The 136740-nt window shown below is 51.0% G+C and overlaps 31 protein-coding genes across 31 annotated transcripts in view; 15 read left to right on the top strand and 16 right to left on the bottom strand.

The window, feature by feature from the left end:
- CTRU02_213778 (uncharacterized protein) overlaps window positions 1–5125 on the top strand; it is a gene marked incomplete at both ends in the record, with an annotated part of 5621 nt that extends 496 nt beyond the window's left edge. Inside the window, 3 exons of the mRNA XM_036732934.1 lie at window positions 1–549; window positions 600–3719; window positions 3767–5125. The exon at window positions 1–549 is cut by the window's left edge and continues 367 nt beyond it. Of these exons, the coding sequence (XP_036575359.1) occupies window positions 1–549; window positions 600–3719; window positions 3767–5125 (5028 nt within the window). The remainder of the gene's footprint in view (window positions 550–599; window positions 3720–3766) is intronic.
- Window positions 5126–5745: 620 nt separating this feature from the next.
- CTRU02_213777 (mitochondrial intermembrane space translocase subunit) lies at window positions 5746–6213 on the bottom strand (the record flags this gene model as incomplete). The annotated part of the gene is made up of 3 exons (XM_036732933.1): window positions 5746–5934; window positions 6059–6128; window positions 6206–6213. The coding sequence occupies 3 exons, from the start codon at window positions 6211–6213 to the stop codon at window positions 5746–5748; spliced, it is 267 nt and encodes an 88-aa protein (XP_036575358.1).
- Window positions 6214–7027: 814 nt separating this feature from the next.
- Window positions 7028–8240, top strand: CTRU02_213776 (uncharacterized protein; the record flags this gene model as incomplete). Its single annotated transcript, XM_036732932.1, has 2 exons — window positions 7028–7763; window positions 7852–8240. The coding sequence occupies 2 exons, from the start codon at window positions 7028–7030 to the stop codon at window positions 8238–8240; spliced, it is 1125 nt and encodes a 374-aa protein (XP_036575357.1).
- A 3496-nt stretch (window positions 8241–11736) lies between these two features.
- On the bottom strand, window positions 11737–13045 carry CTRU02_213775 (guanine nucleotide-binding protein alpha subunit; the record flags this gene model as incomplete). Its single annotated transcript, XM_036732931.1, has 4 exons — window positions 11737–11780; window positions 11872–12428; window positions 12477–12819; window positions 12928–13045. 4 exons carry the CDS (start codon window positions 13043–13045, stop codon window positions 11737–11739), a joined length of 1062 nt encoding a protein of 353 aa, XP_036575356.1.
- An 8098-nt stretch (window positions 13046–21143) lies between these two features.
- CTRU02_213774 (SMR domain-containing protein) lies at window positions 21144–22207 on the top strand (the record flags this gene model as incomplete). The annotated part of the gene is made up of 3 exons (XM_036732930.1): window positions 21144–21177; window positions 21359–21489; window positions 21563–22207. The coding sequence occupies 3 exons, from the start codon at window positions 21144–21146 to the stop codon at window positions 22205–22207; spliced, it is 810 nt and encodes a 269-aa protein (XP_036575355.1).
- Window positions 22208–23323: 1116 nt separating this feature from the next.
- Window positions 23324–24586, bottom strand: CTRU02_213773 (uncharacterized protein; the record flags this gene model as incomplete). Its single annotated transcript, XM_036732929.1, has 1 exon — window positions 23324–24586. The coding sequence occupies one exon, from the start codon at window positions 24584–24586 to the stop codon at window positions 23324–23326; it is 1263 nt and encodes a 420-aa protein (XP_036575354.1).
- Window positions 24587–25109: 523 nt separating this feature from the next.
- Window positions 25110–25682, top strand: CTRU02_213772 (pre-mRNA-splicing factor CWC21; the record flags this gene model as incomplete). Its single annotated transcript, XM_070206126.1, has 2 exons — window positions 25110–25342; window positions 25397–25682. The coding sequence occupies 2 exons, from the start codon at window positions 25110–25112 to the stop codon at window positions 25680–25682; spliced, it is 519 nt and encodes a 172-aa protein (XP_070060158.1).
- A 277-nt stretch (window positions 25683–25959) lies between these two features.
- On the bottom strand, window positions 25960–26623 carry CTRU02_213771 (NADH-ubiquinone oxidoreductase assembly factor N7BML; the record flags this gene model as incomplete). Its single annotated transcript, XM_036732928.1, has 2 exons — window positions 25960–26468; window positions 26536–26623. 2 exons carry the CDS (start codon window positions 26621–26623, stop codon window positions 25960–25962), a joined length of 597 nt encoding a protein of 198 aa, XP_036575352.1.
- A 771-nt stretch (window positions 26624–27394) lies between these two features.
- CTRU02_213770 (calponin) lies at window positions 27395–29406 on the top strand (the record flags this gene model as incomplete). The annotated part of the gene is made up of 2 exons (XM_036732926.1): window positions 27395–27561; window positions 27618–29406. The coding sequence occupies 2 exons, from the start codon at window positions 27395–27397 to the stop codon at window positions 29404–29406; spliced, it is 1956 nt and encodes a 651-aa protein (XP_036575351.1).
- Window positions 29407–29666: 260 nt separating this feature from the next.
- Window positions 29667–31114, bottom strand: CTRU02_213769 (uncharacterized protein; the record flags this gene model as incomplete). The annotated part of the gene is made up of 3 exons (XM_036732925.2): window positions 29667–30726; window positions 30799–30875; window positions 30938–31114. The coding sequence occupies 3 exons, from the start codon at window positions 31112–31114 to the stop codon at window positions 29667–29669; spliced, it is 1314 nt and encodes a 437-aa protein (XP_036575350.2).
- A 2576-nt stretch (window positions 31115–33690) lies between these two features.
- Window positions 33691–34815, bottom strand: CTRU02_213768 (uncharacterized protein; the record flags this gene model as incomplete). The annotated part of the gene is made up of 3 exons (XM_036732924.2): window positions 33691–33771; window positions 33833–34340; window positions 34394–34815. The coding sequence occupies 3 exons, from the start codon at window positions 34813–34815 to the stop codon at window positions 33691–33693; spliced, it is 1011 nt and encodes a 336-aa protein (XP_036575349.2).
- Window positions 34816–35371: 556 nt separating this feature from the next.
- On the bottom strand, window positions 35372–37455 carry CTRU02_213767 (putative carboxylesterase from carbohydrate esterase family gh10; the record flags this gene model as incomplete). The annotated part of the gene is made up of 2 exons (XM_036732923.1): window positions 35372–37278; window positions 37344–37455. The coding sequence occupies 2 exons, from the start codon at window positions 37453–37455 to the stop codon at window positions 35372–35374; spliced, it is 2019 nt and encodes a 672-aa protein (XP_036575348.1).
- A 6367-nt stretch (window positions 37456–43822) lies between these two features.
- Window positions 43823–45838, top strand: CTRU02_213766 (uncharacterized protein; the record flags this gene model as incomplete). The annotated part of the gene is made up of 1 exon (XM_070206125.1): window positions 43823–45838. One exon carries the CDS (start codon window positions 43823–43825, stop codon window positions 45836–45838), a length of 2016 nt encoding a protein of 671 aa, XP_070060157.1.
- Window positions 45839–46729: 891 nt separating this feature from the next.
- On the top strand, window positions 46730–49464 carry CTRU02_213765 (mitochondrial dna helicase; the record flags this gene model as incomplete). The annotated part of the gene is made up of 2 exons (XM_036732922.2): window positions 46730–48404; window positions 48458–49464. 2 exons carry the CDS (start codon window positions 46730–46732, stop codon window positions 49462–49464), a joined length of 2682 nt encoding a protein of 893 aa, XP_036575347.2.
- A 916-nt stretch (window positions 49465–50380) lies between these two features.
- Window positions 50381–52702, top strand: CTRU02_213764 (DFDF domain-containing protein; the record flags this gene model as incomplete). Its single annotated transcript, XM_036732921.1, has 2 exons — window positions 50381–50492; window positions 50553–52702. 2 exons carry the CDS (start codon window positions 50381–50383, stop codon window positions 52700–52702), a joined length of 2262 nt encoding a protein of 753 aa, XP_036575346.1.
- A 2172-nt stretch (window positions 52703–54874) lies between these two features.
- CTRU02_213763 (uncharacterized protein) lies at window positions 54875–55356 on the top strand (the record flags this gene model as incomplete). The annotated part of the gene is made up of 2 exons (XM_070206124.1): window positions 54875–54933; window positions 55008–55356. 2 exons carry the CDS (start codon window positions 54875–54877, stop codon window positions 55354–55356), a joined length of 408 nt encoding a protein of 135 aa, XP_070060156.1.
- Window positions 55357–56509: 1153 nt separating this feature from the next.
- Window positions 56510–59277, top strand: CTRU02_213762 (Cell division control protein 48; the record flags this gene model as incomplete). Its single annotated transcript, XM_070206123.1, has 6 exons — window positions 56510–56562; window positions 56599–56665; window positions 56735–56790; window positions 56843–57092; window positions 57149–58640; window positions 58697–59277. The coding sequence occupies 6 exons, from the start codon at window positions 56510–56512 to the stop codon at window positions 59275–59277; spliced, it is 2499 nt and encodes an 832-aa protein (XP_070060155.1).
- A 690-nt stretch (window positions 59278–59967) lies between these two features.
- CTRU02_213761 (uncharacterized protein) lies at window positions 59968–60531 on the bottom strand (the record flags this gene model as incomplete). The annotated part of the gene is made up of 2 exons (XM_036732918.1): window positions 59968–60331; window positions 60401–60531. 2 exons carry the CDS (start codon window positions 60529–60531, stop codon window positions 59968–59970), a joined length of 495 nt encoding a protein of 164 aa, XP_036575343.1.
- Window positions 60532–72353: 11822 nt separating this feature from the next.
- CTRU02_213760 (heavy metal tolerance protein precursor) lies at window positions 72354–75522 on the top strand (the record flags this gene model as incomplete). The annotated part of the gene is made up of 3 exons (XM_036732916.2): window positions 72354–72827; window positions 72883–75035; window positions 75108–75522. The coding sequence occupies 3 exons, from the start codon at window positions 72354–72356 to the stop codon at window positions 75520–75522; spliced, it is 3042 nt and encodes a 1013-aa protein (XP_036575342.2).
- A 2487-nt stretch (window positions 75523–78009) lies between these two features.
- Window positions 78010–79187, bottom strand: CTRU02_213759 (sphingosine n-acyltransferase lac1; the record flags this gene model as incomplete). Its single annotated transcript, XM_036732917.2, has 2 exons — window positions 78010–78453; window positions 78537–79187. 2 exons carry the CDS (start codon window positions 79185–79187, stop codon window positions 78010–78012), a joined length of 1095 nt encoding a protein of 364 aa, XP_036575341.2.
- A 4584-nt stretch (window positions 79188–83771) lies between these two features.
- On the bottom strand, window positions 83772–86012 carry CTRU02_213758 (ph-response regulator protein palh rim21; the record flags this gene model as incomplete). Its single annotated transcript, XM_036732915.1, has 1 exon — window positions 83772–86012. One exon carries the CDS (start codon window positions 86010–86012, stop codon window positions 83772–83774), a length of 2241 nt encoding a protein of 746 aa, XP_036575340.1.
- Window positions 86013–91892: 5880 nt separating this feature from the next.
- On the bottom strand, window positions 91893–92997 carry CTRU02_213757 (elongator complex associated protein kti2; the record flags this gene model as incomplete). Its single annotated transcript, XM_036732914.1, has 2 exons — window positions 91893–92939; window positions 92992–92997. The coding sequence occupies 2 exons, from the start codon at window positions 92995–92997 to the stop codon at window positions 91893–91895; spliced, it is 1053 nt and encodes a 350-aa protein (XP_036575339.1).
- A 341-nt stretch (window positions 92998–93338) lies between these two features.
- CTRU02_213756 (uncharacterized protein) lies at window positions 93339–95134 on the bottom strand (the record flags this gene model as incomplete). The annotated part of the gene is made up of 2 exons (XM_036732913.1): window positions 93339–94879; window positions 94939–95134. 2 exons carry the CDS (start codon window positions 95132–95134, stop codon window positions 93339–93341), a joined length of 1737 nt encoding a protein of 578 aa, XP_036575338.1.
- A 6154-nt stretch (window positions 95135–101288) lies between these two features.
- On the bottom strand, window positions 101289–101481 carry CTRU02_213755 (uncharacterized protein; the record flags this gene model as incomplete). The annotated part of the gene is made up of 2 exons (XM_036732912.1): window positions 101289–101302; window positions 101394–101481. The coding sequence occupies 2 exons, from the start codon at window positions 101479–101481 to the stop codon at window positions 101289–101291; spliced, it is 102 nt and encodes a 33-aa protein (XP_036575337.1).
- Window positions 101482–103812: 2331 nt separating this feature from the next.
- On the bottom strand, window positions 103813–106178 carry CTRU02_213754 (fungal zn binuclear cluster domain containing protein; the record flags this gene model as incomplete). Its single annotated transcript, XM_070206122.1, has 3 exons — window positions 103813–104628; window positions 104677–105746; window positions 105803–106178. The coding sequence occupies 3 exons, from the start codon at window positions 106176–106178 to the stop codon at window positions 103813–103815; spliced, it is 2262 nt and encodes a 753-aa protein (XP_070060154.1).
- Window positions 106179–107457: 1279 nt separating this feature from the next.
- On the top strand, window positions 107458–108057 carry CTRU02_213753 (uncharacterized protein; the record flags this gene model as incomplete). Its single annotated transcript, XM_036732910.1, has 1 exon — window positions 107458–108057. The coding sequence occupies one exon, from the start codon at window positions 107458–107460 to the stop codon at window positions 108055–108057; it is 600 nt and encodes a 199-aa protein (XP_036575335.1).
- Window positions 108058–110554: 2497 nt separating this feature from the next.
- CTRU02_213752 (uncharacterized protein) lies at window positions 110555–111715 on the bottom strand (the record flags this gene model as incomplete). Its single annotated transcript, XM_036732909.1, has 3 exons — window positions 110555–111428; window positions 111501–111566; window positions 111633–111715. 3 exons carry the CDS (start codon window positions 111713–111715, stop codon window positions 110555–110557), a joined length of 1023 nt encoding a protein of 340 aa, XP_036575334.1.
- A 3776-nt stretch (window positions 111716–115491) lies between these two features.
- Window positions 115492–117299, top strand: CTRU02_213751 (C6 transcription factor; the record flags this gene model as incomplete). Its single annotated transcript, XM_036732908.1, has 6 exons — window positions 115492–115598; window positions 115745–115950; window positions 116000–116057; window positions 116113–116332; window positions 116391–116509; window positions 116570–117299. 6 exons carry the CDS (start codon window positions 115492–115494, stop codon window positions 117297–117299), a joined length of 1440 nt encoding a protein of 479 aa, XP_036575333.1.
- Window positions 117300–122212: 4913 nt separating this feature from the next.
- CTRU02_213750 (C2H2 transcription factor) lies at window positions 122213–124001 on the top strand (the record flags this gene model as incomplete). The annotated part of the gene is made up of 2 exons (XM_070206121.1): window positions 122213–123303; window positions 123386–124001. The coding sequence occupies 2 exons, from the start codon at window positions 122213–122215 to the stop codon at window positions 123999–124001; spliced, it is 1707 nt and encodes a 568-aa protein (XP_070060153.1).
- A 117-nt stretch (window positions 124002–124118) lies between these two features.
- On the top strand, window positions 124119–124403 carry CTRU02_213749 (uncharacterized protein; the record flags this gene model as incomplete). The annotated part of the gene is made up of 1 exon (XM_070206120.1): window positions 124119–124403. The coding sequence occupies one exon, from the start codon at window positions 124119–124121 to the stop codon at window positions 124401–124403; it is 285 nt and encodes a 94-aa protein (XP_070060152.1).
- A 3243-nt stretch (window positions 124404–127646) lies between these two features.
- CTRU02_213748 (uncharacterized protein) lies at window positions 127647–129222 on the bottom strand (the record flags this gene model as incomplete). Its single annotated transcript, XM_036732906.1, has 2 exons — window positions 127647–128679; window positions 128729–129222. 2 exons carry the CDS (start codon window positions 129220–129222, stop codon window positions 127647–127649), a joined length of 1527 nt encoding a protein of 508 aa, XP_036575331.1.
- Window positions 129223–136740: the final 7518 nt, after the last annotated feature.

The following is a 136740-nucleotide window of genomic DNA, read 5'->3' as shown; positions in this document are numbered from 1 at the left end:
GAAGCTGCCGGAGTTTCCACTGCTCAGTCTTCATCTTTGGTCCCACTATCTGGTACTGCGCTGGATGCTGAAGCCATCTGGGCTGAATTCGAGAAGGACGAGACAAGGCGACAAAGGATTTTCCAAGCATATCTTGCTGAAAGGCGCTACTTCCTGATGACTGCCGATTTGGTCCACGAAAACCTTCTCTTTGCACAACCCTCGCCAAAGATAACGACGGGTGACGGTCCATCAACGCCCCCGAGGTTACTTTCCTCTGACGACCGCCCAGAATACCTCGCCAAGCTCTTGACGACTTACCTCCAGTTTGTTACTGACTCTGCTGGCCGACTGGCCGAAGGTCTTGGCTCAGTTGTGGATGATAAGAGCCTCCTGGTCGAGGAACTCGAACTTGAGTGGGTACGGACAATCTTGACCGAAGTTGTCCACGCGTTGTCGGTCGTTTTCCAGGCGGTAGATGCCAACGGCGATGCTTTCGTACCATGTGCAGTAGTTGGACAATGGTTCTCACTGATGGATGGCTACGGATTTTTCAGCGGCATTACTGCGGTAAGTTTGCAAATCTGCGTACATATGAAAGCAAAGCTGACCCAAATTAGCCGAACGATAGCATTGCTTCTCTTGTAATGCCTCTAAGATCTCTCATATCTGCAATTTCGTTGAAACTGCTTAATCCTTCGAGGTCTATAGAGTGTCTTCTGGAGGATTCACCCGAGTTTCGTGGAGACGAAGATCCTTACATCACTGCCCCTTCTGTACTAGAAACGGTCCATAACGCAATCTTGACGGCGGCAAATGCCGATTGCGAGAGCCAAAGCCCTGTTATTTTCGCTTGGACAGTCATCGTTCACCGCATGTTCGTTTCTCATCACGAGCGCATTGAGAAGAGAGATGCTTTGCAGAATCAGCGTTCTCAGGAGACGTTTGAGGCCGGTGTACTCATCCGGCCAACCACAAGCCGCCGACTTTCCGCAGGCAGTATCGTATCGCTTGATGGCAAATCCTTCGATATCTTCCTCACAGGTGCTGGTCTTGACAAAGACATGCAGGTCGTGGAACAGCTTGCTGTAGCTGTCACATCTCACGGACGGGCTTATGAGGTGGTATCTGAGATGGCGCTGGCCATCGGTGTCTCGAGTGAAGCGGCCTTTTCACCTCTTCTGAGCTCCAGGATACGAATTGCTTATGTTGATTTTCTCAAAGCTACATACCCCCTTGTAGGGTATCAGTCGGACTCAGTGACGTCTCTCCTGTCAGTTTTATCAGCAGGTCAGCAGTATTGGGATCTCTCGAAGCCCGTACTTGCTCCCTCAGACGACATTCTGGGATTAGTTCTCCAGGATGCTGCTGCTATGGAATACTACTTCCACCAGGCACTGAGCCGTTACCCATTTGAACTTCTTCCTTTCCTCAACATTTGCCGTGCGTTGGCGAATTGCACAGTGGCTGACGGCCGGTCGGATATTGTGGTTAACCTGTTACGGAAAACCCCGACACTGACGTTCATCCTGCCAGACGATTATCAAGAATATGAGCTGGCGTCGGAGGAGGACAATACCAACACTTTCTACCTTCTCGAGGATATTCCACTTTTCACACCTGCTACGGCGTGGAACCGGAGAACTCGACTTGACGACGCCTTCAGGTTACCAGCAGAAACATATGGACGTTTTGTTACAGATACTGGGCGAGTCGTTCTCATGGAGTACGAGCACTCCGCCCTTGCTCTCTTGGGTAAAAGACTGGAGGTACAACTCGCGCCCGAGACTTACCGTAGCGAGCTGGACGGATTCCAGCCCGAGGAAACATCCGAAACAATCTCGCTGCTTTCTACTCTCCTACGCGCAGAGGTGCTCAAATCTGAGCAGCAAGGCCTTGGCGGCGAGGACTCCCTCAAGTCCGGATTGGAACTGTTGGAGGAAATCGGGAAACATATATCCGGCAACAAAGACCTTGTTGCTGTCATCTGCGAGACCATGGACATCTATATGCAAGACGATAAGGTGGCAGATGGTCAGGGCATTACTGTGCTCAACTCTTGCGTCCAGTTCTTGCACGCCGTCCTACCCCTATGTCCAACTAGGGTTTGGTCTTACCTTGCCCGTTGTGAGCTTCTCAACTCTGAAGCCCAAGCCGGTAAACTGGCAAAGATCACCGGAAACCTAGATCTTGTTGGTGATCGCTTTGACCTCCTGCTTTCCTCTGTTCGCCTCTTCACCAGCCTTATTGACAGCGTTAAGGTCAGCGCGGTCCAACGAAAATCAGGCAACAAGCTTGTTGGACGTCAGAAAGTATCTAACAACGTCTGGCTCGGGGTAGCAGACAAGGTACTCGGCAAAGTCAGCCTTGCTATTGCCCAGGCTGCTGTAGACGTTTTTGAAACTTCGTCAACATGGCGATTTTCGTCAGAGTTGCATCGAACTCTACTCATTCGTCACGTTGTTCCTGTTATGGACCGGATCATCTCTTACACCTACGGAATGGGCGACCGGGAGAACTCTGAGACCCTCACGGCGTGCTTGGAGCCTGCCGCATCTTATATTATTGATTCATTCCTCTCGCCTTCAACGGGGTCTCTTAGATTCCAGCCGCTGCTTGCAACTCTTGTCAATGGCCTACAAATACCCGATTCAACTCTTTACCAGAACCGGTTAGCTTCTGCACAAGAGCAGCTCACCTCAACGTTGAAGTTTACCACAACACTGTTACGTGTTGCAAACCTCCTCGAACGACCCTCAGCAACTTTTGAAGACCATCTCTTCAAGACGTCTTCAATCCTTGCAAGGCTATGCGCGATTTGCGAGCAATTTCGACGACCCGCGCTCTTGCTCCTGGAAGCCTTGGTTCTCAGTGCAGCCAAAGCCAACGACGATCCACCGTCATTATTGGGCTACCTCGGCCCATTGTTATCTCGATCATTTATTCAGGTCCTTTCACGACTCAATAAGCCGTTCCTCGTCAGCAGAGATGTGCAGACCACGTGGAAGTTCTTTTCGACCATTGTGCAGAACCGCCAGACATGGCTTTCCAACTGTCTTCTGACCGGCAAGACGCCTAGAGATGCCCTCAAAGGAGGAAAGAAGGATTCTTCATCTACAGCCAACTCGGTTCTTGCGATGGCATTCACGAAGCTCCGAAAGATCAATGAATTGGATATTTCAGAGGCACTTCGCATCCTTGACTTCGTGGCATCCTCCCAGAACCACTGGCCTTGGACCATCTTCACGATGCAGAAGGACTCGGCGTTCCTCGACGCCTTGCGTTTGTACATCAAGAATGTGAGCAGTTTCACCGTAACCAGCAAGGCAGACGCTGTCAAGGCTGCCATTGACGCAAAGATGGCGGCTTATATTGCCGAGATTTTCGCCATGCAGCTCTATCATCTCCGTCAAATGGGTGGCGCGGATGCATTTGCCAAGAGCTTAGTCCCGGATCTTGATTACTATCTTAGGGACGGCGTTGAGGTCTCAAGCTACAATAACTCTCTCCATGCCAACTTCGCCAAGAACTTCTCAAGCAAATACCCTGGCGTTTCCCTTGAAGCCTTCAAGCGGACATCATTGAGGCCTGGCGAGCTTGGCAGAAGTTACTTCTACGACTTGGAAAGTGCAACTGAGATGTTGAGTTTTGACCCAGGCTGGCATGGCCGTCGTAACAACGGTTTCCGTAATGAAATGGGCATCGCCAACGCAAACCTATCCCTTGTTGATGCACAGATAGTAAGTCTCAAATCCTCATTGCCCAAGTCAGCGCTAACCCTTTGCAGTCGCTGTTTCATGCCTGGGAGTTCCTTTTGCTCGAGTTGAGCAGTAGTTTGCCTGACAACGAGACTATAGCCAAGCAGATGCGTCAAGTTGCTCAACAGTGTCTGGAAGCAAACCGATCCAACCAGGGTCCCGAAAACATCTTCATGCGGATTGTGGAGGAGCGTGCTGACCTTAGTCTTCTGCTTGTCCAGCGACTGGTTGGCCGTCCAATCTCTTCTCATGAGGTAAACCAGCTTTTGGGAACTCTCTTCACAATCGTCAATGGCGTTGAAGAGCCCTTCAACCCGGAGTCGATCTCTTACTACCGGACCATGCTCAAGACTATCTACGTCACCTTGCGCGCTTACAGTGCCGCTGAGAAGAAGTCTTTGGGGGCTTCTAAGAACGGGGGCGACGGGTTTTCTGTCGCTCTGACCCAGACCATTCTGAATCTTCTGGACCGTGTAGTTGCGAAGGGTTTCAGAACACTCGTAACACTTGTTCACGACACAGGGGCCGCCGTTGCTCCCGAAGATTTGGCGCTTCTAACCGCAATCCTGCAAGCTTGCCTCAATATGCCAACGATCGATCAATGCCAAACGCAAATTCTCAACATCATGGCCTCTTATGAAGCCATGCACGCTGCGACTTCGCTATTCTCGTGGGCTGACAAACTCGCTGTGAACGGAGACCCTGTTTACGGTGAGCTGAGCTTGTTGTTCCTTCTAGAGCTTTCGACGCTGCCAGCCGTAGCAGAACAGATGGCATGCGACGGTCTGTTGAGCCATCTGACGTCGGCAGGCGTCACTAACTTCATGCGACGCGGAAACATCTCACCCTTCTCGGAAGCTGTCGGCCCTCAAAGATGCTACAGCATCTGGGTGAAGGGCGTCCTTCCGCTGCTATTGAACCTGCTGACGGCCTTGGGCGGAACTGTCGCGCCTGAAATCGCCTACGTCCTGAATCAGTTCCCTCTACTCCTCAAGTCGAGCGTCGATCGGTTTGAGGCACCGGGGGCCAGCCGGACGGCTTCACGAGAGGCACCGCACTATGTGACGCTCCTTTCCGTGTCGGAAGTCCACTCGCTCGCACTTCTGACAAGGGTTATTGCCGCGCTAAGGACAGCAAATATCAGAGACATCCCCGAGATTCAATGGGATGCTGCCTCGTTGTTGGAGAACATTGACTTTTGGCTGTCGAGCAGGAAGTTGCTTCGCGACAGACTCTTGCCACTGGGTCAACGCGAGGTCGAGTGGAAGAGCACCAAAACCGGCGCGTCCGGTGAAAACGGACAGCCAGAAAACTTGCTTGAGAGCAAGGTGCTTTCGCAACTGGAAGCAGTGAGGGATGTATTGAGTGAAGATTTGGAGGAGGCCTAATGGAGAAGCACGCAGATAGTAGTCATGAAATGAGAGGCCCCTAGGTCAAGGGAATGAATTGGAGGGGGTCAAGATAAAAAATGGTTCCGGCGTTGATGTGTATAGGATGAAAGTGTACATTTTCCAGCAACCACTGGATATCATTTGGCGTAGAATTAAACCAGCGATACCTCAGCTTCTGCTGGGAACAATTATGAACTCAAAGGCGCCTGCACACACCTCTTGATTTTGCCACCATATAAAGTGAAATAACAAGTTGGGACCGAGAATTGTGGAGTAGGATTTATATTCGTTTCTCCCTACATCTGGTGTTCTTTCCACACCCACAAATGCCATGCCACGTCTATCCACCATCATTTGAACAAGTATTATACAGGAAACCTCCCTCGCGGGTGCCGATATCAAACAAGACTGGGCCACTCGCTGGTTTCATTTGCCATGTCCACGAACCATGTTGGTGGAGTCGCATCCCAGTGCTCCAGCCGTTTCTCCTGTGCTGGCTAGTATTACACATGCGCGCAAGCTGAAGCCATCCGTCCTTCAGTCGCAAGTAGCATTCCATTTCGGTCTTCATTTCCCTTTGCTTTTGGGTGTCAATTGCCAGTTTGCTGTTGTAGCATTTACTGGTTCTGCATCTGGGCCGTCATCTGGGCGTTGTGCTCCTGGAAGCGCTCGCTCAGGCGCTGCTGGGAAAACATCTGCTTCTGGACGCAGCGAGAGATGCAGCCGGTCTCGCGGGAGGAGAGGGACTTTGAGGTGAAGTCGTCGATGCAGGAGACGAAGCAGTGGTCAACAAGGTTGCCGAAGAGCTGTGGGTAGTTGATGTCAGTTATGCAATTCTTTTCACACACAGATGTAGTCCATGTCGAAGGGACATCGTTCAAACGGAAAAGATTTTGTCAACCCGGCTGTTGCAGAATGAGAAGAACTTACGTTCATGAACTCCTTGACCTGGCGCTTCTGCAGTCTCTGCTGGAGCTGAGTCTCCTCGGCCTTGGTAAGGCTGTTTAAAGTGATGCACGTTAGCCACTACTTCTCTCCCCAGTTTTTAGACTATTTCACCGTGTAGGTTAAACGTACGCGTCCATTTTGATTTGACGAAGTTGAAAGAGAGTTGCTGAAGGTCGACTGTTTACGGGCGTGGAGGCTGATCGTGAGCTTTGATGTTGGTGGAGGATGCGTTGTTAGACGATGACGATGAAATTTCTTTGGAAGAGATCGACTTTCGGGCCCCGACTGCTCTTCGCTGCTCTCCCAGCATGCGCGGCTGCCAGAAAGCTTGCTTCCCCTGGCTAGTATCAGCCAATGATTGGCAGGCTTCAGGTCCTCGATGGAGCTATGATAACGATAAGGCTTTACTGAGGGATTGTATGTGAACTTGAAGTAGTCAGCTCGGTTACATGCATTCGATCATTCATTCATGGGTATGTCGTATCCTGAATTTGATTAGGAAATTGCTGCTCTCCGAAGCCTAGCTAGTCATACCACTAAATCAATTACCCAACCCACATCAGAAAGAATCCATTCCATCGTTTTTGTTTTCCACGGCGAAAAGAAAGCTCTTAAGCGAGAAAGCAAAGATGAAGGATGACAAGTCAAGATAATAGCTCGCCCAGTTGCTACAGCTTATCTAAGCAAGTGTTGAGAATGTGAACCTCTGGGCCGTGCTGTCACACCCACAGCGAGTGAGTGGGACCTGCCAACGACCAACAGCTTCCTCCCGTCTCAACCAACAGAGCTTTCCCGACTGACCCCAACTCCTCACCACCACCATTTCCAGCTGACGCCAGCTGCCCGCTTGCAACGCCACTCATCACCGCCAGCCCGGCCACAGGCACTCCCTCAGTAGTAGTCCACATCGCAAGAGGAGCTCTCACCCGCGCCTTGTTTCCCGATTACCCCATGAGTGCCCGAGGCGGAAGCCGACCACCTCCTCGAGGCCGCCCAAACAAGGTGACGAAGCCTGCCACCGCCGGCCTCAAACGCGACGCCCACGCCCTCGTCCGCGCCAGCGCCGCCTCCAGCCGCCACTCCTCCGCCGTCGACCAGCAGCTCGAGCAGCTCGCTCACGATGCTGAGGCCGAGGCCGAACACGAAGATGACGACGAGATAACCGCTCCTCCACCACCCCCTGGTCCTTCCTCCACTCCCCAACAGCAACATCATCACTCGAACCCCTTCGATCTCGCCGCGGCCGGCATCTTGGCTAACGGCCCTCCCACAACCGACCAGGACATCCACCCCGACTTACATTCTTTGCCAGCCCAGTTTGCTATGGAGGCCCCGATGGGCGGTCATGGTGGCCCCGGCGGTATGTCCCGGACGGCCGAGGATCTCGCTTCCGAGAGCGGATACGGCCAGCTTGTCATCGACAGCGCCCTCGCCAAGCGGCTGGCCAATAACGAGGGCCAGCGCCTTGCGGTACAACGACGACAGGACCAGAGCCTCAACCTGAAGAGGAGGAGTAACGTTGAAGCCCTACTCGCCCATGTTTCCGGCCAGGAAGCCCACAGCCCGTGCAAGAGCTGTCACAAAGGATACGGTCCGTGGAACGGATGCGTGGTCGTCAGCGGCCAAATGTGCGGCAGCTGCGCTAACTGTTGGTTTAACGCAAGTGGTTCGCGTTGCTCTTTCCACGGTAAGCACATCGACAGAGAAGGAGGACAAAATAGACAGGCTCAGTAGGGCAATAAGGAAGTGATGGATGCTAATTGACTTGGTTACAGAAAACAACCTACCTCAGCACATGCCAGCTATCCAGCTCCAGCCGGTGCCACAGGTATCCGCCAACACAAGTTTCGCCGGCACAGCGCCGATGGCTCCCGGCATGGCCCCGGCAGGTCCTAGCAGCTTCGGACAGCCAGGTGCTGACCCTTCGGTCGCGCAGTTTGTGAAGGAAGTGCTCGACAGGGCGATGGCGGAGGCTCGGAGCAATGACCCTCATGTGCGCTTTCAGCTCCGAATCGAGACGGCAGCACGGCAGCTAGCGCTGGCTAGCGCCGAGTACGCCGAGTTTCTCGTCCAGCAGGGGGGCCACGACCCGAGTCAGCATCCACCTGAAGCGGAGGGTTCGGTGCCGGAGGCGGCGATGGGAGAGGGAGACAACGGGGCGTGAAAGGAGCGTCTCTAAGGCTTCCATTCTCTCCCATTCTTCACCACCTTTGTTCCTCATCTCCACAAGTTTCCTTTGCTTCTTCCCGGTCACCTGAAGTGTAAATGGCCCGATGATCCGACTCTTCGGATGGTTTGTTTGGTATACTGATTGGGAGCGGTCGAACTCACAGCTTGCTGTGGCTGCTGCCGAACCATTCGGGCCGTTAATTTCCTCAACGATTATGTGGGTGACAAAGCTTCCCAACCATCATCGTACCACTTTGCATTTGAGAGTAGGCAGACTTGAGGGTTTGACTTACTCGCTTGTGGCTGTCCCTCTCCAGGTAAACTTCCCTTGGCACCTGCACGGTACAAGACGACGCAGCTCTGTGCGAACACTTGGAGAGTAACCAACACGCTGGTGCGAGAACGACCCAATGACGGAATTAGGGGACAGGGACGCACACACAAGCTTGGGATCCCTTGCACAGTACCAAGCAAGCAGGCATATGGCCAGAAAAGAACCACAGCAACAGACATCATCATTTATTTGGTTTACCTCATACAACGCGCGCACACACAACACATATAGATTGATACCAAGATTTTTACCAAACAATATGTGTCTTTGGTCGTGCACTATTACCTGCCATACCTCGTGATTGAATTCTCGAATTGTTGACGGTCTGTTGTGTCCCCTTTGCTGTCTTAACTATTACCGCACTTCTCAGAACGGCGGCTTGTCTTCAAACTTGGTCTTAGTGATTAAGTAGACTAGGGTCTGGGTTGCTTTCTTCGATGCCTTTATTTAGGTCATCCGCAGCTTCACCTGGCGCACACGGACACTTTCACCGTGACCCCATCATGGGAATCAAGCCTTACCTGGCAGCATCCCGGTTGCTTCATTGCCAGCAACCCGTCGACTTGTCCGCTCACCTAAGCTGCCCCAGTCGCCTGACATTTTGGGGAAAAGCTGCCCGCCTAGCAGATCACCTATACATTATCCCTTGTCTGCGGGATGTCCTGGGCGATCGTATCTTTGTTCGGGTTTCTGCCCCGATATGGTGTAACAGGATCTCCAAGCCTTATCCTTCCTGGAGCAGCAGTTATTCATTCTGCTTTGACTAGGCTCAACTAGCCCTCTTTTGAACTTCTGACCAAAATCATAACGGCTTTATAGCGGGAATAGTGGGCGAGCGACGACAGGAATAGGCCATGTAACTTTTCTCTCGTCATTGTGAAGGCAAATCATCCCATGATGGGGGGAAGCAGCAAATGGGGGGCGAGGGAGAATAGAGACCCGGAGACCAAAATTCTCGGCCCTAGAAACTTTGTCTTTCCCCTCTCTTTCACGACGCAAGTGTCCCCGACGAGATGATCCTTGGCAAACATATTATTCGGCTCTGTCCTTCACCACCACCTCGTCTTCGGTGGCGACGGGACAACCCAAGGTCTAAGCTGAGCATCAAGTAGCAGTCACTGTGTGGCCGCTAGGACATGGGAGCCCAGTCCCGACGCGGGTGTGTGTGTGTGTGTGCGTGATCGGTCGGTCGGCGAAGGGTGTCTTAACGGGCCAACATGTACGGATAATCACTTTGAAACAGAGGATGCAACCCCACAAATTCCAACTCTATCTCTATTTTATTTTCGTACTCCCGCTCCTACACACATTTCTACGCAGTAAGTCGGGCTGCATCGCCGTTTAGTTTTTCGGCTCTAAGACTCTGCAATGATGGGTAAGAATGGTACGGGGCATGTGGGAGAGCAAGGGGCAAACAAGGACATGTCGTCGGTTGCGTTGATCCTCTTAAAGAATTCCCCGGCAATGTGGCTTCTAGGACCCTAAAAAGGGTTCCCACCCCGGGGTTCCGCATCTCATGAAATGAAAGGGGGCATTGAGGGATTGCGGTACATGCTACGCAACCAAACTTGGGCAAAAAAGCGTCATTAATATCCAACGAACGAAATAATCACACAAGAATCCCGCTCCTGGGGTCTTGGGGGGAGAAAAACCACCGCCATCCTGCGACATGTTTGAGAAATTCCCATCACCCACACCCACCCACATCGGCCGTTAAATCGACCACCAATTATGACCATCAGACGGGACGAAACGATCCCTACTAATTACAGCATGTCGCCGTGAGTTGGCAGTTTGGCGCAAACACACAAGCAACCAGATACACAACCCCGCGATCCCTGTCGACGATCATTCCAGTCTATTCCTCACCATGCTCCTTTGATCTCCTCACTTTCTGCATTCCCCATTCCCGGAGACGGAGAACAGCTGCGCCACCCCGAATTCCCCGCCGCCATCAACAAGCCTTGCCCTTATGCCGACCATATGTCGTTACCTTGTAAATGCAGACTCAACATGATGTGATTGAATGTATGTACGTACGTGCGTATGTGTCTGTGTAGCGTATGTGCGCACTCTTAAACCTTCATCTGGCCCCTTCCCAAACCCTCCCTCATCCACGTCTCCCCAAGCTTTCTTAATTCAGCACTTCAGACCAAATGCGGGCGCGGAGGAAAACAAAAGGACGAGAGCAGGACCCCTTTTGGAGGAAGCCGTTTGTTTTTGGCTCTCAACAACCACCTCGGAAGGCTACCCTGTCTTGCCTTGCCTTAAGTTAGGATACAGTGCGTAAGTTGCAGTAGCTCCAAAGTAGGGGGACGGAAGCGGCGCGGGACCAACGCCGCGAACGGTTGCAGAGTGGACATCAGAAAGTGCCGTCCGCACCGAATCTCGAAAAGACAGTCTTAGGGCTAGGCCAGTCTACAGTGAACTTCCTTGCTTAGTGGGCGGCGATCAGATGCGTCTGTATCGAAACTAGACTGAATTAGCAACCTGCCAATAGACATGTTCCAAAGAGGCTTCATGCTGGTGCTTGCACTGGTACTGCTCGGGATACCAACGATGGCTTCTTTCAGAATGAGATACAATACAAGTCGTATAATAGTGACATACATGCTCAACAACACAGGCAGAATGGAAACTAGAGGAAAAAGGAGACTTTCGTAATTAAACAAAATATTTAACCACCTTCCATCCGTCGAACTCTCTCAAATGCATTCAAGTTCATAGCTTCTTTTCCTCTTGCTATCCATCCGTCCGGGCATCTCATCCATCTCTGTCCGTCACTCACTCTCGCCGTCCGTGCAAGGTTAGGATCCTTTTCCCGCGGCGGACGCGTCTACTGCAGTCGCAACATCATGTTTGATACAGAGCCACCTCCTTAAGTTTCCCCCCTTGTTCCTGAACGCGGACCAACAAAGCAGAACCAAGAAAGCGTACCGCCTGATCTCTGAGGCAATGTACCGGGGATAGCCGAGGTGTGGGAAGAAAAAATACAGTCGCGTAAGCAAGGGAATCTGGGGAAACCGTCGGGTCGCCGTTTCGTCGTCGTCGGGAGGAGAGTTAATTTCATGAGCCAGCCTCCCACGACGCTCTCTGGCTTGGGTCATGCAATTAGAAGTAAAGGGTATTGTTGAAAAAAGCAAAAGTGGTTTGTTGTTTAAATCAGACCGCACAACCGCAGGTTCTCCTGGATGATGATGTCTGTTTGGCACGTTAGTGTTAAATCCTTTTTCTTTCTTTCTCTTTTTTCCACGCTTTGTGCTCGTGCCGTCGTGTTCTGGACTAGACTTACCATTCACTGCCGCCATGACAAAGCGGATTTGAGTCGTATCTGTCGCGCAGGTGAAATGCGTGTAGATTTGCTTCGTCTCATGCTGGTTCAAGCTGACAAATCGGTTCAGGATGTAGTCGCACGCCGCAGCGTAGTCATCGCCACCTTCGTAGTCGGGGAAGTAGTTCTTCATTGGGCTCACAGGGAGCTTCTCCTTGAAACGGTCGATCTTGTTGAGGAAGAGAATAATAGATGTCTTGATGAACCATCTCGAGTTGCAGATGGAGTCGAACAGAGTCAGGGCTTCTTGCATACGGTTGACTGTCTCATCCTCGAACAGAAGCTGGTCGTACTCGGAAATGGCGACAAGGAAGAGAATGGTGGTGACATTCTCAAAGCAGTGGATCCACTTCTTTCGCTCCGATCGCTGACCACCCACATCGAACATTCTGTACGTCAGGTCGCCAATGATGAATGTGGTTTCCGTAATACCGGTTGTCTTGACACGCGATCGCAGGACATCCTGGTCGTTGGGCATGTAGTCAGGGGCGGCGATACGCGCAATGTTATCGAAATAGCTGTGTGTGTCAGTAACCGACATTCATCAAGTGAGAAGTATAACTTACTATCTCGCAGAGTCGTTGAGTTGATATTCGCGAGATCGCTTGAAGCACTCTTGCACGCCACGGTCCTTCCACAAAGCCTCGATGGCGCTTCCAACCTCCGGAGGCAGAACATCGCCTTCAATCTGAGCGGGTTGCATGAAAATGGTCTGGACGTGATACTCCATCCGCTGGTCTTCGAGCGGCAGCTCGAGAGACTCCATGGCCTCAAGAATAACGCGCATCGATTGCACCGTGTTGCTGAAGATGATTTCCTTGAAGGATTCCCGCTCATCGCGCGAGTAGCCACCCTCGTGAATCAGCTTCATCTGCTTCAAGATCGTCGACTTTCCGGATTCACCAGCACCTAAGAGGCATATTAGAATCACATAACAGCGGAATCGTCACAAAATGCCACCGTTTCATGGGAGGTTGGCGATGGGAAGCGGCGTCAACAGTTGGGATGTCGGCTTACCCAGAAGAAGCATCTTGATCTCGTTGCGTTGCATCATCTTGTCCCTCTTCAGCTGGTTTTCGATCTCCTCGTTACGGGCCTTGCCCTCCTTGTCCTCCGTGCTCATTCCACAACCCATTTTGGCGGTTATGTGTCGTTCAGACCGACGGCAAATAGAAAAGAATTGACGGGATTAAAGTGATTGGGGGATCCTGATCGAATCGTATTGTTGCGTTGAAGGGGGCCTGGAAAATTACCACTTGTTAGCCGACCATGTCGCGAGTGGGCGTAATGCCGGCGGCGGACGAAAGAGAGAGCGAGAGTAATGGGCAACGACTTGTTTGGGCGGCGGGCGGACGAGACTGGAATGCAAAAAGACCCAGCCGAGGGTACGGCGGACGTGGACGATGGGCGGCGAACGACAGGCAGTCGAACTATCGAGGGAGGTACCGGCACTGGCGAGGGGGACGAGGCGAAGGGAGTATGTTTCTCCCGTCTTGTTCTGTCTCTCTTGGGTGTCTCTGCCGTGTCGCCTTCCCAATCCAGTTTGTCTTGTGTGCTCGGCGCTGGGCAGGACAGTTGCAGGTCGCGGGAGTTTGGTGTGGATGCGTCTGTCTCGCTCTTTCTCTTCTGTCCGTTCATGTCTCTACGTCGCTCGCTCGGTCTCTCTCTCTCTCTCTCTCTCTCTCTCTCTCTCGTCGTTCTTCCTCTCTTTGGATGGCTGCATGCAGTGGGGAGTGGGCAGATTAGGACTTACCTCTTAGATCTTATGATTGATGATAGAATCAATCAATTGACGACGGCTCGGGAAACGCAGCAAACAGGAAAAGAAAAACACGAGCCGTTGGGCGGACGGTGGGAGGATGGGATGGTCGCGACAGGATTGGAAGACCAGGAGCAAGAGAGACGGAAGAGAAAAAAGAGAGGAATGGGTTGGGAGGTGCCTCTAATGTGGAGAGGAGAGGTGGAAAATGGTAAGGGTGGATGGACTGTGGGCAGGGGTGGGCAGCACTGGTGCAGGAGAAGTTGCAGGTAGGAGCAAGCAACAGCAGCGGACAGGAGGATAGCAGCAAAAAGAGACGACTGACGAAGAGGAATAGTGGAAGAAGGAGTGGGCGGTGGTCTTTCGCCGGGGTGGGCAATGCGCTTTGGGGGAGAGGGGAGATACAAAAATGAGGTATACTGTGTCAACTAGAAGCGAGAAACACGGAGACAACCAATGATAGGTGAGTAGTGGACAGTGGTTCGGGAATGAGATGGTTGGTTGGAGAAAGGAGCACAAGTTTAGGAGCCGATCACGCTGGCTGTTTTATTTTTCTCACCTCTCTCCCACATCAGCCTCTTCTTCTCTCTTTCTACTTGTTTATCTTTTTTTTTTCTCTTCATGAGCTATCTTTTTTCTAATCTAGTTCCTCGTCCACCTCTGTCAACGGTGTGTGGGTGATGTACAGGGCGGATGCTAGTAATGGTGCTGATTCTTCCTTCTAGCCAGCTACCCCCCTAGCCAGCTGTACGGAGCTGGCAATAAGGCTAGGGGCTTTCTGGGGCCATCGCCGGGCATGCTCGACGCTTCAGCGGTTCGGTGGGGGCGGTGTCATCCACTGTTGCTTGTGGCTCATGTTGACCAGTGCGCACGACCATGGGCTCGTCGCCAGTGTCAGAAGATTCGGAGGCAGCTGAGTAGGCACCAAAAGAGTGTCTGAAGTGAAAGGGGAAAAAAAGGGGGTAGAGGTGGTGGTCGGGTGCACGGTGTGGGCTGGATGCGATTATCCATCCTAGTGCAGGGGCCAACAGGGGAAATTCCAGAAGCCAAGGTCGAGAGGAGCGCTACGTATCCACCGGTACCTACATTTGAATGCATGGCTCCCCTGTCTCTCTTACCCATCTGGAGCTCCATCTGGAGGGCAAAAGAGGTTTGGTCGAACAACTCTCCCCTGAACAAACGGTCCCTTGAAAGGCTAAGGAACGGACACTTGGAGTTACAGAGAAGACGATGCAGGACCCAGTGACAACAGATAGATACAACTAGAAAAGTGCAAGACCCAGGCAAAGAAAGAGAAGGGGGATCTGTTGTGGAAGGACGCGTCCAGCTATACACTACGTACTATGTATATTTTTGTAGGGGCACTGGTGGCTAGTGTAAAGAAAGACAGACCACTTATGCTAAGCTTGGACCCGCCAGGCCTCTGCAACGTCGAAATCACCGTCGCCGGCAGACGGCAGGCCAATAACTATGGCTAGTGGGGAATCGCGCCGTGAGGCCATGTCCCCATCACCCACAACGAAGAACATGTCCCCTGGAGTCCCTACAAAAAGGTATGGAAGCCAAAAAAAAAAAAAAAAAAAAAAAAAAAAAAAAAAAAAGAACATCATGGCCAGGGAAACAGGGTCTTGAACTGGTCTGGCACTCTGGTTGGTTCAACTGACCCCTGAGCGTGGTCTCAAGTGTCCATGTTCGCCGCCCTGACTAATGTAAAAAAATCCTCACGCTACGCACGATCGCAGACCAGGCACGGAGATGGGCTTTTGGGGGGTGCCCTGTGTATCTTTTTCAATTGACCTGGTGGTAATCCGCCACTATTGCCTTTGTTCGTCGTCGTCTGGTATAATAGCACGTCACACTTGACTGCGTGTGGTATAGACACCGATAAGCCCGTCGAAGCTCGAGCCGCCGCCAATACGAACAGGCAGGATTGATGATATCCACGTCTTCTTTGCTTCTGGACCGCTTCGGAACACATTCCCAGCATCCCAGTGCCGTCGCTTGATCCCCCGGCAAAAGAGATATCTATCACGCGCGAGACATTGCATCATGAGCAAGACAAGGCGCTCTACCACCCTTGCTAGAAACTGAAGAAAGCTAACCTTCATGGATGATTGAAAGAAGGAAAAAAAAAAAAAAAAAAAAAAGAGAGAGAGAGAGAGAGAGAGAGAGAGAAAGAAACACCCTATAGTTGTTTAAGAAAAGCAACCAGGTCAACGGGAGCGGCGGGAATGGAACGCCCCCCAAAGAAGTTCCTGTACTTATTCTTCCCATCCCAGCGGTCTGGCGGTCCCAATCCTACCCAGCCCAGCAAGCCAGCCTAACCGAAGGGTAAGGATGTGCTAAAAGCCAATTCTAATCACGAAAAGAAAATCTCCGTCTTTACTTATTTCGTAACCACCCGCAGTGCGAGTGCCACCAGCCAAGGTGAGATCCACACGCAGGGAACTTTTTAGTGGCATGTTATGGCAGAACGGAACATTGGAATACTGCAGTTGGAACATTGCCTTCTTCTATTGGGGCTTCCATTGCCATTCTTGAAACATTTGCAATGAGCCATCACCTTGTTGTTGCGTCCAACATCAATCTTAGTACCATCCACGGCCACCCCGTCCACCTTCCTGCCTTGCATGTCTGAACTTTTGCTTACATATACTCCGTGACGATACCGTCGCAGATGCGGGTACACTAAGCTCTTGCTTAGCAAACGGCACATAAACAAGTTCGACCGCCTCGCCAAGATCTAAGCAAACAATGGAAACAAACTTTTTTTATTTGGAGGGGGGTTAAATCTCCAATCAAAGAAGTACTATTCCCTCGGTCGAATTGATCTTCCCTGGAGCTGTCTTATCAATTTCGCACGGTCTACTCCATGCTCTTTTACTCTGTCCCTCCTGTCCCCAAGCAGCCAACCATTTGGCCTTGGCGGACGAACTGACAAAGGAGTAGTGGCTTCATCGAGCACTTGCATCTTTCTCCGTAATAGGGGCCGATCTCATCTAAGTCTGGCACCTGTCGACTTTTCCTTTCTTTGCTCAGGACGCGACCCAAGTCAAGGTAAGTCGATAAGCCAGCCGTCGTCCGACTTCATCCCCGGTCGCCATATCCAGGCACCCAGGGCCGTGTTCGCGCCAGCATCCCACGGACACGGCGGCTCCATCACCATTCCCAATCCATCTCCATGTCTCTGCTACTGGCGACTACTGCACAGTACCATCAAAAACTCGAACATGCTCCAGCTCTGGAACAAATGCTCCAGTCGTCGTTCTTTTTCGGCTCCACCACCCATTCGCCTAATGTCAGTGAGCCCACGCTTCACCTGGCCCTCTCCGTCCTCATCTACTCTCCCTGCATCCACTTGCGATTGCTTCCTCGCCCAATATCACATCTCTCGCGCATGGCCGCCGCACGACCTACCAACCTTCTTGCCTGAGTGTACCATCATCTCTAATGACAAGGTACTATGATGGCCATGTCCCTTCGATCAGTGTCAATGCCAGACCAGATGCCGAGAGTGTTTATAGTAAAGAGACGCCCTGGGGCGCCCCTCAACTCCTCTCATCTGCCAGCATGTTGATCTTCCCTCCCAATGCATGCGGTCATTCCGTCTAGGAGCGCGGTATCGATGATGAAGTCAAACTCGTTGCGACACTCGCCCCAAGCCTCCACTTCTGCTCAGTCCAGCCCGAGTCTCGCCCCTCGAAGCCTTCCGTCCTAGTCATTCCCATGGCGCATGATCCGCATTTCCAAGAAACGAAGGCAGATTGCACCTAAACACTGGTGTGCCCAATCGGGAGACGTGGCGCTTGCCGCCACAAAGGCCCTTTTTTATATTCTCACCTGATGATTGGGCTTGTCAGGTTCACTTTTTTTTTTTTTTTGAACCTTCCTTACAGTCAAACATGTCAACTTGAATCTTAACGATCTCCTTCCCGATAGCTACCACAGGGGAAAAAGCAAGGCCTCGATAGGCAGGGTGGTTAACCGTCAACATATGTGATGTTCGGCCCACTGTCACAGTCAACAGATCTATTCTTTTTTTGGTGTTTTGACGGTGCTGGACCTTTGAGTCACGCCGAAATGTTTGCTTTTATTTAGACGTTCAGTCGCCTGTTTGCTTCTATGCTCAGCCGCTAGCTGCATGTTGCCGCTGTGATGGCCCTTCTGCCCTGCGTCGAGTCTCGTAGCAAACTTTGGGCCTTCACTCAAATCCATCGCGAGTTCAGCCAGTGCTGAAAACATATGTACAGCCAACTACATACATCGTCCTCACTAATAGCATCGGTGTTATCTACCACGCAATTCTTTAGCTTTGACCAATATGGCGTAATTCTGGCTTTTTCTTTCCTTTTTTTTTTTTTTTTTTTTTTTTTTACACCTTCTTTCCTCTCCCTCCTTATTCAGAGAGCAGTGGAGGTATCGAAACATCAGCTATGCTCAAACATGCAAAGACCCTGTACATTTCTTACTGGTATTTGAACTAGACGAAGGTTGTTGTGCTATGAAAGACACGGACCTGAGTTTTCTCGGAAATGGACTAAGCTGAGATGCTCTTGTGGCTCACAACGAGAGACACCGTGTATCCTGACTCGGAGTTTGGTCTCTTGATTGGTTGCAGCGACCGCCACTATGGTTCGAATTCTAGGAACGGTAGTTGCTAAACAGCCATCGCAGCTAGCCAATAATTGCGCCACAAGCCTAGCTTTGCGGACTACCACCGCCTTAGCCGCATGCTAAGTAGGGCCTTTCAAAGAGACTGGTAACTAAATCGTCTCAAGTTACAAGTCCAGCGGGACGGACAACCCGATCCTGTGGGGGAGTGCACACATCTCTCCATTCTACTGTATACAAAGGTCACGACTTACAACAAACACACATACGACAAACATCCGAAATCAGCATGCAGTTTGCGGGCGCTCCGGTGGCTGCAAAGCCTGTGGGGAGAGGGCCTTCAAAGCAACTGTGTTCGCCGCCTGGATGTAGATATGAATCGCAGAGGCTGCGATTCAACGCATGTCCTCGCACGTCAACGCGCCTGTTGGTGACATGGCGGAGATTTTTCTTGATCCGCCGCCTAGTCAATCAGAATCTCGAGGCAAAAGTTTGAGGCGGGCAGACCCCGCCATTTTGGCTACAATGAAACAGCGAATCAGCTGGGACAAGCTTACTATGCAAGGGCACCGTCAACCGTTCCCCTGTCTGTGACTTTGTGGTTCACAAAGCCCAAGCCGTTTGCGAGTCCCAGATGCAATTTTGATGTTCTGCCAAAAAAAAAAAAAAAAAAAAAAAAAAAAAAAAGGGGGAGGCCAGTAATGCCCCTTGAGATGCTGATCGGGTCATGATCTTGGGGGTGCCGCACACGATTCCCGCTCGCCTGCAGGTGTGTTTCCCTAACCTGTTTGGTTCAGTTGATCAACACCAAGTTTTGGTCGGACATCTTGCGGGGATGCGATGATGGGGCTGTCGAGAACGCGCCCATAAACCATTGATGGACTGCAGCTACTAGTATTTGGTTGTCCATTTCGCAAAGAGTGGATTCACAGGATTTATATGCGCCAGGTTACCCCTGTTATAATCCTTCACCTGTCGCAATTCAAAGCCCCTGCTTCTCTTGCTACCCACTTGCTCCAATGTCTCAGCGGCTGCGCATCACTCTGGGATTCCAGGACAAGCCGTGTAAGGACCATGTAGGCATAAGGCGAGGAAGGAAAGGCGGTTATGACGGACCAACCAATTAAGACGGGCAGACGTTGCACCAGAACAAGAGCGCCTCCCAAAACGGCGTTGTCAACAGCGTCGAAAGAAGAAATCGGGGGCGGTTGGCAGGCACATTTCATATCCGAAATAAGGTAATTTCGTAATTTCGCGCAAGTCGCTAAATATTTGCAGGCCACCGGCGAAGACTACTACCAGAAACTATTCCCGCGCGCAGGTGTTACGGATACAGGGAGGCCACATGGCATGCGAGTTCCTTTGACGATGTGACGCGGACCCATAGAGAAAATTGGCAGAGACCAGGGGGCTTATTGGCATCGGATGCCTGAAGAGGCAAAACTGTGGAGTTACAAAATCGTTCCACGCGGGATCACGAGAAAGCTCCTTTAATTGAAGAGGGTCCGGAAATGTGGAGGCTCTTCTCGTTTCCGAAGCCGAACCCCATCTGTTGCCATCGTGTGCCTCCGCTCCAGGTGAACTTTGTGGGCGGACGAATGGCAGAAGCGCGCTTTCCTTTGGGGGCCTGGCAGATGGAGAATTCTGCGTGTTCTCTGATGCATACATGGGGGGGCCCTTTTCACAAGCATAAGCGAGTAATGAGAGGCCAACCAACGCGGCATAGAATTTCCAACAATAGTGCCTTTTGTTAGTTGGTTTTTTTTTTTTTTTAAGCACAAACGATGCCGATGCAGCACCGTTGCGGCGTCGTCGCTCTCACCTACCGTGCCGCAAAGGTTGGGTCCTCTTACGATCATCTGCTGTTGCTCCCGAGATCTCTTAAGCGCCTTACCTTTCTCGGGCGGCAGTCATCGTTCCATCTGGATTACATTTTGATCGGCTAGTTCGGACGATAGCGCTCTGGCTTTGCATCTGACCATCGAGCGAACGAGATTGATATGTTCTAGAAGCCCCACAGAAGCATTCCACCCCCTGGGCCTGTTTCTTGTGTAACAGTTGTCTGGCACATCAGACAAGCGGCTTGTGTTGGGGCACTGGAAAATCCATGAGACGTGGTGCGCCAAATCATTCTCTTGGCCATGGCGGATATTCATGCCCGGCCCGGCTGTTCGAGTTTTGTTTCGGACACAATATCATGGATCCGAAAGGCTGTGAAACGGTATCTCAACTACGTAGTACAGAAGCCACGCCCGCCATCCACCTCAGCCACTGGGGTCCAGCTTGTTTCAGAACAATTTGTACTTGGAAAATTTTCTCGAGGGATACATACAATATAGGCAGCTGAGAACAGCTCCCAAAAGCGTGCAGCCTGAAGTCGTGTAGAAACACTAGTTTGTGTTATCGTCCAGCCACTGAATGCTCTGATGGTTCAAGCGATAGACGCGTACGACCGACTCGCTGTGGAGATCCCACAGTCAACATGACGGTCGCCTCCCCTGGGTCCACGACGCAGAGACGCAGCTTATGGGGACAGATGGGTGGGTGATGTGGGAAAAATTCCGCCGCGGGCTTCAGGATCGATCACTGAGCAGGGCCAGCCCTTAACTTGGCGGATCCGGGGCGGGAGCCGGGCCGGCCAGCTCAAGCAGCACCACCGTCGGAGGGTGTCTCCACATTTACGCGGCCGAGGCCGAAAAAACAAGGTTGTTTAGCGCCGTTTGCCAATTTCCGCGCCCGCGTCGTGAGATGACTTTGTTTTTTCTCGCTGACGGCTGCATCATCTTCCCGTCATTTTACGTCAAGTAATTGGTTCTTTACCCAGGGGCGCAACTTGAGTCAATTGAGCGCACGTGAAATCACAATGTCCATTCCTATGAACCGCCTGGGCGGTCGCGGTAAGCACAGCACCCCACGTCTATTCTTGCGTTCCTTCCTGCCTACCTACCCCCACCCCCTGAAGTTATGGGCTGGAAGCGCGACCGCCACAGGGGGGGGAAGAGAGAGGAAGAATATGGTCCTTTTGCCCACCGAGCAAAGAACCAACACGCGCTGACACGAGAAATGCGCCGACGATAGCGTTTCACCACGCCGACAATGATGATGACGATGTGGAACGCGAGTACGATCGCCTCCGCGACCTAGCCCGCGAGGAGGCCAACAAGCGCAACTCCTGCTTCGAGCGCGTCGGTGCCCTCCCCCTCCCCAATGTTCTCAATCCGCGTTCTCAGTCGGGTTCTGTCCTCCCACGCTTTCTAACCCGAATGTTTTTGCGACGTACAGTCCCAGCAGGCATACCAGTCCGGCGACGGCGCCGCCGCCAAGGAGCTGTCGAACGAGGGCAAGCGCCATGCCCAGCGCATGGATGACTACAACCGCCAGGCGTCCGAGTATATCTTCCGGGAGAACAACGCTCCGGGCCGCGTCACGGGCAGCTGCGTCGACCTCCACGGCCAGTTCGTCGAGGAGGCGGAGCGCATCCTCGAGGACCGCATCCGCGCCGACCGCGCCCGCGGACAGGACCACCTGCACGCCATCGTCGGCAAGGGCAACCACTCGACGGGCCATGTGCAGAAGCTCAAGCCGCGCATCGAGGAGCTGTGCCGCGAGCTGGGGTTAAACTATTCGACCGAGGACAATGCCGGTCGCATATACATCAACCTCCAGGGCGGGGACGCCACGATGCCGCCGCCGCCCCAGGCTGGCGGTGCGCATCACGGCGGTCCTGCGGCTGGTCACCACCAGCAACAGCAGCAGCACCATGGCGGCCAGCAACAGCACTACGGTGGACACCAACAACAGCAGCATCACGGCGGTCAGCAGCATCACGGTGGACAGAACCAACAGAACCAGCAACAGGACCAGGTCGAAGACCTCGCCGTCAAGCTCCTCAAGAAGTTGGAGAAGGCGTGCTGCATCGTCATGTGAGAGGGGGAGAAAAAAGCAAGTTGCTTTCTTCTCGGGGACCTTATGCGGGTCTGTACTGGAACACTGGTCGACCGTGGCACACCTTTCTCCTCTCCTGTCTTACGACGGTTGGCTTGCTGCTGGTTTTAATCCTCTGGAATGGCCATGTGTTGGATGTGTAAATGGTAATGTTTTGTATCTGATGGAATGATACCCTGGCGAGATGTCACTGGACTACGTCGTCGAAGGGTGCTCGGATATGAGCTGCGAGAGTGGCCCCTTTGCGCCTGTTATATATTTATATTTCTCTTGTAGATACTTTGAATGTTGATTTTTGGACTTTGTTGAGACGTTTTTCTCCCTCCAGTTGTTCCATCACGTGATAAGAAGAACAGGTGTTGTATCACAATTAGAACTCCTGCGTACCTGGGACTGTTGGCGTGGGGACTGGTTATTGTACAAGTTGCTTGAAAGCTATCATCAAAACCTTGATTGCCTATTGATCTACTATAAGCGGTAACTGCTTCTGGTTCGTGCCACAGACGAACCCATAGTGAAATAGGTGGTCCAGACAGTCATGTCGTTAGTTAGCGATGCCTCGGAAACCCTAGTTGCGAGTAGACTTGAGAGAACTATATACCAGCCCCAGTTAGTTGAAAGGGGGCGGCTGATGCCGGTGTTCTTGGATAACCAGGCTGAAAAGTAGGGGAAGGACAGGCGGTGCCTTAGCCAACGTGGCTAAACCTATCCAAAGGCAAATAAAGATGAGATGGTGCAGAGGGCTCAAGTTCAACATACTGCCGAGTTCTCTGCTTTTGTTGTCGCTTAATCCAACACCCTGTCCGCCGAGAACGTATGTGATGAGTCGCATCTCGGATAAATTTTGCCTTTCAGCTACCCAGGGTAGTTATCCACGTCCAGTGTATAAATCTCGTCGTCTGAGTAGACTCTATGTAATCCCTTTTTGCATCCCGGACCCTGTAATGAACAGCCACTAGGTACAAACTCCGCATGGTGCTATCCCAGTAGTAGGCCAACTTACTTCCAACTGCGAGTTGCCGTTGGTAGTATCTTCATGATGAATATCTTGGACGCATAACCTTTTTTTGGTCTCATCTTCTTTTTGTATTGTTAAATCTAAGGAGCATTTTCCCAGACATCACCGCCGCCCTCCGCCTCTGTCATCTCCTTCCACCGCTGCGCAAACTCCCTCAATCCTCCTTCGCCCGCCAGACTCGCGTCAACAACCTCCTTGGGCAGCTTATGCGCCGAGTACTGCGGCGTGCTGAAGTTGAACGCGGCCGGGTTGTCCTTCTCCACCAGCCTCATCTCGGGAACAAGCTCATCTGCATCCTCGTCATCCGTCGTCTCGTCTGCGCCACTTCCCTCAACCTGCTCTTCGTTCACGACCGATCCCAAAATCGGCTTCGGCACCTTGAACTCCAACAGCTCGACCCATGAAAAGAGCAGACTGTCCGTTCGCGGCGCCCAGGGGTTGATGTCGATGAGCCGCACCTTGCCCAGCTCGTCGTATGAGTCGCTATCTCCAGGAACGTAGACATCAAAGGCGTATGATCCATCAGGGAATGTAAATCGCAATCTGTCCTCGAAGAAATCCAGAATTTTAGACACCAACGCGGGCCTCAGACCGTCGAGGAAAGGGTAGTAGTTCCAGTCTCGCTGGGTAATGCCAACCAACGCGCGATGCTTAACGAAACATCTAAACTCGAGGGCCGGGTTCGGGGCAAAGAAAGGGCGGAGAACCAGGACCGGCTGGAATGGGCGGTTTGCGGAGGATGCGACAGTGTCGTCAAAGGCGTGCTCCAGATCGTGGCTGACAAAGCTGGAGCTCTTGAGCAGAAGGTAGATGTCGTTGGGCGTCGTGCACTTGAGCGTGTTCTGGTGCGGCGAGATCCAGGCAGCGTCCTTTGGAGCAGACCAGTTCAACTTGGGGGCAACAGCGCCGCCAAGCTCGGCGATACGCTCCTTGATTTCCTGGTGAATCTCGGGGAAACGCTGGTTCGGCGGGCGAGAGTCTGCTTCGGGCTCATCGTCATCTGAATCGGACTCATCCAGATGCTGGTTACGTCTTGGCGCGCCGGCCGTGTTTGACGAGGCAGACCATTCTTCCTCCTCTTCTTGGTTGGACTGCGTCTCATCGTCATCGGCGAGGATGATGCCGTCGTCCCGAATGTATTGGACGAAGTCGGGTGACAGCTTGATAATCCTGGAACGGATTGAGACGGTGCGATACTTGGGGAACCAGCTATCGTAGGAGCAGTTGAGGATGTGCTCCTTGGTTACGGGAGGGAAGGTAATTTCCTCAGTGTCTTGGGCGGTTGCGTTGTTGATTGCGTCCAGGGTTGGTTGCCCCTCAGTGAGGCCTTCGAGAGACGGCATTGCGGCGATTCCGGTTCACACGTATGAGACCTGGCGTATTGTAAAAATGAAATGAGAACAACTATAAAGTATCCAGATAATCGAGGCCCTCGAAAGCTTGATGTATGTGTCTGGTCAGGATTTTGTCACTCCAGTGTTGGGATTTTCACTTACATCGATGAGTCTTCTCTGCTTAGTGAGTCTTCCAATCGCCCAAAGAAGAAAGTGCCCCACCATCCCACTCGTCATAACTTTTCTGCCGCGCACCCCTCGGCTTATCTTACACTATCATTCACCGCTTTTGAACCCAAGTCTCCAACTGAACTTTCGTACCATGCCAAGGGTCCAAGGTTGTGGTGACGTCTCTTTCCTCAGCCCCCCAGCTCCAATCACGAGTACTCGTACAGAACATCTGACCTTGATTTCTCCGACAACGCCGATCGACAAAGCAAGGCAACACACTTAGTTGTCGGTTTCTTACCATCACGCCGAACGCGATAATACCCTCCAAAGCAACCTCCCCGAAGAGCTTCATACAGAAACCATGTCTGATAACGTCGGACTCTCGACACCTCGCGGTAGCGGTACGTCTGGCTATGTCCAGCGCAACCTTGCACACATGCGCCCGCGCGATTATGGCGCGCCGTATCCTCCCAAGGACGCCGACTCGCTGCGTCACAAACAGCGCCAGCCCGATAAGGAGATTCTTGAACACGACCGCAAGCGCGAGGTCGAGGTCAAGGTTCTCGACCTGCGGGACACCCTCGAGGACGAAGGGTAAGCTTATCATTAGGTCTCCAACAAGCATTCGTTTGACAGTAATTTCTCTAGTCTCGAGGAAGAAGAGGTCGAGCAGCGATGCGACGAGTTACGCAAGAAGCTCCTTGCGGAATTGGAGAGCAAGAAGAACACCCGCGGCGGTCCCGGGCCAGTACGCAAGCATTTCAAGAGTCACCAGGTTCACGAGATGGCAGATGCCAAGATCAAAGAGAGCGAGAGGCTCAGAAGCGCGCTGAGGATAAGCAAGGACTACGAGGAAGGAAGTCATTGGAGACGGCAGGAGGAGAGGATGAGAAATGCCTTGGAGAAGGACGAGAAGAAGGATGAGGCCGACTAAGAGGAATGGAAGACTTAGACCACAAGGCGAGGCGCCTGGATTTTGGGTACGGATGAGCATGGGAAACAGGCGTTTGGCGTTTTCTCGACATATCAGCGAAGTGCCGTATTGATGAAGTTCAGGTGCTGGATTCACTACAACACGCCTGACCTGAGACAGGCTGGGCACTGGCGAACTTAGCTGCAGACCGACTCCATATCGAATTATTGATACAGTTGCGGAGATTTTTTTTCCGTCTTCTAGTAATACACAGATACATAGCCGTCGTTTATATCATCTATTTCTTCTCGGCAGGTGGTACCCATGCCTGAGGCTGCCAGCTCTCTCCCGGGCCCTTTGTGGCCTTCTCCCAAGGATCGTGACCGTATTTCTTCTTTGTCGTGCTCGGCTTCGACGCCTGCTCCGCAGCCTCAGCTTCGACTTTCTTCGCATTCGTCGCCTCCATTTCCGGTGCAATTGGCTGGGATTGCGCGGTGTTCAGTGCTGGCAAAGGCTGGCCCATGTCTTGTCCCGGGGCGTCCATGACCCTAGGCTTCGCCTCCCACCTGGCGTCCGCCTGAGCAGCCAGCATCTTCATCCTCTCCTGTCGGAAAACCTCTTTCGATTGCTCTTCCAGCGAGGGGGGGTTCTCGCGGGTATGCCGCAGCCATTGGTGCCAAAGCGGTGACACCTTCACATCTGATAGATAGGTCGATCGGGGGTACTTAACAATGCGGCGGAATCGACCGGGTCCGTCACCACGAGCTTCGCGAAACTCCCAGTAGGTGTAGCCCTGCAGGTCACGGCCTGGAACCGAGCATGTTAGTCCACGAGGTTCAAGATTGGGCCTTAGTTCAGAAGAGAGGGAACGGACCGACAAGGAAGCGCTTGCGCCATGGTAGTCTGAGCGACTTCCACTTGTACCAGGCCTCCAAAATGGGTGATAGCCGTGTCGAAGACATGTGCAGCAATATTTTGTGAGGCTGGGGGAAGCAAAGAATGAATATTTCGTTCAGGATCCCATGGCTTTAGGATACCGGAATCAATGGGTCTTGCGAAAAGTAATGAGGTCAAGCTTGAATAATCTGCACCGCCACAAGGAAGTTTGACCGAGGAGGATTGGCTGGGCGGTTATTGGCTGGCTTATTATCAGCCACATATTTAAATGTTTTCTGCAACGCAATTGCCCACAGTTACATTGACCCCCACCAGCCACCATCGCACACGTCACTCCGCAAGGCCGCGGCGGGCACGCCGGACCCCGGGCGCTGTCACCTTATCCAGGCTCCCGCTGGCTAAACAGATGCATAAACAATTAAATCTTCCCCACTAACAAGGCACAAGTGCGGTCTACGTCGGGCCTTTCCAATCACTTTCTCCCCTGCCACCCGACTATTGTCCTCTCCGCAAAACATTTGGATCGCCCTTGGTCTTTTTTCCTTTCTGTTCCGAGAACGAGACGAACTGCATCACTTCCTGCAGGAGTCGAGTTTGCAAAACTCCTGAGACAGTCTTGCGCCCGCGCGTGGAACGACTGAGAGAGCGAGGTTTACGCATCTCTACCAGCGGCGGTGCTACTTCCGTCATCGCCGGACCCCGCCGACGTCAGCGCCTAACCGCTGCATAATTGAAACGCAGCCACGAACCCAACTGCCAAGCGCTTAAAACATAACAACGAGATCTACCCAGTTGACGAAGACTTTTTTTTCTTCAAAGCGATACAATAAACCAAGATGGCTTCCGTAACGTCTCTAGACAAAGACTTGCGCAAACTGCGCCTCGACAAGTATACCCCCGCCGCTGCGAAAGAGGTCAGCAGCTGGATCGAGAGCATCATCGGTGAAAGGCTTTCGGGAGGAGATTTGCTCGAAAGCCTGAAAGATGGCGTCGCGCTGTGCAAGTAGGTCAATGGGAGACTTCTCTTTAAATGCCACTAACTAACATTTAATACTTCAGACTTATCAATCTTGCGGTACCACCACCCGGTGTTAAATTCAAGAAGTCAGCCATGCCCTTCGTACAGATGGAGAATATCTCCCACTTCCTGCGCGCCTGCAAAGAGCCGCCTTTGAACCTCCAAGAGCATGACGTCTTTCTCACCGTCGACCTATACGAGCAAAAGGACCCTGCTCAGGTGCTGCAGTGCCTTGGCGCCTTTAGTCGCGCCGCGCACGCTGCGAATCCGGCCAAGTTCCCGACGACAATTGGCGGTAGAAGCCGAGGAGTCATGAGCCCGCAGGGTACCGGTCGCGGTACACCGTCACCGACTCGAGCTCGCGGCCTGTCGAATGCTTCAGGATTTGGCTCACCTCGACCTAATTTGGCCAGTACCAAAACCGGTGATTCGGGTTCCGGCCGGTGGAGTCCGACAAAGCCTACTTCTCCAACTACGAGCTGGAGTAAGAAGGAACATGAAGGAGCTACTTCTCCAGCTTGGAACATTGCTCAGTATGGCTACATGGGCGGCGCTAGCCAGGGAAACCTAGGTATTTCATTCGGCAGCCGTAGACAAATCACTAGTGCCGGTCCCCACGTACCCAGCCTAGCTGAAAAGGAAAAGAAGCGGAGGGAGAGAGAAGCCGAAGAAGAAAAGCAACGCCAACAGATGGAGGAGGAAGAAATCCGGAGACAAAAGGCATTAGAAGAGGAGGAGGCAAGGGCTCGCCAGGAGGAAGAGCTTGCCATCGAACGGGAAGTTCAGCTACTGAGAGAGGAAAAACTGCGTGCAGCCGAGCAAGAAAAGAAGCAATGGGAAGAACAAGAACGTCAGTGGAGGCTAAATGAGGAGAAGCGGCGCAAGGAGGAAGAGGAGGCTGAGGCTCAGCTTGCCGAAGAACGGAAGCGCACACGCAGCCGCAGCGACGCTCGACTTCGTGGTCAATTCCTTAGCCAGTATCAGGCGGAAGAAGCTGTTAAGCCTCAAAAGACCGGAGCTGAACGGATCGCCGAGCTGGAGGCTGAACTCGAAAAGGCCAGGGAACGAGAAAGGCAATATGAGCGTGAACGTCAGGGCCGCAGTGGCAGACCAGTTGCTGTCAGCAGTGATCCTAAAGCTCGGCTTAGGTCTAGAAGCCGCCCAAGCGATGGGACTCCCAGCCGTCAAGATTCCTGGTCGAGGAACGAGCGCGAGGTTCTGCAAACGGCATGGACTGACCACCAAGGGGCACAGCAAGATGACAAGCCTCCGGCACCTCCACCGAGATCCCCCAGGCCACTGCCAGATCCTATGGCTGCCGCTCCGCCTCCCCAGAAGGTGGTAGCCCATACGACCGGTGGTCGACCCCTTCCAGACCCTGCCACGTACAAGTCGTCTTCCCAGACCACACAGAACCGGACGGATCGATTCCTCGCTAACAACGCCGCACCGGTGCAACCTGTGGCAAAGCAGACCTATTCTCGCGAGCTGGGTCTTACAGCAGAGCAAGACGGTGAAGATCGACGTCGTGCCGAGAGCCAAAATAAGACGAAGGCCGGCGGGTGGGCGTCTAAATCTCTTCTCGAGCGTGAGATGGAGATGGAACGCCAACGCCAACGTGAGTGGGAGGAAGCTCAAGAGGAGACTGCTAAGGCCGTCCCGACTGGTAATGGTGTTGACGGAATTGGTGGCGGCATTGGTGGCCGTTGGGATGTGAGCCAGTGGGCGGGCTACACTGGGGGAGACAATCAAAATCGGGGCAGTCAAGGTATTGGCGCCAGTCGAAGACAAATTGTCGGACCTCGGCCTTTGCCCAACACCCCACGATGATTATGTGTACTTGTTCGGTCTATGAGCATTTTGTTTGTTTCCAAGAGCCTATAGGAAAGATTAGACTAATCAGTTTGACTTGCAAGTCTGTTCGAGTCTAGATTGTCAATATGAAGCTAATATTCTATTACTTTTTTTGTGGTCAAAGAAGTGTCTGACTGAATTCATCGACGAGTTATATATTCGTCTCGCGTGAGACCATCTACTACAACCATAAGTTCTGGCAGTATTTGTCTATGCGACTAGGATTTCCTTCCTTGTCAATCATCAACCCATGCCCCAGGTAGGTCGCGCAGTTTCTTAGCCCTAGGGAAATAACCCGACTTGTACAGCTTCTTATTTTGTCGTCTCTCAAAGCGCGCATGTAGTAGACCCTGAGCGATTTTAAAGGATCGTTCGACTCGCCGAGCCTTTCCTCTACTAGTGTACCACTGCGACCACTTCCAATAATCCGGATTTAAATCTCTAGGCGGGCAGAAGCCAAATGGCCAGGCGTCTAGCTGTACTTCTTCCATCGTTGGGTGATCCAGTGTTTTCCAGATGTGGTGCATGTGTCGCTCACTCATCTCTGCGATATCTTGCTTAAACTGTGCTGCCGGCTCGATAGAGTAAGGCGTGTCTGGCCCCAGATACTTGAACTCTTCCCTGACCTCGTAAGCTAGACTTGTCGACGTGACTCGGCGAGTCCATGATGGAAATACGAAACCGCTGATGCTCAGTTGGACCAGGTCCCTGGGCCATGAGAATGTGCGCTCTACCTCCAAGTAATCTTTCCACATAAAATCAGAGTATGACCATTCTTCTGAAAGGTATTGGTCAAGTTCCACGCCACATAACCACAAGATGGAGCCCCAGCAGAAAAGAGCGCTCTCCAGATTATGGGGACAAGTAGCCACATTGACCATGTGCCACAATGCAGTTCTACACGCAGAAACACCCTTGATAAACCTACTCACGTCGACACCTCCTCCGATAATGTAAGAAAATAGAGAAGTCCAGTACTCATTTTCTTCTGGAGAAGACATCCATATGCATTCCTGATTTGAGCGCTGGGCAAAAAGGATGACAGCTTCGTCCCAGGCTACGGCGATGAAATCAAGCCACTCTTCAGAGAAAACATTGTACTGAAACCTTTCGAAACACATCAGCATGTCCCTTGGGTGGGACATACTGGAAACCAAAAACCGGTACTGGATGACTGTTGGTACCTCTGTCGCGAGACACATCCCGACGAGATCGATATAAGCTTTCGATACTTGCTCAGGATCGCCACGGTGATCGAGGGAATTGCGGCCTGGATGTGTTTTGGAGCCAAGTAAACTAAAAGGAAGACAATTTTTGGTTAGCCTTTAGGCCCTACCAGGTAGTTCATCAACTCATGATATGACTTACTACTCGTCCGCATTGAGCTTCGAGTTTTGTTGTAATATAAACCGGCACATATCCGGCTGAGGAAAAGAAGCCGCCCACTAAGGAGCGACAATGTCAGTTGCCCCAGTGCAGTATTTGGATAACAGGCGACAGAGCTTACTTCGAACAGTGTTGCTCCATCAATAAGAGTCGTAGGCGTAATGACCTTTTCTGAAAACATATCTTGGAGACCTCGAATGCTTCCTCCGTAGCAGTATCTGTATAACCTCCACTTGACCTGATTGTGAGTTCTGCTGTCGATGATGTGCGGGATATTCAGCGAGCAGGATATGGACATCGACCCGGTAAACCACCACATCAACTGGATGGCATAAGTACTTGACTGATGTCTGATAGTCAAACTTTTAGTCTCGTTCGTTGTGATTGTCTCTTCCCCGTTCTTCCATTTTGACTTCTTAGTGACCTTTCTATTGTCAACTAAGCTCTGGATACCGAGAAGCCATGCTGTTTCCGACGTAAACCTGTCCAATACTACCCTCGTTGTTTTCGAAAGTGCGGATTCTTCAGGTTGTTTAGGTGGCTCATGAGTACAGTATGTCGTTGAGGAGATGGGGTTTTCGGGTTGTTTGTCATGTATTGATGTTTGTTTGCCACGCAATGCCTGCTTTTTACTAAGGAAGATTCAGTCATAATTCAGAGTTTCTTCTATGGGGATGAAAGACATACTAGGTTGCTGTCGTGAGCTTAAGCTGCAGCAAACTGACCTGTTCTTCTAATTCTTCCTTCAAGGTCTTGATGTCATCCTTCCTACGGAGGAAAGACAATTTTTGACCTTTCGTCCCACTCCCTTTGCTCTCTAACTTGTTAACTACCTCCTCAAGCTTTAGCAAAGACCCTTTAACTCTTTTCAGGACAGCGTCTACTCCTTCATCAACTAGACTGGAAACTCCAAATAAACGCAATTCATCATCGATGAGTTTCCCAAGACTGTCACAAGTCAATCCCACAAAATCGAGTTTTGACGACAGGCCTCTGATTTCTTCAGGGGCAGATTTGAATGTTCCAACGACTTTTTTGATCTTGAAGCTAGTGTCCACTACTTGACCTGTCAATGCGATCACACCGAATGCGGCCTCCATGGGCGGGCCAGGGAGCGGTATCAACCCGGCGCTTATTGAAGTGTACTCAGTTGTCAAGAGAGCAACATTGCGCGATTGGAACTGAAGTGGAAATAATAAATGAAGAAAATCGAATAGCAGTAGTTAGAGAGGAAAAAAAATCAGAGATAGATGCGAGACGAATGTTTCCCGACATCAGTCTTTGGCTTCAGGAGTAGAAATACCCCCAACAGGCTCGCTTCCATTACCCAAGCCCCCTGGCCCAATCAACCTGCCAGAATGCTATTGTGTTGGCCTCCTGTGCAACACTGTCTGGTGGCAGTGCCTGAAATCTGCCTCGTTATGCTCCACTTCTCGCCCGTTCCCCTTGCCCTTACGCGCCCCGGTTGAAGTGGCGTGATGCTGTTGGTTGAGGCTGGCCGGGGTTCTCAAGACTATAACAGGAGATATTCCCACTGCATGCCAAATACTGTTGTTTGAATAACACTTCGGTTTGTGACGCAGATATTTAAACCAAGGAGTCGCTGAGGTTGAAGAGAGGCATTACAACTGCGCCCTTAAAGAACCGAATTTCCTTAATAGGGATTCATCGTTATTATCATTATCATGATCGGAGGAACGCATGGTGACATTGAATAACTAATATACTTTGGAGTCTTGCATTGTATCATTCTGAATCCTGCCAACCTCCCGGTATTTGGAGACGCTTTTCTTTCCGAAGGTACCCGATCCTATAGAGCTTTCGTAAGAGCCTCCTTTCAAATCTTTTTCGTACCAGTTCCTTAGCATAGTAGAAAGATTTACAAAAATCGACCGGTGTTTTACCATGATGTTCTGCAAGACAGAATTCGGGTAAATCAATGGTATTGAAGTCGGCATCCCTGGCCGCTGAGTAGACATAAGGCCAATCAATCGATGTTATATCAGGAGGATAGATCTTCCATATAGCATGATGAGGTTCATTGTCTTTTGCCATAGTGTACCAAAACCAATGATTACGTGGGAAAATACGTCGAAAAAAGCCAAAATCTCTGAACTCATGCCTAACCTCGTAAGCAGGGCTAGCGGGTTCAACCCAACGGCGCCAAATGGGAACATCAAAGCCATCAATGGTCGTTGAACCTAGCACCGTCGGCCACGCACCATGGTAAGAACCAGCCTGGGGGGTCGGCCAGTTCTTTTCACAATCTAACTTCTCGTAATGCAAGTAATTCGAGACATTGACACCGGCTGTCTGCAAGATTCTCAACCAGCGTGTCAACGACGCTTCGACTTCTCGATGGCAATTGGAACTGCGAAGCAGCAAACCAAAGGCGCTACGCCACCCGTGATGGTCTGTCAGGTTGGGAATCCCGTGAGAACTGCACATCTTATGAATGTCGACGCCTTCTTTGATAAGAGTGCTGAAAACACCTGTCCACAGACTTATTGCCCATTCATCCGGCAGCCAGCAAGACGGATTTCGTGCATCATTTGCAAACACGGCAATTGAAGCATCCCAGGCTTCATTGAGGAAAGCTTCTCTTTCGGTTTCATCAAGTTGGGAATCTCGAATCCGCTGGTAATGTGGAAAGAACCATTTAGGTTCCAACTCAAATGCACGTAGCCACTTCATTCTTGTAGTAGCTGGTATGCCTATAGAGAGAAAAGTATCGTCTTACTCAAGCAGACGTAGCCGCTTTGAGGGTGTAGGATCGCAAAGATATCGAATACAACCGACTGTATATCCAGGAGGAGGAGGACGGCAAATACTTAGCACAGTATTAGCTTTGCTACATTCTCAGCTTGGGGCTACTCACTCTTCGCCTAGGCATTGTCGAAGATTCTGCCGAGCCAAGAAACGACAAATATCTGGCTGATGAAAACCAGCCGCGAACTTCATTACACATCGTTAGTACTGTGGTCGATCTAAATCACAAAAGGCCTGTGGATAATACTTCGAATAGAGTCATGCAGTCAATGAAAGAAGTGAGGGTGACTTCGCGGGTAATCAGCATCTGCTGAAGACCGGATAAATTCCCATATTCTATAATCTTTGTAAGCTTTTCGAATCTCGTCTTATCGATTTCCTTCGATACTATGTGCTGCACATTGAGAGCGTAGGATATAGGTGTTATGGTGTCCAGTTTCCAGCTGAACAGGATGCGATAAGCAAGCCCTCGAAGACCAAAGGAGTATGTCTTGGATTCTTTGACGTTAATTTGTTCATCGGACTGTTGCCAACGGGACCTCTTCGTCACCATAGCCGTCTTTACGTCACCCAACAAGCCGATTCTATGGATCTTTTGGCGGTGAATCTTTTCAATGACGACGGACGAAGTGTGATCTCTAAATGCTGCTGAACATGGAGTAATTTCAGACAGCAGTGATGCCTGGCGCTTCGGTAAAACGATCTGGGCCCCTTGCGGTGGCAAGACTAACTGCTCAACAACCCCACAACGTGAGCTTTGCCGGTAATTAGTAAATATTCTTTTCAGAGGCTTCGATACGAAACACACAATATCTCTGCAGTCATCATGTGCTGCAAATGATTCAGGTCTTCATCTAGGCAAGAGCCCAAACGCCGTATATCATCCTTCCTTTCCAAGAAAGAGAACCCAACTGTATGCAAACCACGCTTTTGTGATGCTCGCCGCTCGAGTTTGATAATGATGCCATGGAGCTCCGCGAGTGTCGACTCAATGCTTCGCAGAACGCATACTCCCCACGTCTCAATGAGCTCAGAGCACCGCCAATTCGAGACACCACCTTCAAAACTTCTTTTGATGGCGCCGCATATCGCTTCAACCCGTTCCACTTTAAGAGCCAGACGATTGATCTCAGTCGAGGCAGAGCGATAGGTTCCGACAACTCGCTTCACCTTGACGGCGGAGTCGATCAATTGTATAGAGAGGCCGACGATGCCAATTGCTGCCTCCATCATAATCCGAAACTATTCTCAGCATAGAGGCTTACGCCGAAAGAGTAGCCAAACCTAGAATTTGATGTCTGGTCCATGGCACGGAAAGGAGGAGGTGGGTGGTCTTGCGTTTATCTGATTGTATGAAATCAGCCTTGTGACTGCAGGCTACCCTGCCGAGGGAGATGTGCATATTATCAGCCAACAGTATGCCGTCAGGGGCGCAAGGGTGGTGGAAGGGGGTTTGCTTCGTGGCCCAATGAAGCACGTCTGAACTAACCACAGCCACAATCTTAACCGCTCACTTAGAATCGACTTGTTGGTGGCGGAATGTAGGAGTGGTAGCAAGTCCTTGTTCGCAACTTCCGCTCTATCCAGACTTGTCTGACAGTTTACATGAACATGATAGAGGCATCTGCCCCACCGGCGCAATTGGATGATGCCAATATACCTTAAGTGTAGATCTATAAGATTGGTAGTTTCTCGATCTACCAGTAATGTGTACCAAGAAGGACCCCCGCTTTTGCAACTACAGATTGCTTTATGCAGCCTCTCTTTCCACCCCTTAACTATGTACTTAAATGTAGAAATCTAGCGGTAGGTTCAGCCACTTGCACTGCTCTATGTCCTTGAAACCTCTCATCATTTGATCATCTACCGGCCAATCAAACAACCTCATCTTCATATCATCTTTAACAGATGGCTCCCAGGGGCCTGACTTCTCGAGTGCTTCCAGTGTACTATTGAAACCCCTTGCTCGCAAGAAGTCCTTGTCTGGATTTGGATCGTACGTCCTCGCAAATGAAGAGAATGTATCGACCATGTACTGCTCCCATGGCAAGTCGTTCTCATCACGAAACGGCAGTCCTTGACGCGCAAGATTACCGAACATTGGAATCAGGTCCCCGGAATGGCATCTCAAGTTGTTTGTAGATGATTCAGGATCGCCGGTAGGATGTTCCTCAGACTTCGGCGCTTCGCAGATGTCGAGCCTTGGCCACTCCAATGTTTGGTATGTCCGTTCATACTCGTAATAATACACCTTCGAACCAAGCACGCCGCTGTTGAGTCCGGCATATACCGTCGCCTGGTCGATACAGCGAAACATGGCGTCAGTCGCCAGTTGCGCACCAACTCCAAATGCCGCCCGCGTTTTGTTACTAGTCTTAAGCGGAGGGAAAAGATCCGGCGGGGGGTCTGGAAGACCTTGAGATGTAAGCCATGATGTGATATTGGGAACGGTGCCGTTCTGCGGAAAGATGAGAAACGGTAAGCCGTCTTCTGAAGTGATTCCCATCATGAGGTGGACGTCTATAGGATCCCCATTAAGCTGTAGCTCATCAGATGTCAGGTATTTGCCGTCTACAACCATATAGCGGGCACCGAAGCCAAGTTTTTCGACTGGCAATTGACGGAGGCAGTCAACTTTCGATTTGGCTTTGGTGCAATTCGCACTTTCGAGAATAGTGTTCCCAACGACTGCCATCTCATTGGTGATGGAAAAGTACTTGGCATAAGACTTCCCATACGTCAACCCTCCCAAACTGCTTAAAGGGATGGCCCCGGCGAACTTGCCCTTTGCTCTGGGAGACGCCATTAGAGCGCGGACAGACGCGCCGCCAGCGGATTGCCCAAAGATGGTGATTTCTGCTGGGTTTCCTCCGAAATCACGAATATGCTCTTGGACCCAATCCAATGCTACAATCTGGTCGGCAAGGCCATAGTTTCCGTTCGTTACGTCATCATCGAGAGCCAGAAACCCCAATGTTCCTAAACGGTAGTTTATGGTAACGACCACGACATCACCCCGTGAGGCAAGGTTCCCTCCGTCAAACATTGGATCACTGCCAAACCCACTAGTAAGAGCTCCTCCATGGATCCAGAACATGACTGGCCGGAGCCTCTTGTCTGTTTGTCTAGACCGTGAAATATAGGGTGTATAAATATTCAAAAAATGGCAGTCTTCATTGCCGCCGAAGCCTTGGTAGCAGGGGGAGCCGTATTCGAGGGCCGAGGCGTTGCCACCGGAGCCAGTGTATAGCTTCGGGTATGTGAATCGCGTCGTTTTCGAGGCGTATCGCAAGCCCTGGAAGCGAAAGCTATTTCTGTCTCGGAATCCAAGTATATCATCGTTGTTTGAGTGTATCGTTACTTGCCACTGATTGCTTGTATCCTGAGAAACACCGTTGGAAAATGGCGCCGTATGCGTACACAACGCCGGAAGAGCGTCAGAGGCACTAGGAGAAGACAGAACCCCCTTGGAACTGATCGCCCTAGTATCGCTGCTGTCTTTCTCTTCTGCGACCCAGATCGCAGGTACATTCTTCTCTCGATAATCGAGAATAGCTAGGAGTCTTTGGATGCTGTTCGAATCAGGAGACCACAATTGCTCCCCGAGCTCTTTGCAGGTGGCCTTTGCATCATCGAGTGTTAGAGCTTCGCCAAAGAAGAGAGCACTGGAATTTGCTGACGGACTCTTCAAGTCTAGAGAATCCTCCTGTTAATTTTTTTGACATATTCTTTGACAAGAGGCGCTTCTTGCTACTAACCTAGAAGATCATTGTCTCGAAGGATGGTAATATCGGTCTTTAGGTCCTGAGGCGACGGTGCGCACGAAACAGCTGCGGCTAGCCAGGCGACCAGAGCGGCTCCCCTCCACATGACGTCTTACACCAAAATCGAGATGACAACTCGCCAAGAAAGCACGTGCAACTCCTATGTACAATCATGGAGAAGAGACAACGTTCAAGAAAACTCCAATCGAATGCAATTGTAGTTGTTGCTCTTAAGGATGATGTGAACAATAAGTTTGAGTCGTATCCGTCTATTCCCCTCGAAAGAACAAGCATCTGTCCAACCTAGTTGGACCGGAGTACCCCGAAATGCGCGAGAGATTTATGGGACGGGATTCAAGCGAGCCAAGGACCGGAGAGTGAAGCAAAAAGGAAAAGTCGGCACGGTCCGGTTAGATTCCCATGCTGTTAACTTAGATCGATATTACTTGGTCTTTGCTGCGGAAATATCCTATCCTGCCTTCGCACACCCGAGTAAAGCTCAGACTTGAGCTTCCCTGCAAGCGAACGGCTTCCATGCTTGGAACATCGCAAAGAAAAAGCTTAAGATGGTGTGAACACCCAACAGGGAAGCATGCTGGACGCGGCCATTCCAAGGGTTTTAGATTGGATGTATAAGGTCGCTTGGAGGCCGACGCTTGGTCTGAGCCAAAAGACTGTGGATGCCCGGGTTTCAAACCTTACTTCTTCAGCGCACATAGTAAGTCGCTCCAGCTAAGTGGGTACCACGAAAGGCCCTGTTTCTGCGTTTAATTCCTTGATCGTTACATCGAGGCGAACCTCGGGGGCAATTATTAGTACTTGTTTGTTACAGGTCTGTCTCCCTGGCGGCGGGGACTGGTCGTTGGGAGCGACACACTTCGGGTGGCAGGCGTATGCCGATTCCTCGGCAATCTAGGGCTATAATTTGAGCCGTCAGTGGACTGATTGCAATGTTTCCTTCTTCTACGCGGGTCGGTGCGGGGTGATGCTGTAACACAAGTCTAAACGTTCTAAATTCGGCGTGGGGGGACGAAAGGTGATGTTGGATGGCATCGTAGCAACCAACAGTAACATAGATGAACCGGGGTTTTGTTCAATTAGTTTTTGTAGGCTTTCTACATAGAAAGATGGTCTGACTGTCCAGTGGGTTAAAGATGGCGGTATACTGCGGTATGGCAAGACCAAGAGTCTTGCAAAACGGCTTTCTATCTGGGCTCGCATCTGATGCTCGCTGACACCAGTCCTATGAACTTGCTTATGCCGAGTAAACTTTATGTTTAGCAAAAAGTGCCTAACTCGTTGGAAACTGGTTGTCATGACACTTGCTTGACTCATAAAGATTGTATGAGAAAACCCAATAAAGTAGCCTTCGTTGTAATGAACCAACGGCACGTCAAGATAAGACAGGTCGTGTGTTGGACGAACTTCAATATCGGATCCCACGACTGATTGGGGTTAGCTGCGTAGAACTCACGACTTCAAACGAAGCCTGTCTCTAACCTTCTGTCTGAAAACGAACCTGACCAATTTTAGAATTGGAGTATCCATATCTAATCCAAATTTAACGTTTCGGCCTACTTCGCAAATACTCCGCCTCGGGGTTTCCTCTGAAATTCTATCAGTCATGCCGTTGCCCCTGGCTGAGCATTCGACAGGCGCATTTGACATGATACTGTATGATCTTAAACCTCGTCCAGATACTGTAATCGGGGCTGTAACGAAGGTCAGACATGAGAATAGCGAGAACAGCTGTAGTGCGAAATGCAACAATGACATAGATACCTTGAAAGGGTCATCAGTGTAATTTTGAAATAAAAAGGCAAGAAACGTATCTCTATGTTATTGAAAGGGAGAGCTAACCACTTTCGAAGTGGTGTGGATAAGGCACTTGGCTAGAGTAGGTGACATCCGTTTTGGAAAAAAGATCAAAGTTAAGACAATAGGAAATGGAAACAATTCTCAGTTTCCAGTGAAATTGTGGAAGATCTTTCGCTCCCAGTTACACAGGTCTTGAGCATCTTGGTTTATGGTTTACCTACACTAGGGATCCAAGTTCGGCAATACTAATCAGCGGCATGAACTGTCAAGGTAAAGCTCTCTGCCTTGAAACGTTTGAACCTTTGTTCGTCAAGTTGTTCTTCAAGTGGGCCTTTCACTGAGAAACGAAAAAGCGCGCATGCAGCGGTACCAGGACTGTCTACAAACCTGATACGTAGGTGGTTTACTTTTGTATATGTTAGTCTTACTAGGTGGTTCATGCATTCAAAAAGTGGCAAGCCGGCTTATACCTTTTCGAACAAGCCGAGGTTCACAATACCAGCATGACCTTAAAGCACTGTAAGGTAAGAGAACCAAGTGCTAATAGTAACAATCTGTGTACTTCTAGAAAGGAATTATTAAGCCCGCGTTTGAGAATTGATACCCAGATAAGTCAAAATAATGTAAATCTGGTAGTGATTTAAAGCCTCTCTATCCACATCTCTGGGTCAAGTAGTACAAATGTGGAAACATTTACACGATTGATACCAAAAAAAAAGGGGGGGGGGGGGGGGGGGGGGTAAGCCTCTTGTTCTCATGTCATGTTTTCAGCAGTACCCCACGGAGAGAGATGGGGGGAGAAGGATGAGGGATGGTGGGGAAGAAGTGATACTGATGGAAGCAGATGCTTCTGTCAAATGGCAAGCTAACATGTAGTGATGGCCAAAGAGGGGCACAACTCAATGCATATTCTGACAGTACATCAAAGCTGCATGTGCTGAAAGACTCAGAGGATGTCTCCGCGTGAAACCCATGCACATTCTGTCACCAATGTGCAATGTCATGCATGGAGCTAAGACTACATATGCCGTGCCATGATGCCTGGAAGTGAAAGACAACAGCCTGTTTTTTTTTTTTTTTTTAATCTAAGCTAGTAACTCAAGTGGTAATCACAGAGGTAAAAGTCTGAAAAACTATGGTCTCTGACCTAGGACCTACTCTGGTTGAAGTGGTCCTAATACTATTAACAAATCATCCTTTCTTTCTAAAGAAAATTTCGCATAATACTTCGCAGTATTAAACTCATACCATGAGAACTAATGGAACAGAGCGCTTCAGTCAATGCAGAGGGAAAATGGCATGATGTTGACGTTGGCGTTGCCGCCGAGACCAGCTGTCGAGAAGTAGGCTCAACTTACCCAAGGCAATGCTGAATGTGCTACTTCTGTGACCAAGGCTTCAAGCCACTTAGATTATGAGATGCTGTTAAATCAACATACTAGACGTTCACTGAACAGATCATCATATAGAGATTGGATTAGCTCTCACCGAATGCAGTGAAACAGGCATCAGACTAAATTACTGAACCGCAAAACTCGTCGGGCATCAACGCGGCCTCACTCCGACTTGTAGATAAGGAAAAAACCCTCCGAAGGACAAATCACTGAGTAGGGTATTGTGCAGAAATGCAATATACTCGTAAGTCTAGAAGCCAGGAGTGTCCGGAGCCGCGTCACACATTGAACGAGGCAACGACGAGGCAACGAGCGGATTAATGGCCTTGCTGGGTGAACCCGCAAGCCATCAATACCAAAGTGCAGAAATGTTTTTCGCGCCATCTACGACGCTGACCGCTTGGCCGGGCGTAGCCTGACGAATGTGGTATGGGTGGTGCGGCATCCTCGGTGCATGGAGTTAAACATATTCCTCTTGTGAGGTTCACCGACGGCGCACGATCGCCTTCTGGGAGAAAATCGATTGGCGAAAATACCCAGTGACGGCATTCTAGAAGCAGGTTAGATCTGATTTATTCGAAGTATTGGATGTTTAGGCAGTGGTCTATCTCGAGAGAGCGTATCAACCATCTGAGATTACTGTACCAAGAAAAATCAGGTTCAGTGCTGGCATGCTGACACCGCCCACTGTCATTGACGAATAGTGAGGCTCCGAGTGAGTCGGTAGAATAAATGTGTCCAAGATAGCTTTCTTTGTGTACCAGAAAGCATTTTGCTTCGCATGATATCTATTGAAGGCTCCAGGTCGTCCTTGTGAGAATGCTGGGCGGGTTGATGTCCTAGAACAGGCGATTGGCACATGAAGTGAGCAGCCTTAAGAGGTTTAGCATGCCCTCTCGGATGAGGCATACAAAACGCTTGATATGCAACCATCCATTGGCATAGTAACTTGTTGCAGCTGAAAACTCTGTAAAAGTAGGAAGGTCGAATCTATACGATAAGAACTACGGTGAGGGATATGATGGGACCCGAAAGCAGCGCCGAAGCTAGAAAGTGCTTGTGTACTCCACTTGTAAGATAGCATTCTGATGAAATATTTCAGTCGCGGATCAGCGTCCTGGACGGTATGCAGCCACTGGAACGTGGTGGTCTCTGGACCCCCATCGACTGTGGTGATGCCCACGTCTGCCTCAGTCAGGCGTAGTTGCATCCAAGACAATTACTCTCTCGACTTCTGGTGTGGCTCGTTTCAGAAAAGGCCTGGAGCTGAAGCTCCATCTAACTTTCCATACACAATGCCGGCAGCCAAGCGAGCCGTCAAGTACAAGCGCCTACTGACACCTGTCGAAGTGCGGCTCTGCGGTGACGACTGAGACCGATAGTCGCTTGTCTCATCCGTTGTCGTCCACATGAGGCGGATGCCGAATATGACAGATCTGCAGAGTTGGAGTGCCGTCATTGTAGATGGACGGACAGATAAGGCATGCCGTAAAAGCAGTGTAGCGGACGAAATCGTGTCAGGCTTGTAAACCTCATGTCCTTCAGTCAATATGCGCCGCAGGCAATTCTCGGCAACTTTGCGAGAGCTTTGTGATCGAGTTGTGCTGCGAGGCACAGCAAGGGGCCACTCCCCATCTCGCAGCGCCGAACACAGTACTGTGCTTGAAATCAGAGAAGAGATGAGCTTCTCCGTTCCCCGGTGATGACGGGCGCAATGCAGCAAGACGTGCATTACTGGGTTCTTGACCGACAGCGATCGTCGTTTACATGGTTTCCCATCTTATGACCGAGGGCAGGTAGAATATTACCCAGACAATCATGGCGTGGGAGGGTAATTGGCTGGAAAAATACACTATTCTGTAACCCTCATGCAAGTCGAAGATGGCTCACCTTGTCTGGTCAGTTGATACTCGTCTTCTGCCAATTGGAGGCCTCCAGATCAACTCCAAGAGGGTGTCGACTTGGGGTCAGGAATGCGCCTCAAAAAGTGTAAGAATTCTAAACCCAATTAAGGAGGCTATGTATGTCGGCCTGAGGTTGCGTTTATTCGCCATGCCGTCTGCGCAAGTGTGCATAACACTACGCAACCACCCTTGGCTCTAGGAGGAGGCACAGAAGGCTTCGGTGAGCCTTTCGCTGCGATGGTTGTCCAGCTGGCTGGTTGCCTCGTTGCGGACTGTTGCAAACCAGGTGATCTTGTCGGGATGTACCATCCCGCCCATCTCGGGACAAGGCGAATTAGTGGCGGGGTAGGTGGTTGCAGTCGGTACCTTGAAAACACAGGAGATAAGCAAGACAAAAGAAAGAAGAAATTTCAAAAGAAATCCCCCATTCAGTCTGTAGTCCTTCATACAAACGGTTGATAACCATTAAGTCCCAGGACAGGCTCCCAGGCTGTACGCGATGCCGGTATTGAGAAATGCCAAAGTCTGAATCTATGCTAAGCTTGTAAAGCACAAGTCTGTGTCTTGCTGAGTGGAAGCCGCAACTGCTTGTGTGTTTTTGCCAGCAGAAGACGATACTCCTTTCGAAGGATTTTTAGGCGTAGAAAGTACCGCTCTCAAAGGCCAGGCTGCCGAGACAAGGTGAGCGGCGATGCCCACCACTATCTCACCGACAAGGATGGAAATGGTTGCCTGGCGAGGATTCGCTCGGCCGATAGAAGAGGTGTCTCCAAACGTCTTTGGGTAGGTTCGATGGTGGTAGCGAGAAACGTTCTCCCGATGGCAAGGGTCGTATTCTATTTGATAGCCGCTTCTTAAAAGTTGACTTCTCCGCTTCTGCTTCGGTCACTTTTCTCATCGATAGAGAATGCCTCCGTCTTCCGTTTTCAAAGTTAGGTTCAATTTCAAGAAACCTACGTTGGTCATATAATTGTTTTGGCAGCTCTGGGTGCCATATCAACCTTACCGGCGAACTGGTTATTAAGCCTTGTAGTCTGCGATCTTCCGCGTAGACAAAGGCAGCGAGAGAGTACACCTTCACACCCTCTTCATTCTTCAACTCTTGTCTCATATACCCCCCCTGCGGAGCAGTGGTTCGCCTCACTTTTGCCATCAACATTCTCGGTCTTAAGTCAATCTGTGTTTTTCTTTTGGGAAACGAGCTTCCTCGTTTCGCACTTTGTTCCTCTCTTGCCGCTGCACTTTCGCCTCGCATTAGTTTATGTCGAACGTGCCTTTATAACCAACACTTACCTCCGCCTTAACTTTCCGAGTCTCTTCTCTGTTTCCAAACGTTGCCGCACTACTCATACTCAAGATGCCTCTTCCACCAGGAGTTATCAATCTTACAGGAGGAGGCCCGCCGCCGCCTCCTCAACCACCACCACATCCTGCGGGAGCAAGAATGCCGCAAAACGGCCCTCCTCCTCCACCTCCGCCTCCTGGACGAGGGCCTCCTGGTGCCAGGCCAGGGCCTCCTCCCCCTCCAGGGAGGCCCCCTATGGGAGCGTCCTTTCCGGGTCGACCGCCAGCACCGCCAGGAGCTCCACCTCCTATAGTCCATATGCAGCCCCAACCGATGCCGATGCAGCAAATGCCAATGCAACAGATGCCAGTACAGCCTCCGCGTGAGCAAATTCCTCTAGATCTGCGCCAAAGACAGTTGATCGAGGTTTCTGATCTCCGGGGCGAACGAATGACTGAGTCCGGCGCGCGTGAAGCTCTCTCAGAATATATCGTCTATCGTTTCGAAAAGGTCCAGGATCCCAACGAGATTGATGTTGAAGGTTACCCAGTTATGCCAACCTGGGAGAACGTGAGGCGAGTAGAGGTTCGCGACCTGTCCAGACAAGACATCATCCGTCGCATTCGTGAGCTCAACGATGAAGGCAAAACAGCTTTGCAAAAGAAGACGGACCTTACGCCAGCTCAACAACTCCAAATCGAAAAGGCACAGAATGCCCTGGAGACGCGGAACAACGACAAGCGGTATCGCTTTACTCTACAGCAGATCAGCTCTAAATTGAAAAAACTGCATAAGGACTCCATTGAGTATCAGCAATACATGGCTGACAGGGGAGCGAAGAAGGTCGTGGTTGCGAAAGGGAGATCCTCTACCTCCAAGTCAAAGAAGAACTTGTTCGAAACGGTGGCCGTAATAGTATACTTCAAGAAAGAACCTCGCTTTGAAGAGAACGCTTTGGATATGTACCGCAGCAAGAAAAGCGAAGAGGCCATGATCCGACAGAGGGATAATGAAGCCCGGAAACTTCAGATCCAGCGACAAATTCAAGAAGAGCGGCACCAATCAGAAACCATAATGCAGCAACGGGAACAAATGCATCAAGCGCGCCTTCACCCACCACAACAACCATTTCACCCGCCCATGCCACCTGCTCGTCCACCATTTGGTGAAAATCCCAATACCGTGGTCAAAGTAGTTCACAATGACCCAAGGAAGGGCAAATCAAAGACTTACAACGTCTCTTCAAGCGGTTCAAGAAGTTCCAGAAGCACTGACTCCTCGAACGCCTCTTGGAGTGATACGGAAGATACACCAGACTCATCGGTGACTGGATCGTCGGGTTCCAGGCATGGCCGTCGCCGCCATCGCAGTCGAGGCCGTAGCCGCAGCCGTAGCCATAGTCGTAGCCGCCGTCGTGGCCGGCCAGAGGAATACGGACTCAAGGCACCTCGCCATCATACGAAACATGATCGTGGGGAACATTACCTTCTCGAAAGAGAATTTCCCCTCGGGCGAGCGATTGCCGCTCCGATTTCCCCTGCGGCGTTGCCGATGCCTGCTGGGCGAGACTTTACTGGCGGAGAAAACTTCGTACCTCGTCGGCTAACAGCCAGATCGGATGCATACGGGCTTGACAACGTCGAGGATCCTCTGGTTGGCATATTGAACCGTCGTCGAACTACACTACCAGCTCGGGTGACCCAGCGGGATGTCAGTTTCAGGACAGTAGGTCCTCAAGAGGTGGTCCGTCAAAGACATGAGGATGACCTTGACAATATTAGACGTCTGAGACTCGAAAGCGAGGTCCGTACTGAAGAAGAGCGGTGCTATGAGGAGGAATTGGCGGCGGAAAGGGATGAGATTGAAAGGCGAAACCGCCGACATATGGAGAGGCGGTTCCGTCGACCGTCCGTTGACAGAGATTCATATTACCGACAAGGCCCTACAGAAACATATGAGGAAGAAGCTGCTCGAGACTACATGAGGATTCGGGAGCGTCCGGCGCAATCTCAATTTGACAATCCGTTTGATTCTCTTGGGCGAGGTACGAGGCGAAACTCTTTCATCCCAGCGGGATATCGGGGTTAATGCGCTTCCGGTTTCTGTATTTTCTTGTTGGTACCGCAGCTGGTGGCATTGTGTATATCAAAAAGCTTTTATACAAAGTCAGTATGAAAACCATCGGTTTTCACAAAGATTATTGCCAGAAACAGAATGGGGAGTGATGGCATTGTGACAAGCCTGTCATGCCGACAACACTTTTAAGGAGGGCGAGCGCTCTCATAAGTAGTGGCAAGTCACGAATGAGCACTGCCAGCCATTCTGCCTAAACAACAGTCGCCGAATCTGCGACTGTTGGTGATCGAGCGCCCAAGGCGAGGCGAGCAGGTATTCCAGACAAGTCAACTCGACGACAGTGCAGCGAGGCGCAGATTCAGTATGCGGGAAGGAGGAGTCGCCGTGAACGTGGGCACATATCAGCCAATAACGACAACAAGACAGTACACTATTGGCTCAAATGGGAAAGTCTGCCTGGCCGTGCTGGCCTAGGTAAATAAATGGAGGAGGTTATGGTGCAGGTATGTAGACCTGAGGCTTACAATCGGCGTAGCATTCCTGTTTACCGGTCGAGATATCTAGGATCAACTGCGAACTGACCAACCACTGCTTCAAAGAATAGTGTTTGCATACTAATTATGTTGTGAAGGAGACTGCAGGAATGGGCGTCTCAGTACAGTTGGTGTATGTATACGCTGTAGTTGTAGAGACCAATTCGATGAGTCAGCTATCTTTATTGCCCCTCCTCAACATTAGCGCGAAAATCACACCTCGACGCGCCGAGGCGCGCCTCCTTGGCTGGCCACACTTGCGACTGGGTAATCTGGGTCCAAACTTTCCTTTTGGTAGTTTGCGACAAGGGAACGAACGCCCTCTCTACCAACGACGCTTACGACAAATGTCAACAATCGACCCCTTTGGATGCCGGCTGGAATAACCAGCCTCTTGTATCCTGGATCCTCGCCGATACTCCGCCGAACTATTCAGAGAGCCATCCGAATTGCTCATGTCCACACCTCTGGCCCCCATCCGGATCTAGATCCAGATTCAATGTTGTCCAGAGCGAAAAAGGCCTACGAGGCCAACGCTCCTCCTCCTACGAAGAATGATTTAGCCAAGCAGTTGTTCCCTTCGAGCAGCCCGAGTGCCACTCAGAATGGCAATATTATGAACCAATTCAAGAGGACGAGCCAGCCTGTCACTGCTGCGGCTGTATCGGCGAGGACCGCGAGAAACCCCTCGACGACAACAAACCCGACTAGGCCACCGCCAGGCAGAACTGCGAGTATTACACACTTCGCAAGTAGCGACCGATCTGCCTTGGATCCCATCTCCGCACCCAATGGCCAATCTTTCGCCTCACTATACTCCCGATCCGACTCCTTTCGAGATGAACCAGATACTGCGATTAGCCAAGACACGCAAACAAAACCAAAACCTGCTGTATACTTCGCCGAGGACGATTTCAGCGACGATGACCATCTTGACCTTGACTTTGAGGCACCTTCAGCCCTGCCCCCGCTTCCCAAACCTCCAGTAAAGGTGGTACATGCACCTGAACTGCCTGCCTCTAAGTCACATGCCGAACTGCCCTCGACCCAACCGTTGCCTTGGTCCTCATCGCCGGCCTCTCATTTTGTTCATCCCAAACTGGCACGTGCCAACTCAGATCGGGCAGTGTCTACTCAGACATCTCTTAAGCGCGACTCCTTTGAACAGCAAGAGTCCTTCACAGCTCCACAACCTAAGAAGCGACGGCTTCCAGACAGCTGGAAGGTTGAGGAGGAGGATATAATTAATGTTGAAGAGGAGGATGAGCCCGAGGTTTCACGTTGGGCGCCAGGCGGAGTCACACCCGCGCCCAAAAAGAAGGAGACCTGGAACATGACCGCCAGCGCTCTTAAAGAGCAAAAGAGAAATCTCAAGAACCAAGCCAAAAAGTCCATGGATGGCGAGTGGACCATGGATGAGATGAGGAAAGAGGTTACACAGAGCAATCTGTCTAAGCCAAAGGCGTCGGCGATTGCACTGACTAAAGAGCAGAAACATGTACAGAACCTCGTTATTAACAAGGGTCAGAGCGTTTTCTTTACAGGCCCTGCAGGAACTGGAAAGTCTGTTTTGATGAGGTCAATCATCACAGAACTGAAGAAAAAGTGGACAAGAGATCCAGAGAGATTGGCCGTCACCGCGTCTACCGGCCTTGCAGCCTGCAACATAGGTGGCCAGACATTGCACAGCTTCTCCGGAATTGGTCTTGGGAAAGACGATGTGCCAACGCTGGTCAAAAAGATTCGACGTAACCCTAAGGCCAAGAACCGCTGGCTCAGGACTAAAACACTCATCATCGATGAGGTATCAATGGTTGACGGAGAACTGTTCGACAAACTTTCCCAGATTGGCCGAACGATACGAAATAATGGCAAGCCCTGGGGCGGCATCCAGCTTGTTGTCACAGGAGACTTCTTCCAACTTCCCCCAGTTCCTGACGGTGACAAGACAAGAGAATCCAAGTTTGCGTTCGAGGCAGCAACATGGAACACGGCAATCGATCACACGATCGGATTAACACAAGTATTTCGACAGAGGGACCCAGGTGAGTTGTATAAAGAGAGTATATCGTACTGTCAACCGTGCTGACCAGGTTAGTCTTCGCCAACATGCTTAATGAGATGCGTTTGGGCAGAATCAGTGAAGAAACTGTCCAAGCATTCAGAAAGCTAACGCGGCCCATTGTTTCCGATGATGGGTTGGAGGTGACTGAGCTGTTCCCTACGAGATATGAAGTTGAGAACGCCAACCAAGGCCGGCTGCGCAACCTTCCAGGAAAGACTTACCGTTACGACGCAGCTGACTCTGGGGACCCGACTATTCGTGACAGGCTGCTTCAAAATATGATGGCCCCCAAAGCTCTCGAACTGAAAGTAGGGGCCCAGGTCATGTTGATCAAGAACATGGATGAGACACTTGTCAACGGCTCACTTGGAAAAGTTACTCGGTTCATGAGCGAGGGCAGCTTTGAGTCCTGGCATATGACGGACTATGGATCCGACGTGGAGATGGACAATGAAGGAAAGCTCAAGAACAAGATTAAGGCTTTCAGCAGGGAGGTTGAAGAAGCCACAAAGGGTACGATTGAGTATCCGGTAGTTGAGTTTGCCGCGGTAGACGGCTCTACTCGTACTATTCTTTGCGTCCCGGAGGACTGGAAGGTCGAAACGCCAACGGGAGAGGTGCAAGCTAGTCGCAGCCAGCTCCCTTTGATACTCGCATGGGCACTTTCGATCCATAAAGCCCAGGGGCAGACGCTCGAAAGGGTGAAAGTTGACCTCGGCAAAGTATTTGAGAAAGGCCAGGCGTATGTCGCGCTCAGTCGAGCGACCTGCCAACAAGGCCTGCAGGTGCTACGTTTCCAGAAAGACAAAGTCATGGCCCATCCTCGAGTCATACAGTTCTACAATAAGCTGTATAGTGCTGAGCAGGCCGTCGCCAAAAAACCGCCCAGCATGGCCGACTTCCTACATAGAGATGACGAGACGAAGGATAGCAGGATAACTCTAGGATCCAACTCAAAAACCCAGTCGTTTGTCAAAAAAGGCGTTGAAGTGATCGACCTCGATGACGCGGAGGAGGCCATGGCGAGCTACGGATATTGAGCTTTGGGTTACGAACACGTTACAAGGCATTTGATGGCGTTAAGGAGATCAACTATAGCGGGCTCAAATGGCCCCGGCAAGGTTTGGTAGAGGTTCACTTTAAGGTCTGGAAATAGCTAGTGCTAGGCTTCGACGCCCCTGTATTAGTTCTTGAGGAGCCCATCATTCGGGGATAAAAACCGCCTCTGCTCTGTTTTTTAAACGCAATCCACAAGACATCATGAGACAACAGCACATTTCTCCATCAATGAGCGACGTGTGCATTGTTCAATTAGCGGAACTCCATCACAAAAATCGATAGTGGATGAACAAGCAGATAGTCACTGAAACTTTTGTGGCTGCATGTTGACAATGACGTCTCGGCGGTCTTGACGAATTCAGGGGATGTTGGTTGTACAGCAGCTCACATCTGCACCCTCGAGTGGTTCCCTCCACTGGGTGCTGGAAGGTACTGACCCCAAGACGCTAAAATGTACCTTGGCGGGAAGCTTGCGCCCATGACGTTCATCTGGTCTTACTGCACCAGCTACCCGCCACTAATCGACCAATATCCCCGTGACCCTGGTTTCCTAGCCACCAGTCTTATCGATAAGAATTGGGCCAAGAAAAAGTTAAGGGGACCTAAACCCAGTCAGTAAATGGTGTCCGAGGGGGAATTGGGGGAAAGAGCTATCTGATTCTCCATCACGACGCACATTTATCTCCCGACCTCAACCGCATCATTGAACCCCACCAATTCGCTCCGTGACACAAACTCCGCGGCCACATTCTTTGACTACTTGCACAATATTTCAAACTGCAACCAAAAGATACCCGCGCTACCTCTCCCTACCACAGAGCCCAAGGCAAATCTAGAGTGGTGCAGTCTGATACACCCTACGACTCAGCATTTGGGCGCTGTGACGCAACTGTCGCGATGGAGTTCATCGGCCTGCAAATGCTGGTGACGCTACGGCAGCCTGAGGGCACCATGCTGAAAGGCACTGTTAGTGAAATACAAGCTGGCGCCAGCCTTACTTTGGCGAACGGCAAGTCGTCGACCTCATCCATCTGAGGGGACGCAACATGCTAACAATTACCACTTGCAGTCTTCACCGTAGGCACAAACCACTGGATCCCCAGAATTATGATCGATGCTGCCAACATCCTTGAACTTTCCGAGTTCAAAGACGACGCTGCGCCTAATACCTTTACGGCGCCGGGCGTCAGTCCTGTTCCTGCTCCTGTGGTCAACCAACCCGCGCAGCCGGCCTTCGCCGACCCCGCGATTCTCAGTATGGGAAAAAGGCCTGGCTCTGGCGTGAGAAGCGGTAGCGAGAGCCAACTCCTACCGGAAGTAATATCTCAGTCGAGCGCGGGCCTGGCGAGGGACCCTCAACCAGGGCAGCCCGGGGTCCTGGCTGCCGCACACCTGCTAGGAGGACCGAAGAACGACGATCCAAGCCAAAGCATCAGCGAGACTTTACAGGAACTGTACGTGGACGAGCCAACGCCTACAGCCACAAGGCAATACGCCGTTGACGATGACGCGGTAGCACAAAATGCACACGAAATACAAGGCCCGTCGCAAAAGAAGAAGAATAGGCGACGAGAGAAGGCGAAGGCCTCGAAGAATGGCATTTCCGAGGAGCTTGTCCAGGAAAGTACGCCAACCCGTGGTAATCCATCCAATCGCGGCAAGGGCTGGAGACAGACACCGATATTGCAGAGCTCTCCCTCATTCCAACCCTTCAACTCCCTTAAGCGGGGAGTTAAGGGTAAAAAGGATCTTCCTGAAAACGGATGGGCATCTGAAGATGTTACAGAGGAAATGGGTGAGTTTGACTTCGAAGGCAGTCTTGCCAAGTTCGACAAGCGTACCATCTTCGACCAGATGCGCAAGGAAGACTTGGTAGATGAGGCGGACAGGCTGGTATCACACAACCGCAAGCCTAAGCCAGGAACTGCAGGCGGCAAAAACTTGCACTACACAGAGAATGTGCTCGATTTGCCCCCCGCGGCGTCAAAGGCGAACCAGGACTTCTGGAATAGCGAAGCCGACGACGCTGTGAATGGAGCTGACCGACTAAGTGGCCGTGATGCCCGTAGTGCTCAGGGTAATCGGAGAGCCGAGAGCAAGCCAGGGGCTGCAAGGAGGTCGCAATCTCGCAAAGCGAGTGCGCAACTCACCAGTCAGCCACTGAATCGTGTTAACTCCAGCGTACGTCTGAATAGACAATCCCAAGCGTTGCTTCGTCAGAATAGTTCACAAAGTATTCCTGGTACTAACTCTCTGCAGCATGGTACTCAACCCGGCTTCTATCTCTTGCCATCAAATCGACGCCTAGAAACCGTCTCCGCCCTGCAGATGCTCAACCTGGAGAACATTGCGGCCAACGAGATTGGGCTGACGGAGGACATGATGACCGAGAACGCCGGGCGAGGCATCGCAGAAGTGACCTTAAGGGCATTGGAAGATCCAGCGATTCAGGTTCGTCTCGGGACCGGCGGGGCCAACGCTCCCAGCGACAATCCAGTTGCTGCTGCTACTATCGTTATACTTGCCGGCAACAACAAGTCTGGTATCAGAGCGATTGCCGCGGCTCGCCATCTTCGCAACAAGGGCCTCAATATTCTGGTCTGTGTGGTTGGCATTGAGCGCGAGCGGGATCTACTTGAGGATATGCGGCAACAAATCCGAATTTTCAAAAACTTCGGAGGCCGCGTCCACAACAAACTAGAACTTTTCGAGCAGCTACGCAAGTCATCCTCGAATCCGGCGACCTCGGTGACGCTTATCATCGACGCCCTGTTGGGTTTGGCAATCTCCTTCGAGGAGTTGCGGACTGGCGACCAAGCTACCGTCTACGAGTTGATCGAATGGGCCAACCGCAACGAAGCCTTTGTGCTTGCACTCGACGTTCCAACTGGTATTGATCCGTCGACTGGTAAGGTTAGCATCATCGACGGCGGTCGTCTGTATGTCAAGCCACGATACGTTGTTGCAATGGGTGCACCAAAGAAGGGATTACTTGAAGCAATGGCACCTGTCTCGGAATCGGATCCGGCCAGTATCCGAAACTCTGAGGCGGAAGGCGCTGTCACCGAGGACGAGGATTGGAAGCTGTTCATTGCCGACATGGGTCTCGGTGCCGCCGTCTGGAAGAAAGCAGGCACTAAAATCCGAAGAGGCATTGACTTTGACAATAAATGGGTGCTGCAGATGCGTTATCAGCCGATTGTAGTTGAGGAGGAGTAAATGGATATTTCTGGGAAACTTAGAACGGATCAAAAGCGCTATCGATATTTTTGGGAAGCGGATTATAAAAGCGATACTTCATTTTACATATTGCATTATTAGGGCGTTCTCATTGGCCCTAGGACTGGAAGATTTCGTACTGGAGGGAAGAGGAGTTTGAGGTTGGGCTTTTGCATCATTGCATATGATGGCGCAAAGACTTTAAGATACTTAGCCCAGCGTTTTGGTACCGAATATGATCGGCTTCTTCTATCACCGAGCGATGATCATATCACCTCAACTCACCAGTTTGTTTTACTTCTCGCATAAAGAGAACATACTACATTGTCGCGGTATCAGTCAATGGCATACAATGACCTATAGAAAGAGGGTGAACCGCATTGGACCAAATCCATAACAGCGCCAACGGGAGTAAAGAGCCTAGTTTCGACCACGCCTGCCTCGAGAGCCATCAAGATGTAACGTTAGCCAACTCTACTGTATCTCTGAGCTACGATATGCCAAGACCACAGCCTTGGATCCCCGGACGGCCGATTGAGGTAGAAGGTAACTTGCTCTGTTTGGGTTGATGGAGGTAACCAAGAGGCTGAGAATCGGCTTCCGGTCCGTAAAGTGTAGGTTAGGTTACCTTCACTTTTTACCCGTCACGTTACTATTTCTTCTAGGATCTAGAGATGACATGGTTGTTGCAGGGCAGAGGTAGCATATTATTCGGGGGCCAAACGGCGCAAGCACAGCATCAATAGTGGATAGTTTAGTGCTTACAGCTCGTGGAGCTGAGCTTTCGGATATTGGCGGGGGTGGGGGCCATAGAAGCAGGAAGCAAGAATAGTTGTGTGTAAAAACCCCTGGACATACATATCAGGCTGCGTTGTTTGCTATACTACTACGAGGACGAGGACGAGGTGGACAACGCAATTCTCGGACATTGGCGATGAGGATGTTACAGGATGGACTGGGAGAACAGTCGACTCTACATTGACGACGGTGACAGGTTATGCATGCAACCTGCCTCTTGTTGGTTGAATCGGGAGCACTGGGGTATGAGCTCGCTAAATTAAGGCTGCATCGAGGCGTCGCCATGCATATTTACTGGACTTGCATCGTGAGAATAGGACTAAATAGCTGTGGAAGAAGGCTATGTAGCTACGGCCGGCAAAGGCATGATAATCTCGGCGGACCGGCCTGAAGGGAAGACAGCAGGCGCAGTGACCTACACGATCGCTAGAATTTCAGGAAAGCAAATGGAAGGGGCTGTGCAGCTCTAGAACAATTCGGCAGCAGCGCTAAGCGCCGACATCTGTATGATGCTATGATGGTCGGTTAACCATTCTGTGGGATAAGTCAGGTCATGGCTGGGGCTGTGGATGCGGCAGCCGCTTGGGTGGCTCGCTCATCTCGTCAGTGTGCCATGAGAAGCCCTGCTAGCGTGCCAGATTGGGATTATCGACTTTCAAGATGAATGCCAGGGTCTCGAGTTTCCTTCCTTGATGAGATGACGGTTGAAGAGGTCCTTGCGAGAGAGTTCGTCAACACTGTGATCCGATTTTAGACGTGTCAGATCTCGAGTTTGGCAGCAGAGAAACCCTATGACGACAACATAGTTCTACGGAAGGGAGAGAAAAGTTCAAGGAAATGGGACCGACTGAGAAACAAACAAGCTTCTCAACATCATCAGGCTGGCCATGTCGTAGGATAGAGTAGGGGATGTAAGTGTGTGTGTGTGTGTGTGTGTGTGTGTGTGTGTCACACGGCATTGCTAAGGCAGACAGATCCAATCCTTGGCCCCCAACGGTACAGAAGGCTGGAGAAGCACACGCGAGCAATCTTGCAGCGTTCCTCTTTCCGAGCCCGTCTATGGACCACATCGTACCGGCAGTTTGGGCGCCGACAGGGAGGAAATAGCGGGAGGCCACCGGGATATCCGCCGAGCCTCTGCAAGTGATCGGTCTCTTTGGCGTAGTATAAGAGATCACGAACGGTGCGTGCCTACGACCAGCAGCGCTCGTCTTTTTGTGTTCTCAAAGTAGGCACTTATAAGCTGCAGTGGCTGGCAGCTGCATTCTTCTAGAATAACGAACAGACGAACGGCCAAAGCCATCATTACAGTTGGTTCGACAGCAGCTCGGTCCGTCCCGACAAGTCACAAGGCCAACAACATCTTGACATCAGATGAGCTTCAAGTCCGACGACGTGGACGTAGGCTCCAACGCCGCGGGGCAGTCTCACGGGTAAGCACATGCACCTCATTCGGTTGCAGGGTCGGTACTAGGCCAGTGTCGGAATTCACAAACACAATACTGAGACCGATGCGTAGTCATGCAGATATGTCTAGCCATGACCACAGTCTAGCACATCGCATCAACAATTACCCGGCAACCCCTTGGTTACTCGAAGCATTTTTGCAAACCAATAATCGCGCCGAGCGGATCGCGGCCGGTAGCCCCCGCTCCGGAGTCGGCATCCTCGGGCTCGGGCTTCTTGAACATCACATCAGATTGCTTCCGACCATGCGTTCGGCGCAAGACGCGTTCCATGTGTTCGACCACTCGACGGCAGCAGCAAGCCCCAAATATCTTGGATGGCGGCAGAAAGTGGCAACATGGCCACTTTCCCAGCAGGAGGCGATGAATAATCGGACCTTTGCTGCTTGATTGGGTATTAATGAGATGGCGAACGGTACCGGGGACAATGGTAACGCAGGAATTTCGGGGGTGAGCATTAGGCGGATGACTCGCCTCCAGGGGTCCGTTCTAAGGCTAGAAAAGGGATGGTGGAGGGAATGGTCCGCTATGTTTGCAGCAGGCATGAAGCCGCTTTGTCGTTCGTTTGCCGCCGCATGCATCAACCGTCGCCTCTGTTGAGTCTCTGGGGTGGTGTGGATGGCATTTTCCCCCTCTCTAAACTGAGACTGAGCTAAGATGTGTTGGTTAAGCCGCTCCTTTGGTCCATTTGTTGCAGAAATAAACAAAGAACTCGCTCGCTAGTTCCGTCCTTCAATGGGCTGTTTATCTTCGCCGACATGCTAAAAAGGTTGCCGTGGTTTTAAGGTAAGGAACAGTGAGCCTAAGGCGACAAGGGCGACACGCTGGCAGAAGAACAAGAGGGGAAAAGGATCCATAGTGTGTAGTGTACTACTCGGTGAGGCAAAGGTGTGTAAATTGCCATGCCGATAAAAGCTCACTAATGCAAAAGGCGATAAGGCAAGGTACCGAAAAGCGAGTTGAAAGGTGGGGTCCGGTGTAGCAAGTGCGTGGCCGTGCGTGCGACACCAACTGGCTACTAGAGTGCCTGGAGTGCGTGGCCAAAGGCTGCCTACGGGGCTCTCAAGGTCAGCAAGAGTGGAAGCTTCCAACACTTTCCACTGCCCTGACGACACCTGAATCATAGAGCTTGGGCCAGTTACTCAACCCTGGAGTATCGCCTTACCTAAGCCACGAGACCACCGGAGACCACTTAATCCGCCCCACTATATGATTTCATTGGTCGTCCAGGGACCGCTTCCCAGTGATTGCCGCCTCCCGTCACCTCTACTGCTGGCCTTTACTGCACCTTGTTCTCCGAAACCACAGCTTCCCATCTTAACCTCCCACCTCTATCTCCGTGATCTACGAAATTCCCTTTCCCCATTACACATCACAAGGAAGGAATATAAACCCTTTATTTCTGTCCTTCCTTCCTGTTTTCCTGCTCTTACGGAAAACCTACAAATCGACAGCTGACCCCACATTACGCTGACGAGCCCACCTCCCACCTCACCTCTTCAGCTGCATAGGATCCGAATCCGTCACAACACAAACTATCAAGATGGCGCCTCCGTCGGAACAGCCCGCCGAGCACAAGAAGAAGGTCAACTTGATGTGAGCACAGAGCCATGTCTCCTGCTGAGAGGAGCGAAAGTTGTTGGAAAGAATGACACTGACTATAACTATTAGGGATGCCTCCGGTGCCGAGGTCAAGGATGTTTGTCCCCCCAGCTCTCCACGAACCGCTCGGCAAACGATGATGATACTGACTGTGGAAAACAAACAGCAAGATGATACTGCGACCGCTATCCTCAAGAAGAAGAAGAAGCCCAACCAGTTGATGTACGTGAGCTGTGGATGACGTGGGGCAATGTTCGCAAACTGACTGGAACAGGGTTACTGATGCCGTCAACGATGACAATTCTATCATCGCCCTCTCCGAGAACACCATGGAGGCTCTCCAGCTCTTCCGTGGCGATACCGTGCTTGTGCGCGGCAAGAAGAGGAAGGACACCGTCCTGATCGTTCTTGCTGATGATGAGCTTGATGACGGCAGTGCTCGCATCAACCGTGTCGTTCGCCACAACCTGAGGGTGAAGCATGGTGACATGATTACTATTCACCCTTGCCCAGACATCAAATACGTATGTATCAGCTTCAGAGGGCTTTCCATTGAGCCATGATTCTAACTCCCTTGCAGGCCAAGCGCATTGCTGTTCTTCCTATTGCCGACACCGTTGAGGGCATTACCGGATCCCTTTTCGACGTTTTCCTCGCTCCCTACTTCCGCGAGGCCTACAGACCCGTCCGCCAGGGCGATCTCTTCATCGTCCGTGGTGGTATGAGACAAGTAGAATTCAAGGTTGTCGAGGTCGACCCCCCCGAGTATGGCATTGTCGCCCAAGATACAGTCATCCACTGCGAGGGCGAGCCTATTCAGCGTGACGAGGAAGAGAACAACCTGAACGAGGTTGGCTACGACGACATCGGTGGCTGCAGAAAGCAGATGGCTCAGATTCGTGAAATGGTCGAGCTTCCCTTGCGCCATCCCCAGCTTTTCAAGTCTATCGGTATCAAGCCCCCTCGTGGTGTGCTTCTCTACGGACCCCCTGGTACCGGTAAGACGTTGATGGCAAGAGCTGTTGCCAACGAAACTGGTGCTTTCTTCTTCCTCATCAACGGTCCTGAGATCATGTCCAAGATGGCTGGTGAATCCGAGTCCAACTTGCGAAAGGCTTTCGAGGAGGCGGAGAAGAACTCGCCTGCCATTATCTTCATCGATGAAATCGACTCCATCGCGCCTAAGCGTGAGAAAACTAACGGTGAGGTTGAGCGACGTGTTGTTTCTCAGCTCCTGACCCTCATGGACGGTATGAAGGCTCGTTCCAATGTCGTCGTCATGGCGGCCACCAACAGACCCAACTCCATCGACCCCGCCCTGCGTCGTTTTGGCCGTTTCGACCGCGAGGTTGACATTGGTATCCCCGACCCTACTGGTCGTCTTGAGATCCTCCAGATCCACACCAAGAACATGAAGCTTGGCGACGATGTCGACCTGGAGCAGATTGCCGCTGAGACCCACGGCTACGTCGGTTCCGATATTGCTGCCCTCTGCTCTGAGGCTGCCATGCAGCAGATCCGTGAGAAGATGGACCTCATCGATCTTGATGAGGACACCATCGATGCCGAGGTCCTCGACTCTCTTGGTGTCACCATGGAGAACTTCCGTTTCGCCCTCGGTGTCTCCAACCCCTCCGCCCTGCGCGAGGTCGCCGTTGTCGAGGTTCCCAATGTTCGCTGGGAAGACATTGGTGGTCTCGAGACCGTCAAGGCCGAACTGCAGGAGAGCGTCCAATACCCTGTGGACCACCCCGAAAAGTTCCTCAAGTTTGGTCTCTCCCCGTCTCGTGGTGTCCTGTTCTACGGACCCCCCGGTACTGGTAAGACGATGTTGGCCAAGGCTGTCGCCAACGAGTGTGCTGCCAACTTCATCTCCGTCAAGGGACCCGAACTTCTCAGCATGTGGTTCGGAGAGTCCGAGAGCAATATCCGTGACATCTTTGACAAGGCTCGTGCCGCCGCTCCTTGCATTGTCTTCTTGGATGAGTTGGATTCTATTGCCAAGGCTCGTGGTGGATCCGTTGGTGATGCCGGCGGTGCCTCTGACCGTGTCGTCAACCAGCTTCTGACTGGTAAGTTCCCTCTATTCCGCGTTTCTTATATGGTTTGCATGCTGACAGCCTTACAGAAATGGATGGTATGACCTCCAAGAAGAACGTTTTCGTCATTGGTGCTACCAACAGACCTGAGCAGCTTGACCCTGCTTTGTGCCGTCCCGGTCGTCTGGACTCCCTCATCTACGTCCCTCTGCCCGACCAACCTGCTCGTGCTGGTATCCTCAAGGCCCAGCTCCGCAAGACTCCTGTTGCTGCTGATGTCGACCTTGACTTCATTGCTTCCAAGACTCACGGCTTCTCTGGTGCCGATCTTGGCTTCATTACCCAGCGTGCCGTCAAGCTCGCCATTAAGGAGGCTATCACAGCCGACATTGCCAAGACGAAGGCTCGCGAGGCTGCTGGCGAGGAAGCTATGGATGAGGATGAGGAAGACCCCGTCCCTGAGCTTACCAAGCGCCACTTCGAGGAGGCTATGCAGATGGCTCGTCGCTCCGTCAGTGATGTTGAGATTCGCCGGTACGAGGCCTTTGCTCAGCAGATGAAGAATGCTGGCCCTGGCGCGTACTTCAAGTTCCCCGAGGGTGACGCTGCTGCCAACCAGGCTGCTAACAACTTCGGTGACGCCGGTAACGATGATGATCTCTACGACTAAAGGGTGGGCTAGATTGCCACTTAATGCTGGCCGGGCCTTGTATTCTAGTTTTTTCTCTTGCTCTCCGATACATCTACATCATCAAATGAACAGATGATGAACCGGGTCACAGACATCCATGCCTGTAGGTGGAAATCTGGGGGCGGACGGAGTTGGTAGACAGGTAGTCTTATGCAAAGTTGATAACAAATCTTTCATGACAACAACAGGCGAACATGGTGAATACGGCTAATCAGCTAGTGAAAAGGTGCATATTAACAAGCATTGGTAGAGCTTGAGATTTCGGTGCCGTCTGTCCTGTGAATGTGTGTGGTAGCACCCATCAACCTTGTATTGTTCGGAGGTAATGTCAGCCTGTATTTGGGGTCATTTCTTGGCTGGCTGTCTAAAAACTTGATATCGTATGCTCTCTTCCGCTCAACTAGGAAGCCCAATCCCAATTGCCCGAATCCAAATTTTATACATACATGCGATGCAAGCCACACACTCGTCTTTGGCGGCATCAGAGGGCTTTCGTTAACAATAACTGAGGTATTCGCTCAACTCAGCCTTTTCCTCATCTCCTACCCACTACACCAGCGATGAGTCGTCATTCATTACCCCTTGCAAGCTCTCTATCCATTCTACCTTCATCTACCTTCATCGACCTCTCATACGTGAACTGACACTCGTCACCCGCCCTCATGCGCCTCAACTTCCACTTGCATCATCGATCTCGCATACGGCCTCTAAACTCTCGCGTGTAACTTTGATAGCCTCCTCGACAACAGCAGTCGGGATAGCCAGGTTGTTTGGGGCGTTGGGATCGGATGCAGAGGTGCCGTTGGTCTTCTTATCCTTGTCGCTTGTGCCGTTGGTCTTAGCTGTGGATGGGGAGGCAGAGGTGGCAGGTGGGTTCAGTGTGTCCTGGCGAACGTCGTCAAGGACACGGCTGAGTAGTGCTGGAAATGTTGTGACCTCGCCCGTGCGGAGAAGGTTCAGGGCATGGTTCTGTATAATGGTCGGCCAATTTGCTTGATTCGCATGGAGACTATGAAGGAGATGTTCCTGGATTCTGGTGGAGCGGCGTTAGTCTTGCGAAACAGAGAGGACTGAGGAAAATGGTACGGAAGTGCTGGCTTACTTCGTGACATGGCCATCCTTTAGTAGTAATGTATTGATTTGTGACCGGAGTTCAGGATCTAAAGTTGCTGCAGAGTGATTTGCGGCCGAGGGCGGCACTTTGACTGGGGTTGAAGGCGGTTGGCTCGACATTCTGATGATCTGAGGTTGTGTAGAGTGGTTTCCAAGCGATCGCTTGAAAGGCTTCTCGGGAGTCGGCAGAGAAATGTATGCTCCAACAGAGAGCTTCCTCAAATGACTGTGACAGTATCTTGTCAAGAGCTTCCTAGTTTGGTCGCAGGAAGCACGGCAGTCGAGCGGCTGGCTACTCGTGTGAGGAAAGCAGATTGGAACTCTACGTGCGCTTTTGTTAGTGCCCGAACCGTGCTATCGGCAGTAAAGAATCTTACTTTCAACGCTACGTGAATCTTTCTAAGTGGTCTGTATCGTTCACACATAAAACTTTTCGCGTGAATTGGCTCTTTTTCGTCGTTGTAGATGGTAATTCTGGTGGCAAGGCTGAGTTTTTGGGACCTGGAAGCTTAGCAGCTCACTCGCGATCTCCCGCGCAAGGCTGAATCATGCAGGAGTGCCCAAACTAGGCAGGCGGTGTGTCATCACGAACGGGCTTTGCAACAACCACAGACCGAAAGCCCCCAAAACCCCACCTTGAAAATGGCAGTTTCTCAAAAGGTCTGATACGGCGGCAAAACCTCACCAACTGCCCTAAACTCATAACTGTACCAGATCTCACTCAGTTGAACACCCCATTGGACTCTAATAAACCCCCATCTCATCCCATTTCATCCAAGCTATCGGGGCTTTGCTAGTTCTCTCAATGCCCATATACTGTCGTACTGGGCCTCGTCTCGCGTTGCATTTACCTTAACTGCCAGACAGTGAGGAAGACATCCTGTCAAGTATTTAGGTTACAGTCAAGAACCTTTTGCCATTTAGCTCACAACTCAAGTTCATTTACAAATGTCGCGATGCAGATGACACAGATGCATCTCGATCATGTGTATTATTTTACGTATTCTAGCAACTTCAGCGTATTTCCAGTCCTGTAGCCACAGTACTGTCATCGGAAGATTTCTTATCGATTGTTGACAGCTCACATATCGCTGCGGGTCCGCGGAAAAGGTAGCAAGGGCATGTCTCGTCTCCGTCATCGATTTTCCGAGCAACTCTGCCTTGACTCAACTTCCGGTGTCACTACTCGTGTCAAGAAGACCTGTCCCCAGTAAAGTCCACCGCAAGTTCATCAAAAGTACAATTGACGTACCGCTCATATAACCGCCAGTATCAATATACATAGCATGCAAAGGAGAAGTATGGGTCTAGACCAACTTCCGCCGCTGCGACGTGTGGTGCGCCCCGCCCGCAGCGGCGGCCACGGTCGGCAACGTCACCAGCAAATACATTGACGTCTCCATCGAAGAGCCAAACGGCCGATATCCTCCGGCCCGTCCCCCGGCCGCGACAAAAGGGGGGCATGACCACACCGCGCATGGAGCTAACTTACACCTTGCGGGCGGCAGACAACCGATAACAGCACACAAGAAACGGGCACTCCCGCAGCGACAATCCCTTCCGAGAAGGATTCAAACCGTACTCAGGTCAGACAGGCTATAGGCATCTAGACTGTTCCCTCGAGCTGCTGATGTTCCAGGCCCATATGCAATCAAATTAAGTGATTTTCGCAGATTGGACGTCTGTCAAGTATCGTGGCCATGCAGCCCAACCTCCCGTAGCCGAGCCCGGCGCTGTAACACCCTACCACACAGGCAGATCAGCCGGTCACATTGGTGCATCCCCTCCAAGCCGGTGACCGGGGGTTTGGATTCCCGCCCCTTGGAACCTTTTCAATCATTTTCTTGTTCCCTCTTATTCGCTGGTTGAAAAGGGAAATGGGCATAATGCAGACGCAAGCGCCAGTGCGTTGCGTCCGCTTTGCTGCGTCGGAATCGCTCCATGTGGAAGCCCACATGTCGGTCAGTTCGCCGCAGCCAGCCCGACTCACCGATGTGCACCAAAACCAAGAATTAAACTTCCTCCATTGCGTTCCCACTGGCGGCACAGAGGCTGGGCGTAGAACAGCAAAAGCAACCATGTCTCTTGTTACCGATCTCACCTTGTGCATCGAAGTGGGCAAAATTCTTCCAAGTGGCGTCCATGTGGTGAGTCGCGATTCGGCCGGATCGCAAGTTTACGTGATCCTAACATGCCTCACAACGGGGTCACAAGACATTAACCCAATGCTTCTTCGGACGAATTCTCTAATCCCAGGTGTCTTGCAGTTGCGGTCACATCATACATACGCACGACCAATCTCATTGTTCTAGGGAGAGTTGGGATAGGCTTCCCGAGGGCTTAATATCAGCAACACCCTTTTTTCGTATTGGTTGGTGTAGTTCCCAGTATGCGATAAGACAAGCGGGGGACCCCCTCCAACCCCCAGGGGGGGAAATGATATAACTTGTAATACACCGACCCCTTCACCGCTACTATCCCAATCATGCAGGTCTGGTTAACTGCTACCCAAGGTACCTAGTGAGCCAACACCGACAAGCCCGGCCGGTACACCGTACCACAGGCCCATTTCTCGGACAGCTTTAGCTCGATGTGGGCGCAAAATATGTATGATGTGAAGCTGGAGAGTTCCACGGAGTGGCTTTCATTCTTGTTTATCATGCTTCCCTCCTTCCCCCTCCCGTTTCATCCTGTCCTATCCCGTCCCGTTCCATCCCATCTTTATTTTATCATTGAGGTGTGGGAAGGATAAGCACCGCATCCTGCAGGGTCTCGTGGGATTTTGTGACTGGACTGTTGTGTTCCCCGGCCACTACCCGCCCTTGCTTGTTCAACGTCCAGCTTGGCCGCATGAATTACTTGATCGTCGAAGCAAATCAGGGGCGTCTGTTATGAAGGTGGGAAACCCAATTAAACTGCATTGATGAAAGAATATGCTGGGGGGTGTGTGCTTGGAGAGGTGGGCTGTCTCTCAAGATCGTAACCACAAGCGCGGTTCGTCTCCGGGAATCCGTTCTAAGTAGGCCGGGCCCCCAAGCGCTCCTTGAAGCACCTTACTTATAATGTATGTAAAGTATGATGCCGATCTTCCTCCCGCCAGGAAGTTGATCCTATGACCAGGTGGTCGTAAGCACCATAATACTCTTGTGTCAGATCCAAGTATGCAACGTTCAGTTGCACCATCCGTCAAGTCGTTTACTCGTAAGGAGGGGCGGGGGAGCCGTTGTCGGGACCTGGCTTGACTTCTGTCAGGCACACAAGTGTACTGAGTTGGCAGTGACAGTTCATAGGTGTCACCGTCCTCCTTGTTGCTTTCTTTTTCCTATCCTCGGGTACCTATCCCCTCGGCCTGTCATGTTACCCTTCAGCTTTTCCCTCGTAAACATTCCTATCTCTGAGCTTAAGGCAACATATGCCGGATCAACTTGACCTTTTTGGAGTCGCACAGGCAAGCAGCCAAGACTTAAAAGTGCCTCATACGGATATTCCACTCTCGAGCGAGCGGGTTTACTTCCAAGTACGTAGTTCTGTTCTCACTCACCCCCCGCTTTCTTACGGTAAAAGTCGTTTGTCTTGTTCCAGCGTCAGCCCCCAACCACCACACATTCCAACCAATGCCCAGAGTTACCGCTTCGGGTCGTTCCTCGTCTTCCGACACGATACTTGGCATCCCGCCATCAGTCAGCCGCCCCAGTCACACAACATGTGGGCCGTTGCTAAGCGGATTCGGTATTTGCTATAAACCTCTAGATGTAGAATTACCTCGTGGTGTATCAGGTACTATGGCATATCTAGGCCTTTGCAACATGCAGGTGGTGGCCATAGCATACTTACCCCTAGGTCTACAAATCGTAGAGGAGCTTCACGAGCTTCTCCTCTCACTTACAAAACTTCAACTCCAGTAATAGCACAATGGCGTCCAAAAGCCTTGAAGACAGGTTTCTATGGGTGTGCTTGATCAAAGTAGTTGTAAGCTTACTACGAACCTCGACTTACACAACCTCTATTCTGGAGACTGCAGGGGGGTGGCGTAACAAGCTCGGCGATGGCATCCAAGACATGGCGTCGTCCCCCATGCGCAAATCCCAATGTTGTGCATTATGATGGAGAAAGGGCGTTCCAAAATAGCTTTGGTGCACTCGTGACTGCTTGAGGTAATGTAACTGTCATTGTGTTACCCATCAACGCCAGCAATCTTGGTCTTTGGTGCCGGCATCACGGACCGTACAGTCTCAAATGTAATACTTACCAACGGACCGAGTCAGCAAAGAACACCAATCACGAGTGTTCCACACAGAGACCAAGCCACCAACACTGTGAATACCGCAAGGGGGTGGGTGACACAGCCCATACATATGCACACGAAAAGGACCTCGATTCCATCACGAGATATGCTTTGCACATCGTGCCTACAGCCAGCTACGCTTCCTGCTGGGCGGCCGCACACGTTCATCCCATGCCGTGTTCCCATTGCCCCTTGACAGGAAACTGGGATCCCAGAAACCGAATAGCTCGGGTACATCCCGTCGTAAGTTCTGTACCATGGACACCACCGATCCGGCATAATGCTTGGGTGCCCACCCTTAACATGGGCTATTGCGCAAGGTAGCTGGACATCCTGAGGAAAAAAAATAAAAAAGCTAACCGGCAAATGTTTCAATGTAGAAAGTGTAAATCATGACATGAAAACTCGGTCGCTGAAACAGACCAAAATATGCCTCAGCCTTGTACGTCAAACGGTTGGAAGCCGTTCCTGATATTACTCTGATAAAACATGTCTGCCAAGGAGTGCTGATGAGCCAGTAGAGTCACGCCCTACTATCTAGCCTTCCGACGTATCCGGCTACTAATAAAAAAAGGCCGGTCGTGGGCGATATCAAAGCCCTTAAAGTTCAAGGCTGATGATAATAGGACTGGTTATCTCATCCGAATGGCTGAAAGCTAGATCATCCGACTCGCTGCTGTGTGGATTGTCTTGTAGACTGACTTGTGGTGCCAAGATCATGTGATTGCCAGGTAGGACATTCTGGATCTTGTTCATTGAAAATCTTATCGAAAGCACTTTAGCTCGCCGTTTTCTTGACAATTCGCTTTTGTTGTAACTGAGGGCCGGATGAATGGTCGTTGAGAAAGCATCGTCGTCATATTTGAGGCTCAAGACAAGACGGTCACGATGTGGGGGATCAACGGCACTTCTGGTGTGTTGGGAAGTCCCACTCCGGCTGCCATCCCCCACGAGCCATGCTTCCCCAGACCCTAAACAGGGCAACTTTGCATACGGGGTGCATATGCTGTGTTGAAGTGACGTCTCAGCCTTGTGACACCAGGCATTTGGGTATTCCGTCTTAACATCATGAACTCTCAGTGTGACACACTATTTGGCTTTCTGATCCCGAAGACAGATCAGGCCATGTCAAAGATGAGCCATGTTGACAACGTGGAGGAAGACAGTGGGCCAAAGAGGCATTGTTTGCAGCTGCAGAATAGGAGCGATGTGTTCCCAGCTGTTGCTATTGGCGGGAGACTGAGGTGAGTGGGCTCCGGGACATCACCCTTGTCTGGAGGTCAAAGTTGGTCTAGACACCTGCAGACAATGCCGATGGTGATTCGGACTGGTTTCCGTTTTGCGGTTTAACGTGGTCATAGCAGCCGATAAAAGGGCTGGCTGCATCCGTACCCAACTCGGCCCCCCTTTTGACCCGTCGAGTGGTACTGGCGGACATCGGGATGCTGACCCCTCCGTCATTTGACAGTCTAGCAGCCGATAGGTACAGCGCATTTCTCAGACACAGACAAGCGTACGGCGTTGCATCACAATCCGCGCAACCCATTGCCTGTGCATGAATGTAGATGAAATTGATGAGCATGAAGCCAGGAGACGGAAGAACGGGATTTTTTCAGGGCAGAAACAAGCGAAATCGATCATTTGTCATATTAGTTTGGGTAGGAGTCGGATTTGATGGCTGGGTCAAACCCCAATCACACCCTCATGTGAAGTGAAGGATTAAAACTCGGCATACCAGCATTGGATGTGACCGGTAACTGGCCCGAAAGTGGACAAACCGCGCTGTCCTCACCGACTTGTATGAGATGGTTCACGGAGTCTGGCTGACCCCGATTCAGAATTACTGAGGGGGAGAAAGATTTGTGAGGCGCAGTTGTGATGTCCGAGGTGAGCATGGCTTCAAATGTGTCGAGGCAATGGCGCAGCTTGTCTCGCCATACAAGATGTTGCGCGTCCCGCGCGTATCGGGCTGATGTGAATGTCGGATGGTGGATGTGAAACAGCTATTAAAAGCGACGGCGGTCTACCAACCGACTGGTCTGCGACAATTGCAATTCACAGCAACTGCGTGACTCGATACTGGCGTTGCAGATCCGTCATCATGCTCTCCCTCGCAGCCAGTAGCCAAAGACGGTTTGGGCGAGCAAAGACGCCAATATCTTAGGACCTTGACTGCCAGAGAGATCAGCTTCCTTTTCGTCGGAAACCGGGAGACATTCCGTTTACCCCCATAGTTCAGATGTACACCTTGTAGGTATTTGCCGCGTCCCTTGGTGGTCGACGTGTAGTAACGATTACCGCACTGAATCGCCAATCCTTAACGACCATGCAACCAGCCCCCACTAGCGGGGGGGTGAAGTGCAACAGCAACAGAGACGGCCTGAGCTGCCCCAAGTCTTGACATGTAAAGCAGCTCGATACCCGGGCCTAAGAAGAACCAGATAAATCCATACTGCAGAACTTTGACAGCCCAGCAGCAGTAGGACTAATTTTTTATTTTTTTTTATTTTTTGGTCAACACCACTAATAGAAGAGCTTGAATTGGTTCTCAACTCGTCGTTGATGGCAGTGTTTTACTTGTCACACCTGCATCACATCCACTGGCTGATACTTTGGGTCAGTGGCTGCTGCAGAGCACCAACCGATCCTCGAGAGGTGGATGTGCGTGCCCATACATTACCGTAAAGCATCCAAACTCCTCAGCCAAGCGCAACGGCATCTCCACCACATCCAGAACGATCCAAGCCGTCGAGTTGCAGGGGTAGTGCGACCTATCTGCAGGCTTTTACTTGCTTTGAGACCTATACTCGTGGATGTTCCTAGGCACAATGCTGCCGCATGCTAGTCTGTATATGCATGCATGCATGCAAGCTGCGGCTTCCGTCACCGTGTCTTCTTTTGCTAGAGGCAGTTTGAACTTGAGGTCAAGCGGCGGTGAGAAGAGACTGGATGCAAGCCGTTTGGCTAAAGTGATGGCCGACATCAACCACCACGGCATCACGATTGGTAAATGCAGTGAGACGATGTCAAGGGTTTTTGAATCTAAAGGATGACAAGGGTGAAACTACTTGATCATTTACATCATACTTGACCCATTTTGTCAGCGGGAGCGGGCTGGAAACGAAGCGGGCTGATGATGGTGGGAAAGCTGTAGGTCGAACAATGTAGCATCATGTTTCGTGAAAGCTGATAATGCTAGCTGGCCGTGGCTGACAAGTGGGCGGTTTCGCCTCAGTCGTTGGCGCGTTTCCCCCGAAGGGCGTTTTGGCTGCCATGTCCGTTTTCCCTGCGTCCAACAGCGCTGTATGAAACCGAAAGAGCAATTTGAAGTTGAACGTTCTTGACACTGCTGAATGAGCTTGTGTTATGTTTTGGCTCTCATGATTCCTCTAGCCAGTTCCTTCAGACGGGGCGATCACTAGACAGCAGAAACCTTAAGTAGCAATAAGCATTCCTGTGCAAAGAACTCGAAGAGAACAAGTCGGTGTCCAAGGGGAGAAAATTAAAAGAAAAGGGAAGCTAGCGAAAAGTTAGTCGAGGCGAAGCGGAATCCGTTAGTTGGGTGGCCTCAAGCCATTCTTTGACAGAGACCATCACGGACGAGTCAAAGTGGTCGGTCTATAGAGCTGCTCCTCTCATAGCGCTGAAAACCACGCCGATCTGCCAAAGTTGTACCTGTTGTTGAGGTAACACAGGCAGGAAATAAAGTAGAAGGATAGTTAGACATGCAATGCAAAGGGAAAAAAGGAAAAAAAAAAAAAAAAAGACATGATGAAAGAAAAAGATAGGGATAAGCAAGGTAAGGTCAAGAGGGTCACTGTTACTCTTTCCAAGCAGCCCCTTCCTAGACTCAGGCCAAGGGGACCTGCACGACAGTAACGAAGCAGCAAGTCACCGCAACAATCAGCACTACGGTGAGGGCCAGGGGAAGCACGCACGCATCGGAAGCGTCCCGGGAAACACCAAACAGGAGGCAGAAGAAGCAAAAAGCAGAAAACGGCGCCCCTTGCACACTTTGTCTCCTCCCTGTGGTGACAACCGGATATTAATGATGCCTTACTTCCTTATCCAAGGGAACGGCAATAAACTAAGGTGGCTCTCATCAACACCGACCAGCTCCTGCTCCGGAAGGACCTGCAGTCCTGGACCTTACCTCGCGTTGAGTCTGCATCCGCATACGCATCCGCAGCGGCACTTGCCTCCATTCAGACTTACAAGCAACAAGGGTCGATAACATATTGCGCTTCTCAATTTTCAAGACTTTCTACTCCTCCCAGTTTATTAGGTTGGTAAGCTGCCCCTCCTTCAGTGTTCCGTCCGCTTGTCAATATCCCTTACTCACAATCGTTGTTTTGGTGTTTTTTTTTCTTCCCCTTCCGCCCCTCTTCCTCTTCCTAGTTGTACTTCCCATCATTCCTTTCCATAACCGACACCCATCATCCATGCCAACTCTCCGTTCATCACGTTCATGGGACGACCTCGGAAGTTGGCACTAGCTCACATTCGTTCCCCCGTCAGCTGCAACAAACACCTGGAACATGATCGATAACTGCAGTAGGCGCCAGGCATTTTTACTGTTCCCAAAGAACCCGCTAAGGAACACTTCCAAACACTAAGGGTAAGTGTGTGTGCTTTCGTGTGTTCGTGTGGGTGCTGCCTCGGGACTCGGATCCCTCATCCCAACAACTTCTCCCGCCCCGCCCCGCCTGGCCTGTGACAGAATGGTAAGGGGCGTGGAAGGGACGAGGGCGCTATTCTGGTCATTTTAAAGACACGGCCGCCTGGGCCACTGCGCAATATGAAGTATGCTACGGATACCCAGTCGCTGCACCTGATGGACATTACCTGTAGCTGTCAGTTGCACGCCAAAACAATGCGGTAGCTGCAACAACGGCAACAACATCTTTGTTGGCATCAAACAACAGGAGCATCATCGTCATCTGAATCCCATGTCCCACCAGCCAAATTTTTTTTTTTTTTACAAATCGTTGTCGTCGCCACCAGTGTCGGTTGCCTCCCCCTCTATCATCCTTTTAGCATCGTCACCTGGGGCCCTGGGCTGTGTACTGTTTTTGAAAGCCTGTCTGTCATCATCGCTTCACGGCTCACCTCGGCAGCCGTTTCCTCCACAATTAACCTTCTCTCCTCTCCTGGCGCGTGTTTGTTTCTTTTTATTATTCTCCCTGGACGTCGGCTCGCATTTGGGGGCCCGATTCGTCCCCTTCCCCGTCTATCTCCATTCGTCTCCATCTACATGCCCATCTCCATCTTCCGTGCTTTCCCAACGAGCAATATCGTATGCATGAGTGGCTCCGGTACTAACAAGGGCGTACGTCAGGACCCTGGCAAAAGAGCTGCGTCCTCTAGCAATTGAGTCCAGACCCTCCTGTTTGCTTTGACGTCCAGGAAACTGCGGCCAATACCTTACCAGTATCCAAGGCGTCCCAAGCTCAATACCACGGCCCGTAGTTTGAGGTACTGCGGTCCTATACAACTATTCGACGTTCGGTGTTGCAGTTTGTTTACAGTTTCCTCCGGTTGCTCAACCTCTTCACCTACCACCCAGGGCATGCCTGCTTTTTATTTTTATTGACGCCCCAACTAAGAGAGACTTAACCCAGCTACAGTATCTGTGGCAGCAACGGTACCGCTCCCAGCCCTCTCCACTCACGCAAATCAACCGGGACAGTGTGGAGTTGGCGCCTTGGTTCTTCGCCAAACCCGATACGCTCTCCTTTCACCACTGCACCTCCCCCCGCGCAAGACGAACCTACACCGGGGCGAATACTGGTCACTGCCTCCAACTAAACGGTACGGCACCAGCACCGCCGAACCCACCACACCCACTACAACTGCGCTACTGACGCGGTCCTCTCCTTGCTCGCGTATGTGGCTGTTGCCATTCACAGGCTTCCACTCGTCGTCACAATACTGGTCAATCTTTTGAGGTTAGTAGGTGCTGCCCCATCCTCGCCTTCTCATTTGTTTCTCTTTCTTGCTCAAGGAAAGTACTCCCCTTCCCCCTTCCCCTCAGCGAAGTGCTGCAAAAGGCAAGATGCGCTAAGGTGCTCTTGCCTGCCTTGGCTGCTGCCACCCAACCTTCTTCCCTGCCTTACACAAACTACCTACCTTACCTTCTTGTTCGCGCTATAGCTCCATATGGCAGTAGGCCTGGCAGCTCTTACTCCTTTTGTCAACCTTTGCCTACCTTTCAAGCGTGCCAGGTGTGCCTCTGTCCTCGGTACCTGCTTTTGTACTTCCTTCCATCATTCTCCTCCCACCCACTCGCCCTCCATCCCCTCCACTAGTCATCATCGTCACTACCTCTCAACCCGCCTTTTTGGCTGTTTGATTTATTTGGTCTTTTTTATCTTCGGCCATTGTCGTTAACTTCCTTCCTATCCTTTCCGATATAGACCCTTGGTTGGGCATCTTACACCTCATATCCCCTCGTCATAATTTGCTTGCTGGTGGACTTACCGTCGCTCGTTAAGAAAAAGAGAAAATTCCAGCGCCAGCAGCTACGTCTTGAGCATCAAGCAAAGTAAAAGAAAAAAAAAAAATCTCACAAGTACACACATAACAAAACCAAGCATCACCTGCCTCACAATCGCCTTCACTCTTCACTTTCAACGGCTACAGCCCGGTACTAACCCCGGCTTTCAATAGCTGTCTTGCCCACTGCGTCACGCTCGATCCATCTCCGAACCCGAGGTCCCTCTCCAGCGCTCTTCCCGGTCACAAGCATTTGTTCCTTGGTTCCCTCCCGTCTAAGGTCTCACTGTTACTAAGTCGGTCCAACTCTAGGACCAGCGCTGTTTTTCACGGCCTCGAGACTCCTCCAGTTCGCCGTCGCCGCCTCTGCGCCGCCTGTCCTGTTCTTGCCTCAGATCGGGGCACAGCCTGCTTCTGCTTTGCATTCAGAAGCCCACCAAGAAAGAAGGCCCCACCACAGTCCTCGACCGCCCAGTATCTGACAAGTCTTGACTCGATTGCCAGGGACTTCGGGTGGCTTTTCGCCACTGAGCAAGTCAGCCGACCCCACCACTACTCCAACTGAACAAGGCCCCTCTGTACCGCCCTGTCCTGCTGTGGGCTCAATCTGCACGCCCAGCACCACGAGCCTTTGGGAACGCACGCTTGCACGACACCCCCCCTAGTCTCAGCGCCGACCCCTACCTAACCCCGGCAAGACCTGGACCCAGAACCTTTTAGACGGGCGGGTAATCGCCTGCCAGGCCACTCGGCTTTCCAGTGACTGGTGTCCTGCTCCAACATCTTGGTCCCGAAACGAGATCTCGTGTCTTGTTCTTGTCTCTGTGTGGGCTCCCACTTCCCTTACGACGCTCCAGCTGCAGCTTGCCACGGGGACGACGCCGACTGTTGCGTCTGAAGCTCTCCACCTGTGGCATATTTGGCAATGGTGTGAGGTCAACAACTTACATCCCTCCGGATCATGAATTGTAAGTACCTTCACGCCTAGGCACCTCCACCACTTTCGCTACAATACTTCTTTGGCTCTTGCTTTTGCCTCGCGACGCTTTCCTTTTCTTTCCCTCTTTCTTTCCTACCTTCTCTCTCCCACGCAGGGGGGCCGCTTTCCCCTGTATTTGTTCTTTCTGACATCTGATTTCCTCGCCCTCAAATAGTTCACACCATGGTCGGTGTTGATACGCCGCCGCTGCCGATGCGGCTCGACAGCAGCAGCGACGATTTGACCCGCGCTTGCACCGATGGCTCTTGGTCCGCCTGCATACTCGATCGAACATTAATATCTTATCCTCTGGCCTTGCTGGTTGTTTTCATTGGCACAGCCGCCACATACACCATCGTGACGGCAAAAAAGGAAGAGGAGTTAAACGTGGAGGCAGATACTCTGGGGCCAGGCGGTAAGAGGCTGCCTATGACCAAAAAGAAGAGCCGCCGCGATGACGACGATACCGAACGCACACGGCTCGGCCCGGTTCTCTCTCCGATTGCGAAGACATGGCTGAAATGGATCACCCTTGCCGTGTTCTTCACTTTCATCGCCAATGGCGTCGCTCACATTAGCCATGTTGCGGAGGAATTGGAGAAGGCAGGATTACCCAAAGATGGCGTTGAGAGATGGGAGGAATCTCAGAGCATGGCCGTACGTAACCACACCATGCCTCCTCTCCTCACAGCGTCCGGCTAATTGGCAACAGGTTTACCTCATAGGCTCGCCGAATCTTTATCTTTACCTATTTATTACGCACCTGGAATGGCGTGATAGCCCAACGATATCCCACTTTCTAACCTGGGCTCTTGGTCTCGTTGGCGAGTTAACGATCTGCGTTTGCACCTTGATCAAAATCTTGGAGCCCCAATACGTCAAGACATCTCGTGGTCTTGAAGAGGTCTCGGCCTCCAAGTGGGATCTGGTTGATCTCATCATATACGTCATCCGCCTTGTTCTGATGATATTCCTCGTCGGTATTTACACCGCGGCCTGGCTTAAGAAGCCTCGTCACGAGGATGACAAGGTTGAAGAGCGCAGGTTGTCTGCGCGCGCTGAAGAGACTACCCCGCTACTTAATGGCCCCCGGACGTCGTACAGCAGCCAGTCTGGGCGGGATCCTAATGGACGATCAGTTCGCAACTCTCGGAACGGAAGCGTTGTCGGCAACACTAATGGCGTGGCAGAGAGCTCCACTGCTAAGGACTACCGAGAACCCGGTTTCTATCGACCAGAGAAGGCTCCTCACAAGACCTGGTGGGAATACATCCGAAGCTACAGGGTTTTCTTCGAGTATCAGTGGCCTAAAAATTCATCCAACCTCAAGCTGCTATACTGCATCTGCTGCGTCTTACTGCTTGCTCAGCGAGCCATCAATATTGCAGTACCTCTGGTCGTGGGTTGGCTCACTGACAAGCTGACCAGCGGCCAAGCTCCTTGGGCTATTCTGGCTCTTTTCATCTTGCTGCGACTCATGCAAGGCTCGGGAATGCTTCTGGATGCGCTCCGCGCTATCATATGGGTACCAATCTCACAAAACTCTTACAGAGCCCTTACGACGGCGGCTTTCGAGCATGTTCACTCTCTCAGCCTGGACTTTCATCTAGGGAAACGAACTGGTGAGGTTTTGTCTGCTCTCAACAAAGGCGCCTCAATCAACTCCTTCCTCGAGCAGGCGACTTTCTCCGTTTTGCCAATGATTATTGATCTTTTCATGGCCATTTCTGTCTTCTGCATCGTCTTCGACCCGACATATGGGGCCATTGTTAGTTGTCTGACATTTTGGTACCTTTTCCTTACGATACGCATGGCGCAGACTAGGGCCGACCAGCGTAGGATTATGTCGAATGCTGACAGGGAAGAGGAAGCCGTAAAGAATGACTCAATTACTAGCTATGAGACGGTCAAATACTTCAACGCCGAACAGAAGGAGTTCCAACGATACAGGGAGGCCATTCAATCATATCAAGATGCCGAGAGAAAGGTGACTTGGGGTGTTAACAGAATGAACGTCATCCAGGCCTGCGTCTTTATTCTCGGGTTCAGCGTGGTATTGGTCTTTGGTGCATACCAAGTAACCAGCCAGACAATGAGAGTTGGCAGCTTTGTTACTCTCATGACGTATCTCAACCAGTTGCAACAACCCTTGAACATATTTGGATCCTTCTATCGCACCATCCAACAGGCCATGATTTCGGGTGAGCGCCTGCTTGAACTTTTCAAGGTCAAACCTACTGTTGTCGATGCACCGGGTGCCCAGCCTTTGACAGATTGCAAGGGCAACATCAGATGGAAGAACGTCGCATTCAATTACGACCCAAAGAACAAGGCTTTGAAGGACCTCGATTTCGAGTGCAAGCCTGGCACAACCACTGCCTTCGTTGGAGAGTCTGGCGGTGGCAAGTCGACTGTCTTCCGCCTGATGTTCCGTTATTACAACACAACTTCCGGAAGCATCGAGATCGACGGACGAGATGTCAAGGACCTTACTATTGATTCGGTCAGGAAGTTTATCGGAGTAGTCCCCCAAGATACTACTCTTTTCAACGAGTCGCTCATGTACAACCTCAAGTACGCCAGGGAAGGTGTCACAGATGAGGAGGTATACGAGGCCTGCCGGGCTGCCAGCATTCACGACCGGATCATGTCATTCCCAGACCAGTACAATACCAAGGTCGGTGAGCGTGGTTTGAAGTTGAGTGGTGGTGAACGACAGCGGGTTGCGATTGCACGAACTATCATCAAGAACCCGAAAATCATCATGCTGGATGAAGCTACCTCGGCCCTTGATGCGCATACTGAACAACTCATTCAGGACAAGCTTGGGCATTTGGGTCAAGGCCGGACGCTGCTGGTCATAGCGTAAGTGATTTCGCCTTTATTTCTGTTACCAAATCGAATCTTGAAAGGTTAGCATGCTAACGCGGGAAATAGGCATCGGTTGTCTACCATTACACATGCTGACCAAATCATTGTCCTCAACAATGGAACCATTGCTGAAAAGGGCACCCATGAAGAGCTTGTTAATGCTAATGGACGATATGCTTCAATGTGGGAGAAGCAAGTGCAGGCAGAGCGTGCTGCAGAGAAGGCTCGCGTCGCCCATAGGAAGGCACAGAAACTCCTCAAGAAAGCCAATTTTGGCTCCAAGAAGCAGACGGACGGACATTCGGACGGATACACTAGTCTTGACTCTTCGACAATCCTGCCAGGCAGCTCAGGGGCCAACTCAAAAGCGAACACGACTGGCGAGGACTCATCTAGTGCTTCAAGCAGCAGCTCTGACGCAGATTCTGTCCACAGTGCTCACCACGACTCGGATCACTCAGAACATTCTGACCGAAACTAAACATGCCCTCAATCCCTACATTAGGCATGTCATAGGGCAAGATTCAGCAGGCGAAACACATTCGAGACATCCTGGACACTCGCACTCACGACGCTCTCTTGTCACTACTCATTCTATACTCTAATTTGCGGTTACTTCATCCTCTACCGCATATTTTCTTCACGAATACAACGAGGCACGCGCCTTTTACGAATCAGGTACCACGGATTAACGGCTTAAGATTGCATCAGACCGGCGACTTGGAGTTTGGAGTTACACACTCGATTTCTTTTTCTCTCTTTCTCTCCTTTTCATCTATGGGACCCCGTAAAACAAAAAGACCTGCACGAGTGGAATAAAAACAGCGGCCTCGAGAAATGGTCTCTTGGCCCGGCTCGGTTGGTTGGTTGGTTAGCAGGGGAGCATCACTCTCATACGTCAACATCCAAACACACACGATCCTTCTTCCAAGGCTGCGACTCGCTCAGCCTCTGCTTCATAATATGTCTTCTTAACATCGTCAAATGCGAATCGTCTTTTCAACCGGACACTGCATTTTTCGTTTATCGTCATCATCATACAGGGAGGGGATTGTCTTCCTTTAATCATGGGAATCATACAGCAAGAAATGCTTTCGATTATTACAGGGTCATCACCTGCTACCATGGGCAGGCTGTTTGACATCGCAACACGGATACCAGAGTCTTACATACCAGGATGGACCTTACTTTTCGATTTGGCGGTTGGAAGGGTTGGATTTCGGCAAAGGCATTGGTGAGCCTTTCGGGGAGGAAATGGAAGGAGGGTTGGCATTGGCATCTTTGAAATCCCATACACGCACGCAATGGGTGTAGGCTAGTGATTGAGTTTCTCCTCTCCCAAGTTGAGAGAGAACCACCGCAGCGCCTACTTTTTGCATTATATTTCATTTTCCGGATGAGACAGGGCAGACGAAGAGAAACAGGATGACGGTTAGGCATACCTTCGATTTTTTTCCCCCTCTTCCTTTTCCATGTTTCCTTTTATTGTGAGCGACGGCTACAAAATGATAGCTTCGCGGCTACGGTCCATAGACGGTGATTCGCGCGCAAGTAGACTTGCAGCGCCAGAGATGGCATTTGCTCAACTCAAAAGACCAGGCAATCAATCCATTTCATCTTGCTGCTCGAGAACTGATGTGAATAATTCTGGTGCAGCGTCGTTGAAGCCACTCAAAACGTCCAGAGGAGCAGTGCGTAGTGACACTGAACAATATCTAGGCAAAGAGAACCAATGACAGGTCAAGCGTACGGTCCAAAAGTTTACACAAAACAGATATTGTTATAGTCAATATCTCGGCTTCTTGCCATTGTCAACTATGTGGTATTGCAAAATAGACCGGTTCGTGTGTACACGGGGTAGCGGACTAGATGCTCTCTCTCTGTCTCTCTCTCTTTCTCCGACAAGGCCTAGCTTGCAGATTGTTTAGCCTAGCACATGCCTACCAGTAACGATTCTTTCGCTTTCTCTCTGTTTCCATCTATTTGAAGAAAGGACAATTGAAAACAGCTCCTGTGTACACCAAAATACATCCACCTCCGTCCCCAACTCTTCGTATTCTTTTAGCCGTATGCCCCCAGTCGCAAATCGGGAAATGGGACTGCGAGGCGTCTCACTCAGACACCACCATCGGATCCACCACCCTTGTTTCTGCATCTGTTGCATTCTAGAGTCCGATAAACACTCAGGTGTGTGTCCTGTCATGGGGTTGCCTTGAGTAGGATTCCTACTCAGATGCTGTGAGCGTAGGAAGTATGAGATGAGCAGGCGATTGGTGCACACGCGCGAGCAGTGTGAAGGGAGGCTTTGCCAGAGTGAGCGGAGGAGGGTGCGCCGTAATCGACCACAGACACACACCTGTCTCACATCGTCCACTTTCGCACTACCCACCATCAACGCCGCTGACACCTTTTCTTGGCGCCCTACTTCCTCAGCCACAGTCATGCATATTGCTCGTTCAGGCAATCCGAGGTCTTCCGCTGTCGCAAACCCGCAGGTAGCCGTCGTGCCTGATGTTGATGTTCTCATTGTGCGGCGACTAACTGATAGATTATTGCTTCTTGTATAGATGATACTAGCTGCCGACGGCACCCATCGTAGTAGTCGCCGAGCTCTTGGTATAGTACGCCGCAGTAAATGACTCTTTGCCCGTTTCGTATGTGTAGTCAGTGCGGTTGAACGGCACTATCCAAGCTCGTGTATCGTGATCGGAGCGTTCTGCACCTCACGTTTCGATAATTACTGGTTCCCCGCTTTACCATGATCCGGGAGGCTGACCAGTCATGATCTCCACTATATCGAACGGTTGCGTGTTTCGTTCTTGATATGCTTCATTCTTCCCTTCCTTTAATGCTGATCCATGTATAACTGCCCAGTATGCGAGAGCTAGCTTATGCAAGCGAATGACTTCATAAACACCAAACAACACCACACTTAATGCTTTTATGTCAATTCCTCGACAGAGGCCTCTCACCTCGCGTGGCCATTTACAGCTCTGGCCTTTGCTGCCGCACTGGTATTCACAGCCGTGGTGTGACCATTGGTCTTTCCTGCAGCCAGAGCCTTTTGCTGAGTTTCGTCTTCGGCATCCGTGCCCTCGGCCTCACTGCGATCGTCCTCAGCAATGTCGTACGCAAGAAAGCGGTAGGCAATGCGAAAGATGTGAAAGAGCCAGAAGAGGTTCAGGGCCTGCAGAGAAGCAAGGAGACCGAGGGTGATGTATTGGGAAAGCGTGCACTTATACTGCTGGGTGGCCCAGTTAAGCTCGAAGGGTCCGACGGTGGTATACTCAGTGAAAAGCGAAAGAATGATCTTGAGGTTGATGAAATGACGCAGGTATATCCAGACGCATACAAAGAAAAAAAAGTATGGCGCGACAATTGGCGAATCAATGTAGTTGAGCGTCTTCGAAGTCTGTTAAAATGTGTCAGCGACTTGCTATTCTTTTGGAAGCTCCTGGCTGCTATTCTTGGGACCAAAATTCCTTTGAGACTTACAGCAAGGAAGAAGTCACTGATATCGTGTGTAGTGTAGACTGCCAACCCCATGTAGGTAAAGTGGAAGCGATAGCTGAGTCCAATCAGAGCAAGACTGACGATATGGTGGCCGACCAGTTCCTTGTAATCCTTACGGGGCTTCTCCAGACCCAACAACAATACCAAGGCCTGTTGCGCCCAGTAGGCAGCTTGAAAGAGGTAGTAGAATTTGAAGCCGGCCTCATGCGTCATGTGCGGGAAGTCTTCGTACATTCCGCGGGTGCTAAAGTACCAAACTGGAGTCTTGCTCATGACATATAGACCGGCGGGACCGAGACAGCCAAAGTATATGGCAGTGTACATCTGCTCCATGAAGCGAGCCTGCTTTCCACGAGACCGTAGTCCGGCGGCGCGAGCTAGTGGCCTCAAGAGCTCTTGCATGATGAACTCACGGGTGAAGGTGAGGACAATGGTATAGAATGCCACGAAGGCAATGTCCCAAAGACCCTTGCCATATTGAGCAGGCGCATCAGGGTTTGCTGGGTCGGGGGATAGACGGTAGGAGAGGAAGATGAAGCGGGAGATAGGGTTCGATTCGGACGGATTTACGGCATAAAGGGCGGCAAAGATGGCAATGATGATGGCGGGAACAATGTATGTGTGTTTGATCATGGCCTGACGGAAACGAGAGAGGACGCCGCGTGCACGCCGGCGTTTGGAGATTCGTTTGGTAGGTTGGGACTGTAAGAGAGAGAAGGGTCATTAGTCGAGTCTAGAGGGGCCACTGAGAGAGAGTTGGAGGTCTGGATTGAGGGTAGAAGAATCGTGCTTGGGAAGAGATTATATAGAGGGGGCTATTACAGGCGGAATAGGGCTGTCCCCGGCAGTATAGCTTGCATATGCAGGACCAGTGTCACCGGCGCGGATGTCCTGACCGAAAGCGCTAGACTTCCGACGTCGTGTGCGAGGTGAGTTTGAAGTATGATGGTCGACGACGGAGTGCAATTGGTCGACAGATGTGTTGAGAAGAGGGAACGGTTCGGAGTCGGCCATTGTCGCAAATAGGCTGGCTGGGCAGCGTCGCGGTTCGTTTAGAGGACGGGCTTGGCTGACAAGTTGTCTTGAGATGAAGACGTGGAAGGGAGGGATGGGATGGGCAAGGGAAGCGGATTCAAGGAAGAGAGAACGTAAAGGACTGGAGATGGACGATGATTTTGAGTTTATGGAGGACTTTGGCGGGTGCTGCGGAGGAAGGCCGGACAAGGTCGGCGCGGATCCCAAAAAGGAGGTTTTTTTGCTCGTTGCAGCGCAGTAGAGGTCGAGATGGTCAGGGGGGCACGTTGTCGATCATGGAAGTTTGGGCAGAAAAGGGTAGGGCGAACGCGGTCTGCGGGTCTGTGGAGCACCTCAAAACAGAGCAGGCGCAACGAGGGGGGGAAGGGGAGTTCAGGTAGCGAGAATTTCAAGGTTACTCCCTGGATCTAGCATGTTTCGTCGTCAAATTCGTCTGACCGGTGGACCAGTCGTCTGTTTTCCTTCTGGCCCTGCCAACGGGGGTCCAAGAGCGAGTTTAGAGGTAAGGCCAGAAGCTGAGAGGGTAGAATTCGAGAGGCCCCTTACGAAGAGAAAAAAAATTGAAATTAAAGCAAACAAAAGAAGAAAACCGAAAGGGAAAAAAAAAAAAAAAGGCCAAGTAAAGGAGCCGTGGCCACAACGCACAGCGCGATGTGCCATTTGCCAGTTCTCTTCGGGAAGCCCCATGCTAACCAACTGTGACCACACACACACACCCTGCCCAACTTACCTCATCTTGCATTGCATGCTTCCATTAACCCCCCGCCGGCAAGGGGGAAAGATGCACTGTCACTCCTTGGGGAACTTGGCTGCGCTGTACCTGCGTGCCCTGTGTCACCGTCCGGACATGCCCGTTCTACCGGGGTCAACCCTCTGTAACGAACAACATGGCAACTCACAGCAGGCCTGTTCCCCGTTCATTTCTGCAGTTCAAAGACATGTAAGCAGACATGTCCCCGGTCCATCTGCTGGGTTTCACAAAGCTCAATTGCGTGTACCTTGTAACTGGCCTTTTTGAAGAAATGGGTCACCTTGGCCGTGCGATCGAGATCGAGATCGAAATCAGAAACTCCATGCAACTGTCCTCAACGGTCTTCGATGTCGTACTTAAAGAGTCGATATTCAACGTGTTGTTAACTCGGATCGCTGGTCGAAATCCATAATTTGCGGGGTTCCGAGTCAATAGAAGCACATAGCAAGGCTGTCTTGGTAGAGGAGCCATGCACGAGCAGACGTCTTGCTTTACAACTTGCAGCCCGATATACCTGTCATGTGATGTGGTTTTCTTGAAAGCACACCAAATGTGCCAGGCTTGAGAAACTTTGAACACTATGTCGTTGGGTCACTAAGAAGGATGATTGGAATTTCGGGCTCGACTCCGGCGCTTGACTGCTAATTCTCCACACCGTTTGCCATCCATGTACGTAGTCTTCGTCGACATTTGACCTAGAAGTGTCCCGTTCACCGCCAGAAACCGTTACTCCAGCATGCATGAACCAAGCAAGACCGACAAATGTCTGGACAGCAACCGTCACATTACTCGCTTCATCAGCACCTCATCGCGACCCAATCTACCTGACTTATACCCACCACCAAATCTTTTTTTTTTCTTTCTTTCCATCAACAAAAACTCTGACTAAGTAACCATTGAGAGCTGTCACTACTTCCATTGTCAGAGGTTGTAGGGACCTAAGGATGTTAGCAATTTGCTACGGCATGTCGGCGCTCTTGAGTGACGTTTGGCATTTGTAACAAGCAACGGCTTTTCCTCAGATCTCGGTTATCAACCCCACTGAGGAACCAACCAAGCTAACCAAAAGTCCCCGCCTGCCATGCCGCTCTCACATGCAACCCGCTTCCCACAGTGTCACCCCCGGCTACGGTACGCCACCGCTGTAAACCCATCCCGACTCCCTGGTAGCCCTTCCACAAGCCCCCCAAAACAATGTCGTCACCGTAGATCAGGGTCCGCCGATATAGCGCCCTCTACAGTCGGCCTTACCTGTCAGCAACGTCCAATTCCGGGACACACACAAACACACACACACACACACAGGCGCGCCTTCGTATTCTCACAACGTCCGACAAATCCGGCATCGACGTTCTCGAAACATGTTTACTACCGCCAAACTACCGCCAATCCCGAAACATTAAAAAAAAAAAAAACAGAGGGAGATTGGGCAGATACAAAAGATCTGTCGACTTGCTTTGGGCCAGATTTGGTTTTCGGAACACTCAGTCAGCAAAACGTAGTCTAAATGTCTACTGCTCGCCCCATCACCGTCCCTCGGACTTCGCAGTGCACCCCGGATGCCCTGGCCGCCGGCCACCGGCCACCGGCGCCGGCACTGCTGACATAGCAAGCGCAAACACGGAGTACCACTCTCACTAACTCGCCGCCAACCAGGACGACGGCCCCCAGACAATCGGTGACAGCCGGTCGATGACCTTTGCCTCCCGGAAGCGACGGAGGCCTATCACGCTTCTGCCCCCCCCCCGCCCGTCCCTCCATGACTAACTACCCATCTACCCAACACCCCAGCACATTCTCGGCATACCAGAGGCGAAATCTCCCATCATCACCACTGCGCTTACGAATTGAAGCCTTCAGCCACCATGAGGCAAAATAACCTCTAAAAGGGGGGGAGGGGAAGGGGAAGGGGGGGTGTGCATTGCGTCCGTGATAGAGAGCGGACTCGACCCAAAATCATCGCCAAGAGGCCAAGCCCAACCAGCGCGAAATATCTTTCTCACTCAGCCTCACGTAGCAATTACATCGCTCATCTACACGGTGAATATCGCCGTAATTAGGGTCCACACTGCGCGGCCCAATCTCAGAACACACACATACACTCACAAGGTGACAGACAGAGTATCTCATACCTCTCAACTGTAGGCTTCACTCACACACGCTGGGCATCAGCCACCCGTACCTTGGCAAAACTTCCCCCGAGCTTTTCAAAGCGGTTCATAAAAAAAATAAAAATAAAAAAAAAAGCTCCCACCGAGTCTCTAGTACCCTGGTCGTTCCTCAAGTGTCAACGCCCGCGTAGCCTAGGCCGCGAACGCCAAGGCGTCAGATGCAGACAACCCCCCACCAGCCCGAACGTTGTGCTCTCTCTCCTGAAAACCAGATACACTTTCATCGGCGTCGAGTGTTCCGAGATTGACTTTGCTAACCTTCGGTCCGATGTGTGACGTCGTTACCTACCGCTGCGATATGAGTGCGGAGGGAGTAGAATGTGCTTTAGAATTTGGCTGGTTCTCCCGATGGATTGGTTAGCCAAGCTGGTTGTGACGCGGAAAATCTTGAATCAGAATACTTGGATTTCCCGGACCAATCGCCCCCGGTTGCGTTGCAACGGCGTTACAAAGTGTGAGACGAGGACGTCCACGTCCACGTCCACGTCAGCTGTGCTTCAACTTTTAAACTACCCAGTGCCATCGTCTGTCAGTTATGTTATTGGCCACTCCAATACAATGTCCAGGGGGCCAGGGGGGAGGGGGCATCAAGTGACATTTGTTGCAAAGGTACTAGTGTTCTGCTGCAGCAGAAACGATCAAGTTTTGCACACGACAGCCATGGATCACGATATAGAGGAACGTAAAGCAGGTGAATGTTAACGGTTTTGAATCATTGACGCGACTGTCGCTTATCATCCTCTCACCACCTCATGCCCCCCCTTAAGACAGCACCTGGTATCTCCTCCCAATTCGTCTGTCCCCATCGCGACATGAGGCCTGCTAATTCCAGCACGCGATTTGCTTGCTCTCACTGAACTCATGATCCAAGTCAGCTTGGTCCTCCTCCTTGGAAGTGAAAAATTTCATCTTGCAACGCCCATCTCTAAGCCCGCGTCACCGGCTAGGCTGTCCTGTTTCCCAACATGTACATGTAGGGGCTCTTATCCCGGCCCCTTACTCATTATTCGCGGCGAGATTGTTTTATGTTTTGGTGTCCCGAGCCCCTCGGGGCATCCATCTCCCCATATACACATCGAGTCCGTACCATGTACTCCGCAATATACACCTAAAAAATCAAATCAAGGCTCGTACCGGAGCCTTCCATTTCCCCAAAGTTGATGATGCGCCGTCATGCGATATGATATATAAGAAATAAGCCACTGCGCCACGCTTGTCATAACCCAAACAGAAACACGCTCAGTCATCAGAGGGCCCGCTTCAAGCATTGGGCGGCGGTCCAAGGTCGTCTGCTGGCCGCCTGCCTTGTGGCACAATGGGCGACAGCTGGTCATACTCCTGAGGTTGAGCACGCACTCCGGGCCATAAAGGTGGTCGATTGAGTTGGGTGGTGGCTGGCTCGTCAGTCTGGCTAACACCGCGAGATAAGTGAGAAAAGTTGCTTGTCGTTCTTCCCAGTGCGCCTGTTGGGTGTGCAGCAAGCGCAACTCCGGTAGTCGGGGTGAGAGCCGAAGCATCGCTGGCGGTCCTAGTCAATCCTGCACGTTCAGGTGCTTCCTGACCGCCAGTTCGTTCCTCCTCCAAAAGCTGTGCCAGAGCGGCTCCTTGCCTGGGCGGTGCCGGAATGACTGTCACCGGTAAACTGTCCGTCTCAGGGGTTGGTCGCATCTTTTCTCTGATCTTCTCGGCCTGCGTCGCGGCAAAGTCCTCGAGGCGGGCTTTGAAATCCCATCTTCCGGCGTCGTCGTGGCCTCCACGAACCTCGGGCTTCGGCTCGGTATGGGCCATCACCTCTGCGGGAGGATCGCGTGCGTTAAGACGGAAGAATGGCTTACCAACCAAAGACCTCCATCCTTTCCTGTTCTGCATGTTCGGGTCTTCCTGGGCTTCCGTGTCAATCTCGACGGCTTTGTGGGTTGCTTGTCTGGGCACGGGTGCTGCCAGTGACGCGGCATCGTTATCAGAACTCGAGTCGCTTCTGGAGGATGTCGAGCTGCTCCTCGACATGGGTGCTGCGGCATTCCGCTGCGGTGATATTTGGTTAGGGCGCTGAGCAGCGGCTTCTGGTGTCCGTGACGTTGTTTCTGACGGCAGTTGGTATCTGACAGCATATACAGTACTGGCTGCGCTAGCCGTATCGGTTCGGCTCACGGGCGTTACGGCAGGAGCGGGTCGAAGTGGCAACATGGGCGGACGAAGAAGACCACCGATGGACTTTTGACCGTTTTGGGCGTTGTTCGCGGTAGAGTTGTTCTGATTGTTGTGATTGCCGCGGTACCTGTTCGCAATGGACGTCATGCCAGGCCAAAGGTTACCTCTGCCACCAGAGGGAGGACCTTGAGCGCCAGTACCACCACCTTCAGGCCCGTCCTGGCCGCCCTCGCCATCTCTGGGGCCGCCACGGTTCTTTCTCCGTCGAAGCCATGGGAATTCCGACGCAGATACCTCCAACATTTCGTCTCCGTCGAAGATCTCGCGTCCAAGAATGCCATCCTTCTTTTCTTCTCTTTCCAGCGCTTCAATCCGCTCCACCCATTCCCAAACAATGACACTGGCAGCTGCAGCACCAACCCAGCGAACGTAATCACCCCACCCGGTAAATTCAGGCTGTGCCATGTCCAATACAAAGAACACAACGGGTACGAGGATGGCGAAAAGGGAGAGGGTGGAGACCAGAATCATGTTCTTCATCAACGGATGATAAAAGGCGTAACGCTTCTTCATGAGCGAGTAATAAATGACCCACGCGGCATACAAGAGGCCGAGTGAGAGTTGAAATAGGTAGCTGAGGGCGGGAACGGCGTCGACGAAGCTTCGCGGACGGGCGTTTCCCTGGCTCCCGCTGGCGGGGAACTGGAAGCTGTTGAGGGCGCTGAAGATGAGGTTTAGGGTAATCAACGCGAATGCGGTCCACTTGATAATAACCTTTTCCCGCTGCCGTGGGAAGAGTCGGGTGAGAGTTTGGGCTTGTGCCAGCCACAAAAACGTGTCGGAGATGAGGCGAATCACCTTCAATTCGGTACCTTCCATAACCTCCAGTTGCAACTTTTTGGCGTCTTGAATTGACCATAGGTATTGCTCCTCGGCGACTTTGAAAGTATCGGCACTGGCGATCGTCAGAGAAATAGCCACGGTCACAGCGGCCACTTTTTGCAGCCATGGACGTCCACCGATGCTGATTCCATTCGAGGTTGCTCCACTGGTAAAGCCGCGTCGTCCGAGGTAGACGATTCCGCCGTCTAGGAAGGACCGGGGGGTAATGAAAAGCATGATAACAAGCATATATGCCGTCACGGTGGTGGCGGCGAGAGCGTAACAGACAGGGAAGATGGAGGCGTAGAACTCGTCGCGCATATCGCTGTATTGAACGGTGCCTCCGGACGAGGTTTCTTCGTGGTTGATTCCATTATTCGCAATGATGACGGGCGCAGCAGTCGCAAATTTGGCGGCGGCTGCCCCTAAAGAGGGCAGAGGACTCGCAGGTGAAGCGAAGTCCACCATGGTCGCGGCGCCAACTCGTCGGGTGCTTGTCGATTCGGAACAGAGCGGCCAGCCGCAGGCGAGGATCTAAGGAGGTTTCCTCTTATTCGCGAGCACTCGCCATCGAATGTACCATGCAAGTTGTCGAGATAATTCGCAGGTTCGATTAATGGGTTGGTTTGTCGGGGTTGTTGTCGAGGTCGGGGGAAGACGCGAGTTCGTGGGCTCGGTCGGGCGGACGGCTGCAGAGAGAGTCGAGGGCACGAGTCCGGGCGTTCCAGTTCCAGTTCAACACACAAAAAAAAATCGTTAGGGAATCGAGAGGTAGTTCGGGGGCCGAAGCATGGATTGAAGATTGTTGAAAAACTGCCCAGCAAATAGGTATAACAGTGACGACAGGTCGCGGTCAAGTTGTCGATACAACGGGGTCGAGTCACAGAGAATCGTCAGTTGGCCACACTGGAGAAAAAGGTTCCAAGAAGGCTTGCGTGTGGGGGATGTGGGAGCGATCGCAGGCTGGGCGCCGAGAGATTCTTAGGAGAGCAGAGAAAACGGGGGAAGAGGAAGGGCGAAAAAAGGAGAGCTGGGGGGGAAGGATGGGCGAGCGAGCACTATTTTGGGGGGTGTACAGAATGAAGGATAACGGGGAGTGGCGCGCTGTATTTTATTGCGCTTTGTTGAAATTGCTGGCCAAATCTGGCTGGATTTGCTCGCGGTGGAGTCGCAGGCCGTCTCGAAAGTGTTTTGGAATAGCAATTCGGGGGAAGCGGATGGATATGGGAGAATTGGGTAGAGAGAAACGACGCTACGCTGCTGGTTCTGCTGGTACTTGCTCGGTGTTGGTACTGGTGCTGGACTGGTGTGTACTACATGGTAGGTGGGTGCAGTGGTGTGTCTACCTGGACAGGGGTGGGGAGATAGTGTGAGGAGACGTGCTGCGCGAACATGGCGAAGCATACTGTGTTACGGTGGATAGGACACCGTGAAAAGCATAGTGCGAAAGGTTAGAACCACACCAGCTGCCACCCCCCTTTGGCCATGAGAGCTGGGGGGGAGCGGACAGTGATGAATGCTACGGTGTACAAGGCGGGCAACAGTGCCTGATACGTGATTTCAGTGGCAAGAGTTAACCTAGTATGGGTATTTTCCATCCCAAACGTACAGTTTACTGACAGAGCATTACTGTACGATCCCGAGTCAGAGGATCGGGATGTTCCCTAGGACGTCGCGATACAGCGCGATCATGTTGTGACAGCCTTGGCGGACCCGAGGGGTTTTGAAGAGATCTACAAGACCAAAAAGAAAAGTGCTCTCGCCGTTGAGGTTGACAAGATACAAAGCAAAATCCCCTATGCAATCAGGATGAGGTATGAGTTCTGCAGTCTACTCATCTGGATCGCAGTGCCGGTCGGTCACTCTTCCACATGCCCAACGTCGATCCCATGAAAGGAGCGCACGAAATAAACTCAACCAGTGCACACCGTAAGTGAGTGCGAAACGAGCAAGAGCAAGACGGCCCACCAAGGTCAAGGTTACGAGGTTTTGTTGGACCTCTCGTGCATCAAGATTGCAGCAGCGAGACGCACAACAGACGGACGGACTCTCAAGTCTGTCCCCTCATGCCACCTCAGGCTCACTCTTGCCCACACTGCGAAAGATGAGATGAGAGTCAGATACTGTCATTTCATTCCGGCCGAAATGCTTCGAGCAGCATTGACGACCTGTTGGCATCGTCGAGAGCATAACGTAGTCTCTTGGTAGTGCATACGTCAGGGTCAATCGTCATATTCCCACAACTTGTTCCTTGGGTCTATAAGCCCAAACAACTAGAAAGAAGGGCCCCTTACCGTTTCCGTTCTTCAGCGAACTCCAGGGACGTCCGGCTCATTGGCGGCGTAGAACGCCCACTGGCTGTCAGCCACCTGCAGTGAAATTGATGGGTCTTTGGGTCTTTGTGGGCGCTGTCATTACAATGATTACATGGCCCTTTAGTAGATTACGGGCACTACTCCGTAGGCGCTACCACTTTCAGTACGTATCGAGAATAGAGCAAGACACTGTACGCCCGACACTAGACCGGGCAGGCTGCATGGCTACCCCTCGCCGTTAGTGGTCGAAAAAGTGTGTCTTGCGTGTGCCCGCTGCAAGAAGGTTGGAAGCGGACGGTGCCCTGGATGCTGACTTTGCTAAGCCTCCCCGCTTGAGGGAAATACCCTGAAACGGAGACGGACGGTCGGGAATACATTTCAGATGGCCACCAGTCGTCCCTTAGATTCCGAGCGTTTTGTCTTGGCTCTTGAAACACGGAAGAAATGGAAAGAGTACGACCATTTTCAGTCGAATCCCCCCAAGTCCCCCTGTCGACGTAGATCTCCTCAGGGTTCGGCATGGTGGTGGTGGTAGCGGTAGTGATGCTACTGCTATCGGATCAAGTCTTCTAGCTTGCTTGTGTGCATAACAGGGAGCGATGAAGGGACAAAGAGCAGAGAGAAATAGAGTGGTGCGTGCCTGAGCCTGGAGGCCGGGCATCTACCCGACATTTTCCTTGTTCCGTTTAGTGTATAAGCTAGGGATCGGAAGGAGTTGCAAATGAATTTGGACGGTAATCGGAGAACGGTCAAAGTCGGGAATAGATAAACGCAATCATTGGCGCTGTAGAAGCACCGTAGCTGCCACTCTGCCCTGCCTCAGTTAGGTGTGGGTGCCCTGACCTGGAAAGGGAAATGATAAATGAGCTGTGGTTAGAAGGATTGCACACTGTACCTGGGGTGTCCAACACAGTGTTCGACATCAGACCCACCTCCAAATCGAGACTCGACCCGTGCCTCATATCTCCTCCAATCACCGGTGGCTTTCTGCGAAGAGTGGGTCCAGTTACAAGTGGATATGCCCGGGCTATCATCCCTAATAGGTTAATGCCAAAAACTGAAGGCAGGGGAGGAGAGGGGGGCTTGATGGAATTTACCCATGACCGGACCAGTCCGAGCAAAGGCCACCACTAACACGGCTCCCCTTCTTCTTCCTACTATAGTACAGTAGTGATTGATTGAGGTGAGGTTGCCGGTGCGAGCATCCTCTCTCGGAACTTACCTATATTCATATCCGGATGAGGGAGGAGAAGATGGCCGGGGTCGGGGCCAACGGCAGGCACTCATCGACGCAGGGTTCATGAGGAAGCTCACTGGGTCTTGCTCGTTCTTGAGAAAAGGCAAAATAAATGATAATTAGGGATTTGTTTTAAGTTGGGTTGAAGACAATCTATTGGCCATGGTACGATTGTGGTGGCTCAAATCGTCCCTTGGCCCACGTTGTTAAAGAGAAGTATCCAAGGTGCTGCTACTACGAAGTATACTTAGGCTCTAGAAGCCGGGCGTAGTCCAGTTGACCGATCGCCCAAAAACAAAAACCAAAAAACCTGCTGGCTCTTTAGATGAGTCGAGCTAGAGAACCAATGACCATTTTCTAAATTGATATGGGCTGCATCGAACCCCGCATTGTTGCGTGGTACAGAGTGGCAGGCGTAATGGTGTTGTGTCTGTTTTTATCCTCTAGCCTGACCTCTCAGGCAGGCATTTTCCTGCCTTCCCAATTTTTGAGCCTGCTTGAGGAAGCAACAACTACTATAGGTCCAATGTGCTTGGGAGTCCACTGGAAAGACGTGGCTTGTGCTCTTCCTTTCTCTGCCCAACTTTCCCTCCTTCCTCCCTTACCCATTACTCCAGGCCGTTTCCTCTGCCAGTTTCCCCAACCCAAGTCCCAGTCTTCCCACACCTGCCCGTCTTGGCTCTGTTCCTCTTGGCAAAGCTTATCGCTCGTGGCTTGCCAAAGTCTTGGCGATTTTCCTTCACATTTTCTTTGTTCCTTTCCTTCCCGTCCGCCCTTTCATTTGCCTGGGGCTTGGGCCGACCATCCTATAGCTCCCGTCCGACAGTAAAATGCCTGATTCCGACGAACTGTGCATCTGCACTTTTTCTGATGTATACACATGTTGTCATTGCCTCAGCTTCAGCATGGCATTTCGACAATCCAGATAGACGGAATGATCCAACAGGCCATCCCCATACTTTCCTCTGCTCATCCTTCTTGCGCCAACTCGCTTCGGTTTCTACGGCCCACGACCCGCTCCTATCCATCGCCCTCGCCAACTATCTCACTGCTAGTTTAGAAACCCCCCGACATCGTATCGGCCCATCCTTACATTTCCAACACATGACTTAGCTGTCGCTACCTGCCGGCTCCATGTGAGGCGACGTGGTTAAAGGTGAGGCAAGCGGCAAAGTCTCACCTCAACCCCAAGTCGGCCGACATGCGACATTTTGCCTGCACTGGCCAGCTGTTGCCACATGTGTCGTCTCAAACTAGTGCCAGTAAAGCCAGCGTTGGCATCTTTTAGGAAGCCCTCTGTACTGACAGTTTCACTATTGCCAGCTGGTTGGCATCGCCGGCGTGACATCTTTGGCTACCACCCTTGCGCCGGCGTTTTTTTTTTTTTATTCCAAACCCCCGGGACCTCCGTCACTCCCTTAGTCTTGTCTGGGCTTTGCGGCCTGTACGACTCTTGGGATCACCAAGGCCCCTTGGCTTACGACAAGCTTTCTCTCGATGCCATAACCCTGTCCTACTTCTATCTCAGGCTCGGCAAAACCCCCTCAAGAAATCGCCGAGTCTGCCTCATGTGGCACATCTTTAATACCCCTTTTGTGACCTTCCGTGTCGTAGTTGCCATCCATAACTTAAACGGGCGGGTCGTCCTGCCGTACTGTTCGTCTCAACGGCGTGTCTCTAGATCTAAATGACGCCCGCTCTTGTGAATTCTAGACCGTTCGGATTTCCTCGACCCTCTGACAAAGAGAAGCGAGAAGGTATAGCGTTATTTCCGCAGATGTGGCCAGTTCTAAACCTGCTCAATTCATCCTAATCGTTATAGTATACGGTGGTCTTGGTGAACCCAGGCTGCGATGCGGCTCTTGGCGATGCGCAGATTAGTGCTACTACACGCGCAGATCTCAGTCCTGCCGCCGCCGGAAACACCTTGCAGGTAAAGGCTTCTACCCCAACACGCTCCAGGCCGTTCTAGAGGGGTGGGTATGGTCCTTGGCCTGCTCATTAGATTCGCTGCAGTATCAGCGAAGCTGCAGGCTTACCAAAACGCACAATCACCCCCCCTGCTTTTACCAATCAAGGGAACGAGGTGACGCAGAAATCTCCTGATCCGATCTTGGGATCGCTAGCAGCAACCCAAAAGAGATGCCGGATTCCTGTTTTCTCAGAGACTCTATCGCGGCACGGGAACTGCACACCCTCGGCCGTCAACCAAGGTAACCGGCTCTGTCTTTGCTCAAGGCCATTTCGGGCAGCAGCATCCGGTTTGGCCCGCTGTAGCAAAGACAGAAATAGCTTATTTTCCCTGTCGCGTCAGCGTGATACGTTCGATTTTCCAAAGTGTTGGCAGGTTGACGAAAGCCCAGAAGATACCAATGATGTTGCCGTCTTGGTCGCCCATCGTAAAATACCTCCAAGCTTTAACACATCTCTGACTCGTCACCCGTAGCCTTGGCGGGTTTGGCGCTCCCAGAGGTGAAGTCTAAGTCAGACGTGCCCAATCATTGTTGAAACACCACTAGCTGCCCGACTAACTGAGGCAGAGTCGTCCCCCTATTAGTATTGTTTAGGTATCACAGGAGTTGAAAACGAGGCGGTAGAGTAGGTCACAAAGTGCTAGTTTCGAAGGACGTCACGAATAGAGAAACTCTCAATCGGCAGTCGTGTTCCATCTCCAGGGGTATCAATTCTTCAATCCTCCGCCCGTCACTCGTAACCCGTAACCCGTTATCCATCCAGAGAGGCAAAGAGCACCCACCACCCACCACCCATCAGCCATCAGCCCTCAGCCCTCAGCCCTCAGCCCTCCTGTTCGAAGCTACCGTTGAGGTACCCGACGAAACTCTCCCTCATCCGCTCCACGCTGAAGTTGCCCACACCCTCAAGCCCGATGCCTCCACGGTTCAGCCCGACAAAGGCCCGCCGCAGCCTCTGCAGCTGCGGCAGCCCTACCTTGCGGCCCGGAAGCTGCACCGTCAGCTCATCACCGCCGTTGGGAATCTTGACCTCACCGCCCTCCTCGTCGCCCTGTCCATCCAGGATCTTCTTGACGACATCCTGCGTCTCGCGGTCCAGCACGTAGAGGTAATCCCCGCCAGCGTCGCGGCTGCGTTGGACAGTCGCCTGGTTCGGCTTCACGACCTTACGGCCCGTCCCCGCGATCGCGTCCCAGAGGTCGTCAAACACCTTGGAAGCCTGCGCCTCGTCGTCGTCCCAGATGAGCGTGAAGAGCGGGCTGTCCCACCGCGTCATGGGATTCGGCTCTTCGTAGCGGAACACGAGATTCTCCCAGTTCTCCTTGTCGTAAGCCTGCTCGTCGCCAACCTTGTCCTCGTCGCTGCCGTCCTTCTTTTTCTCCTCTCCTTCCGTAACTGTCTCCGTCGTCGGCGCAGCCTCCTCCCTCTTCCTCAGCCGCTCCTCGTTGATTCCTCTGGCCCTCTCGACCCCACACCCAATCTGCAAAATCACGCTCGGGGTCCGCACGGCCTTGGCCTCGCAGTGCAGCTGGTACCGCCAGCCCTTGATGTAGTTCATACCGTCCAGAATGACAATGTCGCGGTCCGTCAGTACGCGCTTAACAGCGCCGTAGACGGCCGCGCGAGCGTCCTTCTCCGAGGCGTTGGCCGAGCGTGTGTGTGCGCGCACCTTGTTCGGGTCGAGGTCGTAAACCTCTCTTGAGATCGAGAGCGTCGAGTCCGAGATGTAGTGTAACCTGTAGGGCTGCTTACTTCCTCCTGTCGAGGAGGGCTCGGCGGCGGCGGCGGCGATGCGCTTCGCGAGGTGCGCCTGGAGCTGTTTCGCACGGGTCGTTTTGCCCGACGTCGGGAGGCCGGAGACTATGATTAACTGGTTTACGTCAGTCAGTATCGACTAGAGCGCATGGTAGGAGCGCACATACAGGCATCTTTGCGTAGTCTGCTCTGGTGCGAAGCTTAGAGGTGGCGTTGGGTTGAAGTTGAAAATAAATGTTGGAGGGGTTTCTGGGGAATTTTCGTGATCGGCTACCCCACCTACTCAATCGGGCTGCGTGCACTTGCACCAAGGATCATGGTTTGAAGCTCAACATTGTCGATGAACGAGGACGAGAAAACAAACCGTAATGTCCCTCCTCTGCAACAGTGAACAATTCGAACCTTAATGGAATATTAAGTATGGGTATCATTAAGTCTTGTAACACCATAGAACGCCCCTCACTCAGCCCATCCAAGGAGTTGCACCTCCTCGTTGTATGTCTAAACCAATCACTCAATCCGTCATATCGTGGTCTTCGTCGGATTCCTCTACAATGGCACCCATGATGTCAATGTACGACAAAATTCGTTCTCCTGCCAGCTCCATCATCTCTGCCGCGTACCGTTCTCTGTCACCAAGCTCCTTCTGCTTTTGGCCCCGACGACTTGAGCTTCTCGTCTCTTTCCGCTTCGAGACCTTTGCCTTGGTCTTGCGCGCCTCGATGCCCTTTGCAGCCGCTGCACGCAAATCATCTTTGGTAGCTCTAACTTCATCTGGGGTCAGGTGATAAAGAAGGCTTTCAAGAATCAGCGCGAGCCTGGCATTATCTTCTATATCGACAGTGTTGGCATGGTGGGGTAGGTAGCAGAGCTTGAGCACTTCGGCGTTGATGATAATGCCGCTGTCGGTTGACACGACATCTCCGGGATCCTTATAGCTCGACGGCAGCAGAAGATCCAGTTCGGTCGCCAACAGTTCAAGCTCGAAGACACGGTTGACGTGCACTCTCATGTCTGAGATGAACTGTCGGAAGAACGACAGGGGCTGCTGGTTGAGCGTCCTGGAGAGATCCGAAGCGTATTCGGCGTAGGTCATGAAGTCGCCAGGAAGGTATCCAGCGACTATTGACAGTAGGTCCATCAAACGCAAACGTATAGGGATAGACTCGGCCACTTCAGGAGCAACGAGATCGCCTGTTGCTCCCGCCGGTGTGCGCGGGGTGGCTGGAGTGGTAGGGGTCCCAGGTTGAGAAGGCTCTGAGTCCACCAGATCATCGTTGAAATAGTCTCCAAACTGATCGTTCTCAATGTCCAGCGTGGCCATCCTCTTGCGCGTTTTATCCTCGCTGGGGAGACCCTTTGTTTCCTTGTTAAAGATCTCAGGGAATTTAGCTACAGCTGAGCTGTTGCCTTCGGCGAAGAGGGCTTGCTGAATCATCTTCAATCCATACCGATTGGAGTCGGCTTTTTGCTTGATATACATGACAAGGATAGTGCCGCGCATATGTGCCCAAGTCGATTCCTGGGAAGGCGACGTTGACTCTTCGTCCATACGCTTACGCTCCTGAAGGTCCGCTTCCAGGACATCAACCATGAACTCCAACCAGGTCTTCCAGTAGCGCCACCGGCGAGGGTGGATGCTGCTGCAGTTGAACGCCCAGCCTACGACAGCCCAGAAGTCATGCGCGCGGTGCCATATGCTGTCTTCGACGGCCATCTTGTTGCTCACCTGGTCACCGTCGATCTCGTCGTCCTCCTCATCATGGTGCCTGTGCCGGCGACCATAGCTCACCCCTTGGAACTGGAAGGCATCTTTGAACCCGGCATTAATGGGCCCAACGATAGCAAGTAGGTTACGCAGATAGTCAAGTGTTTGCGAACCAACCTCGAGACGATCGGGGCCAGCGGCCCGAGTAGTATGGCTTGGGTGGATGGCCAGCGTGTTGAGCAGGGCCAGATGTGTAGCCGGGGGAACGTAAACAGGTTTCTTGGCGATCCCTTTCCGAGTGTATCCAGCAATTAGAAGGCTGTTGAGGAGGCCCAGTGCGCCATTGTCTGTGACACTAGTCAGCTCAAAGTTCGAAAGGGAATGCGGGCATGACAGGCAGACGCACATAGGTGCTCCTCCAAGTAGATTTGGCAGTGCGCCTTCAGCTCGCGAGGCAGCTGGCTCGCCAGAGAATACGTCGTCGCAGGGACATTCTTCACTCCCATAGCTTCGGCTCCTTCAGGCGACTGGATCGCAGTGCGAAAAGAGTCTGGCGACGAGATGGCGGACAGCTCGGAGAGCGATGAAGTTAAGACCGCCATGACCGACAACGTTGGTGGGTTTGACGCGTCTCAAGTGCGGCGACGCGACCGGAAATGCCCTGTGGGCAATTATCAATTAAAGTCGGAGGGTCCACGGGAGACCCCCCGCCAGGCTTAGAACCTTAATCCCAGTCGTACAGTGGTCAAGGCGTTGGGCCTCCCCCGCTAACTGGGGTGCCTGCCTGCTTGTCTGCCTGCCTAAACCAGTCTCAGTTGCCTGTGGTACGTCCATTCGAGCCGAAAGTGCACTTCGCTGTCTGAGATTCTGTCTTGCCCTCAACCTTTATTTGTCCATCATAACGGTTTCGGGTCATATGATTGTGAGTTTAAAGCTTCATCGTTGTTACCTATGGAGTGTTGCGGATGACTCGATCGCTGAAAGTTCATATTCCTAAAGATTTGAGCAGTGCAATATCTCAGATTTCTTGCAAGGCGCGACAATCAAACATGTCTTTTTTCACCGTGTTTTTCGTTACACGAGTCTTCGGACACCGGCTAGTTTACTTGGATATATTGTTTAATAATAAAAGTACATTCTTATTGGTTCCGATGTAAAGACCTTTTAACCGCACCCGTTTGAACCATCGTGGTAATGAGCGGCAGGTCATAGTGTTACTGATCGACGACCAAAACCGCTCCCTCTCATTCAGAAGCCACCCGCTCCGCCTTGTCTGAACTAGCATGTTGCGATGTCAAGCACCCCAGACTGGCAACATTTCAAGTCAGCTTTATGACACTTGGAAAATTGGAAGTTGTCGCTGGTTCCGGTAGGATGGGATGCGGTAAAGCAAATAAAGCCAGTTTGAGGACTACGCTCGCCTGGTCCAATGGAGTTGACACTTACAGGGATCAAGGGGTGCTGATGGTGTCTCTACAGGCTGGCCTTCCTCGCCACTTGGAGTCTTGACGATGTGCTCTGGCTTGGCTATCATCGCCGTTTGTATATGTTGTGTTGGGGAGAAATGTGCAAGAACAGTAAAGGTGTTGACGTTGCAGAGAGTTGATGCCTTGTGAGAGAATATGTGTATGAGTTTGGTGGTTCGCCTAGGTGAGGCAGCCGGGTGGTGGGCCGATTTGAGTGTTACTGTCCAGAAGAGGATGGATGAAAGCGCGAGTGGGTGTGATGGTCTCCCAAAACGAGTTGATCAAGAGGCAAAATGCAGGTCCTAAGGCAGACTATAAATGTGTTTTAAGAATCTTAGGCAGGATATGGGAGGCCGGGTCTATCCCGAGGTAAAGCGACGGGGAATGCTATCAAGTAGAAGAAAAACCCCCGACTAAACGGCCATTAACAGCCAAAAGTGGGAGAATATCACCAGTCATGGACATTCAGCGTGAAGTTCCAGATCGCGGAGTCATCAAAAGACTAATCCTGGTAAGGTGCCTAAGGGGAGTAAGACCCTGCAGCATGATTTGGTAGGTTTACGGTGCGGTGGCCCGGATATGGAACGTAAGTGTGCCTCTTTCTCGCAGTATGTTTTACCATGATTAATTGAGCTGGTGGGATCGGTAAGGCAGAAGAGGGCGTGGTACCAGGATTTTTAGGCAGAAGCTCGGTAGAGTCTGCAGGTCGAGGTTTGCCAATTCCCCCCCAAAAAAGTGTCTGACTTACGATCCCTGCTGCTGCTACTACGCACTCCTGAACTGCGAGGGACGAGCCACGTCATGGTGAAAAGGCCGGCTGTCGCGTATCATAGTTGCGTACACTCACTCGCCAGAACAGAGCCGCAATTATACATTTGGTTGCCGAGGAAATGTAGCTGCTATGTTTACTTTTTTGTTTTCTCTTGAAGTCAACGTCATCGTTCGGTAGGGTGAAAGTCACCGATTTGCTCGCCTGTCGGTTTATGAATAGAGAGCAGCAGGAACACAACTCGTATTTGCAGTTCGGCCTGACTTGCAGTCTGGTATCTCTTTTTCCTTCTCAAAATAGATAATAAGTGCTGCAACTTTTCGGGGGTTTTGATGCGCATAGTCGAGCAAGGCGTATGCCCATGCTCATGGAAGCCATCTGCTGTAGCTAGTGGTATGGGCTAACAGAGTCTCCGCTCCAGTGCGACACAGAGACAACCCCCCACTCGACATTGGCCTCTCCCTTTCGAAGGGAGCTTGGATTGATCTTCATGTGAAAAGCTTGAGTTCACAATCTAGCTGCAATCTTAGAAGGAGTTTGTATCATCTCATGCCGCTTAGATTCGGCTCTTTGTTCCACTGCCGTCACGATCATGAGACAGTTCAAGGCACCCACAAGGCAAGCAAGGGTGAACGATAAACGCACCAAGGAACTGGAAGCGGCTCAACCAACAATTCAAACATGTAGTTAGCAGTTCCAAGCTTGTGGCTCGTGTTGCATATCTCTAAACGATGGTGTCATCACCGTCCTCAAATGAGCAGCTCCGGCTTCTGTCTGCCAACACATCCTGAAACAACCCATCTCGTATCCAAGTATAGATATGATATCTTGGTGTTGTACAGAGCCTCGTGGTCAAGTGGATCGGTATCGACAACTTCTTTTGCCCTTGTCTGGTCTTCTCCATGGTTTCCCGAGTATTCCTTGATGGGTTGGTCAAACAAAAAATCATGAGTTGAATTAGAGTCTCCTGGAACACAGGGTTGAGTTATCGGCCTCAATGTCTTGGTCTGCAGCCCTCCAATGATTGAAAAGATTCACACCTCCCTGTCCCCTACCTGAACTCGGTTGACCTGAAACCAGCCAGGCAATTCTAAAAGAGACTGAAGCCAACGCAGCTGGGTGTAAAGCAATGTTATCCGTGGTGGCCTTACGCTAAAACAACCAAGACTTTAGTAGGGCGTCGCTGGACACGAACGAAGGCACTGGAATGGAGGCTTCAGGCCAACTGCAGGTCCGATTTGTTAGTCATATGGCGCTTGAACAGAGTCTAGTTTGCATATAGGGTCTTGGCTCAGCCTATCGACGTCGGTGACAAGTTCGGAAAATGACATGAGAGGCGATCAGACTAAGGATTCGCTTTAGTGACCATCCCAGTAGTTAACGCTTCATTGTACGCATACATCACGAGGAGATTTAAATTCTCGTCATTCCACGATTTGAACGAGGCGCCATGGCCGGTGCCATCGAGTAGTCCATGTGCTTCCCTGACCTCAGGCAACTTACACTTTGAGCGCTCTTTCATATAGGAACTATGCATTGAATGTCTCTGATCATCGTGAGGGGTAGCCTGACGAGTCGCTCCTAAATCTTGAATGTTCCTGGCCTTCTGATTAGTGCAATGAGGCTTCATTCTTGGCGAATGTGAGTTGTGATTAGCAAAATGATTCAGCCCCTCTCCCAATTAAAAAAAAAAAAAAAAAAAAAAAATATGGTCTCTGTTTTGTTCAGCATGTTGTACTTGCACTTCCTTTCTGTTTACCAGAGGACTGACCAATGCACTTTGGGATGGCTCACGAGGAGGCTGTGATCAGAGCCGAACTGGATCGCGTTCAGCCTTTTCGCCGTCCAGCTGCACCCAATTCAACAGGAGTCAAAGTACGGGCGATCAAGTGTTAAAAATGACAGGACAATCAACGACTGAAGAAAAAAAAAAATTCGATAAATAATTCAACTAGTTTCTTCCTACGATTGATATGCAAAAAATGAAGCTTGGAGAGCGTAGTAGATTACAGTTCACAACATAATTAGAGGTGAACTCAGGCGCTGACAGGAACGATGACTCTTTCAGGCTCACTAAAACGTTGTTAGTAGGGCGGCACTTATAATATGGGCTAATTTTCATGGAGTTAAAAGTCTAGACGAGCCAAACCATTCACAAATCCGTCTAAAATGCGATGTGTATAGTTAAGAATTTCCCCCCAGAGAGGACAACTATTAACCTCGAAGCGGGCGACTGGGTCCTGGGCTGAAGACCAAGAATCACGTACTATTTCTTGGTATGGCTTCTCACATTATTTCCATGGAAAGGGAGTTTTCCTCCATGCAAAATCCAGTTTAGCTAGGTCTCAGCTGAAATTAAGCTCGTGGGCTTCATGGGTATCTGCACTTAAATCATGTTTATATCATTTTCTATTATTTTCACTGCAGCTTGCACGAAATCATTGCGAACATCAGACTAAAGTCTCGCGTGAGCTTTAGGCAACACAATCACTCAAAACATGTCATAGAAGGAAAGAAAGCAGCAAAGGGGTTCAAGATTATGTTGCCACAATGACCTGACTGGCTGGAGATGATTATGGAACGTCCAAAACAAAGATGTGGCCCCATAATCAGTGTTTCAAAAGCTGGAAAACAAATCTGATCAGCTCATATAACCCGCCTAGTCCCTGCACAAGGCTCGTGAAGCAAAGGAATATGTGACCTAGTTGCTGCACATCCCCAGAACGTCGATCTGCCGTGCAGAGCTGACCCTCTGGTCCGACCAGAGATTCAGCCAGAGTCGAAAATGGCTCATGCCGGATTCAAGCACAGGATTTCAGTGTATTAGACGTTTATGGTTACGGGGCGAGCCGTTATTGAAAACTTGGCATCAAACCTACACAGCTAGTTTTGGTGGACATGAACAAAAACAATATACACCCAAGTACCTATTCTTGTCATCGTGCTATTAGATTACTCCTTCACACACTTGTATCTCGATCAGGTGACATAAGTGTTAGCGTCCAGGAACCCAGCCGCCCGCCGACCCGGAGACCGCACATTGAGCCGCACGGACAAACACCACCAATGAACTTACACAGAACCAGCCAAAGAGGCGCAACTCAGTAGCACATCCCGATAGGCGAAAGGCCACCTCTGCAGGGTTCCAGAAAGTGGTACAGGGATCAGTTTCGGTTGTGTTCGAAACTGGACAGGCGCTGATGGTAGTGCTGCCACTCCCGCCACCTGGGAAGGTGATATGCTGCGGTTACCTAACCCCACACCTGGCCACGCGTCTGGGACTTCTAGGGTTTCTGGCTTCTGCGTCTCTTTGAAGTCTCTACACGTTATTCGTCTCATGCCATTCCCACTGGTTCATGCTTGCTGACAAAACCTCGCAATGTGATATGCGACAGAAGCTATTACATACCTGCCCTACTTCTACTGAACACTCTGACTGCCCACCTCCCGGCCTCGCATTCACTTTCGACAAATTCCAAAACCACACTGTCCTGGAGAAAGTTATCCTATGCCGTGTGAGTTATTTTGCCGTTGCCTTGCTGGGCTTGTATGATATATTTCCTCTGTCAAGATCAGACATACCACTAAGAACCGAGACACAATCGAAGGGCCTTCCTTCTCCCCACAGACCGACAATCTAAGGAACGCTAAGACACCTTCAAGATCATGTACGTATTCGTGCCTCAGTCCATCACAAAAAATGCACATTCCCACCAGCCGCATCCAACCCAGTAACATCACCGCCAAGGGCCAGCCAGGAGACAAGTGGCCCGACATCCCACCCTTCCGCCTCCCACCCCCTCTAAGCCCCCCTCCCACAAGAGGACCCCTCTCCCAAAGAAACATAGACGACATGCCACACTTTCCTAATGTGGATTTCCAACGCCTGGCATTGGCTACGAAGACTAGTCACTGGGGGGGCTGCCACTGCGGAGCCAGCCCCGTACGGTAGGCGCTGCATGAAATGGAGATGCAATGTATGTGTATATATCCGCTACCCTTTCCCATATTCGTACCACGCAAAGGGGCGGATGACCCGTCCCTATCGTAGATACTTTATGTTGTACACACCCCCTCAAAACCCCAAAGAAATCATAAAGGCTACAATCTGAATCATCCAATCAATGCGGAGACCGAAGAAGTCTGCTGCAATTCCCACCAACGCCTGTGTAAATGTGTGTGCTTTGAGAATTATACCACCCCTTCCAAAATGAAAAAAATAATAAAAAAGCCAAGCGGCCCGATGTCAGCCTGCCTGAGATGTTGCCTTTTCACCGCCTTGTCGGGACGGGATCAGGGGCAGATGGGCCATGTCATGGCTGCACTCCGCTTCGAATAGTACAATTTGTGGGCTGAGCCAATGGAAAGCCGTGAGGCCGACGACGCGCATGTGTGGCATGTCATTGTCCACTTGATGTAGTGAAGATGTTCCGTAAACGCCGTTGATGCAAGGTTCGTGTGTTGGTTGTTTATTCGTATATTTCTTCTTTTGCTGGTAGATGTTTTGGACTTCCCCTACGTTTATTTGCCGTGGGCTGTTGAAGGTCAGCTTATGGTACAGGATATGGGTAACGATCATCAAGAAGGGAAGTGTGAAAAGGTTGGGGGAAGCGCCATGTGACATACTTGGGTCGACGGGGAACTCGTTGGGGTCATGGCTGCCGGGGCTGCCTTTCATGGTGACCTTGTTCTTGTTGTAGGTAGTAGCGCACATGATGATGGTGTTGGTGACGGCGAAAGGGGTAAATATTATTCTAGCTGGCAAGAGGACAAAGTGTAGTGTGTGCCTTGTTATGGGGAGTGTTGGATGGTAATGTGTTGGTGGCAAGAAAGACTTCGAATTGAGGCATCAACAGACCATATATATGCCAATTCAAGACCACAAGGACTGTGCAATAGAACCTCAAAAGAACCTCAAAAAGCAGCCGGGGTCCTAGGTTGAGTCACGCTAGACAGACCGGAAGGCAGACGAAACATGATTGCGCCCCTCCTCAAAACCAGGTATACACCGAACTGGAAGGGTCCATATTGAGCATGTAACATTGTAACATTTTAGGAATCGACCTTGTCAAAGGGCCTCAGAATTCCTCAGTGACAACATACAGACGGTACTAAGGGGTCATTTCCAATCCGTGTACGAAATGGCTTGCGCAACGGCGCATTTCGCCGATGCCCCCTGTTGCGCAGCCAGGCAATCCAGGCAATTGCGCTGTCTCATTCGCCCGTGACACCGGTAATGGACGACAAGGATGGGTGCCTCACTGGTCGTTCAGTAAGGCAGATCTAGCATAGCAGTGCGCAGTGACTCAGATGGAAGGCAGATGTGACGAGGAAGGATACAAAATGGCATCGTGTGTTGACGCAAAACTGTTTGCGAACGTGGGGGAGAGGCTGGCGAGCTTGGTTGCCTGGGGCCGATACGGCATGGAGACGACTAGCACGGGGGTTCCGGAGGCAGCAACCCCAGTTTTCCAGTCACGAGTCGCCAGCCTAGGCCTGAATTGACATCCGGAAAAAGTGTCTGCTGCTACAGAGCAGACAAAGATGGGAAGAGAAGAATAGAAAGTAAAGGAAAAGGGAATGGAAGCGCACTGCAAACCTGGACATGTACGCCTTACAGTGAGACTGGCCAAGGCATCCGGAGCCATGTGGATAAATCTTTGACCCGAAAGGTGGCTGTGACTGAAATCGGACAGAAGTGTCAGCCATGAGGTAGACGAGAAGAGAAGCGTCCGCTATTGGGCTTCACTCGAGTGGAGGGGGACACATGGGTCGAATGGACGAGATTCAGACAAACTACGTCAACACGATCAAGGTTGAATCACGCACTGCCCGGATGACTGGTACTTTGTGGACCGACCAGAGTTTGCCCATGACAATGAGGCCAGTCATCTCGCCGATTAAACGCAACAAACGTCAACCAATGGACTGTGCAAGGCAAAGAGACCAACGCCAAGTAGTTGGGTCACCTTTTTGCTGTGTATTAAGGGAAAATTGACAGGGGCCAGCAGGCATTTGGGACCGGGCAAGATCTGGAGCATGGCGGTGCCCGTGCCTAGCCCGCCCGGTCAATTGGAAAATTTGTCGGAAATCACTCCCCCGCAGCTTTTTCTCGGTGACGTTTCCCATCATGATTGATGAAAAGCACCGAGAAAAATAGACAAGGAGGCACAGCCCAGTTTTGCTTTAGCACTCAAACTGACCGAGCACAAGTCGAACAATAGTTGAGACCGGTTGATTATTGGTGCAAAAAGTGTATGAAGAAGAAGAAGGAAGGGAAATGGAATTGTGGTTCGCGGACGAAGCAGATAAGGCAGAGGTGTCGTTGCCTGGATTAGCTAAGCCGGATGCCTGTGTCTGCCTGTACTTGCCTGGCCAATAATACGATAGATAGTGGAGCACCGTCGTAGCCGAGCATGCTTTCCACAGACTATAATTTTCGTCTTCCCCCTCCATCCTTTTTCGTCTTTCATCCTTTGTCAACATCTTCGACGCGTTATCCGCCAATCGCTATGGCCGCCAGGACTTTTATGCATGGTCCTTTTTCAACATTCATCTCCAGCATCAGCGGCTCTGTTACATCGCAAGACGCTTGCTGCTGATGAATTATGTCGCCGCGTTCCTTTGGCCAAGGCAAGTGCCGTTGCCAATTGCAGTTATGGTGGATACCGCACAGAATTTTCACACAGGTCAGCAAGACCAAACAAAACCCACGATTTGCCTACACTTCGCGATCTCAGTACGCGGGAGTGTTAACTACTTTTTTATCGTTCGAGTGGGAGAACAATCCAAGGTCTAGACAACCGGTCCGCTCCACCCTGAAGCCATAGAGATAGTGTGGCATCAGGACTAAAATCGGACGAACATACATCACGAGACACTAGTCTAGTCTCTATTTGCACGCGGATTGATGGTGACATTATCGCTTATTATATATTTATGTTCATCTGTGCCTTTTAAAATACCGGGCACGTATGAAGAAGGGTATTAAATCGTCACATTCGTCAAAGCCTCGGTTCCCGCCCAGCCGTCCGTAATGAGACGGTTAAAATGTGCTTTCACCGAAGATGTACTTCTCGTCCAAGAACGAGAGCAAAAACTTGGCCACCATGCGGCCAGTGTAGTTGACCGATACATCGCGAGGGAAGGGGTGCTCCTCGCCGTCGCCATTCGGCAGAATGGGGTCCATTGTCAAGAAATCGAGCTCGATGTCTTCACATTTGTTAGTATCGCTGTCGTGTAATACGATGGCCTCAGGAAGCTTACAGTTGTCACCCTGAATCAAGTTCCTCAACCGCATGACCATCTCAATGGCCGACCCGTCCATATCGCCCTGTTCAGCCCATACATTGTCAATCAGAGGATTGAACGGCTTCGCCGACGTGTCCCTGCTGTGCGTCTGGTAGATCTGATGGAACTGGTACGCGAACTGCTTAAACGGCATGTTTTCAACCTCTTTGTTGATGTTCAGGGCGTCCTGACGCTTATACTCGGGTGCTGTGCGGTTGCGCAGGCTGATCTCGTTGAGGGCAACCACAAAGGTGTCAGCTGCTGTTTCAACTGACTCCATAAACAAGCAGAGCACGAGGAACGCCGCCAGACACGGCGCCCATTCGCGGCGAGACTTGGGCTTGAGAGACTTTGAAAAGGATTCGAAAAGGTTTTGCATGTCCCGCATCAGCAACTCGTCGATGACGGCCTTGACCTGTCGGTTGAGTACACGCGGTGTCACCCACGGCACCTCTTGGGGTACGAGTCCTGAGTCTTGCAGGCTCATGACGCTCGGTCGGGTGATGCAAAGGTGGCGGGTCATGACGAAGTGAGCGCTATATATCGCGAGAGCCTTCTTGACCATTGCCGACTAAGATGTGTCAGTAGTACTCCCCATCAGGACTGTTGGACAACTTACATCAGTCTTGTTGCCGTAATCCTGCACAATCGCCAGAATCTGCTTTGGCAGGTCGGTGTGCCGTGTCGACTCCGTCACCCGCTGGGCGTACCCTGGTTCCGTAGCAATGGCGGCGATGTAAGCTTTCGCCTTCTTCTTCAACGCATCTCTCTGCTGAGCGGTATCCAGCTCCAACACCATGGGCGCTGTGCCTCTGGCCTGCAGGTCCACCCTATCCTTTCCAACGTGGAGGTGATAATGCTGTTGCACATCCGGCGTGATGGGCTTGAAAAACTTGGCCCGCACCTTGAGTACCGACGAGAGTCCGGAAAAGAGCTCAACATCCCTTGGTACTAGCTCCTCCATAGCTTCGAGGTCGACGTTCTCCTTCATGAATCGGGACATTTGGTCTTTGCGGAAGTGCGATCGCATGAAATCGGGGAACAGTACAGTCAAGAAATCGGAAAACTGCCAACAGACAACCTGTGGTACCTGGGCCGCGAGCTTCTTGCAGTTCTTGCAAGGCCGCTCCTTGTCGCACTTGACCTTGCGGCTGTGGCAACAGAAACAGGCGCCCAACCGACGCACCTGCAAGGCGCTCTGCTTGGTGGCGTCGGCTAGGGGTCCCTTGCGGCCTCGGGGATTCGTCCGCATGTTCTCGAAGCATTCGAAGAGGTTGGGCTGACCAGCGCGGGCAGTGATGGAGTTGGGGGTAACAATAACAAACTTGCTCGCAGGCTCTGTCGACTTCTTCTTCTCGACCTTGCCGGTCATAACTTTGCGGATGGGACTGGACGAGGAGGACTTGTCACTCTCGTGTTTAATGTCTGGCGAATTGGGGTTTGAGCGGTTCGGGCTGGTGGATGCGGAGCCCTGGGCTGGTGACGAGAAGTCCATGATCAACGCGGAGCTGCCATTGTCGACCTTTAGATTGGTTGGGCTCCATGGGCCCGGGTTGGCGTTGGATTGAAAGTGTTGTGAAAGGTCCAGTTCAAGGTCGATGTCTTGCTGTTGCTGTTGAGGAAATGTTTCCAGGCTCGTCAGAGGTACGCTACTCGTCTGATATGAGTTGAGGAAGGACGATGTCATTTCTGTCAGAGGGCGGTCAGTCATGAATACACAAACAACTCACAAGCACACGACTTACCACTGAGTTGCTCCTCCGAAAACAAGTATTGTTGCGGCGTCAAAATATCAGGGTCTTGAGCACCGGCATTGAACTGGCCATCTACCGATGGAGCCGGGGCGGCAAAGGCATCCGTCTGATCGGGGAAGCCCGTGGCGGAGAAGCCGCCTTGATCGAGGTCGAGGTTTAGCGGGGATAGGCCCGCAGGGTCCGAGCTGGCGACGTTGCCGACGACAGCATAGCCGTTGAGACTACCGCTGGCCGGGCTAGGCAAGAATCCGACTGATGCCGGGTATGAGTTATAGTCGAGGTACTGCCATGATTCATCCGTGTCTGCAGCGGACTCGAAGTCGTAAGGCGAGTGAGGCGTCCGGCCTCTTGAAGAGACAGACGTCATTTCGGCGAATATCTGTCCGTTCGAACAACGTTTTTGCAATATCGATTTGATTCCAATGACAAATGAGTCCTCTTGAATTTGGTGCGGCGCCGTCTGATGTCCGAGCGGGCCGTAGCGAAGAAATCGATTAGATTCGGAATCCTTTGTTCTTTGGTCGAAGTTGTCTTTTCCCCGAACGCCAGGCGGACAGCTAAGATTTTAAGAGGCGGTAAGTGAGGAGGAACTGAGCAAATCTTCCTTTCGTGGTTGTTTGCCTTGGCACAAAAAACAGCCCCCGAGGAACGCGGTTACAATCGTAAAGTTGGCAGCGGCACTTCGGGAAAATAAAGGCGTCGTTCAATTGTTGGAAATGATGGTATTTTTTTTTACCTGTCTTTCCGTACCGGAATCCTGCAGGAGAGCGGGAACGAGGAACGAAGGGTGCAAAAAGGGCGAACCAACGGGGTTAAAACGAGTGGACGGCTCTGTCACCCCATACCCAGAGTGAGACGCTGCGCCGCCGCCGCCAACACTTCAATCATTCCCGCAATCCTTCTGCAGCTGCCGCCGCCGCTGAGCGTAGTGCTGCTGAGCGAGCTGACCCTTCGCTCATTCCCTCCGCCCCACGCTAAGCCGGTTTGGGGACCGAATGGCGGGTACGATTTACTATGGGCTGAATAGTGCACTATGCCCAATCCATCACCGGCACCAGGCCGGGCTGGACGGTGCGGGAGGAGCGCCTTGCCACACCGGTGACCGAAGCCGTCCTTCGGGGTTATTCAACGGTGGTTGTGGTGTGAGGCTGGGGAGAGAAGATTCTGAGACGACATCTGGGAATGTTCCAAGAACGCTTGGATACGTGGAAGGGCAAGTAACTTAAAAAGAGATGGTGGACCTGTCTGATATTTAGTAGGCTGAAAAGAATCGGCACTGTATTTTCCGCTATCTTTTACACCAAATCCGACAGTGTAAGTATCTCATCTTTACTTCACACTCCATATTGGTCATTATCGACCGAGCTCAGTTCAACTTCAAAGATAACTTTATACAGGCAGACTGCCTGAACAATTCTATTGTGACAGTTTCCCCGGATGATCCCACAGACGGACTCGCATCAATGAACCAGCCCGAGCTCCTGACCCTTGATCACGGCATATACATCCATCAAAAGTGCTCACGTTCCCTGTCATTATCATGGGAATGGATGCCATAACTGCAAACTTTGACCATCATCTCCATCAGACTAACCTCCACACCCCATCTTCGCTCGCAACATGAACCACTCCCAACAATTACCCAAATGGACACCCTCCCCCAGATTTTCTGCCTACCCACTCTTATCTCGTCTTCCTTGCTGCACAGCCCACACGCATACAGAGTCGTCTTTGTCTATTGCAAGCACAACTGTCCGTCGTCATCGTCTCCCCTGTCCCGCTTTCAACTCCAGCCTTGCAGCACCGAATCTGATGATCTACCGCATTTATCTCCTAGCATCAGATTGGCGTCTGGCATCCCCGGCCGACATGGACATCAACGCCCGCAGTGCTTGACTCCTCAAAGCTTGCCTACTCATACGTCACGTAGACACACACACACACGCACACATCAACATGTCATCCATATTTGGCACAGCGCAAACACACAACCCATTCGGCTACGGAAGCTTATCTGCAACGCATGCCGGCCGACGCCGCCCCCTCGCCGGTGCAGTCCTCCACAACCACAACTGCATCAAAGAGAGGCGACAGTTTACCAATTTTGTTTAGAGCTATCGCGTGCCGCTTGTAACCATCGGCAGGATGCCGCTCCTCTCACAATCTCTTGCTCGCACAGTGCGACGATACCCGAACAAATTCGAACTTTGCGATATCAATACTTGAACATCGTCTGGCAACGGTGATAAGAGGTTGAGGCCGCAGCATAAGACTAACATCACATCGCCATCTTAGCTCATTTTCTCGCTCTTCTCGGACTCGCAACCGCCGCTCGAACATCGAAACAACTCGTTATTCGTAAAGCGAGTCCGAACTACTTGGCACGAAACCCTCCCCTTGGGTCTGATGAAGAAGCACGCTCCACCTCCATCAAAATCAACATGGTCAACCAACTTGCCTGGACGAACCTCCTTCTTCCACGCGAGCCCCCCGTCCCTACATCCTCGATCCCCCCCCCTTCTCTCTATAGTGGCTTAAGTTGCGACTCCATCTTACGTAGTACTCCGATACGTGGGTCCCTAAGATAGAAACTGCCAAAGGGGCCGACGCCGTCAGAACCGTGTCTATCCCGGCTACACATCCCCCAAAACCTTAGCTGCCACATGATTCTGCTTATCCAACTCATAGTCAGCCAAGATTCGAAACTGCCTTCCACCGGACATTGACGCTCCTTTCCAGAATCCCACTTCTCTTCCCCTCCCCCCCTGGGTCCTGTCTCCCCCTCCAATTTATCCATTCTTCAGCATTTCCACAATGTTTCCATGATCCATAGCTACCGGCTTCGACCTTCTACGGATTCTCCTGCCCGCACGGATACACACAATACACAATACACAATACACAATACACAATACACACACGACCACCCTTTCTCCCACATAAATCTTATTGCCGAGTAGTAGATAAATGTTCCAAAAAAGTCAGCTTGTCATGAAAAGCTACTCTAACGAAGCCACCTCCCCCCGGCGCCCGGGCCAGGATGCGGTGCCGTGTTGCCATGTGTTCATTTTACTTGTCACTCCTCTTCCGCGAACACCAGCCGCCCAACCTTGCCGCTGGTGACGTTTACCATAAAGCCCATCACCAGAAGCTAAAGGTTTACATTATATCTAGGATTATCCCAATCGTCCACTTCACCCTGATATAGTTAGTCAAGAGAATATTCTTCAGGTGAAAAGGAGATGTTTAATACTGGTGTGAAGTTAGCTTCTCGGCGGCGCCGGTTTACCTCCGCCGGCCCCTCTTCGTTCTTCCAGAAGTCGTTGCTTTTTCCCCTCCTAGTCATTCACATCTCACGTTCCCGTGGAACCCATCTAAACCCCCAGGGTTTATTCATGACCCTGTAACCAGTCCCCCCCTCTTCCCCGGGTGACCCATTAAACGGGATGCGACATCACCGGTCTTCCAACCCCTCCTGTCTGGCGCTTGGTGCTGGCGCTTCCTTGGGCCTCACCCCCGTTCATTTTGGCCTTATTGAAAAATGATGACCACTACCATCGATCGATGTCGATCCCCTGGTCCACTCCTAGGCCACCCGTCAGGCACGGAAGCATGATCCTATCGGCTGATGATCACCGTTCATTTCGGCCCAACGTCTTGCCGCCCAGCCTCAGTAGTTGGGTAGGCCACGGCGTGGCACAGGGGGGGGAGGGCGGCCAGTAGATATAGACACAAAATACGAAAAGACGCCTTGGGAACAGTGAACACGTAGAGATGGGACAAAGTTCTGCTGAGAGAAGGTGAAGGAAAGAGAGTGACGATGTTCACAGGCCTGTCACAGACTGTCGTCAAGATTAATATCAAGTAAATGGATTACTGGCGCCACGAAAGCGCGCCCAGTCTGGGCTGTGGGGATATCAAATTGCCAAATATTCATCTAAGCCGCCCGACCGCCTAAAAGAAGAGACTGTGCGTAGCAAGAGAGGAGAAACAGAGGAAGCTGGCAGATATTCCCCCCCCAATCTACTCTCGACAAGCACACACATATACATACTGTCAAACAGGAGCCTGGGAGGCCGGCGTGGAAAATGCGACAAACCGGGACCCCTTTCACATGCCGTGGAAGCGCAAGAATAGAAGAATAGGAAAAAGAAGGAGGAAAAAAAAAAGATAATAACGATGTACAAGAGGTGTTTGTCCCCTCAACCCTTCCCAAAAGAGTAAAAAACAAAACCTGGCGCCCATCGCTTCCCTATAGCGTGCCCATGCCCTTTCGCTTGCGTAACCAATTCTTCAAGGGGGAACTTGAGGGGAATTTCTCTCCATCTTTCTCTCTCAATAGTAGTGATAAAAAGCCTGCCCGATGATGTCGGGGGGTAGCATTACCATTCCCATACAAACAAATAAACAAAAACAGGACACACCGGCTTGCCAAGTGATGATGAGGAGCTAAGCTAGTTGTGGGCTTTCTCCCATGGTTGGTCGTGTCCTGGGGGCGTTTCGTCCTTTGGTGACGCCCCCGTTCCGTATCAAGTCATCTACTCTCTTCCTCTCCTCTAATGAGAAGGATTCAACCCGTTTGCAAAAAAACACTTTCAGTCCGTCGTAAGTTCCATAGATGATCGTTAACGCCCTTTTCTCGTTAAAATAGAATTTGCTCGTTTCGTGGTTGGGTATGTCAACGATGTTGTAAAATTCGATAGGGGCAAATAGTATTGGGAGAAAGAAGCATGACAAGCACACTTAGCTCCTGAATCGTGCCGCGGCACGGTCCTGGATTTGCTTCTCCGTGGAAACGTATAGTCGGTCGAGGTAATCCATGGCGCTCGCGTCCTTGAGTATTTTAGCCACCTGGATGCCCGCCGAGATGAGCTGTAGGATGTTGCGGTCGTCCTTGAGCGGACGACTTTGATGCTTGGCTGCATGTCGCATCTCTAGCGAGTTCTCGAGAATCGTAACAAACTGCTTAATCTGGCCGTTGTACAGCACTCGCGCCGGAATACGTCGCTTGGTTGCCAGACGCTTCAACAAGTACACCCATTCTGTCCATTCCCTGTCCTGAGGTCGCTCAACGGGCCTCATGTCTTGTGTCAAGGGAATAGGGAACTGGTACTTCGCAACAAAGTCGTAGGCGCACTGGGAGAGGCGGTCGTTGACCTGTGTGAGGACCATGTCCTGCTCTTGGACGTGCAAATTCGTGGGGAGGTGAGGAAGCTCGCGCTCTTGCATGGCGATGTACTCTGGCGGGGGGCGAGCGAGAAACTGGTGCGGACCATCGAACTCGTCCCGGTTTGATGGTCGGCGCTGAGGCCGACCCTTGCCGTTCACCTTACCCTTGCTTGGAGGCGTCGCGCCGGCTCCATTCTCGAGGGAGTAGTCAGAAAGGTTCGGAGAGGCGATAATGTCGTCGACTGAATCCGTCGGGGAGTATCTTTCCTGATGGTCCCAGGCCTGAGAAGCTGTACTCTTGTACGAGCCATAACCACCGGCACTACTGGTGCCGTACGTTCCAGATGCTGGCCGAGAGCCGTACACCGGGGCAGCAGCGGCAGCAGCATGGGGATTGGTTCCAATCGGCAGGTTGTAGCTACTGGCTCCGGGAGAGTAATTGGACACACTTAAACGCTCGGTGTTATTTGGCTACTCCGTGGAAGAAGAAAATAGAGAAACATCAACATCTGGTTCTTACCTCGATGAACGGTAGTAGCCGTTCTCAAATCCTCCGGAGGGTGGGAATGTGTCATTGTACATTGAACTTTTCTCGTCGGTCAGTTTTACTGTCCCTCTTGGGGCTTCAGGAAACAAAGGGAGCGGTCCGTACCTCCGCGTCGAGTTCCACGGTCCGTTGGACATGGCTGATGGTCTGTAGGCAAAGTCCGGCTGGGCCATATCTTCTGGGGGCATAACGGTAGAGAAGAAAAAAAAAATTCAGGCAGCGAATTTGGAGGTTTCCAAAAAGTCCAGAGATGGAAGCCACGTGAAATAAGAATAGTCCTTGGGTGGGCAGGTCAGCCCCGGTGTCCAAAAAAGAGTCCCTTGGGCTGTGATTTTGGGCCAAGTATTCCTGGAAAAATGCGGCAAGAGGTCTCCTCAAAACACAAGGGAATCCACGATAACAAAAATGGTCTTGTTCCAGGATGGTACCCTTGAAGAACTCCGGGTCGTTGCAAGGGCGGTGTGGATGTTGAGGGGCAAAGCAGGTGATCGGTCCAAGAAACGACTTGTCTCCACGACGGCCACCTTAACAGACTTATGAGACGCTCGGGAAGGGCTTGATGTGAAAAGATACTAGGGGGGGGGGGGGGGTTAGTGGGAGAAATCCTCTGGTCTTGCTGGTGCAAAACGGGACAGAAGAAACCAACAAGTTCCTGGGATGGACGAGGATGGGGGAGCGGGCAGAATCCTGACAGTGTATGATTAAGTTCGGAATGGAGGCATTTTATGTGTGCCTGCGATGTCCCTCCTCGTGGGGCGTGGTACTGGAGCGGCGACTATGGTTAATCCCTGATTTGGAGGGCAGAAGGATGTGGTCCGTTGGGAAGTCGAGGCGGAGGGTGAGCAGGGACCAGGAGAGACGCAAGACCGGCGAGACTGGAGTAAAGATTTGCATTCGGCCCCAATGACCAACACCACGGAGACGTCTGTGGTTTCAAGCCCACGGCTGCCGCATGAGCTGGAGGATACGTGACTGCCAAGCGCTGTAGTCCAGAAAGTTCGTCTGTCGGGCTCCCTTGATTAGAGTGGTTCACAATCCTGGCGCCCTAATGGAAGTTGGCATCCGTTCCTTCGCTGTTGGGCCTTGCTTTTCCATTTTACGATGTGAACACGACAGGACAGCCGAATAAGCGAACGAGGGGAGATCAGCGTTTGCCCTTTAATGGCTGGGTACCTTCCCGTCTCCTCTATTTTGGCGCGATGCCAGGTCGACTTTTGACAGTTGGCCCCCCTCACCAGGAATACCCCAGATGAGAAACAAATCTTAAGGCCGGGCTGTATAAGCGGATGCGTGAAAGTCATTGGACACGCCAACTCCTGTCGATGCCGACGGGGCCAATTGTGTAAAGTAGGGCACCGATTGGGCTGTGACAGAAACTTTTTTGTTACTGGGCTGGAGAATTGTTGCCCGAAAGGTCGGAGTAGCTTTTCGGTACCGGATGGGATGATTTGTGCAGGGTTGTACCTAGCGGGAGAAGAAGCGGTGACAGCAGGCCGGGTTGGGCACAAATTAGACAAACAAAATCGGCGGCGGATATGATGAGGAGGGGGGGGGACGCGCGCTACTGACGGTATTACGAGCCCAACCATGCCTTGATGCCCACTTGGTTACATAGATTAGTGGGAGTTGCTTTTGGAGCATCATTGAATCGTGACTTTGTGAGTATCAAAGATGTGCCAACACAGCCTCCCAGCCTGCCAACAGTTGCCGGGCGCCGAGAGCATCCTGTTCCGCCCACGGTGGTAGTCTGACAGTCGCTCTGCTGAGGGGCTGCAATTTTGCAATTTCGATGTTTGGCCGAGCGAAAGGAAGGGGAAAAAAAGAGATAGAAGCTCATGGCCTGAATGACGATTGCATGCTGGCTGAATGAACGAATGAACTAGCCTTGACACAGGGACGTGAAGCTGGTAGTGTCTTGTCTTGTATTGGAACAGGGAGCCGGGGGTTAGGAATCCCAGAGATGGAGTTGCTGGGGCTGAAGAAGATTGGGGGGGCACATTGAAGCGCACCAGCGGCCAATAGCGGCACTTGAAAGGCTTCGGAGGCCGGTCGCCCAGCTGGCTGCGGGTGATTAGTGTCGTCCATCGCATCGACTCGACGTCGTCAACCATTGACCAGGGCAAACAAGACGGGATGACGTGCACATCGGTAAACCCTAGCACCCTAGGAAGTTTGTCGATAACCTCAACGATTCAAACTGGGTAGGCAAAACAGAAATAAGGAAGAAAGGGTAACCGACGAGGGTGGTCGGGCGATCGCCGGCAATCTCTGTGCAGATGCATGATGCGCGGGTAGGCAGATATGATCGATCTTGGGGGTGCAATCAACGGCAAGCAAGCAGGTCAACCCAAAATTGCCTGGTGGAGGAGGGGGAAATACAAGCTATTTCGTCTCTTGATGAGCTGTCAAGCGCCGCCTCGTGGTTTGCGGGGATTCTGCGGGACGATCATGTCGCCAATTTGAGATGACGTTGTTGGTTGACATTGAAGTCGCTTGAGCGCCTCAAGTTCGGTTGCCTTACACAAACAAAAAGATGGCTTCACCCCACGTTTCTGTGTACACCACAAGAGTCTCGCATTTGGCGAGGCCAGGACAGAGTACTGCCGTAGCTGTCTCTGCGGACAAGTTAGAGTTCATCCGTCTAGTTTGTGGAGATATAGCAATGGGAGGCTGTGCTGCCAGGGTCCAGTGCATTGAGACAGGATGGATGTGCTCCCTGTGCTGTTTCGCATGCTTTCGATTGAGACGAGCCCTCTGATGCAGTGACAAAAACCAACCCGACCGAGATGAACAGCAAAAGCACTTGGGCATTCCATGTTGGCGGGCATTGACCAGTCTGGGATGTTGCGCATGGCACCGCCAAATGCGCATGACAAAGCCGAAATCACAGTCGGTGTGTCCCACTTAAAATCTGGCGATTCGGAGGGGCATGACCGGCTACTTTCACCGTGGTGTCAATGCGGCCATGTGCTCCGGCATGTTTACTTAACCCCGGCTGGTCCGGGGTGGTGCTTTATCTCGTCAAGCTCCCCGTCACGAGTGCTTGATCGGTAGAAAATATCCGATGCTTTTGTTTGTAGTTATCCCGGACCCGGTGATCCAGCTATGGAAGCACATTCGACGTTCGACGCTAGGCGTAGAACAACGCTATTTCAAGGGCATTCAGTGCCTGAGATGGGTTTGGACTCACCAGAGCAAGGTTTGACGCTCGACGCCAGAGATGACGCTTGAAGACAACAAGATTTGCTTGTGGACCGCCTGCTGTGTCTGGCTTAGGGCAGAACGGCTCACACGCTTGCCAAAGATTACACTGCAGAAATGGAGATGGCAATTTCGTGCGGACCGAGTTGAGGTAGACAGATTTGCTTGGTGAATCAGTTACTTGTGCAACTTGTGTTTGTGCGGAAATCTTGAGCTTCCGTTTCCAGCCAGGACGGAGACATCCAACTGCCCCTGTGGCTTCCCCTTCCAGCAGCTTCAGTCTGCCGTCTTGGGGAAACAAGGAGGCAGCCGCAGGGGCTTGGCAGTATCCCACTGATGGGAATGTGGAGGCGGTCGTTTGCCTCCTGTCTCCACAAGATTACATTTCTATTCTATCATTGGTCAGACTATCATGCACGTCTCGTGTAGCAGCTTCTACCTGGTGATCCAGGCCAATCATCGCCATCGTCGCATAACGCCCTCCTAACGGTACCGGATGAAAAGCAGGACTAAAATGAAGAGAAATGTTCTCGAAGCACATAGGTTTTATTTTCCAACCCTACCTACTTACCACCAGAGTTTTCATTCTCTTCTGGCGTTATCTTGCCTGTCGGAGCTGACCCACGGTTTTGTATCGTGCAGCTGCAAGATCTGTTTCGATCTTGGCCGCATAACCGTTGTCACTTGAACAAGCATGGTCATTCGGCGCCTCTTTAACCCCCGGGACTGCGTGGAGTACAATTGACATCGAAAGTGAACTGTAATGGCGCCGCCCAAGAACCGAGTCCGCAAATTCCACCGTCGGAGCAAGAACGGCTGCTCGACATGCAAGCAACGTCATGTCCGCTGCGACGAGCGCAAGCCTCTATGGTATGTCCTTCGTGGTCTCTCCTATCCCAACCTCCCTTACCCTTGAATCATGTCTCCCCATTTATATGGAGTCCATGCTTGTGATAAGCAAACCGATCCAGACCTCGTCTTCTGGGCCCAACAATCGCCTGACATTACACCCGCAGCACCACCTGTTTGCAAACCGGCAGGGACTGCGTATACCCCGACCCGGTCACCGACGTGGAGTCCCGGCCCGAATCCGAACCCGACACGGCGTTGATCCCGGCTGAGGAGTCAGCCCGCCTTGTTAATGTCTTGTCCCATCAACCGTTCGATGGCTTCTCCGGTGACTACCAACTGTCTGAAATGTCGCAATGGCTTTTTCATCAATGTCTGTCATGCCGTCCGATTTTGGGTTCCGATCAGCTGACATTGTCTAGTCTCCAACTTCTATGTTAGGGGTCAAACCCCAGTAGAAAGGGGCCAGAATCTGTGCAGGTACTGAACCTCGCCATGCGTGATGCGAAATAGTCAATACTGATTCGTCACGCAGCTTGCAGAGAACTTTTATGCACCCCGGCCTGCTTCATGGCTGCCTGGTTGTCGCTGCCTGTCAATGGGCTTGGGTCACCGGGTCACTCGAGCAAGTCAAGGTCCCCTTTCTCTATCATAAAGCAGCTGCCTATGAATTCGCCAAGAAACAGCTTTCCGAGTCTGAAAACGGTGTTACCGACACGGCAGTTTTTGCCATAGCATCACTAGCACTAACCGAGGTGAGTGATCCTCCAAATTTTATCAAGTGAACTCGTGGCCAAGGCTTACTTGGTACAGGGCGCCGTTGGCGACTTAGATGCGTCTTCTAAGCATTTACGAGGCCTTCACAAGTTGACGCTCAAAAAGAATGGGTACAACCTGATGAGGTCAAACCTAGCCCAGCAAATGTTGGAAATGTAGGGCACCTCCTCCCTCCTACATCATCAGACCCGGCTTGTTGACATGTGGCTGTATAGGGCAGGTGATCGTTTGCGACGGGGCGAGGTTCACGTCATACACGACGCCATCAGTGCCGATTTCCAGCCCAGCATCATCGCTTTGCTGTTCACATCGCTGTGGGACATGGAGAGTCTGCCGCCGCGACAGGCACCGAGATACGGCTGGTGGGAAGGTGCCGAGACACCAACGGACTTGCTCTGGCAAGGGTACACCAAGAACCTGAACTGGGAGCTTTCACGCGGTTTCGATCCCGAGCGTAACATTGCCACCATGTTGAACGGTGATCCGAAGAGCAGTAGAGCAAGTTACATAGCGACATTTTTCTACCTCGTCATGGCAGTTAATGACAGCGAAATGGACTGCGTATTAACAGTATGGCTGCTAGAGCAACTTATCGACGACGTTTGCAACAAAGAGGAGGAAATGATTTCTGGATCCTTCAGCAGGAGCTTGTGGTTCTGGAGCGTCCTATTTGGCGCGGCCGTAGCCAACTCGGGCAGACCCATCACTGCTACGGGAAAGCAACAGCTCGCTAAATGGCGGGCTGTGTATTCAGCAAAGTTGTGCATCGCAAGCTCTGTGATGCAACTTGACGATTGGAGAGCTGCCAAGGTAGCACTAGCTGAGGTTGCTTGGACGGAGGGGACAGGCGCCGAAAACAGGCTCCGAGAAATATGGGAAAATGCGATGTCAGGCCGAGGTGTCCGGGACGATGGCCTCGACGTACGCGGTCATGTAATTGTGTAATGCACCAACACGCAGACGCATCTCGCAACATATCAACAAGGGGGAGCCTCGATGCTTATACATGCCATAGTTACGTACCCGTAACATGCTCATGATGTTAGATTAAGATTTCAGTGATATAAACGCTCACCGGCGAGGGGTGGTCTTTGAAGACGGAAGAATGTTTGATCAAACGCCGAGACAAGCGTGTTGTGAGCGAGTCAGATGGCTGGCGGGCGGAAATTTGGATCAGCGTTCAAAGTCGGAAACATTTTGCAGTAGCAGGCTTCGGTGCCGACATCTGAAACTAATATAGCACTGTACGTATTTTAATTGAGTAGTGAACCATTTCCACAAACTCAGGAGACGGCTTTCGATATGAGCTTCATGAGGTTGCGGTAGTCCTTGGAAGGGCAAGATCGCCATAATTGCGAATCCCCTCATACTATGTTGGGAGATTTTCAGGAGAATTGGCAGCGTCTACCGAGGGCCGAGCGCAAAAGAATTTTGATAGCTTGCAAGCTAAACAAGGGTAGACTACTACGTAATGAGGACTTACCATCCACCAGCACAGCCCAGGGGAAGACGACGGCAGAAGCATAACGATGTTGGTACGTGCGTGCTATGAGAATCGTGGTAAATGAGATTGGTAGCTTAAAGGCAAAGAGCGGGATCACGTGGTGACGTAGCATGGTTTTCGCCTGACTCAGGTCGGATCCCGGGCGTTCCTTAAGCTAAACCGAGTGGGTAGCATGGAAACAGTCGATCAAGGAAGGAAGGACTTGGGGCCTGCGTTTGAACAGCGATGGTCGGGGTGGCTTGGCTGAGGTTGCGAATGCTTGTAGAGCCTTGATGTTACTCTCATAGTAGTAAGGCGCACGGGAGACTTTTGGAGGTGTTGAAGCAAGAGGCGGCCGGGTTTTTCCTTCTGGAAACGGATCGGATCACATGCCGCCGGCAACAAGAAGTTCAAGCGGAAAGCACCTTCTTCGTTGCATCCCCAACGTCCCGTCGCCTCCCATCCCTGCCTCTGGTCGTCTCGTCCTGCCTTGGATAAGGCAAGGCAGGAAGTTGAGGCAAATCATTCAGGCGAGGCGGGAGGCCGAGAGGAGCTTGAACTTTGGTGTTGCTTGTTCAAGGCAGTTTCTTCCGAATGTCCCATCCCACTGGGGCCGTTCAATTTCACATCTCGTCCCATCATTCGCAAACGGGCGCTCGTGTCGCAAATTCTCGCCTCCCCCCTCCCTACCCCCCTCGTCTCGTGTTCAATGTCAACGTCAGCTCTCAGCCATCCTCACTCAAGACGACGGATCAACACTGGCCCCCGTCTTGCCTCAACCTCCTGCTGGCCTCAAAGCCAAGGCCACCAACAACACCATTGTCAGACCGTCAGCGTCTAATCACTTCAACCCATGTGGAGCTCGGGACACTTGCCCGGTCAGATGGGAAATTTGGAGAGCTTCGTGTCATAACGTCTGGCTTCCGTAGAGAGCATACCGAAACCACAGTAAGCAGTCACAGCATCTCGATGATACATTGAGCATAAGCCAGATGATGTCGTGAAGTCACCACCTGGCCCCACAGCGCATATATATCATGCACCACAATGCACTTTTTATCAGAAGGGGCTGTAAATGGTTGGCATGGACTGCTTCCGACAAGCAGCAGGCCAGAAGCAGGCCAGCTGGCAGTGGCCGGTTAATCACATCTGAAGTGCGTCCGTCTGGCTTGGAGGTCGGGAACAGTGGTGGTGGGTGGTAATAATGGGTAAGGTGGTGTGGTGCGTTGATGCGCCTATGTGTGTGTATGGCCAGTCGACACCACATTGAGCCAGTAGGCGTTGGACACGCTAAAAATGTGATGTTGTTGGAATGGGGGTAGAGTTGTGACGGAGGCACTGACCGGTGCGTGTCAGCACCTGCAACCCATCAACAACAGCCGCCAATGGAGCAGATAACCGCAGGTCTAGATGGCCGCCTATTTCTGTGAGTGAGAGACGACGGGCCTGGTAGTCCGGCCTTCCGCAGTTGCCGCCTGCCTCAGCGCAACCTACGGGCAATGCTGTCGGGATTGGCTCGTCCTCCTGCGTCTTTTTTTGGTCGACACGCTTCCCCGTCGCTTTGCGGACAGTTTCGATCCCACCATCTCAACTCTGATTAATGCGGTAAAGTTATACGTCCAAGATCGCGCCATGACTGATTCTCAATGACCCTACTGGAAATGGGAGGCATTTACGACAATTAGTGTATGGAGAGATGAAGGGGATAGGGAATTCGGAACGAGCTTGATGGGACGAGCAAGGTCTGCGCATGGTGCGGATGATGAGAAGATGAAGAGCTTGCTGGTAAACAAGCACTAACCCATCATCAGCCAACTCGTTCTTCTCTCTGCATTCTTTGGCCTGGCCCGTTGGTCTCTTCAGCCCACCTAGGACTCTCAGAGTGCTGCACGGATGAGTTGTCGCTGCAGCCATAATCCCTTCCCTGTGTTACGGCTGATTGTTCCTCGCACCGCGATAGGCGGGGGCCTACCCTCTGTGTCCACCTGGCCCATGTCCAAATCAGCAAAACCAAGGAAGAAGGTCAGTCACCGCCAACTTCACTTCGGAACGGGCCTATGACAGGTGCAGTCACAACCAGGCCAGTTGGCTAGCGCCATGTAGCTCGAGTCCTGCGACCACTGTGACGGCCGGCGACACGACCCAGACACCAGACAGCGCTTTTCTCTGCTCCCACAACCAGCCAGTCGAGTCCAACGATTGCCTCGAGACTTGCCAAAGCCCACACACTTTGGCCAGAAAATGGACACAGCTTTCTCTCGGCGGCAGCGAAATGAGGCGGAATGAGACTGGCTCAAGACGAAATGAATGGTGGACAAATGTACGTATCCCATACGTATATGATTGTGATTCTCTTAGCCTGGCATGTCAAGCACATCCGCCCTGCAGAATGAAAGGCGCCAATGCTTCGGGGACAGGGGTTGTTGATGCCAGCAGGGCACGCACGACGTGGAATCCACCCCGAATCCTCCCCTGCCGACCATACCCCCTCGCAGAAATCATCTCGTTCGTTCGGTTCATTTGGTCTGGCTGCCAGGCTTCGCTTCGTCCTGCAACATTAAAACCCGCTGACCCCCTCTCTCCCTGCCCAACGACGCTTTTCTTCTCTTCCTTTCAGCCCAACCCGCAAAATACATTCCTGCCTAAGCATTCTGCCTTCTGCATAGCTGATCCTCCTGGCAACCCAACCTCTGCCGATTTCTCTTTTTCTACCCGCCTACATCCCTCCCAACCCTTACACAACATCAACCCTACTAAGAAGGTCAAAAAAGATCTTCCCCATCTTGCCACCCAAGGATCATCCCGCTCGACACCAACTCGACACCATTCCACAGGAACTTTGCAAGCAGCTTCCCGCCCGGGTTTTTTGCTCTTGTTGCTCTGTACATCGACACAGCTCAGCCGAGTTGACTCACACTGCCCTGGATTGCATGATACACGGCCCAAGGAATCAATGACTGCCCTTGTTGTTCCACGCCCGGATATGCCTGGCTACAATCTTGACCTGGACGACGTCCATACTCCTTCTAGGTATTGTCTTTTCTTTCTCTGTTCCCAGGGTGGTCCGTTGTGCTTTTATCATCCTGTATCGCAAAAGTCATGTTGAGCTTTTTCTTTGCGTCTTCTCAGATCTCTCGCCGGCCGCGGAGGCCTTGATACCACAGGACATCGACCCAGGATTTACAGCCCAGGACTCTTTCTCTCTACGCCCCAGGACATTTACCAGGATATTCTTGCCCGGAGACTTTCCCAGGACATACTTTCTTTCCATGGACAGGGACCGCTGCGTCAGAAGCACTCCTTCTGACGCTCGTCATACCGACACGGTCAATCAAAAAAAATAATCTTGATATCACATTTGACAACGGTGAGTATCGCCCGTTATAGAGCAACATGAGATCACAGCAATACGGAGCCGTTGGCTTTCCCTCCAAGGACTGGACTTTTTACCGGACTATTTTTTTCTCTCAAGGAAGCCGTGGACTTTTTCTTAAATCTGCCAGGATCTCACTGGATCATGTCTCATCCGAGGCACCGGGGCTACCTAGCCTCACATTTGGACGGATACGGATTACCCCTGGATGACCTATCAACCAAGCACAACTTGTGTTTGCTTTCCCGTGTACCAGTCACAGCTTAATTGCAGCTCGTGCTGGTCATCTATTAGCCCGGAGTCCCAGGACCTTGACACGTTGCTCCAGCACGTGTTAGTTCCGTATCTTCTGTTTCATGGATTTCCGTTTGCTTCGATTCTGTTTCTGAACCTAAGGATTGCCTTGCCTGTTCTGGACTACGGCTCAATATGTCTGATGGACTTTGACCCGCAACTCGTGGATCCCATTCGACCGACTTTCTTACGTTCACTTCCGGCCATAATTGTATGGTCCACTTCAATCCAAGGACGACGACCACATCTGCCACCTGACAACATTGCCATTTCTCGTCAAAGGAATACCATGTTCGACATTATCCGACACCACACAGGGGCCATGTTATATAAACCATACCAAAGGTCCTGTGCTAGGAGGCACCTGGAGAACTACTATGGATACAGAATACGACCCTGATAGCACCTGGCCTGAAGGATTTCATTTGTCTCTCGTGATCTGGACTGTCCTGGACCGACACACTGACCCTGGCCGTCTACTACACTCTGGCACGATCTGAATGATCTGTGCTTGCTTGGTCTGTCAACACGAAACCCCGAATCCGTGATGCAATGCAACGACAGCTAACATGGGTGCGCTACAGGAACAAAGTTGTGCCATGCTGATATGTCTTTTGTTATTTCTTGTTTGCATTATATATAAAATGGATAGTGGAGAAACAGCACACTAACCTTCCCTTCAGCGACTACAGCTTCTTCCACGCCGGAATGGTGCCCTCAGGAATGTTTTCCTTTTCTTCTCAAACAGGACCATCGGACCCCTTGAGTGGTTCGTGGGAAACGACAGGAGAAGGTGCACAGAACTTTCAAGACTTCTCAGACAACGGATCTGCCCACCCGGGAGACTCCGAGGACTTTTCTTTCCAAGTTGAAGGCCACATCACACCCCGAGGACAAGGACAATCCGTTGAGGATCTGCAGAGCAAGTGGACTGCTCCCGCACCTGCCACGACCGTGGCGCCCGTCGGTGGCGAGCCGATGCGGCGAGGAACTTCAAGGAGTTCCACTGGAAGCCGCAAGCACCGGATTACCAAAATCACATCTCCCAAGTCTCGGCCCAGAATGACTTCTGCGTCGTCTCAAGTATCTACACAACTGTCCTCCCTGGACATGACAGGTAATGCTTCTGTGTTCTCTGGACCTCAGCCCAACGGCCAGTTGATGGACGTGAACTACTTCTTGGAATCGGACGCGGGTGCCGTCTCGTCCCAATGGTTTAACTCAATGGAACTTGGGATTGTTCCGGATGGCCTTCCATCCCAGCAGGCGGACATGACCATGCACGTCGTGCCTGCCCAGATGCAACTGGACCCTGATTCGAGCCTTGGAGCTCACTCCCCATCTGCCTCCTGGAACTCGTTCAGCCCACCGGAATCACAACTCTCTTCCCCGGCTCAGAGCCCTGAGGAGGTGTGGCTGTCTGCCCCCCTCATGTCTTCTCCGTCTCACTCGGAGCATGTCTCTCCCATTATTCAGAGCCAGTCTCCCAGGTATGTTACTCAGATCAGCTGCTCAAACCTCGAGCTAGCCTCTGACACGGCATCACTCTACAGTGTCAACGGCAAGTTTGGCCCGGAACTCGTTGGCGATGAACTGTCTGGAAGCGTCCTCACCATTGTCGGCGATGCCGCACTGCCCCCTGCCTTCCCCAGCCGCAGGAACACCAACGAGGGTGACTCTGCACGAGACCACCCTTTGTACAAGAATGCCACTCCTCAGGCCGATGGCCTCTTCCACTGCCCCTGGGAGGGAGATTCCAGCTGCAACCACAAGCCCGAGAAGCTGAAGTGCAACTATGAGTGAGTTTACCTTTTTGAACAAAACGTCGCCTCTCTCCCTCTCCCCCCAGCATGACTAACGTATGCCTTTTCTTCGTTACAGCAAGTTCGTGGACTCTCATCTGAAGCCTTACCGCTGCAAGATTGAGTCTTGCGAGAACGCTCGCTTTTCTTCTACTGCCTGCCTTCTTCGCCATGAGCGCGAGGCCCACGCTATGCATGGTCACGGTGACAAGCCCTTTTTGTGCTCTTATGACGGATGCGACCGCGCCATGCCCGGCAACGGATTCCCCCGCCAGTGGAACCTCAAGGACCACATGCGTCGTGTCCACAATGACAACGGTGCTCCCGGATCCCCTACCAACGCCTCCAGCGGACAGCAAAGCTCTAAGGGCCGCAAGCGAAAGGACGCGCCCAAGGCCGGACCCGCGCCCCCCTCGCGCAAGGTTACTGCCAAGGCCACTGTTGTTGAGGCTGCTGCCAAGGAGGAGCAGTCTTGCAAGCCCCTGATTGAGGAGTGGATTTCCCACCGTCAGGCGCTCGAGGACATAATCCGCGGCCTCACCCAGCCTGAGGACAGCAAGAACGCTCAGCTTATCAAGGATGCTCACAACCACCTCTCTGCCATGGGAAAGATCGGACTCAGCCTGAGCCCCTCTCAGCAGCAAGTGGATGTCACCCAGGCTCCCTTCAACGGAAACTTCGTCCAGGCCGGATGAATACATACAATTTTTGGTCCGTAAAATCCCGCCATGATGTACCTTTAAATGCATTCAACTAACCAGAGTGATGCTTACAGACGTAAATTTTACAACACTGGATACCATCAGCCACCCATGCAAGTGCATGAAGCTCGTCAACAACGTCACGTCGATCCTCGCAGGGTGAGGATCACGCTGATTACTACCGGAGATATCGTACTCTCACGAGGAACTCGTGTTGAATACCATGAGATATACTTCTTTACCCACGGACAAGCCACAAAGCCGGATGGACAGTGTTTACACAAGCCGACCGGGCTACGGATATGCCACAGGATCGAAGCCATGGAACAGCGCAAAAGGAGACTTCGCGAGCAAGTATATGCTCTGGTAAAGGCCGAGCCGTGGCCGGATGAGTAAGGAGGAAGGGTGGAAGCTTCTGTTTACCTTTTTTTTTAAAACTTTTTTACTTTTTTACTATTTTGATCGTTTGGGAAGACTAGAGGACAACATGTAAGAGCTCGCAGCTCGACACAACAGAAATTGTACTTTGACAGGAGAAAACCTCGATTTCGAGGACACAATCCGACGGAACAGCGTCGAGCTCGGGAAGGAAAGGTAACATACATTCAAGAAGAATGTCATGTACAGAGAGACTAGAAATGTTCATTTGCAGGATGGAAGGCACATAGAGAGACATAACAATGGAACAAAATAAAGTGTGCTCAAAACCTTGCAATACTTGATTTTACCCCGCTTGGTCAGCTACCTATGAAAAGGTTATCGGCAGTCTACGAGAGTTAGTTAACCCGGGGAGAATTGGTGTTCGTTTTCATGTTAGTACTGCAGGTCCAGGTCACAACGTCGTCTGTCTCTTAGTGTCGTTTATTCGTCGTGGGGAAGGACTTGGGACGATGTTATGCAGCGACCTTCATCCAAGTTCGCCCGATCCGGGGGCTTTCTTTTTACAAACTCTTTCCTATCTATGCTTTCTCCCCCCCCCCCCCCCCCCCGGTCTTCTGTCGTCTCCCATGATCTCTCTATCTCACTCTTTTTTTTCCCTTTGCGTACGCGCCAGGCCGGCCGGCCGGCGATAGCAACTCTCTGCCGCCTCGCCACCACTACCCCTCCCTCCTTTCTTTGCGGTTTTGCGCCTTGCCAACGCACCCGCCACGCCCTACGAGAAATGACTTTAAATTTGGTTTTCCCCCCTCTCGTTGCCTGACTTGGGGGTGGCAGGGATATTATTTGGATGTAATCGGCAACCGCAAGCGATACTCCCATGCGGCCTTTTCTTTCTTTTTTTTTTTTTTTTTTCCCAGTGGTTCGTTTCAAGTAGGAGGTGGCCTCGTCTCGCGGCCACACCTGACCGTGTACAAGATGGCTGCCAGTAACGATGACGGTTCGAGCCGTGTTATGGAACGGGTCATGAGGGAACAGGGGGGGAAATTGGGAATGTTTCTTCAGCTGGCGGTGGTATACATCCTGGATTTTATGAGCTTGACAGAATAGCTCACGGCAGGGCTTTGCTAAGTGCATCGCGCCGGTGGATGCTCTGAAGATCTGAGGCTCTAATGGTGGATCTCTGTATATCGGGCGCTTGCACTATCCTTCGCTAGCACTGCAAGTATTCTAACATTCATAATACTATCACCTTCGTACGAAAGTGATTACAGTCTCATTATTAGATTCGATCGAATAGCCGATAATGCATCTGTATTTGCGTGGAATCGGCTTTCCCGCCCCAGATGTTTCCCCCTTTCTTTACTGCCCAGCCTTTCAGGCGGCTGATAATTCAGATGACGGTGTCTTGGCTTGTGAGAGTGAAGGACAGAGCCGAGGTGACATGAGCTTCTTCCTCACTGATCAGACAAGAGAGCGAAGAGATGACCATGTGGACGGTATGGACGGCCAGCGTTGAAACGTTGGTGTACTTCGGGCTTAAAAGGGTACATGAAGACACAATCAGCTAAACCCGTGCTAGAAGACCATAACTGCTAGCGTGGTGGTTGCGAAAGCAAGATATCGTTGATAATGTGCGGACCAGGCCCGAAGATGGGAACAGATGGGCCGAGCCACGGAGTGATTCGTCTCGTTCGACACCGCCGCTATGGGGAGGGGAGTGGAAAGCAAGCAAGTGAGGGGGCCAATTGTGTCAAGAGGCGATGATCGAATCGATTAGCTGATGCTTATGCCTCCGTGTAAAATTCTATAACGAGTTGCCGTTAAAGACGACATCTCAACTTTATTTGGGGCAAGGGCCATTTATCTTGCGTATCCGACACATTCGGGTTATTTGTGATGGGCAACAGCCGATATTCGATGGAACCCTGATGTTTTTTCCCCTGTGGCATCATATCGCGATGAATCCATTTGTGCCTGCAGTAGCTTCGACTCTATCTCACCGTCTTTCCTTGTCAAAGACGGTCGGTGGGCAAAAACCAAGGAAGCGTTTTGGATAAGTCCTGTACTGGTAGCGTATGTCGGGTCCGTGTGTTTGTCTGTGCCTGCAGTAGTCCCGAGATTGACTTTCCATTCCCATCGACCTATCTTCTTTCTGATCCAATGCGTGTAAATGATGTAATGAGAAAAAAGCTTCTTTCTGCGTCCCATTGCCGCGTGCGCATGCAACACGTAAGAATTACGCGGGGATAAAGTGAAGCGTAAACCGCTCGAGGCGGCCCTGATCTTGGTTATGTTGGCCGGCGGTACGCGGCAGTGAAGCTTTTGGCGTCGGGCCGTTTTTGAATTCAATGTCTGTCTTCGTAAGTGGCAACTTCGCTAGACCTGCCAGCCTTTCTTTCCTTACCCCATGGTCGGGATCTAATGACCCAGCGCGGTTGTGGCGTTACTTGTATGCAGGTTGTGAAGCTTGGCTTGTGGCCGTCGCTCCGATTCCAAGGGGGGCATCGGCTCAAATTGGCCCATGGAACCGGATCTGTCTAATGGATTGTGCTGGGGGAAGCTTTCTTTTTTAGTGAATGCTGTCCTGATAGGAGCAAATCGTGGGAAAGTCAGAGTGTTGCATGAGAGATAGTTTCAACTTCCGATAGACTTTTTGCAAAGGTCGGGGCCGCCGTCAGCATCAAAGGCCATCCTTTCTGCTGTTGGTCAAAAAGACGGGACAAATAGGTCCAATAGATGAAGAGTTTTTCTTACTTGGTGAAAAGACAATGGAAACCGTCTGGACTGGGCCGAATTACGGCCAGGTTTTTTTGGAGTGTTCAGATTGCTTGAGATGTTTAGGATGTTTAGAGTTCCACCCAAAGAGAAGTTCCCATCAAGGAGATGGAGGAGAAGACAGAAGCGCAAAAGCAAATTGAAACAAGAGAAAAGTCGTGAGAAACAACAGTCTGATTGATTTATTGGTCGTAGACGTCGTGACTAAAGTTCGGGTCTGGCTCCCGAAAAGCTAAAATTATATAAAACGTCCAAAAAAAGGCAAGGGTGGAAATGATGCAGGAACTGCCGCCTTTTGCCACGGCGGTGGGTGTATCATAAGCTTCAAGTGTAGCCGCCCTATCCTGCCCGGAAGATAACGCCAAGAGAAGGAACTCCGGAAGCCCCAAACCATGTACAATGGATCCTCCCGTCTGCCACATGCACAACCATACCACTTCCTCTCCCACCCACACTCAAAAGAAACGGAGCCTTGCCGCCAAATTAACCTCCAAACGTGCCGACGGACGGGTTCCTGGTATGACCTTTTGTACTGCCGGTGAGGTTCCTCGTAGCCGAAATGTAGCTCGGGTGATAGTATGAGCTGTAGTGGATGCCTGCTTCAAGGTCGTCGATGCTTTGACGGTAGTCGCTGTCGATGTCGTCCAAAATATGGCTGTAACGACTGCTTTCGCCCGCCAAGCTCGCAACACGGCTAGAGTATTGGGCATCCTCTGTGCTATATGTGCTGGTACGGTGTTGACTATGAGGTTCCGAATTCCTTCGATTATGCTGAAGTGTTGGACGGCTAAAGTTGTGTACCGCTTGGTTTCCGACCACTCCTGGTGGTGGTTGGTTCAATATGCGGCCTCGTCGTCTATCCGCAGGACCCAGACTGGCCTCGTCTAATTGGATTTTGATGGTATATACCGAGTACTTCTTCACAACGGCCGGCAAGGGCTTGTTCAACGTGCCTTCGCTGAAGCGGTTCGACATTGCGGTTGCTGTAGTTGGCGGTTCCATAGGGATCGTCTCGGCATCCTCCGGATCTGATTCGAGAGAGAGCTTGCTGCCCATCTGCAATCCTTTGGTTGCTTTGTCGGTGAGAACAGGTACGCTTGAGCGTTGTGACTTGTGTGACTTTGAGGTCAGCAGCCTAGGTAGGTATCGGTTGAAGAACGGCTTGGTTGAGGGTATGCTGGTGCATATGATCCCAAGGAATAACTCAACGGACGACATGAGCCAATTCATCCACGCATTCCAAGTCATATCTGGCTCCGTAGTCATGATCCATGTGAAGTACGTCCGAGCCGCTCCAGCAAATGATGCTAAAAAGCCAGCACCGAAGAGTAGGTTGACGATGAGCAGTTGTCTTGAAGAAAGCTTGTTCTTGTACACAATGCGAACTAAAGCTAGAGGCAGCAAGACAACGAAAAAGTCAGTGGCGGTGTTGATGATGCTTGCGGCCAGGAGATGGGCCGCTTCATTAATGCAGTTTTGGGGCCCTATCGAGAGAGTCCAGTAGAGATCTAGGGGACTATGATGTGTTAGACAGCGAGGAACATTAGGTATGCTTCTCAACTTACTGGCACTGAAGCATCGCAACCATTGTGAAGACAGCACAATTGATAGAAATTAAAATCTCCAACCCAATAATTAAAAGACAGAAATTCCGCGAAGCCTCATGCGCGATCCGGTATATCAGAGCGAGCATCGACAGCTTTGTGAGGCTTGTCGCTAGGGCGAACAGTATCTGACTTGCCAGTCCCATCTGAAGAGACCCGGTGAACCTGTCAATGGGCACATCCCATATGTGTTGTCCCCAGCCGTAGCGGTCCATGGATATCATTCCAACTGTCACGAACCCCACGGCGGGTATAAAGGCTAAGACGATAAGGATATCGTCCCAGCCGAACCCGTTAGTTATGCATCGTCGCGTGTATATCCGGATGGCAATGATGATTGTAGCAATGGCCACGAGTATGAGGGAAATGATCTCGTTGGTTGGGCCTCTCGTTTCGGGGTTATCGTAACGTGGTGTTGGCCAACTGAGAAGAACTTCTGGTGGCGGAATCCTCATGTCGTCAACGTCTTCAACATCGTGTGGGCAGTAGATTGAAAGCTAACGACCCCTCGAGAAATCTTTACGCACCCCAATAGAAAGATGGGGTTATAGGTCTCCTTATTCTCCTCGTTACGGCGGCAGCGGATGGCCCGAAGGCACGCAGAGAGGGACGAAAGACGGGATGAGGCAGATGGGCAAAATCAACGAGAGGGCAAAATAGCGTTTTTCAGCGTTGGTGACGGTGCCTGAGCCTAATCAACGGACGAAAGCAGTGAGAAAGCATATCCAGGGTTGTGTCCTTGACATGGTGATGCACGCTCTGGCCAATATAATATATCCTTTCAACTCTGGACGACTGGTCGCACACCAACCCTGCCGTCGTTGCGGGGGAGGGTGGGAGAAGTTGCCGTTGGCGAGACATTCTCAAGGCCGCACTGACGGCTTAAACTGGGGTTTTCATGAGGAACCAGTAGTGTCGTATCGTGTTGTCTCTCAGGCCACTGGACATCCCATGGCGGGGCGGTGCTGGAAGGGAAATAACGGATACTACTTCATGGACTCGGCGGCACCTTGGCCAGTCGCATGTCTGTGTGAGGGCAGCCGGGTAGCAAAAGCAGACTTTGACGCCTTGCTTCTTTGCGTAAGTCATAGTCTGTGATAGAACCATCTGTTTTCTCATGGTAATCGCGAGAATCAAGACAGCAATGATCTAGCCCCCTATCGATGTTGACATTGCGTGTTAGTGTACTTGAGCATCCCAGAGGAGGCTCAACATCTGGCTAGCGTGTACATAACGAGCGGACAGGTTTGTTGGTCGATGGCCGAGATCAATTGCCGCTAACAGAGAAGGGGGGGATGCAGCTACCAACAGAGAGCTGCCAGAGTAGCTCTAGCCATCTATGTCGAAAGTGTCAGAGCTGCATTTGTGATCTACAACATCATGCGTAAAAGCTGCAATCATGGGTTCTGCATTGCAAGGAGGGTCGGCTGTGTGCTAGGCATGTTGGCCCTGTCAAGGACAGTCTACATCCGCAGAAAACAGGTTCCAGGAGCAAATCGACATTGCCAGCTTGTATCCCTCACTTGGGTGCTGTCGTAGTGGTTGTCAATATTGTAGTGGTAATGGTGGTGTGTTGGTTGTACCAAGACTTAACGTGGAAGAGACATGTCTTCCTGAGCGGAGATCGAAAAACATCTGTGCCTGGTGAGTAAGATTGACGAGTCGTTTTCAAAGCCGCGACGCCTTTACAATTCTTCATCTCTATTGGCAGCACTTCTAAGAGGGTTGTTTGAAGCTTGGCAGGGCGCACGGGTTTTGGGTTCGTCAAAGCGCTTTGACTGCTGTGCAAGGGGATGGTCAAACCGAAGGCGTCGGAGCATGCTGAACTGAATAGACCCATGTCAACTTTTTCGACCGTTTAGCCTCGAAATCCAGAACAAGTCGTTCAAACTCCCTTGAAAGGATCATCATGGCCCTTAATCATGTACTGTCCATGGCCCCCGCGAAAAGGCTCCTTCACGAGTCTTGACCTGTCACGTTTCGATCCCCATCAGACATCGGATCTGAGCTTTCCCATGAATGGTGGCGTTGAGATGTTACGTTATCTGACGAACGATACAAACCAGGGTGGCCTTGGTTGCAATGTCGAAGAAGCATGAAAAAGACACTGCATGTCGGCGGATGCCATAAGTTGACACATGGCGACGTGAGTTCGTGTTGTTGATGGAGAACTTGGCCTAGTCATTGCTGGCGGTACTCAAATTGGATATATTGTCAAGGGGAGTTTCAAACTGTATGCCTCTGCCTTTGACATAGCTACTGCTACATGGTGTCCCTGAGGGAGCCATTTCCCCTCCCCTTCTGGTAACATGCAGCACCATTAAGAAGCACCTATGCCATGAGCCGAATAGCTGAATCAAATCGAGGCACTCAGTTATTGGCCTATGTAAATTGCCACTCTGATCCCTTGCAGTGGCTTATTCAACCTGTTCCATCCTGAAGCTCGTCGCTCCCTCGTATACTCTCGTGCTTGAGGCCCATATGACTAAAGTCTATTCCCAAGCTGTTTCCGACTTGACCCCGGCCAAAAATTGTTTCAATGAAGTCCAGAATCAGGGGATCTAGGGCCTTGAAAAGTCTTCTTGTGTGCCCGGGGCTCGGTCCTAGTGTTCCTGCCATTTGCTGGCGAGACCTCGGGGAAGGAAAAACACTTCATCTGCCCTATCTCCGCCGCCTCCCTTATCTGCCATCACGAACCCATGGACGCCAGGAACCATCTCTAAACCCAGGCTAGTGAAGATGCGATTGGGCCCTGAGGTTGGGCCAGGGTTGCTCTCTCCACGTTTGTCTAGCCTGCCATGCTTGCAACCCCCCCGGGGAGGGTGTACCGGCTTCTCAACTGGCCGGCCTAATCGGAACTACAAACGTCATGGGCCCACATGATAACCTGTGGGTGGCAGGCCTCGCCGGCCCGTCACGTGGGCTGACGGCCGCCACCACTGGTCTTAGCCAGCCTCCACAGCCCTCTAGCCAGTTAGTTAGTTCTTCCACCAACAACACCACTTTTCCCATTCTAAGCGTTCTATACTAGTTTCGCCCACAGGTTATAAGCCCAGCGTTATTCTTTCGGAATAACGTCGTTTTACCTATTATTCTACTCGTCTGTCAATTTTCTATTAATTCACGAATTTTTGCGATTTTATTCGCTTTATTTACCCTTCTATACGATTTTCTCGCTTTCTTTCTTCTTCGCTAACGAATTTCACTTTCTAACGCGATATTAGCTACCTAGCGCGCACGAATATCACGTAGCACGCGACCGACCACCACAACCCACTGGTTTTCACGAACACCACGGAATTCTACCATAACAACAGACTTTTCAGTCACAACCACACTACAACTACAACTTTTACTTCGATTCCTCGTTTTCACGAGAATTCAACCATTTCAGCTTCGGTTTTTCAAACCAGCCTATCAGTTTCTCATATCTTCTACGAGTATTCATTCTTCCCTTCGATTTACCGTATTTCTATAGTCGGATCTTACAATTCTACCTATTTCTTGCATTCTTACGTAAGATTCTCCCTCCTATACAACATTCATACTTCTTTAATACTATTTACTTATCAATACCTTCCCTTCAATACCTTCCCTTTCTAATAGTATATATAGGTAATAGCGAAAGTAAGCTATCTAACGTATAGATACGCCTCTAAAGCTACGGCCTCGGAGAAACGCCTGTAATCGAGGTACGACTATAAGTCTATCCCGCACTATTATAATACCCTTATTTTTCACTTCAAGATGTCTTAAAACGACTTTAAGACCGTCTTTACGCCTCTCCCTCGCCTAAAAGGTAAATCTAACTAGAATACCTAGCATATGCTTATTATAACGACCTTATAAGGATACGACTTCGAGATATTCCTCGAGACTAACGTCCCTCGCCCTACTAACCTTATCGCTATAGAGGAATAGAGAAGAAACCGTAACGTTATATATAGTCTCCTTATAAACGCTAGCGAATCGGTACTCGACAGGCTCTATACTACGGGTTAGATTAACGATAGAAACCCTTACGAATTATAGCAGGCGCTCGAGAAGTATATTCCGAGAATCTTACAAGATACTATAGCTACCCTTATTAACGAGTTTGCTAAGACTACTACTAACGATCATAAGACACTTTATAATGCCCTTAATCGCTATTACTACCTTAGAAAGCGTATTAAGACTATTTATAGTCGTCTACTAGACTCCTTCCTTGCCGTTTTTCTCCTTAATTTCTTTAAGGACCGACTTCCTAATATATATAAGCATTTTACCTCGAAAGGCGCTACCTATCCTACGTAGAATAAGGTAGCCGATACGATTTATATACTTACCTAAGACAAAGATCAAAAGCATAGTTATACTACTATTTACAATATACCTAGAGGCAAGTCTGCTAGCAGTAGGGGTCTTGCCTTTCTAGCCGTTACTACTACCGTTACTTCTACTATTACTAAGGAAAAGAAGAAGTACGACTATTGCAACTATAATCACGAGACTACGAAGTACTATGTCGCCTACCTTAATCTTATCCCTTTATACTACGTTAACTAGGATAAGTTGATTAAAAAAGCAAGAAAGCATATATATAGCGATCGCTACTACTAGGATTAGCCTACTTCTATTAATAGTACCTACTAGACTATTATCAAAGCGTTACCTACTATCTTAGGCTAGTCTACCCTTGCCTCTATTGCTAGCCTAGCAGTTTTTACTACTACCTACGATAACCTTATTACCTAAGACGATATCGTTCTCGATTCTAGTTATACTATTTTAACTTTTAATAACTTACGATATTTCGTTAAGTACGTTAAAAAAAGCGATTTAACACCTTCTACTTCTACTTCTAGCGCTCTAGTCTGGTTACTTAGCATAGGCACCGTCTTCTTCTAAACCTAAGACCCTACTAACCCTAACGTTATTTATAATTAGATACTTTATAACGTTAAGTATAACCCTTCTAGCCTAGCTAACTTACTAAGCCTTAGAAAACTTTGTCGTAATTACGTAGAATATAATTAGCAGACCTTAAGCTTTATATACGTAACATAGCATACTTCCCTTACTAAAGTTTATTAAGTTTCTAATATCTACGTCGTCAAGACTTATAATACTAAGAATTACATGCCTCGAGATATTGCTATCAGCCTCGCCGCCTTGCAAGCTACCTAGCAACCGTCTCTTAAACTAATATACCGCCGGCTAGTTTACGCCTACCTATTACGTATTATAAAGGCTTGCCGCCGTATTAGCATTCGGTTTACAACGTCGGAAATTAACGCCTTTTTCTATAAGTCTTGCTATTTTAGCAAATCTACTAAACGGATTAGTCAAGACTAACTACTTCTACTTATAAGTATTAGTAATAAAATTCACCTTGATCTCGTTAGTATTCTTCCCCTATTAATAAAAAGGAACCGTTAAGTTTTATACCTTATAGATAAGTATAGTAGTTACTACTAGGTTGTTTTTCTACCTAACTATAAGTTTGCTACTATCCTGGCAGCTATTAAGAAATAGGATACTAAATTCTACAGTCTTACCAGCCTCAAGCCTAAGGTTTAGGTTTCTAATAATACTCCTAAGCTAATCAAGGTTTTTAACAACCCCTACTTCGAAGGTACTCGCTATAATACGACTATTGCCTATACGCCTTCTATAAACGGTACTATTAAGCATACTAGTTGTACTATCGTCGAAAGCGCCTGGATATAGCTGATTAACATATCCTTTCTAGAGGAACTATGGGATTATAGTATCGATTCGGTAACTTAGATTCTCAACCTCTTGCCTATACCCTCTAAGGGTAACTTAAGCCTTTACGAGATCATAGCGAGAGAGCTAAACTTAGCTGCTAAACGTAAGGCCCCCTATATTAAACATCTCCGAACGTTTAGCTATACTGCCTACGTATATAAGAAGGGCCCTCGACGCCTTATACGCTTTGCTAAGATAGAACTATAAGCAATCAAGGGATTCCTTATCGGTTACGGTTTTCTTCGTAGCTATATTTACTACGTTTACTTGCCTAATCGAAAGGAGGTTATTCGCTATAGAGATATTCGATTTCGTAAGGAACCGTATAAGACAGTATTGCCTCCAACCACTAGTACACCCAATATTAATGAAATTAAACATAATACTATGTTTATTAAACTACATATTATTATCTAGTATACTTGTTGCGATAGTTAGAATACGGAGTCGTATAGTACTTCTAGCTATACGCCCGCTAGGCTGAGAGGCCTAAGCCTCCCAGACCTACGTAACAGGCTAAGGGGGAATATCCCTACCTTCTAGTTAACAACACTACTTTCAACTATTATAAACTATCAATTAGAACTAATTTACTATTATTTATTATTAACGAACGGAATTCCGTTTTACCCCTTGTAAAACCTATACTAATTAGTAGTGTTGGAACGGTAGGTAGGAATCTCGTAGATAGTACGATATCCTTATAACAGGGTATTAGAGTAAGGGAACTTGTACTTATGAAGTAGGGCTTTAATAGTAAAGAATGTATAGGCTTATATTGAAGCTGAGTTGGTTGAGGAACTAATAGCTAGCTAAGGGAGAGAATTAGGCTAGTTATATAGTAGTATAACGTCGCCTATAATAGCTAATATAGGAAGCTATAAGCTAGGTTTAGTATACGTAAGTATATACGTCAACTAGCTTATAAAGCAGCTTATAAATCAGACTAGAATCTTCTTTAACTAAATAGACTTTTAGATAAGGTTAAAGAGAGTATTCCATAGGGATCTGAATGTCATATGTTTAAACTAGCAAGCAGCCATTCTTAGCTAGTTACTTTTGTAAGTCCTACTAAGTCTTAGATAAGACTAAATAGGATAAATAAGTAAAATAGAAGTATAATATACTTATACTTCTAACACCCCCTCTTTTATACTATTTAGTAGAAAAGATAAAAGGGTAATTCTAGTTAATACTAGAAGAAGGATCTAAACCTATAAGTTTAATAAACTTAATAAAGTTAGGTCTAGATAGAGGCTTAGTTAACCCGTCAGCCGGCATACTAGTAGAAGGAATATAGGATATAGAGATATTTCCTTTTTCTACTTCTTGCCTAGTATAATAATAGTATATCGCCGTGTGTTTTGTTCGATTATGATATTCTGGGTTATAGGCTAGGTTTAGGGCTCCGTTATTATCGGTTTTGATTGGTATCGGCTTATAGTTAAAGCCTAGTTCAGATAGGAGACCTTGAAGCCAAATAGCCTCTCGTATAGCCTCTTGAATGCCGTTAAAGTTGTTGTTTTCTAGGATTTGTTGAATATAGTGGCTTTGAGAGATTTGTAAAGACCCATTAGGTCTATCTCTAGTGATCTTGAGACCTAGAAAATAGCTGATTTCGCCTAGATCCTTAATTTCAACGAATTTAGAAACCAATAACTTAAGCTTCTTTATTTCGTTAAGATTCTTAGCGAATATAATAAAATCGTCGACGTGGGTTACTATGATAATAGGATTGTCCTTATTATTATTATAGTAGGTTGCCTCGTCGGATTTAAGAGGTTGTAGGCCTAGTTGTTTAAATATAGCCTTAACCTTAAGTTGCCACTGTCGAGGGCTCTGTTTTAGGCCGTATAGGGCTTTTTCTAGCTTTAGAACCTGATTACTAGTAGGATTATATCCTATAGTGTTTTGTTTAGGGTTCTGTTTAAAGAATTCAGCTAGAGGAATATTAGAGGGATCTAAATAGATATCTTCCTCTAATTCGCCGTTTAAAAAAGCTCCTATGATATCGATATGATGAATTTCCCAATCGTAATAGGCGGCAAGGGCAAATAAAACCCTATAAGTTGTAGGGTTAGACCCTACAGCGAAAGTCTGGAAATAATCGATTCCGTAACGTTGTTCAAAGCCTCTAGCCACAAGGCGGGCTTTATATTTATCGATTTTTCCATCAGGTAATAATTTCCGCTTAAATACCCATCTAGCCGTTATAGGCT

Source organism: Colletotrichum truncatum, assembly GCF_014235925.2.
Source record: "Colletotrichum truncatum strain CMES1059 chromosome Unknown Contig_0010, whole genome shotgun sequence".
NCBI classification, from domain to species: Eukaryota; Fungi; Ascomycota; class Sordariomycetes; order Glomerellales; family Glomerellaceae; genus Colletotrichum; species Colletotrichum truncatum.
This window is presented reverse-complemented; position numbering and strand designations above follow the sequence as displayed.